Source organism: Rhincodon typus, chromosome 40 (assembly GCF_021869965.1).
Source record: "Rhincodon typus isolate 14 chromosome 40, sRhiTyp1.1, whole genome shotgun sequence".
Taxonomy (NCBI): Eukaryota; Metazoa; Chordata; class Chondrichthyes; order Orectolobiformes; family Rhincodontidae; genus Rhincodon; species Rhincodon typus.
In genome coordinates this window covers 16,617,893-16,724,723 of record NC_063371.1, presented here as the reverse complement: position 1 = coordinate 16,724,723, position 106,831 = coordinate 16,617,893, and the positions used below count along the sequence as shown (strand labels likewise).

At 42.7% G+C, this 106,831-nt stretch overlaps 1 pseudogene; it reads right to left on the bottom strand.

The window, feature by feature from the left end:
* Positions 1–33,881: 33,881 nt before the first annotated feature.
* LOC109921461 lies at positions 33,882–74,937 on the bottom strand (annotated as a pseudogene).
* Positions 74,938–106,831: the final 31,894 nt, after the last annotated feature.

The following is a 106,831-nucleotide window of genomic DNA, read 5'->3' as shown; positions in this document are numbered from 1 at the left end:
GTGTGTGTGTGTGTGTGTGTGTGTGTGTGTGTGTGTGTGTGTGTGTGTGTGTGTGTGTGTGTGTATACACAGACACATTCACAGAGACACACACACACACCCACACCCACCCACCCACACACACACACACCCTATATAATCAAGGTCCAATACTGATCCCAGTTACATTCTTATAGTTTCCTAAAAAAGAAAAGACCTATTTATCAATTTTTTCTACTGCTTGTTAACTAAACATTTTTTAAATCTATTCTAAAACGATGTTCTTGACACCATTTTGTGCAGTAACTCTTGATGTGGCTTATTTTCAAATGTTTTTGGACAACCAAGTATATATGTAACATCAAGCCAGGTTTTAAACTCCCCTACTTATCAGAAGAGAAATGCAACTTGATAAACAGAATCCGTCTCAGAAGACCGCATAATATTTGTACATAATCTGTGTGATTATATGACTAGCCAAATTTGCACTGCAGACTGAATACAGTGTAGAACAAAACTATTTGGCTTATCGTGGCTGCGCCTGTTCTATAACATAGCACTAGTCTTCTGCCTTTAGCCCATTTCCCTGCAGATAATTTTATCGAAAAATAAAATTCAATACCCTCTTGTATAGAGACCACCAGTGTACCTGAACAGATTCATCCAATGTCCCGCTGGTGCACACAATCTGGTGGGCCGATAATAGGCCCAGACCCTTCCAACCAGGAGGAATCGGTCCCACAAACGGAGTTCCAGGTTTCTCTCCTGTAAATCTCAGTCTCCCCTCGCAGGGACTGATCCTATTCACCAATCTGGGCTCTACATCTCCTGGAAATGAAATCCATTGATTAGTGATAGTTTAAGATGTTTTAAATTAAAACACACTTTTAGTAAGATCATCAAATTTGTAATCTCATTGATTGTTTATGATCATATATTACACTGCAAATGTATTGAATCATGCGTTGCGATTGTGCACATGTTAACAATATCTCCGTTATTTTAGATTGGCCTGGCCACACAAGTATTGAAGTCTGGAGCAACTTTTGTCACCCCTCAATAAACAGTCATGAACAGATGTCTTGCACTTTTGCTGTCATCAGTCAGAACAGGCTTCCAAGGCCTAAGAGCCTACAATTAGTCATATTTTGTCTGCTCCAATATTGAATAGCAGAGTTAACTGGAATGGATGAATAGCCTACTCCTGCTCTGCTACAAAGTCTGGTCATCCAACCCAGTGACCTATTCCTGCTTTTCTCCTCATACCCTTTGTTTTAGCCTAAAGATATTTACCTCCTGATTGAAAACATTGCATGCTTTGGCCTCAGTCACTGTCCGTGGCAACGAATTTTATAGACTTAAAACTCTCCGAGCACATAAATTTCTCCTTTGCCCAAGCAGTAATGGCCTAATCATTTCCTTAGAATGTGAATCTCGTGTCCAATAATCTCCAGTAATCACAAACATCCTGCATATATCCTATTGCATCCTACTAAAATTTTCACGGCTTCTATGAGATCTGCCCACCACCTCCTTATAAACTCCAATGAATACACAGCTAACAGACACAGTCTCTTTTAAGTTTAAATTTAAGATGTGAGGAAAGGTTAGCTATGTTTAAGTTGTTTTACTTTCGGTAAAGAAGACTAAGGGGTGATCTGATAGAGGTATACAAGATTATGAGAGACTTTGAGAGAATGTACGAAGAGCAGCTCTTCCCCTCCGTTGAAGTCACAAGGGGACACAGGTTCAAGGTGAAGGGCAGGAAGCTTTTTTTTTAATCCAGAGCGTGGTGAAGGGCTGGAATGCGTTGCCTTGCACAGTGTTAGAGGTGAATTCCCTCGAATTCTTTACAAAGAATCTGCATGAGAACCTGATATGTCATAACGTTGAAGTCTGTGGGCCAAGTGCTCATAAATGGGATTAAGTTGAAGGTCGGGTGTTTGTGACATGGCGTTATACGGTCTATGGGCCAGATGGCCCTTTTTGTACTCTATGATTCTATGATTCTCACTTCAGATGTAAGTGCAGCCATTGCAGAAATCAGTCCGGTAAACGTTTTGTTTGCAGTTGAGGCACAGTCACAACATCCTTCCTCAACGAAGGTGAATGCATATTTTGAACGATATTGCAATCTTACCGATGCCTTACCACGTTCACTATGGCTTCTGGGAACCTCTGACTTGAAGTGTCTCTCGTTTTCACTTAATAAATGTCATTTGCTAACAATTACTATACAGAGGATGGGCATGCACAAACATAACAAGCATGCCACAAGAGAAAAAATTCGTATTTTCAACAATCACAGAAGAAAGCTAGACGATGAACAATTGAACATACAAACAAGGAAAAAGAGTAGACCACTCAAATCTTCTAATGCGCTCTGCCATTCAATGAGATTATGGCTCATTTGATTTTAACATTGACCAGCCAGTTCTGTACAGCCCCAATGGTCCCCTTGACCATCAACCATCTATCTACCCCAGCCTTAAGAAGAAACTCTTGTATTCACTGCCTTTTGATGAAGGGAATTACAAAGTATCAGAACAGCCTGAGAGAAATAATGCTTCCTTATCTCTGTTTGAAATGAATAGCCGCTTTTCTTAAGAAAAAGGAAATTAGTCCCCTATTTCTAGATTTTTCCGTATTGAAGCAACATCCTTTGCCAATCCAAATAGCAAAGAAAACAAACAAAAAAAATACTGTGGATGCTATAAAGCAGAAAGAAAAACAGAAATTACTGACGACAAAAATAGACATTTCTGGTAAAGCTCAAAAAGTCTGGAGGCAGCTGGGGAGAAAAATCAGAGTTAACGTTTCAGATCGAATTCTGAGGAAGGCTCAATCGACCCGAAGCATTAACTCTGATTTCTCTCTGCAAATCCACCCAGCCATGTCCGTTCAGAATCGTCAACTAAATTTCAAATAAGTTAACCACTGATTCTTTCTAAACTTCGAAGGATACAGGTCTAGCATGTCTAACCTTTCCTCTTAAAGTAATGCAGGTAAGGTCTTAATCTCGTAAACTGAATTGCTTCCAAAATGTTTACATCCTTCAATGAGGAGGGTGACCTGACTGTATACAGTACTCCACTTGAAATTCTCACCAATGCCTCTATAACTGAAGTGTATACTCCCTATTGGTGTAATCAATTTCTCTCACAATCAAGCATAACATTCTATGTTATTTCCTAATTACTTTCTGTACCTGTACACTAACCTCTGCAAACTTGCACACTATGATACCCTGACCTCTGTGTATTTCAGGCCTCTGAAACCGCACATCTTTCAGGGAAAAAAAGTGCTCCTTTATGCTAAAATGGACAATTTCACAATTTTCTATCTTATACTCCATATGCCAGATGTTTTTCAGTCACTGAACCTATGTAAATAGATTTGTGGGCTCCTTGTATCCTCTGTACAAAAGGTGATTGCACTTTTCTACTTATTTTTTGTCATTGGCAAATGTAGGTACCATACTGTTGATCCCTTCATACAAATCATTTACCCAAACGATAAATTGAAATTGTGTCCTGGGAATGTCAGTCTCTGTCCCAGATTATATTAAGTCTGTTTACATATCCCTGTACAGTTAGATAAGGTGGGAAATGAGAGAGTGAAGACGTTTTTTTTTACCTGAGCAGATAACCCCAGCGTTAAAATGAGTGCGTCAGGTAGTGGTGGCGCCATGTTTCTGAAGGACACTCCCATAGAATGTTCTCATCTCCTCGGCTTTGAACACCCCAGGTCACAAAAGTCCAGATCCCTGTCCGAAGTGAGTCCTTCTGGGAGCGAAAATTGCGACTCCGCAGTGTAGCTGCCGACACACAACATCAGCATCCATCATGTCCCATTGATCATCTTGCACAGTACCCCACATTCTCGCGAAGTAAATCTCCACTCTCCCATCACACCGAGTGTCTCCATCCGCTAATCTTAACTTGTCATTCCCTGTTTACACGAAAAAAAAACCTGGAGTTACAGTATATTCTGCTCAACCTGCTCATAGATGCCATTTCCCACCCCAGAGCTGTTGGGATTTGAACATGAGCTTTCAGACTAGATGTAGCGTCGCTGTCACTTTGACACCAGAAAACTTCTGCTTTGCAGTGGAGATATTTGCTCACAAACTTGCTCGGTTACGTTGTTCTACACCACTCGAACAGATAGTACTTGAAGCTAGGCCTCCGTTTCAAAGCTACAGGCGCTACCACTGAGTCTGAAGAACCTATGAGAGTTAGTGTATGTAAAGCCTGCAGTTCAGAAGAGGCTAATTTTTCATTTGTTTGATGAATGAGGAATCGTTGTTCACACAGGAAATTTTCCCGATCCCCAAAGCAATGCAGAAATTATCGAACATGCTAACCTTGTGAGGAACATACAATTGAAGATGGAGTAATTGAGCAGGGACCCGAGCATCACCAGGAAGATGTTGAGCGTATAACAGCTCCAAAAGGATGGGAGTCTCAACAGACGAATAATATATTTCAATTTCGGAGGTCAGGAGACAGGCATGGGCAATTAATAAGACGTCCATTGTGCACGGTACTGGTTGGCTGAACCTTGTGAAGTGACAATTCCAATGAACCTAACGCAAAATGTTATAGATTCTGTCAAACTGAAATGAAGATGGAAAAATGACAGAAGCACAAAACAGTTTCTGTGGTGAGAAGCAAGGAGTTACTCTTTCAACTCCCCACCGATGCTTTCTAATGCGCTGTTTATTTCCAGCTATTTTTGAGCACCATGGCAATGAAATTTGATAAAGTGCATTATGCCAATTCGAGCCCAGCTTTATTGGTGACCCGTTCTTTCTCTCAAAATGATTGGTAAGGAAAGTGAGATATCATTTGGTCCTACACATTGCTGTTGGATAAGCGACTTCAATGGCCTGGATGGGCATAAGAACATAAGCACAACATGAACTTAATGGACGATTACCTGACGGGTGACGTTGACTCTTTACATGTCTCCCTGAAATGAGAACTGAGAATTACAGTTTGTTGAAACAAGAAACAGTCAGAAAGAAAACAGACGCATGCAACAATTATTACTTCTCGGTTGGAGCATTGTGCACAATTGTGGGTGCCACTTCATGGGAGTGTTGTGAATGCATTGGAGAGAGTGCAAAAACAATTGACATGAATGGTTCCTAGGATGAAAAACTTCACTGATCGAGATATATTGAGGACATTGGGACTGTTCTCCTTGAAGAGAAGAAGACTAACAGGATACTAGATCAAAACCATGCGTGGTATGGATGTAGTTAATAAGGAGAAGCTGTTGTCGCTTAACAGATGAAAAGGAACGAGAGATTGTCAACTTAATGTGACATGAAAAGGAAGGTAATGTTAGGAAGATTTTCTTTTCTCACTCAGAGAGGAATTAATGTATGGGATGCACTATCTAGAAATGTGGTGCCAGAAGGTATAATTGAGGGATTCAAGAGAGCATCAGATAGTAATTTGGATAACAATGGCGAGAGATTAGCACTAGGCAATCGAACTGGACTAGGTGATCGAGCCAATATAAGTTCAATGAGTTGAATAATAGCCTTCCGGGGCAGAAAAAGTTTCGATTCTCTAAATAATCATTTGGGTTAAAAATGCTCTCATTCTGTTTCCAAGGTCTGTGCGTTCATTTTTTTTTATTCCTTCAACCATTAATCTAAGTTTGCTGCATGATAATGTTGCTCAAAGCTCAGTTATACGCTATTCTGATTCCCCATGTACACACGGAGAATGAAACTGAGAACCTTCTCATCTAATAGTGTTCAAGGCTAGGCGCCATATATCCATAATGTAATGGACTTTTGTGAAGGTATTGACGATAGCCTTTTTTTTTTTGGAAAATCTTTGAATGAAGTTCATATTCCACCCTAATCCTGCAACTTTCTTCTGAAAGAGAGTGCACTAAAGCATGAATTTCGAAAGTCCAGTAAGTACTAAGTATATTGTGTGTCAGGCCAGCACTAAAGTCTGCTTTAGTCTTTCTGGTCTTGGCATTCACAAGACAACAAGGAATAAAAATATGCCACTCAGCCGCGAGAGCCTGCCCTGCCGTTGAATAAAAGCATGGTTGATCTGATTTTACTCTAACCTCTAGATTTCTGAACATTTGATCATCTGCCAACACCTTGGTGATCATAAATCTATCTATATCAGTCTTAAAATACACAGAAGATTCCGAATCCACTGTCCTTTCAGGAAGGAATTCCAAAGACTTAGAAGTCTCTGAGAAAAAAATTGTGCCCTCATCTCTTTGTTACATGGCCAGCCCTTAAATTTAAACAGTTACCCTTTAACTCCAAATTCTCCCATGCGAGGAAATATTCTTTGCTGGGTCAAATTCCCTCACGATATTATGTATTTCAAGTAAATTCAATAATTTCCAGAGAATTCAGGCTGGACCTCCTGTCGCCTTCCCCCAGAAGGTAAGCTGCTCGTTCCATGTCTTATCTTAGTCAACCTTCTCTGAACTGCCTCCCAAATCCAAACCGGGAGTTCCAGTATTCTGAAACAAACTGCATTTGTATCTGTGCATCTTGAAGACTTCTGCATGTATTTTCCAAAGAATCAATACATATAACATCGGAAAATTCCAACTTGCCCATCCTCTTGCTCAGAAATAATGTTTGTTCTGCTGTCCTCTTATTGGGCTGTTTTACCTTACTTCCTTTCTGAGATTACTTTTTTGCCTGCCTCCAATTTCGTCGTTTATGCTATGTTCCTCCAAGCCCTTGCTCCCTGTAGTGCTCGCCATTATATACATACATTGAAACTGTTTTGACATGCGTTAGTTCCCGCTGCTATTATGTGCAGAAACATAGAAAACAAAAGGAGTAGTTCATTCAGCCCCTCAGACTTCCGATTTCTTTCCATTGCTTTCGATGCCTTTAACCCTGATAAATGTATCTAACTCCTTCTTGAAATCAATCAAATTTTTGGCCTCGACTGTTTTCTGTGGCAGAAAGTTTCACAGGTTCTTCACTCTCCAGGTGACGAAATTTCTCCACAGCTCATTCCTAAATGACCTACCATATCCTTAGGCTGCGACCACCAGTTATGAACACCTTGTTCATTGGGAACATCACTCCTTAGTTTACCCTGTCTATTCCTCTTAGAATTTTATAAGTTTCCCTGAAATATTCTAAAATTCAGTGAATAGTTTCCTGACTGAAACAACCTTTCTTCATATGTCATTCCTTCCACCCAGAAATCAGTCTGGCAAGCATTCACTGTACTCACTCCATAGCCATAACTCATTTCCTCAGGTAAGGAGATCAAACCTTCACACAATACTCCAGGTTTAATCTCATCAAAGCCCTGCAAAGTTTCAGCATGACATTCCTACATGCCACTAACTATTCTCCTTTATTTGCTGCAGTGATATATTAGATGCAACATCACATTGCTGATTGCCACCATAAATGATTGCTGGTCATTAATTCATAACTCCCAGCCATTATAACTTCCCCTGCTGCTCCTTCATTACAAAAAAAAAGTCACTTGTTTCCCGTAATAGTATCAACACACCCTTATACTAGTCAGTGTCTGCAAATGGCAACAGCACCACCATCAATATTGACATAAAAATACCACATTTTAAATAGACGCAATATTTTAAAAAAATCCCAATACTTTTGTTAAAATATATGGAAACTATCAATTGGAGATGATTGATTTAAAAAAAAAAACTCTATTACCAATTAAGAAAATTGACACTAAGTTTTTCCAAACTCATGCTAAATCATATGCTACAATGGGTATAATGGAACCTCGATCAGATGGGCCAATGGGCCGAGAAGTGGCAGATCGTGTTTAATTTAGATAAATGAGAGTGCTGAATTTTGGAAAAACAAATCATGTCAGGTCTTATGCACTTAATCATAAGGATGGGAGAGTGTTACTTAATAATAAGACCTTGGAGTGCGGGTTCATAGTTCCTTGGAAGTGGACTCACAAGTAGACAGGATAGTGAAGAAGGCGTTTGGCATGTTTGCATTTACTGTTCAGTGCATTTATTAAAGGAGGTAGGAGGTCATTTTGTGGCAGTACAGGACATTGGTTATGTCGCTGTTGCCATGTTGTGCTCAGTTCTGGTCTCCCTGCCATAGGAAGGATGTTGTGAAACTTGAAAGTGTTCAGAAAAAAATACAATTAATTTGCCACGGTTGGAGGGTTTGAGATACAGGGAGAGGCTGAATAGGCTGTTTTTTTTCCCTGGAGGGATGACGTCTGAGGGTTGACCTTACAGAAATTCATAAAATCATAAGGCACTTGGATAGGATGAATACAAGGCTTTTTTTCCCACAGAGTAGGGGAGTGCAAAACGAGAAAGCATACGTTTATGGTGAGTCGAGAAAGTATTGAAAGGGACCTAAGGGACAACTTTTTCATGCATAGGAAGATGCGCGCATGGAAAATGCTGCTACAGGCAGTGGTAGAGGCTGGTCCATACACAACATCTAAAGGGCATCTGGATGAATATATGAATAGGAAGGGGTTTAGAACGATATGGGCCAAATGCTGGCAAATGGGACTAGATTAATTTAGGTTTTCTGGTCTGCATGGACGGGTTGGACAGAAGGGTTTATTTCCATCCTGTACAGCTCTGGGGCTCTGTGACTCTAGATATTTTTATCATCCGTCTCAACCATCTTGATTGCAAAGAAGCTGTAGATACTGACTTAGTTCCTATTGCAGCTAGAAAATTCCAGGAGAGCATTCGCAATTGGGAATTAATCAGCGGTATGCGCTTGTGCTAGAGCTCTGCAGAGTTTTTGTTGCTTTAAGCAGTTTACACAAATGCTCAGCAGGTCTGCTGCATCTATTAGAGAGAGAAATAGAGTGCTTGTGTTTCAAGCCTGTTATGGATTTTCTTCAAAACTAAATTTAGAACGGCAGAAGATTCACATCATACTCGAATCATTCATTCAGTTTCATTCTCCACAGTTGCGGCCAGATGTGCCGAGTTTCTCCAGCATTCTCCATATTTGTTTCAGATTTCCAGTATCCGTAATATATTACTTTTATTTGACAAATAACCAGTCAGGCTTAATTCAACCGATTAGCTGCTCAATTCTAAACTGCGTTGTTTGAAACACCATTTACAGGAAACAAAAACACTTAGATCGTTACTTACTGTTACTGTATCAAACATGCAAAATTTGTATTAAGTAACAAAGTTGAAAATTAAGTGATACACTTCAAAATCCAAAATACGTCATCACAACAAATGCAAAATTTGAGTTTTTTTTGATATTTTATACAATTGTTTACAGCACGTCTCCTGTTTGTTACGATATATTGGAAGATTTGTAGGGATTCTTTTATCTTTTTCTCCTTATTTCACAGTTTGCAGGAAATATTCCTTAAATTTCAGAGAAAATGGTTTTCAACCCGCCCTTTTTTTGGATAAATATCCATTGGATACCTCAAAAGTTTAATAGTTAATCAGAGACTAAACTAGCATCTGTTGGTGCTCTAGATCAAAAAGCAATCAAATTAGGAGCAATAGAAGAGAACGAACATGTGAAATGCGCCATAACAAATATCTACTTGGTAGTATGAGACTTTTCCCGATATCTCATTACAAAAATGTGAAAACAGGCGTGTTTTATTTTATTTATTCAATCATGGGGTGCGGGCATCTCTGGTGAGGCCAGCATTCACTCCTTATCCCAAACCGCCCTTAGGGCAGTTAAGATCTAACCAGATTTATGTAGCCTTGTCTTCAAATGTAAACCAGGCCAGATAACTGCTATCAGTTTCCTTCCCTTAGGGACATCATCATTAAATTTTCAATTCCAATTTTTAAAATGTAATTATTAAATTTAAATTCCACCATCTGCCATGATGGGACTTGAACCTGGGTTGCCAAAACATTAGCTGGGTCTCTGGGTTAATAATCCTGCTATAATACCATTATGTCGCCACTTTTACACTCAGAATAAACCTTAATAGTTTAGTTAAGGTATGGAGTTGTTCATATAAATATTGAAAATGAAGTGATTTTAAGAACAGTACACCTATGAGCAGGAGACATTCAGCTCCTTGAAACTGTGATGCCGTACAAGACAATGATGCTGACCTCATCTTGGCAACAACTCTACTTTCCTGCCCACTCCCCATAACCCTTTAAATCGTTACTTATTAAAAATCTGTTTATCCCCTCCTCAAATATACTCAACGTCCTGCCATACACTACAATCTGAGATTGACGCCCTTTTGAGATAAATAATTTCTGTTCATCTCTGTTTTAAATCTGCCACTTCTTATCTGAAAACTGTGACTTCTCTTTCTAGATTACACCTCAAAGGGTAACGTCACATTCAGATAAAATACAGAACTCTTACGTATATGATAATCATTAGTTGACCAGCTTAATATCATCATTAGTTGACAAGCTTAATATTTAAAAAAAAATTGTTAGACATTTAAGAAAACGCAGATAAATAATTTATATTCACTTAAGAATCGTTGTGATCATAATTTGTATTAATGGAATTATGTTCGTGCCAGACGTTTGCTAACATGTCCGGACGTAATCATTTCAGATCGTGGCCGACTTACTAATTCTGTACGAAGCACTGAAAATATTATCTTTCTCTACAATGCAGTAGAACAGGATGCAGTTTGCAAAAATATCTGGTAGCGACATGTACTTGGGTAGCAGTAGGTGCAGCTCAGAGAATGTTCCACAATCAGTGACCTCATCTACACCCCAAGCGCAATGTGATGCTGGTGACTTTTAGCATATTTTGGGAAGCTGATGTAAAGGTCAATCCTAATATCATAAAAAAAAGAGCAGATTCTTTTTTAGTGGTCTATCGATCACACTCAAATGTTACAATTGTGACTGTTACTCTATTCATCTGTTTGCATCCCACCTTTCGTGACAAGCGACTTGGAATGGTTCACAAAGTCAACGCACCACCACGTTCTGAAGAGCAGCTAGTGATGTCGTATAAATGCTTCAGAGCCAACGACCCGCACATCCCATGAGTTAATTAAAATAAAATGTTATTGTGTTGTAGCTTTGGTTTTCCAAGGCGCTGGTATTTTTCCCAAATATTGGAACTGTTGGACGATTACAATCAATACAAGGCTGGCTCTACAGTTTGTTTTTCCAGACCCGAGCATTAATGTCCAGCAGACTTCGTAAATTGTCGTCTCATTAGTTAGCCACGAGCAATTTCATTTTAAGAGCCTACATGTTTTTAGCCTCTTTATCTTCTACTACTTTTTGATTCCTTCGCGGTTAAACAAGATAGAAAATCCTTCATTAAAATCAGTTTGGCAATTCAACTCCAACCTGCTGTGTTTGTTCCGGAAGTAGACATTCCTGGGCAAACAAACCGTTACGTCTCCTATTCCATTTCGTGTTTAACTCTAAGTAGGCCACATGTTCACTTTGGAAGTTTAGGATTCACGTCAATCACACGGGCAGCACTTCAAGAAAACTGATTACTGACAGTGGCGGATAAGACTAACACATCTCTTAGTTCATGTTCATTATATGTCACCAAACACCTAAAATTCTGTGCAAATTTCCGATTCCAAACAATATAATTGACTAATTTAGATAAATTAAGCGTGTGAGCCTTTTTCTTGAAATTTGCTGACAATTGTTGAGAGGGTTTTTTGGTATAGAAAGAAAGGTCATTTTGGGCGGCCTGTGTAAAAACGGATTCAGCTCTCTTTACGTAAAATGAAGAGATGTGGATGCTGGAGATGTGAAACAAAAACAGAAATAAATTGTTTTGAAGAGTCAGCAGACTCTGTTAACACCATTAACAATGTTTCTTCGCGCAGACTCTGCCAGATCTGCTGAGCTCCTCGAGCAGTTTCTTCTTATTTTGCTTCAGATCCTGTTGCTTAAGCAGTTGGTATTCACAGAAAGAAAAATAGATAATTTATCTGCTGATTGAAATAGAATATTTTGCTGTGAGGGGATCAAAACTGTGCTCATTTCTCCAGATGCAGTCTTACCAATGCCCTGTACAATTGCCGCAACAGTTGCTTACCTTAAGACTCTATTCATTCAGCAAAAATTGCCAAAATTCCGATTGTTTCATTAACTTTTGGAACAATGGCGTCGCTGACTTGGCGATAATGAATTCCCTGATCCAAGTGCCCTAGCGAACGTCTTAGTGAGCTGCCTCCAAAACGGCTTCAGTCCGTTTTGTCCAGGAACACCCTCAGTGCTTTTAGGAAGGAAAATCAAGGATTTTTGATCCAGCGACAGTGAAGGAATGGTAATATACTGCCAAGTGAGAATTCTGAGGAGTTTGGAAATTAACTTCTAGTTGTTCGTGTTCCCATTTCTGCTCTTCATGTCTTTCTAGATGGTACTTGTTTTTTGTGAAGGCTATTTCTAAGGATCATTTGTGAATTTCTGCTGTGCATTTGTAGACGATACACATTGTTGTTTGTGACGATCGGTGAAAGAGGGAGAGAATGTTTTGGATCAGAGTGCCAATCAAGTGGGTTGCCTTGTCCTGCGTTAAACCAAGCTTTTTATGTCAAGCATATCCAGGCAAATGCGGAAGATTCCATCATCCTCCTGACTTGTACCTTGCAGATGGTGAGCATGATTTTCAAGCCAGGAGGTGAATTAGTCACTGGAGCATTCCCAGGTTCTGAACTGCACTTGTAGAGACAGTGCTTATTCAGCGTGCTGGTCCCGTTCAATTTCTGTAAAATGGTAACTCACAGTATGCTAATACTAAGGAATTTGACGATGGCGACGCCATTTTTCTGCATAGGGGCGATGGTTAGATTTTTTCGCATTGTATAAAATCATTGCTTGACATTTGTGCGACACAAAAATAAGGTCAGTCAGCCTACTTTGCCCAAGTATCACCCCATTTGGACATGGGCTGCTTCGCTTTACTCTGCTTGTAAAGATTAAAAATTGTAAAATCGGTATGGAACATGGGATAATACTGAATCTCAAGGACATTGGTTTTATTAAACTGTACAGCAAGCATCGTCAATGTCCATTGTGATTGAAAGATAAACAACTAAAATGAAGTACCCTATATATGCATGAAAAAATCGTAATGAATTTAAAGTAAAATGACCTCATTTTCAAGGCCACCTGAACTCTGTAGAAAAACACAATAAACGTTTTCAAAGATGTAGAACGTTCAACGATTCTCTTTTACTCGAACAACACTCTTAAATTGATCTAGTGATAACTATTACCCATCAGCATATTTCTTCTTCCTAAAATTTAACTGTTGTTATAGATACTATACAACATTTGAACGTTCTATAAAATACTGACGCTAAGTTGTTTGTTCGCACTGTCTCTCTTGATGATAAGATTGCACCTGTGCGATATGACAAACTTCCTGAACATGTGTGAGCAGCAGGCGCTAGATAGAGTTTGATGTCCAATGCGTAGTGAGTTTATATACACGAAGAATCTAACACAATCTAGCAAATGTTGCTTTTATGTTCTGCTTAAGTAGTTACATTTAATTTCAATCCCAAGTGGTAGTCTCTGGAGGAGAGTGGTAGGAAACAAAACAGAAAACTGAGAATGCATATGTGTTACACTGGTAACAGTTTTATCATCAAGAGCTCATCCAGAAATTTTACTAAAGCCTAGTAAGGTATAAAACATTCCAAACTCATTTGGTGTTGCCAATTCTTTGTCAAGTGGGTCATCAAGGGGGCGATGAGTTGGACGATCATTGGGTCAAATCCCATCGTTAGAAGACAACTCAGATACTCCATGGTGTTATTGAGAGTGAGCTAAATTGTCAGGGATTAGGCGGTTGAGTTGCACTTTTCAGTACACTGTATCAGAAAAAAAGACAAGGGAGTCATTCCTATACAATACGTAACCCTTAACAAATGACACAAAACAAGTATTGTTCGAGTAATTAACCTTTCTTTCCCTCAGAGAGTTTTAGACAAATGGAACCCACTGCCTGCATGGGTAGCAGACGCACAATCCGCATTACATTGAAGAAATATTTTGATACTCACTTGCATTGCCAAGGTATATATCGTGGTGAAATGCTGGAACATGGAATACAATAGTTGCTGATTGTTTTTGACTGGTGCAGAATTGCTCAGACAAAGTATTTTTTTTCTGTCTGTGCTGCATATCTCTATAACTCTACAAATATATGATCGCATGTATGCTTTTAGGAACATGGCATTCACAAATTAGGCATAATCGTTCACTACATTAAAGGGCCGTCTGCTCTTCCACGAAAGCTCATACTGGAACTGCGAAAAAAAAAAAAACTTTCAGTGGTAATTTAAGATATTCGACATTTGCAGCTGGTGGGACTTATACATGGAATGAAATACTCGGATCAAAATATTTTTAGAGTAACAAGAACGTCCAGTTCAATAGGATTACAATTGAATAACAATGACAAACGAATAGATCAAATTCCTCAAAGTATGCCAGAGCGGTAAGAGATTCCAGAAAAACAGTGAAACTTTCATATTTCGAGCAGATTCTGTTAGCATGGAATACTCATTAGTTTTCTATCTCTAGCCTGATCTGCCTATACTCGAGTTGCAGGAAGAAGACAATGTAAAAGTTTGTCCAATATTTCAATTCGATCTGTGCTACACAAGTTGAGAAATATCACTTGCTTTCTTCATCAACTCAGTATGTCCTACAATAAAGGTTAAAAAATCAAAAACATATAATTATCAGTAATACGCCACATATCACTTCTGAATGCATTTAGTAATTGATCACTCACGTTCGAAATGGAGCAGAAACAGGATCAAAAATGACCACAGCATAATGCAAGGCTCCTGCTCTAGAGGCAAGTCCTTAATACGGACAGAACACTGTTGTCAGGTATGGTTTGAATGGTTTCTCCAGAACCTTCTGAGACACTTGACTATTGCAGATTTTGTTTTGTGGGAACATCACTACTATGTAACCAATAGATGAATGAATCGTGAGTTGAAGTCTGACAACATACACCAATGGGAGATAATGTGACTCAATAATAGATACAACAATTTTCGGTTCCATGTAACAGCTTCTGTTGAGAAGCCAATCAGGTTTAACAATATTTTAAGTGATTTGTTGGCATCTGTAATGAACTGCCTGGACCTGCGATGGATGTGTATTCAATTCAGCAATTCAAAAGTGTTTTTGGATGATTGTTTTTGTATTTTAATGGTGTGAGTTGAACCTAGTCTTACAGATCAGTGGCAGACATAAGACAATGTTAAATTAATTCTGTTGTGTGTGTAAATATTTCATGGTTGCATTTGTTGACAATGTAACAGTTTTTACAGAAAAAAAAACACTCTACGAATAAAAGTCTATTTGAGTCCTGCAAAGTAATAGTGGAAAAAATAGTTTAGAATTCAGTGAATGGGAAAGGATATCGTTTTATCAGACTTTGTGTTGTTAAAATAAAACTGATCCTAGCAAATGAGAAGTAAGAAGCAAAATTAATCATTCTTTTTTCCACTTTCTTGGCTGAAGTAATATTCATGTCAATATTGGTGTTACCATGTAAAACTCTCAATATTTAAGAGATTTAAAGTATATAAAACCACTTAAATATAATCTGTATTCTGATTATAATTTGTGAGTCATTTCACATAGAGCATGGTTTCAGATTGAATATTTCGAGAGAATCAAAGTGTTTCATGGGACACTAAACGAGGACAAAGCAAATAAAAAACAACACGACACATGCTTTTATTTACTGAGTTATAAAGTTTATGAGCAGGGGTACTTGACTGGAACAGCATAAAACCTTGGTTAGGCCACAGCTGGCATATCTTATGCAGCATTGGAATGTATATTATAGGAGGGACGTGGTAGGTCTGGAGAGAGTGGAGAGCAGATTTATCAGGATGTTGGAGTCAATACAGTATGAAACTGAAGAAACACAGGATGTCATGCAGCATCAGAGGAGGAGAAAAGTCGACGTTTCAGGTTTACACTGTTAAAAATTTGTTTATAACATGATATTGAAGAAACTGGATTTGATTTCCTCTGGAAAGAAGAGATTAAGAGGTGGCAGCCGGGTGTATGTCATGATTGTGCTGTATCAAATTATGAAGTGTATAGATAGACTGGACAGTTATACTGTTTTCCTTTGGTGAAGTTATCAATGACAAGGGGATGTAGATTTAAGATAAGGGAAGGAGGTTTAATGGAAATCTTTCCCACCCAGAGAATGGTGGGAATCGTGATATGTCTGTGAGGGGGCAGAGGCGGTACCCATAAGAAATGTTTATTTGAGGACTTGTGACATTCATGCATGCACGGTAATAGGCTAAATGGCACGAATCGGAATCAGAATAATTAGCTGCTTACTGTTAAGCAAGTACTCAATGAGTGAATTGACATTATCTGTGCTGTAAGCTCTTTGGCTGTAACTCTATTCAGACCTGTGCACAGAAAGCCAGCTGAAACGACTGTGAATAAAATCACATTGTTGTTCTCGATGATTTGTACAATCAACTTAGAAGACTCTGCTTGAAATGTTTGTGAATTATTGACAATGTTGTGTCTTTGATGTGAAACGTGTGTAGAATTTAATGCATAATCTGCTATTTCAGTGCACAAACACAAGCCAGTTTCGTTGCTGTTGCAAGCTAACGAATTTGTAGATTCTCAGCGTGATTCAGCTGGATTCTCAAAAGCTTTAACTGGCAGTTCGGAATACTCAGTAATGTGTCCGCTACGTTTGATGTTAAGGCAGCTGTTAGTCATTCTATGATACATTTCGCTTTGAGTTGGAGTGTGATACATTATTCCTTGAAATGATACAACTGATACATTTGTCTTTTTTTAAATTTCTCTGATATTCCGATGTGAAGAAACATAGTGATGCAGCACACATTCCAAGAGGAGAACATAAGACATCACGAGCAATTGATTGTGACATGGAAAGATGTTCATATTGTGGTGACGGAAGATTAGTTACAGTCAACCGTACTAAGCGATTACTGAAGGGAGAAAAATGTTTGATTGATGGCGACAGCTTCCACAGTAGTTGTGTGAGGTACAGTAGAATTAAGTTGTACAGACTGCATGTGAAACTTTGCGGCACCCCCACTATGCTAACATCATGGTGGAAGTCAGGGCCATCAGGACATAGATTTAACATGTGGGACAGGCGGTTTAGTGATGATTTGAGAAGAAAAAGAAAAGAGAAGTCAGAAACAAACATAGGGTTGTTGTGAATCTGGAATTCTGTGTCTAAATGTGTCATGCATTTCATTTCATGACGTCACGTCACAATCTATAACGCTATATTGATATCAACAGCAAGGAGATTGACAACTTAAAGCATAGCCAGTTAAAGAGACATCATGTATTTCTCTGATTTGCAAAGAACTTGAGTGTTGCTGATAATGAGATTGTGACGTGACGTCATGAAAGGAAATGCATCAACAATGTGGCGGAGGTGGTCAGCGTTGCACTGAAATTAGCTGAAGGGGTGAAATGTGATTTATTGACTGTGCAAATTGGCAGCGTAAGTGTTCTAAGAAAGTCCAACCAGTCCTCTCCAGGACGTCAGGTGAGAATCAGATCAGAACCTTGCCTGATGGTATGGAACTATCAGTGACCCATGGCGCAGATAATCCACAGTGGAGCTTCAATGAGCATCGCTAAGGAATGTTACAACTGAGTTGAAATAAACTGAGGTGAATGTTGAAGGTAACTGAGGTAAATGTGTCGTAATGTCAGATATCCTTATAAATTTTAAGCCTCATTTAGATGGGCGATTGCGAAACTACGCCCAACAAAGCCATGGGCCAGGTGCTGGAATATTCGATTTGAACAGTTAGGTGGTTTCTGTCGCAGACTTTGTGGGCTGTGTGGCCTTGTTCTGCTGTGCAGTAGACGTCGAAAACTCTATGACTGAATGACTCTCCTTCATTGTTCAACATTCACCTCAGTTTATTTCACCTCAGTTGTAACATTCCTTAGCGTTGCTCATTGAAGCTCCACTGTGGATTATCTGCGCCATGGGTCACTGATAGTTCCATACCATCAGGCAAGGTTCTGATCTGATTCTCACCTAACGTCCTGGAGGGGATTGGTTGGACTTTCTTAGAACACTTACGCTGCCAATTTGCACAGTGCCTTCCTATTCATGTACTCATCCAGGTGTCTTTTAAGTTTTGTAATTGTATCAGCTTCCGAGTCTTTCTCTGGCAGCTCATTTCATACACGCACCACCCCATGCATGAAATCGTGGAATCTGAACGAAAATCCTTGGTGTTCCTCGTTTGTAAAATGAGAAAGTACAACAGTGTGGGTGCAAAGGGGAATATAATTCAGGTAGGTATTGGTTTCACTAGTCTCACAGCTAATGAAATAATGCCTTGACGATTATGAGGGGTGTCACATTAATTACCAGTATCATTCTCAGCAACAATACAAACTCTGGTAATGTAATGCTACATTGCCCAAATTAAGAATGACAATACGTGTTCGACCTAAGTGTGTTTGAAGAATTACACAAATAAACTCTAGATATGATCTCAGTATGTTTATCGGGCAATTCGCCAAAGTTTGATATTCAATCACGTTCTGGGACCAGGGCAAGAAAGACGCATTAAAAAGTGCATTCATTGCAAATCAGAATATATCAATTTTCATCATTCGTTCAGTGCATAAGGAGACACGTGCTTTTGTCTTCCTATCAAAAAACAAGGAACTTGTGGTCCTTGGAATCAAGTATTACTTGATTTACTGAATGTTTGAATCAAAACAACTCATCATCCACTAAAAAGACTGCAAAGACGTTACTGTGTGCTTTCCGGCTCGATTGAACATTGAGGAAGCTCCTGGTTTTGTGATGATTGTTCTGCTCATGTTTTTTTTTTGCATGTTCTGTGCTATATAACGTTATGTAGTTTATTTGAACTTCCAATTAGCACTTAATCTGTGTAAAATCCTGTTGGCAATGTATCATGGAAAAACAGAACTGGAAAATGTCACTAACTCTCTGAAAGGACACAAGTTAGAATCTGAAGGTAAGTATCCCGTAGCACAAAGGCTGTAACAAAGGACAAGATGGTAATAAATCTTTGTATAATTCCCCTAGTACATAACACAATCTATCAACGGATCTGAAAGTAAACATGCAGGTGCAGAAGGCAGTGAAGAAGGTAAATTGAGCTTTAGGGGGAGAGTATTCGAGCACAGGAGCACGGATGTCAAGCTAAAACGGTACAGGGTTTTCATGAGTCAACATCCTGTGTATTGTGGAGACAGTAGGGATTGCAGATGCTGGAAGCTAGAGTCAATAAAAACGGAGTTGAAAAAAGCGCAGCAGGTCAGTCAGCATCCGAGGAGCAGGGAACTAAATGTTTGGTGCTGAAACCCTTCATCATGAATGCGGAGGGGGAGGTAAGCCCAGACATAAATAGAGGGAGGGGTTTGGGGCTAGGGGAGGGTAGGTGGGATGGAGATAGGTGTACACACGTAGAGGGTTATTATGGTTGTTCAGTGGGAAGGGTGGAGTGGACAGGTTAGTAGGAAGGTGGACAGTTGGGGGTGGAGTGATTTTGAAGCTGGTGAAGTTAATGTCCAGGCTATTGGGCTGTAGGCTCCCAAGGGGATATAACATATGTTGTTCCTCCAGTTTACATTTAGCTGCATTCTGACAGTGGAGGCCCACAATTACCTCGACCACACCTCCTCTTACCCACCCTCCAGCACAAACGCTATCCCATACTCACAATTGCTCCGTCTCCACCACATCTGCTCCCAGGATGAGGCATTTAGGACTTCCTGGATATCCTCCTACTTTAGGAACCGTAGTTTTCCCCTCTCCTTAAGGATGCCCTCAGCTGCATCTCCCCCGTTTTCTGCGATTCTGCCCTCAAACCCTGTTGTTCCCAACAATAATGATAGATTCCCCTGAATCCTCACATACAACCCTACCAACTTCTGAATACAATGCATCATTCTCTGACATTTCTGCCACCTGCAATCAGACACCGCCACCAAAAAGATATTTCCCTCCCAACCTGTGTCTGCTTTCTTCAGGGACTGTTCACTCCATGACTCCCTCATCAGCTCCACACTCTGCACTAACCGCTTCACCATACCCGACACATTAGCCTTCCAGTGCAGGAGGTGCTACACTTGCCTCTACACTCCTCTCTGACCTCCATGCAAGGCCCCAAACAATCCTTCCAAATCCAGCAGTTCCTGCACCTGCACTTCACCTAACTTCATCCACTGTACCCATTGCTCCCAATGTGGTCTCCTCTATATCAGGGAGAGCAAATACTGACTTCACGACTAGTTCGTGGGACACTTGAGTACTGCACGCATTAACCAACCTGATTTTCTGGTTGCCCCTCTTGCTGCCATGGTGACATGTCCATCCTTGGCCTCCTCCACTGTCAGAGTGAGACCAAAGGTAAACTGGAAGAACAATACCTGACATTTCAACTTGGGAATTTACAGGACAATGGCCTGAATATTGAATTCACCAGTTTCAAAGTCTCTCCATCCCCAACCTATCCATCTTCCTACTCACCTATCCGCTCCACCCCTCCCACTGACCAACCACAATAATCCCACACCTGCATCCACCTACCACCATTTCACCTACCCTTCCCCAGCCCCACCCCTACCTCCTTCCTCTATTTATGTCTGGGCTTCCCTCCACCAGACCTGACAAAGAGTTTTGGCCCAAAACGTTGACTTCCTTGCTCCTTGGATGTTGTCTGACCTGCTGTGCATTTCCAGCTCCACATTCATTGACCCTGAGTACTGTGTGGAGGTTTGGTTCTCTTATCTGAGGCGGGATGTTCTAGTCATGGAGAAAGTGCAGCAAATGCTTCACGGGCTGATTTCTGCGATGAGAGGACGAAAGTTAGAAGAGAGACTGGATCAGTTAGGAACTTAGATACTGTAGTTTGAGACAATGAGTCGGGTGTCATGGAAAACTGCAAAAGTGTAACAAGCATAGTCAGGGTAAAAAGAAGAAGGATGTCTCCGATGACCTGATAGTCCACAAGCAGATGTCATATTTTAAAGAAAGTTGGCAAACACTTCATGCAGGGATAAGGAGAAATTTCTTCACCAGAGACTGGCGATCATATGGAATTCAATGCCAGAGAAAGTGGTTGACGTTAATATATTGAATAATTTCAAAGAGTTAGAATTTTTAAGGCTAAGTAGATCAAAGAGTCTTTGGAGAAAGCAGAGACCATGATATTTAATTGCATGATAGGCCATAATCATACTGAATAACGGAGCAGTGCAAACGTCCAGTTGGCCTATTCCTAGTCCATTTGTCTTTGTTTCTGTAGTGATTGGAACGAGGTGGATTTTGTTGACTACCACATCTTTGATTCGGGTTCTTAACTTGAGCCAGTCGGGAAGCAATAATGGGCCAATATAAAAAGGGGTCTTAGAATCTCCTCACTTCAGGGGACTGACTTTACTCTGGCTGGCCACAGATAGTGTGCTGTGCAAAGTAAATAATGGGTGACTTGCTGACGGGATACAGGCCTCTGTGCAGTTAGTTCAGTGGCCAGAAGAGAAACCAATATGTGCCTGCAGAACATTCGCTCACAACAGTCATCCTGGAGTTCAGGTAAGCATTTCTGGCGTTCTGCCTTTGTTTGAGAAGCTTGACATATTGAAGACTGGGCCCAGGATGTGGAAAGAATGCGATATCTTTTCTGGGAAGATGACATTGAGACAGATGAAAAGCAAAATAACAATCCTTCTGATTGAATGCTGACTCGCAGCATTTTTGGTTATAAGGGACTTAACTTTCCCAGAGGCACATGACGCTGAATCCATCCAAGATCTAATGGAGATTTAATGTTTTGACTCCCAAACGTCCTGTAATTCTGAAATGCTATTGATTTTATTCAGCTGTTAGATAACTGGGAGAATCTGTATCTGGACTTTTGACAAGGTTAAGACGACTGGCAGAGGCACATGATTTTGGTTTAGTCCTGAATGAAATGCTGAGAGACTGTTTGGTATATGGGTTTGATGTGACAATTCAGCCTACTGGCTGAACCTCACCTGGACTTCAGACAGGCACTACAACTGACTTTGTTATTAGCAAATGTGGCGAGTGAAGCATGAGAACTACAGGGCATCCCAATGCAAGCAGACCTCCTCAAGGTCCGACATAGCTTGTGGAGAACCACTTAAATGTAAACAATCGCAGAGCCTCGTTGAGCAGAGGAACAGCAGTCCAAACCACAGCAAAACCCCAAAACAAAGCCAGACCTTGGCCAAGCAGTTGGAAAATTAAACTGCTTAACAATATCAAAATCATAACAGATTAATGCTTGGTTATATGGTCACCCAGTTCCCATGGAGATTGATACTGGAGCATCCAGTATCTGTGATTGCTGAAACTGTCTTTAACAAGATTCCATTGGGTCTCCAACTCAACTTTGTGTAAAAAACCACAGCCAGACTGGAAACATACACTGGTGAAAACTTGCAAATTAAGGGTATGACTTCAGTTCCGGTCTCCTATGAGAAGCAATTAGTGCAGTTACTACTGACAGCAGTAAGATCCTCTGGCCCAAGCCAATTGGGGCAGAATTGAATGAGAAAGACTCACCTTCGTTGGCTGAACACTTTTCGATTAGAAAATGGCTGCCTCAGTGAAGTTCATTTAGTGGCTCAGTGGTTAGCACTGCTGCCTCACACTACCAGGGACCCCAGTTCTGAGGAAGGGTCACCGGATCCGAAACGTTAACTCTGTTTTCTCCTTCACAGATGCTGCCAGACCTGCTGAGCATTTCCAGCAGGTTATTGTATCAGGGACCCGGGTTTGATTCCACCCTCGGGCAACTGTCTGTGTGGAGTTTGCATATTCTTCCCGTGTCTGCGTGGGTTTCCTCCGGGTGCTCCAGTTTCCTCCCATAATCCAAAGATGTGCAGGCTAGGTAAATTGACCATGCTAAATTGACCGTTGTGTTCAGGGATGTGTAAATTAAGTGGGTTATACTGGGATGGATCTGGGTGTGATGCTCTGAGGTTTGGTGTGAACTTGTTGGGCCGAAGGGCCTGTGTCCACGCTGTAGGGATTCTATGGTCTATGAAATACTCAGAAGTTTTTCAGAATAGGCTTGGGACTATCAAAGCAGAGAAATCCACTTTACATGTTGACCACAACATAATTCCACAATTTAATAGGGCCTACCCGATGCCATTCACTTTTGTGAGCAAAGGTAGAGTTTGAAATAGTTTTAAAGTAGAGGCTTGTTTCCACACTGTAAGGATTCTACAATCTATGATCTTTCTATGAAATCAGGAGGATGGAAAGGGAAGGAATCACCAAACCAGTACAATTTGCATTTTGGACAGCCCCAGGTGGAATTATTGTGAAACCTGACGGCTTGGTTCACCTTTGTGGAGATTTTAAGCATTTTTAAGATTTTAACGGTAAACTACTCCTCACAGCCGGATAAATAACCAATCCCTCATATAGGGGACTTGCAGCGAAGTAGGCTGGCGGGGTGGGGGGCGGGTGGGGGGTGGTTGGCATGCTGTCCTTTAGCTGGGTAGGAGCCACGCCTATCTGCAATTGCGACTGGATGAGTAGTCCCAAAAGTATGCCACAATTGACTCCCATAAGGTTTATACCAATATACAAGACTACTATTTGTGGTATCATCAGTCCATGCCCTTTACAAGCGAACCATGGAGAACTTTTAACAAGGGCTATCCCAGGTTTCCATTTATCTGGATGATACACTAATAACCGGTAAGCCCATAGAGTATATTTGGAGAATTAGAACGTAGTGCTTAAACATTTCTCCCAGACGGCCCTATGGCTTTGAAGGGAAAAATGTGTATTCCATGTTCCCCAAGTGACCTACATGGGTACAGAATTGAAACAACCAACTTAAAAACGTTGAAAGATAAATTCAGGGCGATCATAGGAGTCCTGGTTTCCCCATCTATACCGGAACTGAGATCGTTGCTTGATTTATGAATTATTATAGAAAATTCATACGTAACATGGCTTCCTTATTGGCACACTTACAACTGCGTTTGGAAAAGGGTCAGCCTTAGAAATGATCATGTAACAAAAAAGTCGTCTTTAGAGAAATGAAAAAGGCAGCTACGATCCTTTAAGTTGTTGTCCCACTACAGTCCATGGCGAGGGGTGGTGCGGACATGCGATGCCTCCCTGTATGGTATTGGGGTAGTGTTGGCTCATGTTGGCCCAATGGAGAGGAATGCCAAAAAGCATATCCTTCCCGTACTTTGGCTGATGCTGAACGCAAATATGCGCGTACAGAGAAGGAAAGCTTTGCTGTCATCTGTAGTCTGAGGATGTTCCACCAGTACATTTACGTGCAGGAATTTGTTATAGTAACAGATCACAAATCCCTTCTAGGGCTACTGAAGGAAGATAAGACAGTGCCACCCACAGCTCCTGGTAGAAGTCAGCTTTGGGCCCTTATTTTCAGCGCATACAAGTATGAGTTAGAAGTCCGTCCAGAAATCCATGTGGCTAAAGTGGACACCGTGACTCATCTGCCACTTGCAGATACTCCAGCGATGATGCCTCCCCTGGAAGAGAACATTCTGGTTTTAAACTTCCTGGGCACCCTTCCAATTACCGCTGATAATATCTGAATGTGGACGCAAAAAGAATCTGTCCTAGCAAAACTAAAACAGCTAGCATACCGGGATACCGGATTTTGTGAAGTTATTTCAGTTTCCGACTATTGCTTTCAGTCCAATGTAGCCTCCATAGTCCAAATTAAACCCCAGGATCAAGGATACCAATAACAATGATTTTGCTTGCGATTTCAACCTGTAACATTCAGATCTGTGTTAAAACATACATTATTAATAAAACACATCAGATTGAGAGGCAACTGAAGTTTCAGGAAGTGAAAGAGCCTGAATATTTAATAGAGGTCAATAGAGGGGCATAATCAAGGTGTGTCATTGTGAATTTACCAAAATCCTGTCAACTACAATGGTTAATTTTCCAGATTCGACACTGAATGAATCAACAGTGCAATGGCTGAAAGTGGTTCCAGTGATTGGAAAGGTCTGGCTGCAGAAGCTTTTAAAGATATGGAGTGTTATAGGGTTGTAAAAGAGTACAGGGAATGGAAAGGTGCCGTGCTTATAGGAGGATATAATGGTGACAGTCTGACTGACTTTTTAGAAATGGGGATGTTGTCAGACACATGCATGTGACAATAGATAGGGCGAGCTAAAGTTGTTGGTGAAAGACAACTTAAAGTGTTTGTAGATTAATGCATGCCACAGTTGGGTAGAAAGAGACCATAGAAACAATGATAAACAAGAGTATGCATATTTAATTCAACATGATGAGAGGCAGGGTGTCTGCGTGTAAATAGCCAGCACATGGGTCATTCTGTTGATTGGGAGCTGTTGAGATTTTGGAAGTAGATTGCAGCGATTTTGCAAATATCCAATTAAAAAGTGTGAAACCTGTGAAATGTAGAAGAAGTTCATTGGAATATTTGAGTCTGGAGGATGTGGTGAAATTAATGAAGATTTTAGCGATGAATGGGATGCAGAAATATATTTGGGTAATGTCATCGAACTGGCTTATCACTTTGTGCCCAACTTAGTCCGAAACGTGAACTGTCTGCAAATGGTTCAACCTGAACCTATTTACAGGGACGAGTATAAAGTGGTATAAGAGCCCCAATCTAAGGTTAAGTGTGTATCAGCCCTTATCTTGAACATCGACCTATGTTATATCCCCTTCTGTCCCAAGTCCCATGTATCGTTCCCAGCACCCCGTTGCCTTTGTCCAGACAGGACCACACCTCATCCCAACACACACTCAAAAAAACAGGCCCTCCCTCAATTGATTAGGGTGAGACAGCAGTGACTAACTGCAGGACTAGGAGGAATTCCAACTTTAAAAAAAAAACTGCTTCAAAAACAGTAGTATCAATTTACACAAGATGATTTGCAGCCAGCACAGTATTTGATTTTATAAAGATATGTTTCTTTCCATGATCGGATGTGAGTAGCTGAGACTCGAATCAATGGAGGTCGAGGAGAGAGGATCGATCCTGCGTCCTTTCCCGTCCAGCAGGTGGGGTGTGATGTTCGCCTTCCCTCTTCACTGTTCTTTAATTGTAAGTCAATTCTTGTGCTTTACTGACATTTCTTTGGCATATCTGAATCCAGTTGTTTATTTCAACTCTCATACCAACACTGGGATTGATTGATTTCATAACAACAACTGACTTAAAAGTGTTATAGGAATATGTTGTTGATGCAGATGATCACTTTTGACCTCATGGATGATGCAGTAGCTTTAAAGGGCTCAATTATCGCCTGCTGGCAATATCACTAATCTTTGAATTTCCATCCAAGTTTCTGCATTTCCCGCCCTTGTTCCGCCAACCATTCTGGCAGATTCCTCCTGCTCTTTTATTACAGGTTCGCCCATAATTTCTTGATGCCCTCAACCCTTTGCTGTTTGCTAACCCAGAATTACTGCCTTTTTTTTCCAAACTTTCTATCTCCACTTGCTAATTTAAACTTTTTTTTTTTACCTTCTGCAGGCCATCCTTTGCGAACCCAAACGCCAATCCCCCGCATTCTCATTGCTGCTCTCAGTTGGCTTATTTTGTAATATCATTGATTTTTTTAAAATTTGAAAACAGTTTTCAATGGTTTGGAGAGCTTCTTTCTGAACTTAGACAGAGATGCCACATGAATAAATGTGTCCGTGCAGAAATTCAAATTCACCAACATTTAAGCAACTTTTCAAATTCATATTCACCAACACTATCTAAAGGTTAACGAACATCAAAATAATGTAAAATATGCAACAACTATAGAAATATGAAGCTGCCAGATATGATGCAGAATAAAATCACAGATTGCGTTCGATTCCCCATCTCCTTGGAATTGTGTCACTTTCTCTGACCTCCCAGTCACTTGTAAACTTGACTGCACATTAAAATGTGTTTGACTGTCAGAGCGTTGAGGAACAGAATGAAAGAAAATGGGAATATTGGAGTTAGAATCTTTTCAAAATTCTTATATTCTACGCAAACAGTTTCATAATAGTCTGTAACTGAGTTATAAGAGCTCATTGGCACACTGTCTATGATTTTTGTCAGTCGAAATCTAAAGTAGAACGGAATGTTCTTCAAACAGAACAGAATTCCTGATGTTGATAGACAGACAGTTGCAGTTTTCTCAGTACAGTATTTATATTTCAACTTCACATAACAAATGGTAATGTGACAATGCAAAGTGAAAGCCATAGTAAACCATTCAGGATAATCTAAAGCTACACAGCGCAGAGCAAAGCGAAAATGACAACGAATGGTCAGAATTTGATGCTTCGGGTCTGGACCCTTCTTCAGAAATGGGGAGGGGGAAGGGAGCTGGGGAATAAGTAGAGAGAGAGGTGTGGGCTGAGTAAGGGAGATAGGATGATGATAGGTGAATGCAGGTAGGGAGTGGTGGGGATTGGTCAGTTGGATAGATGGGGTGGATAGGTGGGAGAGAAGATGGACAGGTTGTGCCAAGTCAATGTGACGGAGATGAGACGGAGGCTTGGACATGGGATGAGGCTGGGGGTGGGGAGATTTTAAAACTGATGAATTCTATGTTTAAGCCATCGGGCTGTAAGATCCCGGGGCGGAATATGAGATGTTGCTCCTTCAGTTTGCGGGTGGTGTCATTGTGACAGTGGAGGAAGCCCAACATGGATATGTCACCAGGAAGTAGGAGGGGGAGTTAAAATGATTTGCGACTGGAAGGTGCTTTCATTTGTCACGTACAGTGTGCAGATACTCTGCAATATGGTCTCAGCAATGTAGAGGAGGCCACATCTGGAGAAACAGATGCAGTAGACTAAGTTGACGGATGTGCCGATAAATTCTTGTCTGATATGGAATGTTTGGTCTGTCGCTTGAAGGGATGTGATGATGTTGGTGTAGGGGCAGATGTAGCACTTTCTGCGGTTGCAGGGAAAGGTGCCAGAGTTGGTGGGGTTAGTGGGCAGTGTGGAGCGGACGAGGGAGTTGTGGAGAGAGTGATCCTTATGAAAGGCAGATGGGGTGAGGAGGGAAATATCTCTTTGGTCGTTGAATTGGATTGTAGGTGGGTCCGACCCGACAAAAAAAGGAGATATTTCCCTCCCCAGCCCTATCTGCCTTTCATAGGGACCAGTCTCTCTGTGACTCCCTTGTCCGCTCCACATTGCCCACTAACCCCACCAACTCTGGCTCCTTTCCCTGTAACCACAGCGAGTGCTACACCTGCCCCTACACCACCATCCTCACATCCATTCAAGTGACAAAACAAACCTTCAATATCAGACAGGGGTTCACCTGCACGTTCGTTAACTTCGTCTACTGTATCTGCTGCTCCCGATGTGCTTTCTCCACATCGGTGAAAATAAGCGTAAACTCAGAGACCGTTTCATACGGCATCTGCGCTGTGTATGTGACAAACAACAACAACTTCCAGTCGCCAACCATTTTAACTGCGCCTCCCACTCGCTGTGGGACATGTCCATCCTGGGACTCCTCCAGTGTCATAATGACACCACCCGCAAACTGGAGGAACAACATCACATATTCCGCCTCGGGAGCCTACAGTCTGATAGCCTAAACATGGAATTCACAAGTTCTAAAATCTCCCCACCCCCAGCCTCATTCCATGCCCAAGCCTCCCTCTCATCCCCGCCTCCTTGACTTGACAAAATCTGTCCATCTTCGGCCCCATGTATCCAAATCACCCTTCCCACTGACCAACCCCCACTATTCCCTACCTGTACTCACCTATCACCATCCCACCTACCTTCCCCAGCTCCATCCCTCCTCTCTCTATTTCCCAGCTCCATTCCCCTCCCCATTTCTGAAGAAATATCCTGACAAGAAACGTCAACTTTCCTGCTCCTCTGATGCTGCCTGGCCCACTGCTTTCCCAGAGCTCCTTATTGTGTTGTCCCTGACACCAGCATCTACAGTTTTTGCTATCACTACAACGAGGGGAGTTGTTGCAATCGCTCAGGCATGGACTGGTAGCTCAACATTCGACAGTATAGAGTTGTCAGGCTGGACGGGGAAGTAAAAGAAGTGGGGTCATTCCAATATTGGTAAAGGAAACATTCATTGTTGTAAGTATAAGTGGACATCTTGGTCCAGCTTAGAAAAAAAAGACGATTTCTTTTCGGGATTAGTTTACTGACACCCCCCCCAACCAATCATTCAGTTAGAGATAGTGAAGAAGACATGTAAGCAAATCACAGAAAGGTATAAGAGAAACAGTATAGTAGTTGTACGGGCCTTCAACTGTCCTAAAATTGACTCGGACCACCTTCGTGTGAAAAGATCAGACGGAGTGAAATATTTCAAGCGCATCCAGGACAGCACTTTGTGCCAGTACTTGATAATCTGACCAGAGATGCCGTGGTGCTAGACCCAATCCAGAGGAATAAATTTGATCATATTGTTAAAGTTTCAATGAGCAAGCATTTTGGAAACAGTATTTGTGACTCTGTAAATGAAGGAAGTTAAAGAAAGAATAAGGATTATGTAGAAGCTGAGTGTCTAAATTAAGGTGGGGGAGGAATCTCAATATCATTAGACAAGATCTCTCTGACAAGATAGGAAGCGACTACTTGCAGGTAATTCTACATTTCAAAAGTGGGAGTCTTTCAAAAGTCGTAGAATGAGAATTAAAGGCCAGTTAGTCTGAGATCAGAGGTAGGGAAATTATTGGAAAACGTTCTGATGGGTAGCATTAAACAACACTTGGAAAGGAAGGGATTCGTCAGGGATAGTCAGCACTAATTTGTTAGAGGGGTATCCTAAATGACTGATGCGTTTTTGTTTGTGAAAAGGTGACTAAATATACCAATAAGGGCAGTGAAGTTGCTATGGTTTCCATGCATCTCATGAAGACCTTTGTCACAGTCCCACGTGGAATTTTGATCAAAAAGGCAAGAGCCCATGAGATCCAGTGTAATTGGGCACAGGGCTTTTATTTTTGTAATTGGAAAGGTATAACGAGCAGTGTCAAAAAAACAAAGAACAAAGAAAATTACAGCACAGGAACAGGCCCTTCGACCCTCCAAGCCTGCGCCGATCCAGATCCTCTATCTAAACCTGTCGCCTATTTCCCAAGGATCTATATCCCTCTGCTCCCTGCCCATTCATGTATTTGTCCAGATACATCTTAAATGACGCTATCGTGCCCGCCTCTAACACCTCCGCTGGCAACGCGTTCCAGGCACCCACCACCCTCTGAGTAAAGAACATTCCATGCATACCTCCCTTAAACTTTTCCCCTCTTACCTTGAAATCGTGACCCCCATTAATTGAGTCCCCCACTCTGTGAAAAAGCTATCCACCCTGTCTATACCTCACATGATTTTGTAGGCCTCAATCAGGTCCCTCCTCAACTTTTGTCTTTCTAATGTAAATAATCCTAATCTACTCAACCTCTTTTCATAGCTAGCGCCCTCCATGCCAGGCAACATCTTGGTGAACCTCCTCTGCACCCTCTCCAAAACATCCACATCCTTTTGGTAATGTGGCGACCAGAACTGTACGCAGCATTCCAAATGTGGTCGAACCAAAGTCCTATACAACTGTAACATGACCTGCCAACTCGTGTACTCAATATCCCGTCCGATGAATGAAAGCATGCCGTATGCCTTCTTGACCACTCTATCGACCTGCGTTGCCACCTTCAGGGTACAATTGACCTGAACACTCAGATCTCTCTGTGCATCAATTTTCCCCAGGGCTTTTCCATTTACCACATAGTTTGCTCTTGAATTGGATCTTCCAATTTGCATCAGCTCGCATTTGTGTCCCATAGACATCTGTGCTGGGACCCTTAGAGTTTGGTATTTACAAAAAAAGACTTGGAATTTAATGTCAAAAGTGTAATTTGTAACTTTGCAGATTTCACAAAAATTGGTGGTGCTGTTGATAGTGAGTGCGGTTTTCTCAGGCTACTGTCTAAAGCTGAGCAGGTCTGACAGCATCTATGAAGGAAAAAACAGACCCTTCCTCAGAAACATTTCAGGAATGATGTACTGTTGAACTGATCATCGATTGGCATCAAAACTCAACTGCGTTCAAACTGTTCCTTTAGGAAAGGAAATAATCTGTCCTTACCCAGTCTGGCCTATACAAGCCTTTGGACTACCTACTCTGTGAGGAGGGTGATTGTTCCTTTCAATTCCAGGCAATTGTGTCTGTGAAATTCCTTCCTCTGGCCAATAGTTGGTTGGGAAGGAAGGGGTTGGTTAGTGGGACAAATGACATGGTCTGATCAAATGGCTGACATTACCTCAGGAGGCGAAGAGTATCATACAGTTCAACAGCTCTGGAAGAAAACCCTACAGGCCATCAATCCTGCGCCAGTCAAAACGAAAAAGCTCACATCTCCCAGTACTTGTCCCATAGCCTTGTCATGGTGATGCCATCTAAATCCTTTTTCTAAATGATGAGGGTTTCTGTCTCTCCCACACTTACAGGCAGTGAATTCCAGATTCGCCACCAGCCTATGAGTAAATTAAAAAAAAAATCTCCACATGTCTACTTCTAAAGCTCCTGCCTCTTCCCTTGAATCTATAACAGCCCCTGCCCCCACACCCACCAGTCATTGATCCCTCCACTAAGCGGAAAATATCCTTCCTGTCTTCCGTATCGATACCTCTCATCATTTAATCCATCTCAATCCTGTCCCACATTTCAATCTCCCCTGCTCTGAGGAAAACGACCCCCATTCTATCCCAATCCATCTTCAACAATGAAACTCTCCATTGCCTGACTCTCCATCTCCATGCCCTGAGGAATTCTCCCTCTGCTATCTCTCCCAGTACTATCACATCCTTCCTATAATGTGCGTTCCAGAACTGCACACAACACTTTAGCTGTGTGGCCTAACCAATACATAGTTCCCAGCCAAACCTCCCTGCTTTTAGACTCTAACCCTTGATTAATACAGGCAAGTATCTCATGATGCTTCTAACAAATATATCCCCCTGTTCCGCTACCTTAAGAGGCAAGGTACATGCACACAAAGTGCCCTCTGGTCCTTGGTGCTTCCCAGAATGCTACGACATCATGTGTATTCCCTAGGCCTGTCTGAATCGGTACTACTCTGCTTTGGTTCTGGATGGAGGGGCATTGCCCACAGCTCTGCTGGCAACTGTGTGTCAAGGAGTAGCGGCGGATATAGAAAGGTCTGAAACAGGCTTCAAACATGACCTGTGAGAGATTCTCATTTAGCGCCTGCTCCATCCCAATCCCTTCTTTAAAGCATACGGGTGCACAGCAAAAATACACATCTTATCTTCCCGGAAATTAAAGAGAAACTGGAATATCTTCAATAACAGAGTCGGAACAAATCAATTAAATCGTAAAGTTTACAAACACCACTCATATTGCAAGGCTCCTGTCAGTTCCTCAATTCAGATCTTCGACCCCGAACCAGTTTTATAATCTTGTTCACAAATCTCCCTTTGTAAAGACTTACACCCGCTCCTCTCAGTTTTCACTTCAGTTTTCGACCGTTTTGGAGGGTATGCAGGACGTGTTTCTCACAGTTTATACTCTCAAACGATTTGGAAAATATTGATCAAATAGACGCCCTTCATTTTAACACCTAGGAACCATTGGCACAATGGTTCATGAGCAGAGGGGGCTGGCCGTATTATGGGCCAAGGACTGGCAGATGAAGTTTAATGCAGATAAATGCGACGTTTTGCATTGTGGAAAGACAAACCAGGTCAGTGCTTTCACAGTTAACGGCAGGGTCCTGGGGAGTGCTGTCCAACAGAGAGACCTATGGCTGCAGTACACGGCTGCAGAAATTTGTGTCACAAGCAGACAGGGTTGTGAAGAAGGCTTTGTTAGACTTGCCTTCATAGATCAGAGCACTGTGTATAGGAATTGGGATATCATGTTGCGGCTGAACAGGGAATTGGTGAGGACGCATTTGGAGTACTGCATACAATATAGTCACCCTGCTGTAGGAAGGATGTCAATGAATTGGAAACAGTGGAAAGATTTACAAGAACGTTTCTGGAATTGGAGGGTTTGAATTATAAGGAGAAACTGAATCGGTTGGGATTTATACCCGGGAGCATAGGAGCTGAGGTGTGAATATACAGAGCTTTATAAAATCATGCGAAGCAGAGATAAGATGAGTATCCAAAGTTTATTCCTTAGTGTAGGAGAGTTCAAAAGTAGAGGGCATGGGCTCAAGCAGAGAGGGGAAAGATTAATGATGAAACTGAGGGGCATCTTTTACATGCAGAGCGTGCTGCGTGTATGGAATGATTTGCAAGAGGAGGTGGTAGAGGCTGGTACAATTACAGCATTTAAAAGGCATCCGAATGGTATGAACATGAAAGGTTTAGAGGGAAATGTGCCAAACGCAGGCAAATGAAAAGTCGTTTTGTTTAGAAAATCAAGTGAGAATGGTCGAGTTTGGTCAAAGGGCCTGTGACCGTGTTGTATTACTCAATAACACTATTACAGGGCAGTAAATATAGGATAAACAGCCTCGGCTTTGTTAACAGGGCATAGCAGCAGTTTATTATAAACTAGAAGCGACGCAGAGCCAAAATGTCGACTCTGCTGTCTCGCTCTCCACAGATCTGAGTTTCTTGAACAAGTTTTGGTTTTGTTGCAGATTCCCTGCATTCTGTGTCGTGAACCTGTGCCAAATTTCGCCCTGCTGCTGGTGGTATGGGATTTGAACCCTTGTCCCTACAAGCTGGGACCCTGTATTACAAGCAACACGAGCTCCGCTATCAACTTACGCCAGAAACACTTGGTTGTCTACTACCTAAAAATGCCGAACTTCACAGAGTGAACTTACTGTGGGTGCAGTTCAGAAAGGGTTCTGTCCATTCCCACAGTGGCCCAGAGGCGTTCCCGATTTCACTTCTCCCAGATCTTGTCCAAAATGGGGGCCCATCCTGCACGACAGAGCTGAGCGGCCCGCTGCAACACCACGCCACATACTTTGTTGACAATGACACTGTCATCGCACATCGTCTGTAGCCCCAACTTCTCAGGACAGCTCGGACCTGCAGCAGTGTCAAGCAATCGCTGTAACAGAGCAGAGAGAGGATTAATATCGTCAGGCATATGACCATCAACCACATTTCAAATCAATATCAACACTTGTTAATATCCTAGGGATTATCACTGTCACGATCACAGTTATTGCATTTGGAGGCAGGAAAACGGAGAATGATCGATTTCCACAATATGGTCTGGATTGGGTGTTCTCGAGATATGTTCTAAAACTTTTTCTTTTTTGCATCTAGAAGGGTCATAACCGTGTGTACTTTGGCTACACAAGTTCATGCCACTCTCGGAGAAGCTGAGTTTGCTATTTCTTGGAAACAGAAACCGTGCACTTACTGTTTTTGTCGTGACGTTGTTGCAACATGAAAATGGAGACAGGTTTCGCAAACACTTTTGTTCTTTAAGTTGCGTTATCTCCAAGTGGAGCTCTCGAAGGTTTGGCGAGGAAGAACGTCTATCTGAAGCCAAGACTTAGGTCCAACTGGCTGGCCGGTGATGTGACGCTCTTCCAGGGTCGCCAACAAAGTGACAGCATCTCTTAAAGCCAGGAGGACTGTCCAAAAGGTACCTAATCCCCCCATTCCACTCCGACTCAAGCCACAGACTTTACTCCTTTATCCTTGTTTGCCGTCCATGATATTTTGGCCGAGCCCTGGCTCAGCCTTTCGACTTGTGTGTGTGTGTATGTTGGGATTTAAACTGGGCATGTGTAAATTGCATGTTCGTAATCAATAATCTATTCTGCCAGATGGTAAAAGGTATGATTGTTGATTAAAAATATAAATTTGCAACTTGTTTATTGATGAAACATGGACTCAATTTCTTTATTTTTGGAAAGATTGTGGTCGTATTGTCCATCCTAATGACACAATTAGCAATTCATACATTAATGATGGTCTGTTGGATAGTTTCTTTTGATCACCAATACACTCTACTCATGGGATCGATAGCAGCATTGAAAAGAAACTGAACTCGACAAGCACATATAAATACAATGGGCACAAGAGCAGTTCATAGGCTGGGAATCTAGCAGCGCCTCATCTCGTGACTCCCCAAAGCCTGTCCACCATCAATAAGGCGCAAGTCAGGTGTGCGAAAGAATACTGTTCGCTTGCCCTGGATGTGGGCAGCGCCAACAACACTCAATAAGCTTGACAGCATCCAGGACAGAGCAGCCCCGCTTGGTTGGCACGATATCAACAAGCATCCACTCACTCCACCACGCACGCTCAGTAGCAGCAATGTGTATCATCGATAACATACACTGCAGCAACTCACTAAGTCTCTAAAATAGCAACTTCATAACCGACGAACACTTCCATTTGAAGGACAGGGGCTGCAGATGCATGGGAACACCATCTCCTGCAAGTTACCATCCGAGCCACTCATTATCCTGAAATGGAAATATGCCACCCATTCCTTCAGTGTCACTGGGTCAAAATCCTGGAACTCCATCCTCACGGCGCTGTGTAGGTGTCCCTACACCGCACGGACTGCAGCGGTTCAAGATTGAGGCTCACCTCAACATTCTCAAGGGGCAATTAGGGGACTGAGAAATAAAAACATGGCCCAGCCCGAATACCCAAAATGGGAATCAGTTGGCTGCTACACTTCTTGCGTGACAAACAATAACAAGATTAAAAAAAAGCTCTTCATGACGTTCGAACAACCTGTGCCCACTGTCTGATTTTGTTTTTTTTCCTTTATTCATTCATGGAATGAGGGCATCGCTGGCTAGGCTGCATTTGTTGCCCATCCCTAATTACCCAGAGGGCAGTTAAGAGTCAACAACATTGCTGGGCGTCTGGAATCACATGTAGGCCAGACCAGGTAAGGATAGCAGTTTCTTTCCACCGTCGCCTCCCCAATGTGGCATTAATTCTAGGTGAAGGTGCCAAGTGACGACTCCAACATGGCAGGCCATAACTGACGACAATGTGAGACAAACAAAGCGAAGATTCATTCTACGCTAGTCCTCATGTGTTCAAACGTGTCAATACTGGTGACAAAATTGGGGAAAAGGAGCTTTGATTGCCCCCATTATTCATATCAATGAGGGTAAAAGCTCCGTGAAACAACGCTCCGCGCAATGACTGCTGGCTGAGCCCGATTTGAATTGAAACAAATTATTGTGGTTAGCCATCCTTCCTGTTGTATTTATTTGCACCCATGCCAATCAGAGCCCACTTGCCAAGCAGTTAGTATAAATGGTTGTGCTCCTGTCCTCTCCAACACACTTTGAGATTTGGTATTCGTGTGATTGCTGTTCAGGTTCCTGCCATCAACTATATACTTTTCCTGAACATTTGATTTCTCAAAGTGCAGCAGCTCACATTTATCCGGTTTGAACTTCATCTGCCATTTCTCCGAAAATATCTGCAACTGATCTATATCCTGCTGCATCCTTTGACATCCTTCTAAACTATCCATAACTCGCATGATCATTGTATCATCTCCAAAGTTACTAACCCATGCATATACATGTTCATCCAAGTCATATAATCTATGTCACAAACGGCAGAGTTCTCAATGCGGATTCCTGTGGAATGCGACTAAACACTACACTCCACCACTGCAGTCTCACTTCTCTGTGCAAGCCAATTCTCAATCCAAGCAGCTATGTCACCACTGATCCCATGTGTCTTAGTCTTTTGGATGAGCCGATCATGAGGGACTTTGCAAAAAGCCTCATTAAAATAAGTGCAGATAACATTCACTGCGTTACCCTCATCAATCACGCGTGCCACTTGAAAAATTCAATCATGATAGTAAAACATGGCATGCACTAACCACAATCATGCTGACTGTCTCAAATTCGGTCATGCTTTTTGTCCCCCCCCAAATGCGCTTAAACCCTATCGCGCTCTATTAGCTCCCCCACCACCAATGTGAGACTCACTGATTTATACTGTATTATATTGATCCCATTTCCCTTCTTGAAGACTGGAACAATATTATCTATGCGTCAGTCCTCTGGGATCTTCTCGCTGGCAAATGAGGACAAGGAAGTATTGGCCAAGGCCAAAGCAATCTTACCTCCTTAAAACCTGGGGTAGATACGATCAGGCCCAGGGGACTTATTCATTTTAACTCTCTTCAAACTACCAAAACCGTTACTTTCTTGATCTCAAAATGCCGCAGAATATCAGCATGTTCCACACTAATCACACTACCCTCGATATCCTTCTCCAGAGTGCTTAAGGACGCAAAGTACTCATTTAGGATCCTCTGCCTGTAAGCATAAGTTTCCTCTTTAATCATTGAGTGGTCCAACCTTCTCCCTAGTTATGCTGCTGTTTTTAATGTATCTATGGAATGCTTTAGGGTTCTGATTAACTCGAACTGCGAAGGTCGTTTCGTGGCCCCTTCTTGCACTCCTAATTCTCCGTTTGAGTTCTTTCCTGCTTTCTTTATATTTCTCCCGTGTCTTCTCTGATTTTAGCATCCGAAACCTTACATTTGCTTCTTTCTCCCTGTTGACTAAATTTGTAACCTCCCTCGTTATCCAAGGTGTGTGAGGAGCGCAGTTGGTCACACCTCCTACAGACATAATCGTCAGAGGCATTAGAATGCTCCCGGATCTCGCACATCTGGCAGGAGGAACATAGCATTGCCCTAATTGCCATCTCCTCATGTACACTATGAAAGATAAAATAATCTAACTTTGCTTGCCTTGCTCATTAAACTCAGTATTCACCTAAGCCTGCACTTATACCAACTAGCAGCGCGATCTCGTTACTTAAATTACAACGTAATCTTTACAAACAGACAATGTAGCCTCATGGCTAAATAAAAACGTCTGAACAGTCTGCCTCAATCTCTCCATCCTCTTTTATTTTTGTTTATTTTTCTATTTATTGCAAAAAATACAGTTTATTCAAAGAAGGAAATCTTTATGTACATGCATGGTATATACTGTATAAAAACCAAAAGACTTTGGATGCAATAAATCAGGAACACAAACAGAAGTTGCAGGTAAACCGCAGCAGGCCTGGCCGCATCTGTGAATAAAGAAATCAGTGATAGCGTTTCGGGTCCAGTGAACTTTCCTCAGATTAACTCTGATTTTTTCTTCACAGATGCTGCCAGACTGTTCTGCTTTTCGAGCAACTTCTGTTTTGTTCCCAAGTTATACTGCTATTATTTACAGAGCATAAAATTAACATTGGTGAAAACCTTTTTCGTTATTTACAATTAATGTCTTGACATTTAGCTGAGGCATCAGAAGGGTCCAGTTACTGATTGGACACACTGCTTTTTTTTTGTTACAGGAGGAGGGAAGGAAGGACATTTTACGGTCATATTAAAATTTGGTCTTTACCATTCTTTGACACAAGATTCTTTCTGACTCGCTGATCAGTCATGGTGACTGAGCCAACTTCTCCCTGATTTGATTACAATTTCCCAAATGCACTGCAATTACTTCTGTCATATTCTCTCCAAAATGTTTCCCTGATATTAGATGCGAGGCCAATCGGAATAGCTTTTCCTATTTATTTTCCCCTCTCTTTTTTTTTTCGATAGGACTTTTACCCTAGCAGTTTTCTAATCATCAGTTACTTCTCTGGTCCCCAGCGACTAGTTGGACTGTTACAGCCAGTGCACCCATTATCCATGTAACAACGTCTGTTCTTTCAGGGACCTGCGACAAAATCAAATAGGGCCAAGGAAAGTATTTGCCTTTTGCGCCATCACTTTATCTGATATTTTTTTTCTTTTGGAAGGGTGATGGTAATTAATTCCTTTCCCAAATTCTTTTCTAAATAATGGAAAATCTGAAGTTTCTTCCACTGTGAAGATTCGTGCAAACTTTCTGTCTTACTCGTCCATATCCTTGTTACACATGACTATTTCCAAAGAGTCAGTTTCCACTGTTCACTTTGACTTTTTCTTCCTTTTTCTGTATTTAAAGAAGTGTTTTCTTTGTCCGTTTTTATAGTCATAGCTCGTTTGCACTCAGTTTACTTTGTCTCTCTTTATTAACTTTGTGGCTGTCCTTTGCAGACATATGAAATTGTCCAGTTTTTCGGGGCTGTCACTATATTTCTCCCTTCTTATAGGATTTTTTTTTTCAACTTTATCCTCGCCTTAACTTCCATGATTAGCCATGATCGGTTTATCCTCCTCTTTGAATCTTCCTTTCCAATGGAATATATTTCAGTCATATTCCACCAAGGTTGTCCCAGTACTGTTTTTGCCTGCTCATATTTATCGTAATCGTCAAAGTTCCTGGTTATAGCGGTAGACAGGGGAGGTAGAGGTGCGCTAAAAAGAAACAGAGGGTGATACCAGTATTAATCATTTAATCTGGTGCAGAGAAATGTGATCTTGAAGAATCATCAACTGAGACCATAAAGATAAAATTCATATCACAAAAAGGGCAAACACGCTATTGTTGTGTTCGGTATGCCTCCAAACAGTCAGAGAGAGATAGAGAATTGAATTGGTCAAAAGTTTCAGAATAGCGCAGGAATAATAGGGCTATAACAGCGAGGGATTTGAACTTTGCAAATATTAATTCGTATAGCTTTACTGTGTAGTACAGAGAGTAAACAAATCTCTTAAAATGTACTTCTGCGACTTTTTTTTTAGCATTTTTAGCATGTCCTTTGGAAGCTGAAGAATCCAGGAGTCATGACTGGATCAAATACTTGGAGCCTGAGCAGATGAAATCAGCAGTTGTGCATTTTAAAAATAGTGATAATTTCTCAGTGAGATTTAGAATAATTATAGAAAAAGATAAGAATAGGCTAGAAATAAAAGTTCTAAACTAGGGGAAGAATATTTCTCAAAAATCAATCACAGAATCCGGGCGTCGTTGTTTGGACAAATATTGCTTGCCTGTCCCCTTTTAAAATGTAAAAGCCCATGCGATTCAGGGTAATGTTTCAACTTGGATGTAAAGTTAACTTAAGAACAAAAACAAAGGTAATGGTCAATGGCTGCACTTGCGAATGGAAAGCTGTTCAAAGTGTAGTTCCACAGGGCTCACTGTTGGGGCACTTCCGTATGTTTCATACATTAACGACTTGAACGCGAACATGTAGGAAAAATTGGAAAATTTGCAGGTGACACAAAAATAGACTATGTAATGGGTAGTATAGAGAGAGAGATAGTTTGGTGGAGGGTGCAAAAATTGCGTCAGAAGAAGTTCAACTCTGACAGCGGAGGTAATGCACTTGCAGAGGCCAAAGAGCGAAAGGGAATAAACAATAAACAGGAATGTACTGACAGAGGATGATGAAATGAGATATCTTGGTCTACAAGTGCACGGCTCCTGAAAGGTAGCAGTACAGATAGATAAAGTTGTGAGGACGGCACATGGAATGTTTTCCATCATTGGCAGAAGTATTGAATTTAAACTGAGCAATATAAGGATGAAACATTGGTGAGAGCTGGGCTGGGGCAGAGTCCTTATGAATATTCAAGTCTGATATAGTTAGATTTGAGATAAGTCAGGAAATCAAGAACTACGAGGAAAAGGAAGGAAAGTCTTTGTGAGGAGTTTGCGGTCTGCCCTGATCCTATTGAATGGCAGAGCAGGCTCAAGTATCGAAATGGCCTAGTACTACGTCTATTCCTCGTGATCCTATTGTGGAGCAAGAGGAGTTGGGTCAGCTGATGCTACAGGCTTGACCAGACACCGCCAAGGTATATTATGGAGATAGCCTGGACCTTAAATTTTCCATATTTTTAAAAATGGCAAGTGTAAGGCACAATATTCCAGATATGATTCGATTAACCCATCACTAATCTTTCATCAAAAATGCAATGCATTTTTGTCGATACATTTAATTGCAGAGAAAATAAGAGTTGCTGTAAATTTGCTCAACTGAAATACTGAACAGGATAATGTATAACGTAACCACCAATTATCAACTTTTTCACTTCAGGCAGAGTCCCATAATCTCCCGTTAGAAAAGGAAATTTATCAACGCAGTCATTTTTCTCATTTGCTGTTTCTCTTGACTCCAATAGAAAGAAACACCAACTAAATCACTCTGTCCCTTTTGTTTTTTACGTTGAAGCACCTCCGTCTAAGATTTCACTGAGCTAGCTAAGAACTCAAACCTTCAGCTCCACCCGCCAGCAACAACCATCAGAGGAAACCCAAACTCCTCTGCCTGGGAGTCTCACCACACCCACTCATTTTTCTTTTCCCTTAATTCAGAAAGGAAATACACAGAGAGAACTCAAAGCTGTGTACCAAATTCCTGTCCAAAGGAGACATTTCTGCAGCACATAACAACTCTCCTCTGCAAGAGGAATAGTAAAGAACACGTCTGTTAAAGGCACAGCGCCATCACACGGTATAAATGATGGCAAGAGGAACAGGTGTAATCAGAGCACCGGAAAGAAATCTTCTTGCAGAGCAAAGTTGTTAATTGTTAGCAGAATGAATTATTCCACAATTCATCAGACAGAATTGATTTACCACCCTCTTCTTGCAGCTATTGGAGTGTCTGGCAGAAGAAAAGTGTTACAATGCCTTGATTCATGGTAATGATAATGTCGGGATGAATTATGTCTCAGAGATTGAGGCAACAAAATCAGAACCGAGGGAGTTAAAACGGACATATCAGATAAATATATGGCTTGAAAAATTGTGTGAGGTGTAGCGTTTCAGGTTCCTGGGAAATTCGGATCTACTCTGGGTGAGGTGGGACCAGTACAACATGGACTTATTGTACTTCGGCAGGACTGGGATTGACGTACTAGCCTGGAATATTTGCGAGAGCAATTGGAGTAGTTTTAAACGAAAATGGCAGGGGTGCGGCAGTGGGAACCTGTGCAGAGAGGGAAATGAGAGGACAACAAAGGGAAAACCAATAGGCAGAATGGGATGTCAGGAAATTGTTCAGCAAAGAATTCCAGCCACAGTAGTAAAACATATGAACAGGAGTAAGAAATGTTATGAAGACTTGAAGCCTTGTGTCTTAATGCACAGAACATTAGCAATTAACCTGATGAATGAGACATGCAGGTACACATAAATGAACAGAACATAGCTGGGATTACGGAGTCTTGACTGCAGAGTGAACAGGGATGGGAACGATTTCGCGGTATTCATATTTTTGGGAAGGATAGATAAAGAGGAAAACGAGATGAGTAGCACTTCTGCTTAGGAAGACATTAGCGGTGAAGCAAGAAAGAATGTTAAATTCATTGAATTAGCATCTCTACAGGTAGAGTTTACAATTGTTAAAGGCAGGTAATAACACCCAGGGGTTGTGTATAGATTCTCAATCTGCAGTGTGAATGTTATGGAAGGCATTAAACAGGAAATTAAAACAAGCAATAAAGGTACAACTGTAGTTATAGATGACTTCAATCTGCATTTAAATCGGGCAAATAAAATCAGTAGCAAGAGCATGGTGAATGATTTCCTGGACTGTGCACTGAATGGTTTTCTGCATCAATACATTGAAGAACCAATGTGAGCCTGTCAACATAGGCTTGGTATTATTTAATGACAGGAATAATTTGCATTCTAACTGTTCAAGGCCCCTTGTGGAAGAGATACCATAATGGGAAGAAGGGGTTACCTTAGAGTACAACAGTACTTAAATCAGAGGGGCAAATGGTAGGAGTGGCAAATAGATTTAATGGCAAATAGCCATTAATTTAGATAAATGTCATGTGCTGACTTTGGCAGGCTAAATCAGGGCAGGACATAATGATTAGGGCCTGGGAAGTTTCAAGTAGGCAGGATAGTGTAGAATGTGTTTGGTAAGCTTCCCTTCATTGGTCGCTGGTTTGAGTGTAGGAGGAGGGAAGTACAGGACATTGGTTAGGCCACTTTAGGATGACTGCTTTTAATTCTGGTCTCCCTGATTCAGGAAAAATACGAAACTTGAAATGGTACAGAGATGATTTACAAGGCTACTGCCAGGGTTGGCGAGTTTGAGGTACAGGGAGAGGCTACTGGTTTCCCTGGTGCCTCGCAGGTTTGCGGGTCAATTTACAGAAGTTTATGAAATCATGTGGGGCATGGATAGGATGAATAGTCAAGGTCTCTCTCAGTGTAGAGGAGTCCAAAACTAAGTAGGTTTAAGGTAAGAGGAGAAATATATAAAAATGACATAAAGAGGCAACGTTATCATGCAGAGGGTGGTGCATGAGTGGAATGAGGTGTCAGAGGAAGTGGTCGAGGCAGGTAAAATCACAGCGCTTGAAAGGCATCTCGTTGCATACAGGAATATGAAGGCTTTAGAGGGATATGGGCCAAATGCTGGCGAAAATAACTAGATTAATGTGAGATATCTGGCAGGCATGGATGAGTTGGATAGAAGGATCTGTTTAAATGTTGTACACATCTATGGCTCTGTGACTGTATCATAAAATTCCTCATTAAAGTTGAGAGTGGTATGGTTGGTCTTGAGACCAGAACCGTGAATCGAAATAGAGGAAACTACAATGGTGTGAGCTTTGAACTGCCTATGATAAATTAGAGAATATTACTCAACAGCATGATAATGGACAGGCAATGGCAAACATTTAAAGATTACATGGAGGAACTTCAAGAATTGTTCATTCTTGTTTGACACAAAAATAAAACAGGAAATGCGGCTTGACCGTGGCGAAGAAGGGAAATGATTTGTTTTAGATTCAAGGAAGGGACATACTCTTTGCCCAGAAAGTTGCAGTTCTGATCACTAACAGCAGCTTAGATTAGCGCAAACGAGGACAAGTGAATTGATTAAGTTGGCTATCAACTGAGAACAAGCATAAGTTGTGGGAACATGCAAACTGATTTTATTTTTTTACATGTATGTAAAGATAAAATGATTTGCGAAGACTGATGTTATTCGATTATTATCAGAAATAAGGGAGGTATAATAGGAGCAAAGAGATGCCAGTGTAATGCAATACAAACTTTGATTCTCGTTTCATAAAAGAGGATTCCAGAAATGTTGGGAAAAATAAGTCGCATGGCATGAAATGAAGGAGATCAAAAGTTGTGTGGAAATGCTAATGGGGAAATTAAAAGAATTAAAGGCCAATAAATCACCATGGCCCGATAATCTAGATCCCCTTAAGTGTACATACGGCCTAGAAATACTGGATGCATTGTTTTTATCACAGAATGGAGGAGGAGTAGCTCATGAAACGGCTTTTCTTTTACAAAAAGGGTGAAGGGAGAAAACAGTGAATAATGCACCTGTTATTATGATTTCGGTCGTCAGGGAAAAGGCTAGATTCCATAATAAGAATTTTAAGAGCAGAAAATTTACGAAAATGTGAAGCATCAGACAGAGTGAGCATACATTTACAAAAGGGAAATCGTGCTTAGAAATCTACTAATTTTTTTTTTCTGAGAATGAAACTAGCAGAGTTAATAACAGGAAGCCATTTCTTGCTGTGGACTTTCAGAAGGTCTTCGATAAGGTCCCAAAGAAGAGACTGGGATGTAAAATTAAAACCGTTGTCATGCTCTGGCATGGATAGACAATGGACTGAAAGACACGAAACGAAAACTAGGAATAAACGGGACAGTTTCAGAGTGGTAGCCAGGGGTAGTGGAGTAATGCTGGGATCAGTGCTAGAATCCCAGCTATTCTCAATAAATCTTTATGATGCAGAGGAGAAAAACTCAATGTATTCTCTAGTTTGCAGACAACATGAAGCTGGATGGAAGGGTAAGTTGGAAGGAGATTGTATAGATGTTTCAGTGTAATTTGGACAAATTCAGTGATGAGAAAAAAACTATCACAACAGATTAAGTGTAATGTGGATCAATTTGAGATTATCCACTTTTGAAGCAAAAACAGAAAGGCAGACAATTATCTGAGTGACAATAGATTGGGAAAGGAAGGAGATGGAACGAAATCTGGCTGTCAATCATACACTAGAAAGTCGGCATTGCTGGGGCGGGGGGGGGGGGCGGGGGGGGGGGAGGCAATGAAAAATGCTCATGGAATGTTGGCCTTCATTGTGATAGAATTTAAGTACGGGAACACGGAATTCTTGCTGGAATTATACGATGTTGCACAGTTTGATGTCCTTGTTTGAGGAAGGATTTGTGACTATTGACAGAGCTCAACAAAGTGCTACAGCGTGATCCCTGAGATGGCAGGACTGATGAATGAAGAATGTAGTTTGGATTGTATTCACTGGACTTTATACGAATGAGGGGATTATCTTGTAGAAACTGATACAATTCTGACAGAGCTAGACAGGGTTCATGCAAGAAGGATATTCCTGATGAGCAAGGAGTCCAGACCAGGGGTCACAGGCTGAGGGTACATAGTCGGTCATTTGAGACTGAGATCAGGAGAAACCTTTTCACCAAGACAGGACGATGATAATATGATAATATGTAATCACCTGTACCCAGCTTCACTTGAATAATTCCATTGTTCACTGAATTATGTTCCTGTTGAGAAAATGTAATGAGGGCCATAATTATGTTTGACTCTTACAATGATGAGACTGAACAGACAATATACAGGTAACAATATAACAAGCAACGAGAGAAAGAATATCCGATTAACTCAACTGAAGATTGATTTACTCAATTCACAACTGGGGTACTGGTTTGCCATAAAAATGCATTGAAAATAGGAACACGAGTAGACCATTCAGACCTTTGAGCCTGCTCTGACATTCAATATGATCCTGGCGAATCATCCAAATGCTACATCCAACATTCTCCTGCATACCTTTACAGCTGTATTTCACCTTGTCTTCAAAACATTGCAAGAATTGACCTCAGCCACTGCGTGTGGCAGTGAATTTCACAAGCTCCCCACTTTGTGGGTAAAGACATTTATACTCATCTGAATCCTACTGTGATTTAGACATTTCTACTCATCTCGTTGTGTAAGAGAAAGAGAGGGGATGGAGAATGAGAGACAGAGATGGAGACAGAGAGGGGCAGAGACAGAGAACGAGAGAGACATAATATCAGGGGGAAACTGCTGTTGTAGCAGCAGTGCAGTTTGACAGTCTTCAAAACAGTCAAGGTAAATTAAAACAATTCGTGTGTGAGAAAATGTGCAGAAATGGAAGTCTGTGGAAGAGAAGTTGAATGTTTATATAAACAGGTCAAGGAAAAGACAGTAACAAAGCAATATCATCAAATGAATGCAGGTTTTTGTCAACACGAAACAAAGTCAAGCTATGTTTACTGAACAATGAACTTTCAAGTGGAGCAAAAACAAAATTGCTGGATAAGCTCAGCAGGTCTGGCAGCATCTGTGAAGTAAAAAACAGAGTTAACGTTTCGGGTCCGGTGACTCTTCCTCAGAAATGATGGTGGCTGGGAAAACGTCAGTTTATATTCAGAAAATAGGGAGGTTGTTGGGGTAGGGAGTAAACGATAGGATAGGGCCGAAAGGGAGACAAAGAGAGTTGGACAGACAAAGGAGTTGCGAACTATCAGGCTGCGAGGGTGAATAGTTGCTGATGGGGACTGTTAGTGATTAACAACAGAGGGTGTGTAGTGGCAGGCTATGTGGTAACAATGCCTGGTGTGTGCGGTAGGGGGGCTGGGACATGGGAGAGTTTAAGCCCTAAAATTATTGAACTCAATATTGACTCCAGAGGGCTGTAGGTCCCCAAACGGAAAATGAGGTGTTGTTCTTCCAGCTTGCGTTGGGCTTCGCTGGAACACTGTAGCAAGCCAGAGACAGAGATGTTGGCCAGGGAGCAGGGTCGTGCCTTAAAGTGGCAGGCAACAGGCAGTTCAGTGTCTTTTCAGGGCAGGCATCACAGTGGAGGTGACAGAAATGACAACTTATGGTACACTCACTGTTGAGGCTGATAGATTGAAAAGTGAGGACCAGACGGACCATTTTGTTGTTGTGACAGGGAAGGAAAGGTTTGAGTTCAGACACAGCTAAACGCTGTTTCGTCCATGATAGTGGGAAATCCTCGGTTGAGAAGCAAGATGGACATTCATGATATACCCCTTTGGAAGGTGGCACAATTAGAACAGATGAGCCGGAAACATGAAACCAGGAGAATGGAATGGAGTAATTGGAAGAAGCAGGTTGTGAGGATGTATAGTCTGGGGGAACTGTGATAGACGGTGTGTTTTTATTCAGTTTTGGTAGCAACCTACCCCAGAATTAGAAACAGAGATGTCGCGTACTGGAAGGGAGGGATCAGAGGTGGACCAGGTGAATGTGAGAGCAGAATGAAAACTGGAAACACATCAGAGTCAAAAAGAAACAAGAAAGATTTGTGGGTAGGGCCCAGAGTGAGATGGGAGCAAGTAATGTCCCACAAAGAGACAGGCATAACTGGGGCTTTTGTGGGTATGCGCTGCCAATATTTTTAACCGGAACAGAGTCAGAGGAATTAAAGGAGAAGTTGTTCATAGTAAGGTCAATGTCTTCCAGGTGGATCAGGTGATGGTAGATGTGGATGGTTCAGGCTTTGTCGCCAGGCTGGAGAGAAGAGCCATGAGATCATCCTGTTGGTACATAATTGTATAAAAGGATTAATGAAAGGGAGGTAGTTGAAACCCTTGAGCTGGAAATTCTGAAACTGACTTAATGCTTCACAGTGCATCTGCCCCTCTATCAGTACAATTATTGGTTTGGTCTGTCTCCATGTCAGTCATCACTGTCAACCTCACCGCTCAATTTTATCATTCCCTTCGTCAGTCGCAATGTACATAAACACTCTCCCCTCCCCCATAACGTCACTTCCATCCCATTGGCCAGTCTCCATGTCCATTATCTTTCTATCGCCCAACCTGAACCATTGAAAGCCATTGTCCATTCGGCATCCTCATCAACAATCGCCTGTCCTCAAAAAAGTAACTTACTCTGATCCCATTCTCCATTCTCCATGTCGAACATCACTCTTCCATCATACCCGCCAACGCCCCCAGTGTAATGGTCCGTCCCAGGACCATCAAAATAGCCGTTCCCTTCCAAATATTACTCCATTGCATTTGACAAAACTTGAGATGTAACATTAGTCTGTCCACCACGTCACACCATTACTGCCGTCCGACTGGGCATGCTCCACGTCGATGAACATTCCTCAATATCGCCCACCTATGCTCTCAACCCATTAACCAGTGTCCTCTGACAGCCTACTTCAACAATTAATCTATCCCATCAGCCAGTCTCCTTGACATTATACTACTACTTAGCTGAACTCAGCTGCTCCCTTCCCTTTGGCCAGTCACCATGTCCATCAGAACTTCATCCACCATCCACACTATCACATCCATTTCATTGGTCATCTCTGTGTCCTTCACCTCTCTCCCCTCCAGCCCTCAATACTACACTCATCCCGTCAGAGAGTCTTGGAGGCATTCATCACTCTCAGCCCACATCTTACCATCCCTGCCACCCCGCTGGCCAGCCCCCATACCCATTATCATTCTCGATCACACACTTGGACTCCATTCTCTCTAGAATTCTCCATGCCCAGCATCAATTGCTCCAAAACCTCGCATCATTCGACAGTCCCCATGTCCAACATCACTTTCACACCAACAAAGAACAAGTGTGATCCCATTCAATTGGCAAGCCTACATTCTTCTCATGCCACCAAAAGGTTTCCATGTCCATTAAGAGTCTAATGATGGCCATCAAGTCGTTGTCGATTGTCAGAAAAAAAACCGTTTAGTGCAATGAATACTTTGGATTATCACTCTATATCCCACCCCAACGTTACACAATATCTCAATAGCTAGAATTTCTATCAATCATTATTGTCCCTGCTCTCCAAACTGTTACTACCATCTCATTGGCTACCTCTATGTCCATCATACCGTCTCAGCATCTCTGCACCCAACATGAACAGTACCCATGTCTCCAATCACTCAGACCCAGCACTACGCAATTACTCCCATCCCATTGGTCAGACTCCACATCCAGCATCACTCTGTCCCATCACCCATGCTAAATCTCTTAGCCCTTTTGTATGTCCTGATATCGGGACAGCTCAGTGGTTAGCCCTGCTCCCTCACAGCACCAGGGACCTGGGTTTGCTTCCAGCCTTGGGTGACTGTATGTGGGGTTTGCATGTCCTGCCCGTGTTTGCATTAGTTTTTTGCTTTGTACTCTGGTTTTCTCCTTCAGTCCAAAGATGTGCAGGTTAGGTGGATTGGCCACGCTAACTTACGCATAGTGCTCAAGGATGTGTAGGTTGGGAGAATTGGGTCGGTTATACAGGTAGAAAACAGAGGAATGGGTCTACGTAGTAGGCTCTTGCAAGGGTTTGTGTGGACTTATTACATTGTGGGGAAACTATTCTACATGTAATTCATAACGTCCATCATCACTCTGTCACTCTATCAATAATACATCTCATTGGCTAGTTTTCACGTCTGAAATCACGCTGCCTTTGAACCTGTCAAATCCCCATGCCACCCGGTTATCACACTCCATTTGATTTTCACTCGTCCATCTTCACTCCACCCAGCTGAACATCATCGTTTCCAATCCATTGTGAAATAATTTCACAGACAGCGGTATCCCGTCACAAAGTCCCTCTTTATTTGCATATTGAGAGGCCTTCACACTGATCCATCTCACTCATAGCCAATTGTTAGGGTGAACAAGATGTCTGGCACTTTATTGGACCAGACCAGACCAGACAACCTCAAAAGATTTTTAGAAGGAAGCCTCAACCTTAACTTTATCTTATTTTAAAGGCAAATGTAAGTTGGTGTGTTCTAAATCCAACTCAACTGGTCAACCTACTTGGCAGTAAGCAAAACACAATTAATTTAAACACGTCAGTTAAAATTCAACAAAAGAAAGAATAACTTTGAATAACTTAAACCTATTGGAAAACTTAACACATTAACAGATGAAGTAACAATTACTAATTAATTGTTCTGACATAGTAATATCCCATAAACACACCCCTTGGCAAAATTCAGAAAATAGAACTTTCTCACCATCAACACAGAAGGAAAAGTATCAAGAGAAATGTCAGACAGAGTAGCAGCCAGGAGACATTTACCGCAGCTTCCAACACTGTAGAGACACCAGCACCTACTACTGCTGAATCTGAAAGTTAAAAAAAAAACAAAAAAAACCTGGAAATCCTGAGATATAAGAGCTGGCCATACCCATCCCGGTTGCTTCTATTGTTCAAGCTTCAATAAAAACCTCAAGGCTTCCCAGGACGCTCACTGTTTTTAATTCATTCGTGGGACGTGGGCGTCGCTGCCTGGTCAGGATTTGCTGCCTGCCCCTAGGTGCCTTTAAGAAAGTGATGGTGAACTGCCGTCCCGAACCATTGCAGTCCACCTGCTGTGGGTTGACCCACAATGCCACTAGGGTTCACCACCACCTTCACAAGGGCAACAAGGGACGGGCAATAAATGCTGGCAGCCAGCGGCGGCCACGTACCACAGGTGAATGTAGAAAAAATAAAGAGTGTGGGAGGCCATGAGGTTTTTTTTTAAAATTTGAAACATTTGAAGCAGCCTGAATACATGTGGCCAGCTCTCATTGACAAGGATTTCTAGTTTTTCCTTCATTGGCCAGTTCGTGTCCTCTGTCTTAAAACCTCTCTTCAAAAAAAGGACAAAATACACTTCTTAAAGCCATAGCATCATCACATCTCCCAGCTTAAAAAAGTGAGCAATCAATACACAACGATCATGTGATTTTTAGAAATGGTTTGTATTACTCTATTAGTTTACAGCAACACGTAAACATTACATTGCATCTAAGCATGCAAACATCCCATGCAAAAATTTATTTCAATCCCTTCATTCACACCACTAAATGCCACTTGCCTTTCTTCAAAGCCTTAACAACGCATAGGAATTATGTTCTCTCGTCCTGCAATGTGTCTGATTTTCAAATCGAATGACTGCAATGATAAGCTAAATCTAAAGAGTCTCGAATTTTTACCTTAAATTTGTCCAAAAGCTTTAAGAATTATGATCAGTATATACAGTTGTCTCAGAAACATGACTGGCAAGATAAATTTTGAAATGTCGTAACACCAAAACCAAGCTTAAGATTTCCTTATTAATCACGGAATATTGCCATTAATAATCATTCAAATTTCTGGAAAAATGCTTAGTATGACTTTACATCATCTCGTTGTCCCTGGCCAGAGGACAGCACTGACACACACTTCACTTGCATGCATGGCCATCTTGAATGGTTTTGAGTAAACCTGCGTGCCTGGCACTGGGGCCGTTGTTAACACAGCTTTCAGGTTGTCAAATGCCTTCTGAGAGTATTGCAGGTAAAGAAAAAGGAGGCAAAATTACATGAGCAGCCTGGGAGACACGTCTTGTCTTGCAGCAAGTATCAGGCCTTCAGACAGGTTGCATGTGTCAACACACCCAAAGTGCAATGCAATAGCCTCAGGCGGAAACTACCTTCTGTATGATCGAAGTTTATGTCTACATCCTCATCAGTGATGTAACCCTTTGATCTTTTAAATACAAATTCTGTGCCTGATTCCACCTCTCACTTTTACCTGAAGAAGGAGTGAGGGTCCGAAAGCTTGTCTGTTAAAATAAACCCTTGGACTATAACCTGGTGCTGCGTGATTTCTGACCTTGTCCACCCCAAGCCAAAACGGGCACCTCCACATCATTATCTCTAAACCCACCTCACTCCAACACCAGCACCTCTTCCTAAACTGAAGAAAGGTAACACCCGAAACATTGACTTCTCCTTTCCTCTAGATGCTACCTGGATTGCTTTGGTCTTCTAGACCCCTGTTTGTCCAACTTTGATTCCAACATCCGCACTTTCTTCTCGTACCGATCTCTAAATGCTCGCTGATTCACACACCACAACAGGCACTGGCCCTCACAGTCAGACTTATGCATTTTTCTAAATCGCCTCTTCAAGATGTAGTGCTCATGGAGGAGCGCGAATCATTATGCAGATCACGGATCATGTCAAATATCCGCTCTTTTCGTGAATTCTCCACACAAATGGTGCCCGGTGTGCTTATTTGCATATCTCCTTTAAAAAGACACATCCCATGCCCTGCTTAAGCTGCAATCTGATTTGCGGGAAGAAATCCCCAGAAGCGTCCAATACACCCGAAAACAAAGGTTTTACTTCACTCGGAGACACTGTTGAAAATTTGACGTCAATGCCATTAAAAAGCAATTTCCAAACTTAATTAGAATCACGTTCACGGATTAACCCAGATCCTCTCCAAAACTACACAAGTCTTCCTTTGATTTGCTGGGACCTCTAGCCAAGTGGAAGGGATCTTATCAGGAAGCGATCGCCTCATCTCCTCGGCTTGTAGTCATAGAATCCCTCCACTGCAGATTGATGCCATTTGTCTCATCGTTGTCTGCACAGATCCTCCGAGGAGCAACCCACTCTATTCCTGTAACCCTGCATTTCCCACGGCTAACCCACCTGGACTGCACAACTGTGCACTGTGTGGAAACAGGAGATCCCAGAGTAAACCTATTCAGACACAGGGGAATGTGCAGACTCAACCCACACAGTCACCCGAGGGTGATATTCAAAACAAGTCCTCATCGCTGTCAGGCAACTCACCACTGTGCCACCTTTTTTGCTCAACTCATTTCCTCAACATTTTCAAATGGTTTATGGGGCCTGTTGCAAACAGTTACTGTAAGTTGCCAGGCAGTTATGTATTCTGCCTATCGGCAACAGTCAACATTGTTTGTTGAGGAGTCACCTGTTACAGATTGAACACAGTCGTCACTGTTTTCTGAGTAATCTTCTGTTACGGGCGAATGTAGTTTATACTTGTTGCTGAGTCGAGGCCTGTTACACTTTGAGTACAATGGACACTGATTACTAATCAGTTGGAGCTTGAATACAATCACCACTGGTTGCTGAGGCCAGAGTCGACAGTGAATAGACGCCTGTTACAGGTTGAAGACAGTCAACATTGTTTGGTGAGTAGACACCTGTTACAGGTTGAATGCAGTACACAGATTTCGGAATAGAGAACTGTTAGAGTTTGAAGACAGTCGACACTGGTTGCTGAGTAATGTCCTGTTACAAGTTGAACATATGCGACACCGGTTGCTGAATAGTGGCCTGTTACATGTTGAACACAGTGGATCGTGGTTGCTGACTATTGTCCCGTTACAGGTTGAAACAGGAGACTCTGGTTGATGTTCCCAATGACTGGGGTGGGGTTTGGAATCAAAATCTAGGGGATTACAGTCGAAAAAATACAGGGTAGGATTGACATGAGGAAACATGTCATCACCCAGACAGTGGGGGATTCAGTCGAATTCTCTGCCACAGAAAGTGTTTGAGGTTGAAACATTGATGAAGAAGGAGGTGGATTTAGTTCTCAAGGCGAAAGGGAACAAACGGTATGGTGGGGGTATGTGGGAACAGGCTGTTGAGTTGAATGGTATGCTGTGATTTTATTTCCTGTATGAACAGTTGCTTGGAGACTCACTATGATCCCTCACTGCCCCACATCATTCATTTGTGATTAGGGATTGATCCACATTCTGTGGAGGATTGAGTGATCGATTTGATGAAGGATTGATCCACTCTCCTGGAGAACTGGGTTATCGTTGCGATCGGGGTTGATCTGCCTGCCGGAGGATGACACCAGAATTGGAGGTGTAGTTGACAGCACAGAAGGTTACCTCAGACTACAACGGGATCTTAATCAGATGGGGCAATGTGCCGAGGAGCGGCAGATGGAGTTTAATTTATGTAAATGTTAGGTGCTGCATTTTGCAAAGGCAAATCGGTGCAGGACTTTCACACTCAATGCAATGTCATGGAGAATGTTGCGTAACAAATGGGGCCTTGCAGTGCAGGTTCATAGTTCCTTTGACAGGATAGAGAAGAAGGCGTTTTTGGTATGCTTCCCTTTCTTGATCAGTCCATTGTGTACAAAGCTTGTGAGGTCATGTTGCGGCTGTACAAGAGATTGATTAGGCCACTTTAGGAATACTGCGTGCAATTCTGGACGCCCTGTGAGAGGAAAGATGTTGTGAACCTTAAAAGGTTTCAGAAAAGATTTTTAAGGGTATTGCCAGGATTTGGAGGGTTTGAGCTACAGGTAGAGGTTGAATAAGCTTTGGCATATTTTGTCTGGATCTGTGGAGGCTGAGGAGTGACCTTATAGGGGTTTATAAAATCATGAGGTGCATGGATAGCGCAAACTGCTGAGATCTGTTCCCTGGTGTGAGGGATTCTAAAAATACAGTCCACTGGTTTAAGTTGAGAGGGGAAAAATATAAAAGGGACCTAAGGGGCGGCTTTTTTTACGCAGAGGGTGGTGGGAGTATGGAATGAGCTGCCAGAGGAAGTGGTGAAGGCTGGTACGATTACATCATTTACAAAGCATCCGGATTGTTATTTGAATAGGATGCATTTTGAGGAATGTGGGCCAAATGGTGGCAAATGGGACTGGATTTATTTAGAATATCTTTGTGTATGGGCGAATTGGATCAAAAGGTCTGTTTCCATGCTGTACATCTCCATCACTCTTTGACTCTATGATCAATGTGATGAGGAATTGATCCAATTGTCTAGAGGACTAGGTAATCGATGTGAAAGGTGATTGATTCACTCCCCTGGAAGACTGGGCGATCGATCAGAGATTCCCAGGCTTTGGCCACGTCTGCTGAAAATCGATCTGGCGCGTGACATCCTCCACCCCAACCCAATTTCCACTTGGCCCTTGATCTCTGAGGTGGGGAAAGAAGATAAAAAAAAGAGTTCACTGCTCATGCCCTTCGAAAAGCAGTGAACATTTGAACGATACTGACAACTGCTTGAGATTGGCGTGCCATCACTCCATTTTGAATTTCTGAATCAAATAAAGAAGCAACAACATTCTGATGAAGGGTTACTCGACCCGAAATTTTGACTCTCACTCTCTCTTTATCTTTCACTCTCTCTCCTTCTCTTTGCACAGATGCTGCCAGACCTTCTCAGTTCTCTCCATCGATTTTGCTTTCCTTTTTAGATTTCCAGTGTCCGCAATTCTCATTTTCCCATAAATTCATTTATCTGGCTCCCTCGAATACCTGCTAGAACATGAGGTGGCTCAGAGCTTCGGAACCTGATGTCCTCACTGTGGTTGTCTAACACCGGGCAAAGGGCACTGATCGGTAATAGGTCCAGATGGCTGCAGGGGCAAGTCTTCACATCGAAGTGAAAGGGACAGGAGAGTGGTGGGGGAAGATGGATAGAAAGTTAGTTCCTCGTGTTGCCCAGCCTTCCATATTTGACAGGGGACTGCCTTGACCAGATTTTCCCTCTTGCCGCTGCCATCTTCGGACTGAATGTATGACACATCTCCTCATGGTACCAAGCATGCCACTGTATCATGCATTATCGAGGAAAAGTTGCAAACGGAAAATAAGAGATCAGCTTGTGATAGATCCCAAATCTGAGACCCAACCCATGCAATGAAATAGAACGATGCAGGGGCCAAATCGGAGGAGTGAGCCATTCAGCCCCATCTCTAGCCTATCCCTAATCAACTACCTCATCATCCCGACCCTCGGGGGTCTCAAATGGAGAGATGCTAAAGGCTTCGAGATAAGAAGACAGTTTCCAAATTAGGGCACCTCCCCCCATGATGAAAGTCCATCTTTGCACCCAAATATTTACAAATTGATCAAATTGGAAGAATTGGATGGGGACGGATGAATAGGAGTGGTGTGTTGGTCAGCAAATGTTCCAACGACACGGGATCAAATCCTAACCCGACGCTTGGAAACGAATGTGAAACAGATTCATAAATCTGGAATATAAACTGATGTATGAACATCAGTAATGATCTACTGTTGCGCTGATCATCGATCAGTTGGATATACCGTTGGATAAGAACGGGAGTAACGAGACAAATGACATAATCTGACCAAATGGTGGAGATAACCCAAGGAGGCAAACATTATCATAGAGTTCTACAGCACAGAAAAAGACCCTCCAGCCCATCAAGCCCAGGCTGGTCAGACACTAAACAACTCACTATTCTAATCTCCATTTCCCAGCATTTGGCCCATAGCCTTGGCATCGCAAGTGTCCATCTAAATCCTTCTTCATTGTGATGAGGGTTTCTGGTTCTCCCGCACATGCTAACAATGAGTTCCAGATTCCTCATGGGCAAAAACACTTTCCCTCATGTCTACCTCTAAAACTCCTGTCGCTTCCCATAAATCTATGCCCTCTCCATCGCGGTCATCGATCCCTCTACCAAGGAGAAAAGTTCCCTTCCCTTCGATATCTCTTATCATTTTATTCATCTCAAACACGTCGGTTCTCTCAATCTCCTCTGCTCTAAAGGGGAAAAAAAAAACAAAAAAAAACAGTCTGTCCCAAACTTCTTCAATAAGTAAAACTTTACAGGCCTCACAAGGTAACATCCTCGTAAATCTCCCTCTACCCTCTGTCCCAGTGCTATCAATCCCTCGTATAATTTGGATTCTAGAACTGCACACAATACTCTCACTGTGTGGCCTAACTGACATTTTATACACTTCCCAGTCACTCCTCCCTGCTCTTAAACTGGCTTAATAAAGGCAAGAATCCCAAAATGCTTCTGAACCACTTTGTCCCCCTGTCCAGCTACTTTAAATGACCGGGGCACATGCACAGCCATGTTCCTCTGATCAGTGGTGCTTCCCAGTTCCTACTGGCCATGAAATGTATTCCCTAGTCTTGTCTGAATGGGCACTGCTCGGCTTTTGCCCGGGTAACGGGGCATTGCCCATAGATTTACTGGCAACCGTGTGCCAAGGAGTAGCTTTGGACGTAGATGGGACCGAAACAGGCTTAATATGTAACCTGTGAGAGATACTCATTTAGTGCAAGTTCCATTCCAGTCCGTTGTCTCAAGCAAACATGGACATATCCAAATCCCAACCCTTCTTTTCCATGACATTAAACAGACACTGGAATCCATTCAATAGAATCATAGAATACCTACAGTGTGAAAACAGGCCCTTCAGCCCAACAAGCCCACACCAACTCTTGCAGCATCCCACCCAGACTCAACACCCTGTAACCCAGCTAAGCTGCACATCCCTGAACACTACGGGCAATTTTGCATGGCCAATCCACCTAACCTGCACATCTTTGGACTGTGGGAGGAAACCCACGCAGACATGGGGAGAACGTGCAAAATCCACACAGACAGTTGCCCAAGGGTGGAATCGAATCCGGGTCCCTGGCGCTGACAGGCAGCAATACTAACCACTGAGCAGAGTCAAAACATATCATTTAAATCGTAAAGTTTACAAACACAGAATGCAAGGCCTCGATTATTTCCTCAATTCAAACCTTCGACCCTGACCCAGTTTTATAGTCTTGTCCACAAATCTCCTTTTGTAAAGATGTTCACCTCTCTTGTCTCAGTATTTGTTTCCCCCATTTCGGACAGTATGGGATTCACAGAACATGAGGGAACGGTTTCTCGTGGTTACCCCTCTCCAACAACTTAGAAAATATTGATCAAATAGACCTTCCTGCATCTTACCACCTTTCAATCATTGGCACAGGGCTCAGGAGCAGTGGGAGCTGGTGTGTAATTGGTGGAAGACGTGCAGATAGATTTTAATGCAAATAAATGTGAGGTTTTGCATTGTGGGAAGACAACCAGTGGAGGACTTACTGACTTAATGTGAAACACTGGGGAGTTTTTTTGAACAAAGAGTCCTTGAGGCGCAGGTACATAGTTCCTTGAAAGTGATGTCGCAGATAGACGGTGGTGAAGAAGGCATTTGGTATGCTTGCCTTCATCTGTCATAACATTGAGTCGGGGAGTTGGGAGGCCATGTTAGAGATTTACAATGTACTGATAAGGCCACATTTGGAATAATGCATGCAGTTTTCGTTACACTTCTATAGGGTTGATGTTATTAAATTAGAAAGTATGCAGAAAAAGTTTCCATGGATATTATTATTTCTGGAGGGTTTAAATTATAAGAACAGGCTGGATAGGCTGGGAATTTTTTTTTTGCCCCAGAGTGTTGGATGCAGAGAGGTGACGTTATAGATGTTTATAAAATCATGAGGGGCAGACATTAGGTGAATCGCCAAGGGCTTTTCCCAGGTTATGGCAAAACTAGAGGGTATAGCTTTAAGCTGAGAGGGGAAAGATTTAAAAGTACTGGAGGGACAGCCTTTTCACGCAGAGGGCGGTGTGTGTACGGAATAAACTGCCAGAGGAAGTGGTGGATATTGATACAATTCCAACATTTAAAAGACATCTGATAGGTGTGAACACGAGGAATTTGGAAGGATATGGGCCAAATGCAGTCAAAAGGAGGCGAGTTTAGTTTGGCAAAGCTGCTAGGAATGGACTATTTGCCCTGAATCATCTGTTTTCGTGCTGTACGACTCTGTGACTCTATGTCATGGCATTAAGCAAAGCATACGCTGCCCTCAGTTTTATTAACAAGGGACCAGACTCAGTAACGGGGGCCATCAATTGTAAGCCACAAGCAACTTGGAGCAAAAATGTCAACTCTGCTCTCTCTGTCCACAAAAGCTGACTTTCTCCAGCAATTTCTGGTTTTGTTTCAGATTTCCAGTATTTCTTTTCATGACGTTGATCTGAAATTTGTCTGGATCTTTTTCGGGAATGCAGGATTTGAACTCGTGTCCCTCTGAGCTATGACCCTGGATTGCAAGTGACGTGAGCTCCCGTGCATGTTGATGCCAATTACACTCCGTTCTGCAATCAGTGAGACAGGTAATTGCACATCTTCTGCAATAAAAATCAGCACTGGAGCCCCCCATGGATGCGTCCTTAGCACCCTACTATACTCTATGTTTACATGTAACTGAGTTACCAAATTCGGAACGACGCCTATCTGCAAGTTCGCTGACAACATCACCATAGTGGCATGACATATAATAACGACAAGTCAAGCTACAGAAGGTAGACACTTGGTGACGTTGTGCAATGAAAATAATCTGTCTCTCCGCGTTGGCAAAACAAAAAAAAACAGATTATTGACTTCAGAAAGAAAGGAGAGAACACGCCCTCATCTATGGCAATGAAACTGAGGTTGAGAGAATGAAGAGCATCAAGTTCCTAGAGTGGCAATAACTGACAACTTGACCTCGACCTCTCACGTAGATGCAACAATCAAGAAGGGACAGCAACGCCTCTTCTTCCACAGGCAGCTCAGGAAATTTGACATGTCCATAAAGCCCCTCACCAACTTAAACAGGTGCGCCATTGAAAGGATACTGTCCCAGAGCATAATGGTCTGATATGGAAACTGTTCTGTCCAGGACTGTAAGAAACTATAGAAGGTTGTGTGCACAGCCCAGACCATGACAGAAGCCAACCTTCCATCACTGAGCTCCGTTTACATGGCGCGCTGCTGCAGAAAGGCTGAAAAAATCATGAAAGACCCATCACACCCCAGAATTATCTCCTACGACCTCTTCTGTCGGACAGACGATCCACATAAGTCTGAACACATGCCTGAGCAGATTTAGGAACAGTTTCTTCCCAGCCGTTATTAGACTGATGAATGGACTTTCTAGTCTCAAATAGCACTGATCTTGCTAACGTTGATCTCGTCTAGCACACGCTCTGTGTAAGGTAACCTGTATGCCTCTATCTAAGTCTTTAAGATCTGGACATTCTTTGCTTACTATGATCTGTCTGAACTGCTCTTAAACAAAGCTTTGCACTGTATTTTGGCACAAATCAATCAATAAATCAAAATCAATCAAAGCATTGACCAGAAACTGACTTGGATTCGCCAGGTAAAAAACAGCGGCTACAAGAGCAGGTCACAGGCTGGGAATCCTGCAGTGAAAATCCACCTCCTGACTCCCCAAACCCAGCCCAACATGGACAAGTCAGGAGTTTGATGGAAAAGGTGTCTTGGATGGGGTCAACTCCTACAAAACTCAAGAAGCTCAACACCAACAGAAGCTCTCCAATACAAAACAGCCCGCTTGATTGGTATCACATCCACAAATACTCACTCCCTCCACCACCAACACTCAGTAGCAGCTGTGTGGAGCATCCACAAGATGCACTGCAACAAATCACCAAGGATTTTTAGACAGCACCTTCCAAACACACGACTACTTCCATCTAGAAGACAGCAGGTACACGGGAATGCCATCCCCTGCAAGTCGCCCTTAGAACTACTCACATTTCTGACGTGAAAATATATCGGCTCTTCCTTCAGATTCACTTGGTCAAAATCCTGGAATTCTCTCCTTAACGGCAGTGTGTGGGTGTCCCTACCCCACACAGATTGCAGCGGCTCAAGAAGGCGGCTCATCACCACCTTCTCAAGGGGGCAATTAGGCGAGGGTGTAATAAATATTGGACACAGTCAAATACACTCAATTGGGAAGGAAAAGAAAGTTCTAATTGTTGTTTTTTAGGAGCTTATTTTGGGCAAATTAGCTGCTTCAGTTTCTGCATTACAAGCGACAATTAGATAAAACTTTGCTGATCATGACATCCCGAGGACATGAGTGCCCTGTCTGAATGTGGCCCTGATTGTAGGTGAAATTGCCTAGTGATCATGAAAATGTAATGGGACATAACTGAGGAGAGAGAGTTCAAAGGGAGTGAAGATCTATTCTGCACTAGGCCACATATAGTAAAGAGTGACAATCGCAATACCTGGGAAAATAAGATTCGATTGCCACTATCCCTCATATAAATGATGGTAAACAAGCCCTAAGAGAACGCCCTGAGAAACGACTGCTGGCTGCTTCTGATTTCATTTGAAATGAAGTTAGCCAGCCTCCTTGATGTATTCCCTACGCCCACTTCACTCTGGCGCTCAGTCAAGCAATCTGATCAACTCCACTCTTCCCCCATCCCACCTCCTAACCCCCACCTTCCACAACTCACTTCTCAATCTGAGACTGGAACTCGGTATTGAATATGCCCTTGGTTTTGTACCTCTCCAAGATCCATCCTCTCAAAAGTGGTCAATGAGGATGTTATGGACGATCTCGCCAGGTACATGCCACTGATCATCTTCTCGTACCTGCCAGACAGTTCAGACGTGCACACGGGAACGTAGTAAACGGGATGAGTAGGTCATTTGGTCGTTCGGCCCTGCTCCACCATTCAATCACATCATAGGCTGATCATCCAACATTGTTCCCTCTTCCCGCTTTCAACCTTTTTTTTCCCCCTAAGAGCTATATCCAACTCTTGAAAACATTTCAATGTTTTGTTCTCGATCGCTTTATTTGGCAGAGAATTCCACAGCTGGCCTCTCTCTGGGTGAAGACATTTATCCTCATCTCATTCCCACCTTCTACCCTTCGGCTATCACCCCTGGTTCTGGACTCCCCTCCCCCAAACCGCTGAGGGTCAAGCCATTCTCGCTGCACTTCTCCTTTCACAAGGGGTCAATTTCTGTTTTAGTTTGGTTTATATCGGATACAAGAAAAATATCAGCTTCAGGTCAAGTTAAAGGATTCGGAACAGAACAGATGGAAGGGTGGTAATCTCCAGGTTTGCAACACATCTGCAAATCTCTGACAAATATTCTGCCTAATTCGACGTAAGGATTTAACAGAGGTAGGCAAGGGTGTAGGATCAAGACGAGAAACATCAAATTGAATGACAGAGTACACTTTCCAAGTCATCCTTGTATATTCTATGTTCCAAATTACAATGTCTTAAAATAGATAGAGTCATAGATTCATACAACATAGAAACAGACCCTTTCGCCCAAAATGTCCATGCCGACCTGGATCCCTTGTCTGAAGTAGTTCCATGGGCCTGCATTTGACTGATATCCCTCTAAACCTTTCCTATCGATATACCTGTCCAGATGACTTTTAAAGGTTACAATTGTGCCCGCCTCCAATACCTCCTCTGGCAGTTAATTCCATACATGCACCAAGCTCTGTCTGAAAAAGATGCCACTCAGGTTCCTTTGAAGTCTGTCCCCTCACATCTTCAAACGTACGCCCTCTAATTTTTGACTCACCTACACTGGGAAATAGACTTTGGTTACTCACCTTATCCATGCCCCTCATGATTTTATAAAGCTCTATAAGGTCACCCTTCAACCTCCGCTGCTCAAGGGAAAATACTCCCAGCCTTTCCAGACTCTCCTTATAACTCAAACATTCCAGTGTTGGTAACATCCTTGTGAATCTTTTTGACAACCTTTCCAATTTCGTATCTTTCCTCTCGCAGGGCGATCAGAATTATAGGCAGTACTGAAAACATGGCCTTACCAATGTCTTGTACCGCCATAACATTGCGTCCCAACTTCTGTAAGCAGTGCTCTGACTGATGAATGCAGGTGCGCCAAACGCCTTCTGCACTACTCTGTATACCTGTGACGCCACTTTCAAGGGAATATGTACCTGCACCCAAGATCCCTTTGTTCAGCAACACTCCCCATTAACTGTATCAGTCCTGTTCTGATTTTCTTTGCCAGGGTATACAAATTCCATCTGCCACTCCTTAGCCTTTGGCCCATCTGATCAAGATTCCATTGCAGTCTGAGATATACCGCAGCTATCAGCGAGTGGGAGAGAAGGGGCATCAGCAATTAGGACGCAAAATCCAAGTCTACACTCCGCAAAAAACTCCACGGTAGGGTAGAGACAGCAAGTGAAAAGCGGGACACTGTCGTGAAAGACAGAGACCAATGCAGCGTGGGAAGATGCTGCAGGCCTGTGTTCATTCTGGCATTTCATTGACGGATCTGATCGGTGCTGTCAAACTCTTCTTCGGATGCTGGTGGCTCAATGCTATCCTAGTCCAATATTTTCCCGATCTTTTTCTACTCCCACTTCACTCTCACAAACTTTCTTTGGCAGTGGGTCTGAATCTTCTCCCAAACCTGATGGTCTTCCCCGAACACACCCATTCCTGATGTAGAAGCCTCGGGATAGATGGAGGAGAAGGCCCTTCCACGCCACTGCTCAACTACATCATGGTTCAACATCGAGCTCATTTCCCTTCCTGCCCCCGTACGACTTGCTGTTGTTAATATGTAATAATCTATCAATCTCATCTCGAACATACTTAATGAATGAATCTCAAAAGCCCTTTGGAATGGAGAATTTCCAAGATTCACCATCCCCTGGGTAAAGAATCCCACTTCATTGAGACATACAGCGCAGAAAAGCCCTTCAGAAATCGAGTCAGCACTGACAGTCAGGCACTAATCCCAATGTTCCACTCTTTTTTTTTTCTATATCTCAGAATGTTATGATATTGATCAGAAACTAAATTAGACTTGCCACATAAACACAGTGGCTACAAAGAACAGGTCAGAGGTTGGAATTCCTGCAGCAAGTAATTCGCCTCCTGACTCCCAAAACCTGTCCACCATCGACAAGGCACAAGTCAAGAGTGTGATGGAAAACTTCCCACTTGCCCTGGATGGGGGAAGCTCCAACATCACTCAAGAAAGTTTACACCATCCGGGACAAAGTAGCCCACTTGATTTGCACCACTTTCACAAGCGTCCACTCCCTCTACCACCGACACTCAGTAGCAGCAGTATGAACTATCTGCAAGATGCACCACCAAAGTTTACCAAAGATCCTCAGACAGCACCTTTCAAACACACGACCACTTCCATCTAGAAGGGCAAGGGCAGCAGATGCATGTGAACACCACCACTTTCACGTTCACCTGCAAGCCACTCATAATCCTGACGAAAAAATATATTAGCCATTTCTTCCATGTCATTGTGTTGAAATCCTGGAACTGCTTCTGTTATGGCACTATGTGGGTGTCTGTACACCACACGGACTGCAGCAGCTCAGAAAGCAACTCATCACCGCCTTCTTCAGGGCAACTAGGGATTGGTAATAAATGCTGGTCAGCCAGCAACGCTCACGCCCCACAGAATGAATATTTCTTTTTTCTAAATAATGCTTATCTAAATACTTTTTAATGATTATAAGTTTTCCAGCCTTGGCTACCTTCCCAGGCAGTGTATTCATGATTTCCAACACTTGCAGATGACAAGGCTTGTGTATGCTTATTTCCCAAACCCTCTCTAATTCTTCTGCAACTTATTCCAAAACTACGCCCTCTCGAGATTGACGCCTCGACCAAGGGGATTAGCTGCTATCTATTCACCCTTTCCGCCCCCTCATAATATTATATACCTCAATTGTGCCCCCTCCCAGTCTTCTGTACTCTAGAGAAAACAATCCAAGCCTATATAATCTCCTTATATCTTAATTTCTCCACCCCAGCCAACGTCTTGGTGAACCTCTCTGTACTCCCTTTAGTTCTATCACATCCTTCTGGTCGTGAGGAAAACATAACTGCACACAATACTCCATCTGTGGCCTGACCAATGCTCTGTACAACTCCAACATTACCTCCTTTCTCTTATACTCTGTGCCACGAGTGATGAAAGCAAGTGAACCTTATGCCTTCTCAACTACCTTATTCAAGACTTCAAGGATTGTGAATAGTTACCCCAAGATCTCTCTGTTCCTCTGAGTTATCCAATGTCCTGCCATTCATTAAATACTCCCTCGTCTTGGTTCTTCTTCCATAGTGCATCACCTCGCACTTATCGAGGACAAATACCATCTTCCCCTTTGACCAGCCCAACTATATCTTCCAGTAACCTACAACCATCTTCTTCGCTCACAATCTTGGTTTTGTCTGTAAATATGCTTCCAGTCCCAGCCCTGAATCTTTAATTCTTGAATTAATTACTGTCAAGTTCTCCAAAGTCCAGTAAAAAAGTGTTGTCTTAAGTGGTTTGAAAGCAGATTGCACTGTACAAGTGCATGAGGGTAACTAAGATTAAGACCACGCCCTGATTCCAGACTAGCCCACCTTGCCCGCATTTGCCCCATCTTGGCACTTCCAGAAGTTAATTCAACCGTGGTTTAATTATTGACTGAACACAGCATGGTGGCAGAGTTGTTGAATGGCAGACAAGAATCCGAAGTTTCTAACGGGTTTTGCTCATTTCCCAAAGCAATGCCTCAGGATTTGAGAATTGCACTCCCTCGCGTCTGTTCACCCAGAGTTTATAGACAGCCGATCTACTTCCTGATTGAACTCTGTCCGGACGTCATCTAGGAAGCCATTGTCGCCAAATGCACCCCATTCCGTGCAAATGCACACCCGCTCGTCATTGCGTTTGACCATTTCCACATTCGGCATCATTTCCATGTAGTATGCACTGAAAAACCACAACGCAAGATAAAGTGACATGCTTCAGAACGCAAACTGCTACAGATCACCATTGACCAGAAACTTAAAAGCAACAGCTACATAAATACAGTGGGGGTTTGAAGGCTGGGAATCAGCTGAGAGTAACTCACCTCCTCAAAGTCTGTCCACCAGCGATATGGCCCAAGTCAGGAGTGCGATAGAATATTCCTCACTTGCGCTAGATATGGGCAACTCCAACAACACTCAAGAAATATGACACCATCCAGGATAAAATTTGATTGGCATCACATCCATCACCAAATCATTAGTTCCATCTTTAAGATACACTGCGGCAACTCACGAAACCTCCTGAGCTTGGATGAAGTGCCTTTGAAAATTTCAAGCAAGTGGGCAACACATCAGAGATAAGTTGAAGTCGAAATTCAAATTTAAATTCAGATTGCGTCCTTATGAATAAATATATGGGGATATAGTTCTGAGGTGAATTTTAAGCCAGATGTTAGCCTGTTGTTAATGTGCACCACATTCAAGTCGGTGAACCTCAATAGGAGGGGAGAGAACTGGGGAAGTAAGGGTGAAAGTTGAGAACTGAGGGTCAGTGTAATGCCAGATATATCTGTCTCAATCATACGGAACTGCCTGCCCTGTTAGCTGTTCATAGCTGGCAAGGTTCTGGCCATATTGAACAGGCCACGCTGGTAAATCTTAGAACACAGCATCCAAGAATAGATTTGATCACATGATTGGGCAGTGTTAACTGAATATTACTGAGTGCACCAAGCATGACACTGGCAAACGTTTCAAGTTGGTCAGTTGGGCACCCAATGTGGCTCACTTGTGCTTGCTGCAAGCTGTGTATATTCTTAGAAAATCCTCTACCAACAGAAGGCATGAGACTTCGATAGGAGCTCGGACACAATTGTCTATGTGTGCATTCTTCAGAGCAGTGTCACTGCCAATCTGAGACACGCATTTATCTTCTTCACCACCTGCTGCTCTTGCAATGCTGATTTTCAGCAACTGATGTATAAAAGCCACGTAGGTCTCCTTGCATCTTCGCCTTTCCCCAATCGATTGCTGTTCTGATAATATTCCATCTTGCTTACTTCAAATACGCTTACAATTTTGCAATTCTGTCTGGCAGTTTTCGGTCAGAATCTGCCCACCCACAAATCGAATGGTTGATGCCATGTCTACCTCATGAATTCTAACGTGCTTCACTGTTTCAAACGCACAATCACCACTAAATTAAACAATCTCTGACGAACGACGGATTATTGGACCATGATGTGGATGCAAAGAGAATATGTCAGAAATTTCCCTTTGCTTTTGTAATAGAGTCAGAGTTATACAGCACAGAAACAGAGCTTCGGTCCAAGCAGTCCATGCCAAACAAAGAACAACGAACAAAGAAAATTACAGCACAGGAACAGGCCCTTCGGCCCTTCAAGCCTGCACCGATCCAGATCCTCTATCTAGACCTGTTACCTATTTTCCAAGGATGTGTATCTTTCTGCTCCCTACCCATTCATGTATCTGTCTAGATACATCTTAAATGACACTATCGTGCCCGCCTCTACCACCTCCGCTGGCAACGCGTTCCAGGCATGCACCACCCTTTGTGTAAAGAACTTTCCACGCATATCTCCCTTAAACTTTTCCCCTCTCGCCATGAAATCGTGACCCCTAGTAACTGAGTCCCCCACTCTGGTAAAAAGCTTCTTGCTATCCACCCGGTCTCTACCTCTCATGATTTTGCAGACCTCAATCAGGTCCCCCCTCAACCTCTGTCTTTCTAATGTAAATAATCATAATCTACTCAACCTCTCTTCAATCCAATCATTTCTTATTCAAGTACTTATTCAAAAGTCTTTTAAACATTGTAATTGTATCCACAGCCACCACTTGCTATGGAAGTTCATTCCACACTTGAACCACTCTCTGTTTTGTCTGTTTTAAATCTTTCTCTTTTCTATGCCCCCTCATGTTCAAATCCCCCACCCAAGGCAAAAGATACTTGCCATTCACCTTATCAATACCCCTTATGTATTTTTAAAAAAAATCTATGAGATCAGCCCTCAACCTCCTGCAGTGTAGTAAAACAGTCCCACGGTGGCTCAGTGGTTAGCTCTGCTGCTTCACAGCATGAGGGGCCTAGGTTCAATTCCACCCTCGGGTGTCTATCTGTGTTGAGTTTGCTCATTCTCCCTGTGACTGTGCGGGTTTCCTTCGGGTGCTCCAGTTTTCTCCCACAGTCCAAAGATCTGTAGGCGAGGTGGGTTGGCCTGGAGCGTTCCAGGATGTGCCTGGGTGAGATGCTGTGTTGGCTATTATGGACGTGTTGGGCTGAAGGACCTACTTCCACGCTGTTGGGGTTCTATGATTCCTACCCAGCCTACGTTTACAATTCAAACCCTCCATTCTAGGCAACATCCTGGTGTGTCTCTTTTTAAATCTCTCCAGCTTTATAATATCCTTCCTATCGAAACGAAAACAAAACTGGGATGCAGTACTCCAAAATAGGCCGTCATTCTTTTCAAAATCAACATGATGTTCCAAATCCTATACTCAAAATAGTGAAGGCAAGTGTGCAAAACGCTTTCTTAACTATTCTGTTCAGATGTGACACACACTTGAAAGAATTATGTACCTGAACTCCTAGGTCTCTCTACAACACTGCCCAAGGACCTAACTTTAACTGTATAAGTCCTGCCACAGTTGGCTTTACCAAAGTGCATTATCTTGCATTTATCCAAATTAAACATCATCTCCCACTCTTTACTCTCCTTACTTCTCAGTGAATGTGTTGCTGACCCTCAACATGGAACCCACTGAATTTTCTGTTGTGCTTTCGAATAACAGGCGCACAAAATCCAGCATCTGAACAGTTAAGGTACCAAGAGGGGAAGTTAAAAGCAAAAAAGAAGTGTTAAATAACTCAGGGTCCTTGCAGCCTTGTGGCATGGTTCTAAGAGACAGTTGCTTTGTCACACAAGTGCTTACCTACAATCAGGCCGACCTCACAGAAAGAGTAATCATATCCTTAAAACATCATGGTTTCGACAGTGTCATTGACAATTGCCTCAACATCCAGTTCGAATTGCTGCAAAGCACGGACGGCATTGAGAGAGAGTACAGATTTGCAGACTCCTGAGTCAGGGAATTACCAAGAACAGCAGCAACCGCTTCATTCTGTGATCACAGAAAAAAGGGGAGGTACAACGAGACCCGGGTCTCCCTCATACACCAGCCGCTGAAAGTCAACATTGCAAAGGGCGTTGAAGAATGCAAATGGGATGTTGGTCTTCATGGCGACAGGGTTCTAGTACAGGAGCAGGGATGTCTCGCTGCAATTTATCAAAGTAAGACCACACCCTGAAGTACTGTGCTCGTGGTTGGGGTCTCCTTATGAGAGGAAAGATGGTTTAGCAATGGATGAACTGCAGAAAAGATTTCCTAGCATGATTCCTAGGACGGCAGGACTGATGGATGACGAGAGACTGGATCGGTTATGATCACATGCACTGGAGTTTATAAGAAGGAGTTGAAGGGGAGATGTCAAAGAAACCTATCGAATTCTAATCGGGACGAGACTGGGTAAATGCATGAAGAATGTTCCCTATGACCGGGGGGTGGAGTCAATAACCAGGGGGTCAGGGTTTAAGAATACTGGGAAGGACTGAGGTAAGAAGAAACGTCTAAACCCAGTGAGTGAGGAAGCCTGTGGAATTCTCTGCCACAGAAAGCAGTCGAAGGCAAGATGTTGAACGTTTTCAGGATGGAGTTGAATGTAGTTCTTAGAGATAAAGAGATCGAAGGGAGAAAGTGGAAACAGTGGGCTGAGTTGAATGATCAGCCCATGAGCAGATTGAATAGTGGAGCAGGTCCGTAAGAGCTACCTCCTAGCTTCTCTCTAACGAAACAAACGGAGATCACAAAAGTCATTACCCCTATGAAACAGAAACTCGTCTTGACACGGGAGATGCTTTAATACGCCATTGAACATCATCGTCATTCACCACATTGAATCAAACTCACTGGAGGAACTCCATTCAGATCAGAGCATCACAGACAAGGACACAGTCTAACATTGTTGCATCCTGGACAAGGCACTTTGTAGACTCCCCAGTATCTTCCAGGGTTTGAGCACGTACAATTAGTAGGATAACTTTGTGGAGTCCCTGGCTTATGACCTCCGCTGTTTTTTGGAGGTTGAAAAATAATTGTACAGGAGAGAGGCGGGAGTTTGGAGGGCGTGGGGGCGTGGTGGAGAAAGAGAGAAAGGGAGAGAGAGAATGTTAGAGAGAGAATGTGAAAGAGAGAGTGAAATGAGACAAAGGTGAGAGTGAGGGAAGGGGAGAGAAGTGGATTGGAATAGAAGGATGGTAAGGGAGGGGATAAAGAGATGGAGAGAGAAAGTGAGAGTGATAGAGAGATAGGATGGAGAGAGATGGAGTCAAGGAACAAGTCTAAGAGAGAAAGACAGAGAAGGACAGAGAAAGGGAGGAAGTGAAAAGTGTGAGAGAGAATGGGATTAAGAGAAAGAGAACAGTGAAAAGCATGCCAGCGAGGCAGAATGGAGATAGACAGAAAGAGGTAGACATGAATGTGTGAGAGAGAGGAGGGGAGAAAACTTCCTGGAGAGAGAAAGAGATGGAAAGAGTGATGAGGAAGCAAGACATAGAAAAGTGTGTGGAGAGAAGGAGTGAGAGAGATAGGGGGGTGGATCGAGAAACAGGGAGAGGCACAGACAGTGAGCGAGGGGAGAATCAAAGTGGGTTTCATAGATGAATGGGAGAAAACATTAGAAAAAGAGACGAAACTAGGAAGAGAGCATAGAGAGAGAAACAAAGAGAGAGAATGAGAGAAATAGACAAAGAAACAGAGAGAGAGAAAAATAAAGAGAAAACAAGAGACAAAAAGAAAGTAAAAGACAAAGTGAAAGAAAGAGAGAGAAGAACTAAAGAAATATTTGAATTCAGATATGGGAACAGGAAGGTCTTAAAGGGCAAGGGGGCAGGAAGAGCTGCTGATCGGTATTCTGACACAGCTCTCCCCCAACGGAACAGCACAGTGGGTTAAGCAGGGGAGGGATTTGCTAAACGACCTTCTCTTGTTTCTAACGCCACAATAAGGAGAGAATCTACACCAGCGTGGAAATGCAGTGATGTTGTACCTCTCTCTTCTTGATGTCTCTCAGAGGAGATCATTTTGTCAACCTCAAATAATGGTCTGGGGAAGTAAGAAGGTTCAATAATTTATTTGTCGTACAGCTGGAAATCCAGTGATGGAGTGCTGATGGGCAATGCTGCCTGGCATGCTACCCTCGCCAGCCCAGCCCACCTTGCCAACTAGAACATACCCTCAATTGTAGCAGATTACTGTTGAGAAAGGTTACGGCTAAGAGAAGAGATTTTCGTACAACAGAACATCAGGCAGAGGAAGGGTGGTACCTCAGTAATGAGATTCTCGCCAATGGCACCCAATGTTGCCGAGTCAACCCATGGGCATTCAGGGCAAGGACGAGGCCACGGCCTGCCTCAAGTACACACTGGAACTGCAAACCCTTGCCTGCAAGTGGTCCCGTCTCCATCCATCATTCCCTTAAGGGCCTACCAATCGCTGAGCTTCAATGAGACAAGAGTGGCCAAAGAGGTCCTGTAATAGAGGGTGGCTTTAGAGCATGTTCAGCCCATTGAACATGTCCCAGCTCTGCCCCCACCCCTCAAGAAGGGAGAGGAAATTTTTAATTCAACTGACTCGCACGCAGAATCATATCTGTCCTTTGAAGATTAGATTGAGTAGCCTGCAACGAAAGGAAAGCACTGAGTCACCATGCTGAGTGGGTCGTGCCACCTTTTTTGAACTTGGACGAGTGTACAAGGCTCAGGCAGGGCATAGAACTGACCTGATCGAGCCACAATTGCTTGTAGGGAAAGGAAAAGGTGAAGTCCAGTCCAGGAAATTCGAGATGCAGTGGACAATGCGATCAAACAGCTATAAAAAAAAAGGGAGAGGGGAATCAATCAAAAAGCTAGGCATGTATTGCAAATCAAATCGCCTGATGGACCAGCAGATGGTAGACTTTATTGATTGAGTGGTCATGAAAATTTTACCGAAAGAAAGACAAACAATTGCAGTTCCACATAAGTTTAGATGCCATTTGTTTCTGTAATATATGCTGAGGGTCTGACAGAGGTCGAGAAACTGGGAATAGCTTTTATCTTGTATTTCCTTCATGGATTGTTGTCACTGGTTGTGCCCGCTATTTATCACCCATTCCCCCAATTGTCTCTGTAGGAGCATACCCCCAGTGTGGGACACAAACTCAGGAGGCAACCAGGATTCAGGCAAGAGGAAGATGTTATTCATTTCCTGGGACAATCATCCTCTCATTAAAGAATTGGTCCTTTATCTGTCCTAAGGCATTCTTTTATCAGAGCAGTCTCAGATAGGAACATACAGTGTTCCGTTACAGGCCTTCTAGCTGTCTGCTCAAAGGTATCACTGTATTTTACTGTATGAGCAGGCTTCTTAGTCTTACTTAACATCTGTCTGCCATCTTGTAAGCAGGAATGGGCTGCTTAGTGTGGTCAGGCGCATGTCACCCCTACAGATCCCCCTTTATACCTTGGCAAGATTATAGACCCAGGGCCATTATTAGGAAGAACTCGAAATCAGAGTTCAGAAGTCCAAATCAAATTCCAAGAGCATTCTTTACCAAGGGACGTTGCATCCATGATCCTCTTTTCATCATTTGATGAAGTGGTCATTTCTTTTCATTGTTTCACGAGTAATCTCATGGCTTCAAGTTAAACCTGGGCAACGAAATCTCCTGCTGATTATCACATACTGTCCTCCCTCAGCTGATGAATCAGAACTCCTCAATGTTGAGCAACACTTAGAGGAAGCACTGAGGATGGCAAGGGCACAAAAAGTACTCTGGGTGGGGGAGTTCATAGTCCACCACCAAGAGTGGTGAGGCAGCAGTACTACTGATCGAGCTGGTCGGGTCCTAAAGGACATAGCTGCTAGAGTGGGTCAGCGGCATATGGCGAGGGAACCAACAAGAGGGAAAAAAAAAACATACTTGACCTCATCCTTACTAATCTGCCAGCTGCAGTTGCATCTGTCCATGACAGTATTGGTAAGAGTCACCATTGCACAGTCCTTGTGGAGACGAAGTCCCGCCTTCACATTGAGAACAACCTCTATCATGGTGTGTGGCACTATCACCGTGCTAAATGGGACAGACTTTGCACAGATCTAACAACTCAAGACTGGGCATCCATGAAGCGGTCTGGGCCAACAGCAGCAGAATTGTACTCCAGCACAATCTGTAACCTCATGGCCTGGCATATCCCCCACTCAACCATTACCATCAAGCCAGGGGATCAACCCTGGTTCAATGAAGAGTGCAGGAGGGCATGCCAGGAGCAGCACCAGGCATACCTGAAGATGAGGTATCAACCTGGTGAAGTGACCAAACAGGACTACTTGCACACCAAACAGCGAAAGCAGCAAGTGATAGACAGAGCTAATCGATCCCACAACAAACAGATCAGATCTAAGCTCCGCAGTCCTGCCACGTCCAGTTGTGAATGGTGGTGAACAAATAAACAACTCACTGGAGGAGGAGACTCCACAAATATCCCCACCCTCAATGATGGAAGAGCCCAGCACATCAGTGCAAAAGATAAAGCTGAAGCATTCGCAGCAATCTTCAGCCAGAAGGGCCGAGTGGATGATCCATCTCGGCCTCCTCCAGTGGTCCCCAGCATTACAGATACCAGTCTTCAGCCAATTCGATTCACTCCACGTGATATCAAACGGCTGGAGACACTGGATACCGCAAAGGCTACTGGCCCTGACAATATTCTGGCAGTAGTACTGAAGACTTGTGCTCCAGAACTTGCCGCTTTTTAGCCAAGCTGTTCCAGTACAGTTACAACACTGGTATCTACCCGACAATATGGAAAAAATGCCCAGGCATGTCCTGTACACAAAAAGGAGGACAAATCCAACCCGGTCAATTACCTACCCATCAATCTACTCTCGATCATCAGTAAAGTGATGAAAGGTGCCATCAACGGTGCTATCAAGCACCACCTGCTCAGAAACAACCTGCTCAGTGACGCCGAGTTTGGGCTCTGCCAGGGCCACTCAGCTCCTGATCTCATTACAGCGTTGGCTCAAAGATGCAAAAAAGAGCTGAATTCCAGAGGTGAGATGAGAGCCACAGCCCTTGGTATCAAGTCTGCATTGGGCCAAGTGTGGCATCAAGGAGCCATGGCAAAACTGGAATCAATGGGTATTGGGGGCAAACTCTCCAGTCGTTGGAGTCATACGTGACACATAGGAAGATTTTCGAGGTTATCAGAGGTCAACTATCTCAGCTCCAGGAAATCTCTGCAGGAGCTCCTCAGGGTAATGTCCTAGATCCAACCATTTTCAGCTGCTTCATCAATGACCTTCCCTCCACTGTAAGGTCAGAAGTGGGGATGTTCGCCGATGATTGCACAATGTTCAACACCATTCATGACTCCTCAGATACTGAAGCTGTCCATGTTCACATGCAACAAGATCTGGACAATATCCAGGCTTGGGCTAAAAAGTGGCTAGTGACATTCGTGCCACACAAATGCCAGGCTATGGTCATCACCAATGAGAGACAATCTAACCACTGTCCCTTGACATTCAATGGTGTTACCATCACTGAATCCTCTACTATCAACATCCTGGGGGTCACCATTGACCAGAAACTCAACTGAAATCACCACATTACCAGAGTGGCTACAAGAGCAGGCCAAAATCTAGGAATACTGCGGCGAGTAACTCACCTCCTGACTCCTCAAAGCCTGCGCATCATCTACAAGGCACAAGTCAGGAGTGTAATGGAATACGCCCCACTTGCCTGGATAAGTGCAGCCACAACAACATTCAAGAAGCTTGACACCATCCAGGACAGAGCAGCCCGCTTGATTGACACAACATCCACAAACATTCACTCTCTCCACCACCGAAGCTCAGGAGCAGCACTGTCTACTATCTACAAGATGCACTACAGAAATTCACCAAAGATCCTCAGACAGTACCTTCCAAACCCGCGACCACTTCTTCCTAGAAGGACAAGGGCAGCAGATATATGGGAACACCACCACCTCCACGTTCCCTCCAAATCACTCATCATGCTGACTTGGAAATATATCTCCGTTACTTCACCGTCGCTGGGTCAAAATCCTGGAATTCCCTCCCTAATAGCATTGTGGGTCAACCCACAGCTGGAGGACGGCAGTGGTTCAAGAAGGCAGCTCACCATCACCTTCTCAAGGGCAACTAGGAATGGGCAACAAATACTGGCCAGCCAGCGACGTCCACATCCCATAAATGAATAAACAAAAATGTCTGTTGGCTTGGTGGTGCATAGTCGGGTCATTCCCTGGGTCCATGGCTTTTCTGCAGTCATGTTCTTCATTATCGTGGCTATAATACATTTAACAAGACAAAAACAATGTAACACAACAGTGCTACAATAAACATTATTCTTCACTGTACAATGGATATCCCAAGGGATCCCTGCCACCCATTCGCCCAACTCCATAGGGACGAAGATGGAGGTTGTCTGAATTTATTCATTCCTTTTTGCATATGGTTGGCCAGATCAGTTATTTCTTCTGAGATATCGGGATGTACGTACAGCCCTCCTTTCTGCTGAGTGCACATGTTCTTCCTTGGCTAATATCATGTCAAGAGCAACTCGGTTCTGCAAAGCCATGATTTGTATGGTAACCATTTCTGTGTTTATCTTGCAGAGAGCTCCTGAAGTATCATTGGCCACTTGTTCTAAGACTATGGCCATATTGATAGATTCTCTGGTTAACATGGCTGTACGGCACCAGGGTAAGAGCATGGTGAAGGAGTCTATCTGCTCCTAAGATTACATGTTTGTATCATTTTGGCATCTCCTTCAGGAACGATGATGTGTGACACATGAATGGTACCTCATAGCTCAAGGATCATGACATTATCCAGGCTGGTTTCAGACAGGCATTGGCTCTGTGTCCACACACAAAGTAGATGCATTGTATGGGGTGCGTCTTGTGATAATTTTGGGGTACCAGCATTTTTGGAATGTTCCCTTACACGTGCGGTTCTTGAAGCTGATTCCCATTGCACCCGATCTTGGTCAGTATTCACTATTACTTCCTACCATTGGTAGAGTGCCCATCGCTATCTCCCTGTATTGAGCTATTCTGTCTCAATGTCCATTCGGCTAGTTCTGAGGTATTAAAGCGGATGGGTCGCAGAGGTATTGGTCACTTAGAATGTGTATGAATATGTGTACATACTCAGCAACTGGACATGCTATGCTTTCTTGAATATTCGCCTCTCCGCCTCTGGTGAGATGAGAATTAAGAAAAGCTCACAGACGATTAGCGTTTTCATTCTTACACCAATTTCAGCAATATTCTTAATTATAGCTTTCACTATGCAACCGTGCCATATATATTTACATATAATTACATAATCTGTTACGGTGCCATCCTGGTGTCCAGGACCCTGTTCCTGCTGTTTGCTGGTGTAGACGGATGAGGGCCCTTTAAAGCCTGCAGCGAGAGAGAGAGCGAGAAAGCATGCCAGACTAACAGGCTGGACTGCTAACACCGATATACGCTTAACTGTGTAGGATATCTTTATTTAACAATTACGTTTTCATTAATAAGTGCGCTCCTGTTACCTGTTAAGATTACTTCATGAGGTCCGTCACATTGGGGGTCAAGTCTCCCTTGTTTGGGATTATTTTGCCAGGATCCTTGATCCTGGGACTGGCACTTCTGTTTGTCCTGAGTATCCCCTCAGACTCCCAGTCCTTGACACTCTGCTGGGCTCGTGCCTGTCCATGAAGCATGCATCGATGCTTACAGAGTAATTTCACGTAAATCCAAACTTGTTCCTTACTGTTAATCACTTCTTCTCCCCTTGTGATTAGGTCCTGGGGGTGTGTAATTTGCTCATCCTGTTAGTCCATTGACCACATCAAGATGGCTGGTAGGGGAGGAGACAATTTAACTCCATCTCCTATCATTGCCTTGGTCAGAGGAGTTTTAGTGTTGTATTCATTCTCACCACCATCACTGAGCTCTGTGGACGGTAGGGATATGATACATTTGTGTTATTCCCAGAACTTTTAGGCCCTTTCCTGTAAGTTAGGTTCCCTGATCAGAATTTAGTTTTAGAGGAACCCCTATCTAGGTATAATTTGAGCTTCTAATATTTTTGCCAACAAGATTGTAGTAGAGTGTTTGTAGGGAAAGCTTCTACCCGTCTCGTAAACTGGTCGACCATTTTAGATTTTTTTTTAGATTTAGAATCCCTAGTGTGGAAACAGGCCCTTCGGCCCAACAAGTCCACACCAAACCTCAGTGCATCCCACTCAGACCCATCCCCCTATAACCCACCTAAGCTACACATCCCTGAACACTATGGGCAATTTAGCATGGCCAATCCACCTAACCTGCACATCTTTGGACTGTGGGAGGAAACCGGAGCACCCGGAGGAAACCCACGCAGACACGGGGAGAATGTGCAAACTCCACACAGACAGACACCCGAGGCTAGAATCGAACCTGGGTCCCTGGTGCTGTGAGGCAGCCGTGCTAACCACTGTGCCACCGTGCCACCCATGACCAGACAAAATTTCTTGTTCTGAGTTTGTGGGACCTTTCCTGTAAAGTCCATTTGAATGTGTTCCCATGATCGCCGTGGACATGGCTAATAGCTCATTTTAAATTTAGTTCTCTGTCCTGGTTCTATTTGGGCACATGCAGTGTATCTCTGTCTTTTCCTATTCCTTCCCACTAACAAAAGTTAGATATTAGCTGTATCATTTTAGTTCTCCCGATGCGTGCTAATTTATGTAAATGTTGCATAACGTATTCTGGAAGAATGTGGGGCCTACCTCTTTGCCTTCTTTTCTCCAAATATCATCTGCTGCTAATACTGCCAGTCTTTTATCCATCCTGCCTTTTCTTCTGAAGCAGTTGCTGTTTGTAAATTTAAAATCCTCCATTCATCATCTTCGGCTTCTTGCTCTCTCAGACTTGTTCGTTATCAGTTCCTGTTCTAATATTGTTTTTGCTGTGCTATCTGCATAATCATTTCCTCTCTGTTCTGATGTCTGGATCTTTCTGCATGCTTTTAGTTTAATACTGTTGCCTCCTTTGGTCCAATAGCGGCGGCTAATAGGTCCTTGAATGGGTTGTTACTGAATTACATTACCACTTGAAGTAACATAACCTCACCTTGAAATGCCATTAAGTAATCATGGGGTACACCAAAGGCACACCTACCGTCTGTGCAGATGTTAACCCTTTTCCTCTTCCTAACTTCAGGGCTGCAACAACTGCTTTTATTTTAGCTACAAAGGCGGAGTGAGATCCTTCTATCCTCTGTCCTGCCAAAAAGCTCCTCTTTCAAATTAAACACGGCCCACCCTATCTAGTCCTCATCATCATAATACTTCTGCGCCCGATCTACAAATATGCATTTCACATCTGGCCCCTCTAATGGCTCTTCCTTAACTCGAACCTGTTTTTCTTCCTCTTGCTCCACGAAGGGGATACAATCATGTCTCTCTCCTTGTTTCTCAATATCTTTCACAATTTCTTTTACTGCCTCAATAGCTTAAGGTTTGATGGAGTACTAATGTTTAGGTAGGTGTAAGTTTCCAAGTATTTCAATCGATTTTATATCTAACTTCCTGAACTCGGTTTTGGTGGTTATCCATAATTTGGGACACATCATTGCTAACTTATGGTAGGGATTGTCGGAAGCGCTTTCCCACTCAATTGTGGTGGCATAGATACTCTTAAGGATGTATGCATTCCTTGGCCTTTTAAATTTAAACCGGCAATCCAAATCATTTTTTGCCTCTTACGTGTTAATCACAGCTCCAAATTGTTCCAACAACTCCATTCCTAATATAGATAACAAAGTATGGAGCTGGAGGAACACAGCAGGTCAGGCAGCATCAGAGGAACAAGAAAGCTGACGTTTCGTATCGGCATCCTTCTTCCTGATTGCTAATGAAGGGTTCCGAACCAAAACGTCAGCTTTATTATCTCTGATTCCAACATCTGCATTTCTTGCTACCTCCATTCCTAATCTTCAGTATTTTTACACACATATACACAAGCATTGATTACACAATCTGCAATTTTTAATTCGACCCTTTGGCTAAGGTTGGCTGGTCTAAATACGCTACCCACACCCTTTAACAACTGCTGCTGGTTTAATATTCTCTTGATTGTTTTCTGCTTTCATTGCCCAGTTGAGTACTTTATTAATTTGTATTTGTCTCTTTGTTATCCTCCAGCTCTCTATCCACAGATTACTTGAGTCAGTAACAGTAAAGTATTATCATACATGGAATTCAAAGTTCTAAAAAAAATTCATCTTTCCCATGTCAAGGCAGAATGGGTAAATTAGTATTGAAATAACTCTTCTGTTACGTTTGCCTTTTCTAATTCATCTATCAGCTTTCTCAGAATTTAGAACATTCCATCAGAATTTTGTCCAAATAGAATTGTATTCCCAAGATTCTGAATTTCCTATTATTTGCATACTTTCATATCACACTACCTTTACAATAAGCAAATCTTATCATCCGGAGGTCAAGATTCAATCATGTGTTAAGAGAGTTTTTGGAAGTTCATTTCTGGCCAGTAAATGAAATTCCAATCATGGCAATTTCTGAAATTAAAATTACCCAACTGCAAGCACAATACAGAGGCATTTTTTTTTAAACCAAGCTTTGCAGACCAATTTTTTAAATCAACATTTGCTTTGCACAACCATTGAGAGTTTCTTAAACGGACATCATATTAACCATACATGCCCCATACTTACACGGGCACATCACACTTTTAAATCACTATACATGCTTAAGATGCAAACTAACTTCAAAGCATCCCCAGAACACACAACTCGCTCAGTACAACATTTAGAAATCAACAAACAAAGGTGCATTCAAACCAGACCACAAAGAGTTAACACCTCTGCAAGATTCAGTGAACTAGCGCAAAGAGCCTTCTCTCTCTTTCTTACTTATGAACGTTGTAGCTATTTAGGACTATTATGTACTTTTTTTTAACATTCTACAAAATATACCGGTCTGGACCTCAGCCCATGTTTCCACAATCTTTCCCTGCCACTTTCCCAGACTCTCCCAACTGTGGTTGCTGCTTTTATTTTGCAGCTTTATTATTTCCCAGACCCTTGTTCTTTTCCTACCTTGCATTTCTCTTGTGCTAGAAATTTCTTTTGTGTGTGTGTGTTTCACTTCTTTTTTCTCTTATTTTGAGCGTGATGGCACCAAGATTCGTAACGCCCCTTTTCTCTTATTGTACACGTCATAGCGCTGGGATTCACATCCACCAACCCAACAACCCACCAACCCACCATTTTCTTATTTTACGTGTGATAGCACCAGGATTCGCAACCCCGCTTTTTGTTCTATTTTGTGCGGCGGGACTCAGAACCTCCTCTTCCTTATTTTGCGTTGTTTCATGCGTTCTCCCGTTATTTCACGTGGTTTCGCGCCGGGATCCCCTCCCACTATTCCTGCGTTCTCGCGCCAGACGCCCACTCCCAATATGCCTGATCCTGACATCTTGTATTCATTCTAATTTCAAAGTTTATTTTATGCCCTGACTTACTGACTCCCCCCACCGAGTGCCACGCAACCTAGAAAGGGTAGTAAATAAACATACTCACCCAGATCGTGGGCCAAAGTGCGCCGGCTTCAGGCAGGGCATAAAAAAAGTTGCTGGAAAAGCTCAGCAGGTCTGGCAGCATCTGTGGAGGAGAAAACAGAGTTAACGTTTCGGGTCCGGTGACCCTTCCTCAGGTGCTGCCAGACCTGATGAGCTTTTCCGGCAACTTTGTTTTTGTTCCTGATTTACAGCATCCGCAGTTCTTTTGGTTTTTATTCGGGCAAGGCATACTGCTCGTAACGGCAATCTGTAGGAGCGTATGCCCCGAACGGGGACAAAACCTCAGGAAGTAGGCGGAATTCAGGCAAGTGGAAGATGTTTACTCAAGCAGAAACCAGTTGATTCTAATACCGATTGCATTTTGCAGCATTTTGGGTCTGGTGACATGAGAAAGGGTCTGAGGAAGAGTCACTGGACCCGAAACGTTAACTCTGGTTTTTTTCTTCATAGTCATGGAGTGATTTAAAGATTGATTGGGAGTGATTTAGATGAAGTCATGGGGTTACATTATAGATTGATAAGAAGTGACTTGGAGGATCGCATTGGACGTCATTTACTGAATGATAAGAAGTGAGTGACAGAGCATCATGGGAACTATTTGCAGTGATAGGGAGTGAATGACAGGGCATCACGCATGTAACTTACTGAGTAGGATGAATGATTCAGTGGATGTCTTTGATACTGTATTTGCAAGTTGACTTGGAATGAGTGTGAGAAAATCATGGCTTAACTTTACAGGTTGATAAGCGTTGAATTACAATATGACATTGGGTCATTTGCAAGGTGATAGGAAGTTATTGAGAGAGTGTCATGTGGGTAATTTATATAGTGTTGGGAAGTGACTCTTGGGCGTCATTGGATTAAAGTACAGATGAACAAGCACCAAATTAGCCGACGTCACTGGGGATAATTTATAGCTCGAGAAGGAGTTATTTATATAACCTTATGGGGGAAATTTACAAACCGGCAGGGAATTATTTAGCAGAAGTCATGGTGATATTTACAGTTTGACAGCTAGTGATTAAAGGACATTTCGCGGGTAATTTAGAGAATGGTAGGGAGTTATTGATAGAAATTGATGAGGCTAATATACAGAGTCAAAGGCATTAGTTGAAAAAAGGATCATGAAGTATTTACACAGTGATAGTGAGAGAGTGATGGGGCGACACGAGTGCAATTTGCAGTGTGACAGGGGATGATTGACCGTGGGGGTGAACTGCAGACTAATCAGGAGAGACTTAGAGGATATAATCAGGGCTGTTTTCCAGAGAGGTCAGGAGTAATTTAGCGCAGGGCACTGGCGTAATTTCGAGAGTGATATGGAGGGATGGACTTGTTTCAGGGAGTGGGGGTGGGATATTTGAGACTGACAGGAAATTATTTTGAGGAAGTACATCGGCACAAGTTACACACCGACGATAAATTACGATGAAGTGGTCCTGGGGCAGTTTTAGGAGAGCCACGGATTAACGTGGGGGATGTCCTTGGGGTAATTTATGGAGTAGTAAGGCATGATTTCACGGACATTTCCGCGATTTTATAGAGTGATGTTAAGTGAGTGATATGACTTTGTGCATCTAATTTATAGTGTTTGTAATGTTTGGAGTGAAAAGGAATTATTGAAAGGAAGTCATATGGCTAATGTAGAGAGTGAGAGGCAATGGCTGAACTGAGCTCATGAGATATAAACAGAGTAATAGCGAGTCATTGATGGGCATCATTGGAGCAGATTGCAAATTGGTAGGGAGTGATTTATAGGGCGTCATGTGGTTACTTTTAGAATGAAATGGCTGTGCGTCATGGAGAAAGTTGCAAGCTGTTAGGAAATGATTTAGAGTATGTCAAGGAGGTAATTCATAGAATGATGGAGACGTCGAGGACGCCGTGGGCTTTTTTAAAGAGTGGTAATGAGTGAGTAATAGGTCGTCATGGGGTAAATTTACAATGCAATAGGGAATGAGTGATAGGGAGTTATGGAGGTAATTTATAGATTGATGGGGAATCATTTAGAGTACTTCATCACACTCTGCTTCACTCAATATTGGGAGGTATCGATAGGACATATAGGGACAATTTATTGTGTAACAATGCACGTTTTAGGAGACGTTATGTTGGTACTTTAGAGTGTGATAAGGATCAATTGATGGGAAGTCACGGGCCTAATATACAGAATGAGGAAAAAAAAAGATTGAAAAGATGACATGGGCAAAGGAATTTAGAGACTGGCAGAGAGTGATTGACGTGGTGAGGTAGGGTGCAATGACTGTTATTTAAAAAATGATAGGGAGTGATTGATGGCATATCGGAAGAGTAATTTTCAAATTGTTAGCGAGTAATTTAGCAGATTTTGCGAGGTTACTTTAGAAAGTAGTACGCAATGATTTAAACGATTTCATGGGGGGCAGTTTTAGGGTTGCTTGACAGAACATCAGGATGATAATTTTCAGTATTAGGGTGTATTTGACAGGGAGTCATGAGTGCAATTTACACATAATCGGGGGTGATTTAGACGATGTCATGTGGGCAATTTACAAATTGACAGTGAGTACTTAATAAGACTTAAAATGGGGTAATTTATTCAGTGATAAATGATTTAGAGGATATTGTAGTGGTTATTTGTAGACTGATCGGGTGTATTTCTTCAGAAGTGAGGGTCTAATATACAGAGTGAGAGGGAGTGATTCAAAGGAGGGCATGGTAAAATTTAGAGAGTGATAAGGAGTAATTCATGATGCATAGTGAGGGTAAATTTCAGATTGACAGGGAGTCCTACAGAGGATATCATAGGGTTTCTTTACAGAATGATAAGGAGTGATTTAGACCATGGTGCTGGGGTAGTTTATGGAGTGACAAGTAATGATTGACACAGCATCATGGGGGTAAATCATAGAGTGATAAGGAGAGATTTAGATTACGTCGTGGGTGAAATTGACCAACTGATAGGGAATGATCTCGAGGATGCCATGCAGGTAATTTACTGAGTGATATGTTGTGAGTGATAGGACATCTTGTGGTAACTTACAGAGTTTACTGTGTGATTGGTAGGACGTCTTTGGCTGTAATTTTTACAGCGATTAGAAGTGATTTACTGGATGTCATGTGGTAAATTGAGAGTGCCAGGCAGTTATTGATAAGACGTTTTCGGGTTAAGCATGCACCATGTCGCTCAACACGTTCACTCATCGCCAGTATAACACATAAAAACTGAAAGAACTGCGGATGCTGTAAATCAGGAACAAAAACAGAATTTTCTGGAAAAGATAAGCAGGTATGGTAGGTCACCAAGGAAGGGTCATCAAATCTGAAACATTAACTCTGATTTTCTTTTCTTCACATACGTTAACAGACCTACTGAGCTTTACGGGTATATCACACGTACTCACAGACTCCAATGCCATATATGTACTTAGACTGCCACTTTCTCCCGATCTATCAGTCACTCACTTATTGAAAAAAAATCACATGATTATTTGGGCCTGAAGGAGGCAATCGTGCCTGCCCTGGCAAAAATAAAATGTCTAATTAGCTTTTCCTGATAATTCTGCAAACAATTGCATTCCAAAACAACCACCCAATGCGCTCTCTGATGCCTCAATTGAACACGCCTTCACCACATCTGAATGCAGGGGAAGGGAAGCCATACTTCACTTATACAGGTCAGTAGTAAGATTGCATCTGGAGCACCATGCACAATACTGGTAACTATACTTAAGGAAGGATAATACCGTATTCGAAGCAGTTCAGAGATGAACTGACAAGGTAGAGATGAGGAAACATCTAAGTTTATTTGACAGGATGCAGAATATTCGGCAATGTATGCAGAATCTTTACTTTTTTTAAAATCCAATGCGAAAGATTCTCTATTATCAAGGGGATGAAAGATTATTGGGGATATGCATTGAGGTTCATATCAGTTCAACTAAGATTTTACTGAATGGCGGAGCCGAAGGGCCGATTGGTTTAATCTTGTTTGTATAATCAGCTGTTTGTACATCCCCATGCAATGCATTCCAAACAATAACATTTCGCTGTGTAAATAAGTTTTAACCTGAATCACCTTTTTTTGTGCATCAACAATATTGTGTATTTATGTGCAGGACGTAATCCAAAGAATTGAGATTAACTTTAGACAATGGAAAAGATACAGCACAGAGGGTTGACATTCGGCCTATCTTTTCCAAGTCTACCCAGAGGCAAGAGGATGGATTTTCTAATCCTATCTCCGTGCACACAGCCTATAACCCTCCATCCTACAGCACGTGAGATGCAGATATAGGTACTTTTTAAAATGATTTTAGCGTCTCTGTCTCCACTAGTAACTCCACCAGTGAATTCCAAACACCAGACACCCTCTGTGTAAAAATGTTTTCCTCTCACCTCTTCTAATCCTTCTGCCACTCAGCTCGAATCTATGACCCCTGGCTTTTGAACTGTCTGCCAAGGAAAGCAGATTCTTCTGTCCATTCCATCTCTACCCCTCACAGTCATGTAACGGCGCAGCCTTTTCTAATTCCAATGAGAATAACCCCACTCTCTGCAATATCTACTCATAACTACAATTCTCCAGCCCTCGTAACATTCTTGTAAATCTTGTGTGCACTCCCTCCAGAGGAATTATGTCCCACCTATAATTTGGTAACCAGTCCTGCATACAATACTACATGTGTGGCTTCCCCAGTGTCTTGTATAGTTTCATAATTATATCCCTACTTTTGTATTCTGTACATATGCCATTGAAGGAGAGTATTCCATACGTCTTCTTTACAACATTATCTGTCTGTATTCCTCCCTTTCGGGACTCATGGACTCTCACGCAAAGGTCTCTCAATTAACCTACGTCTCTCAGTACCTTCCCATTTATTTTATATTTTCTTTACTGTATGACTTCCCTAAATGATTTACCTCAAACTTATCAGAGTGCAGATCCATTTGTCACTTTGCTGCTCACTCCACCAACCCATTTAGACATTTCTACTGATTTCAGTCTTAAATGACCTAAAACTTATCTGTGGGTTGAACATGCAAGTTGAGAAATTGCTGGTAAAATTCAGCAGGTCTGGCAGCATCTGGAGTTAACGTTGTGAGTCCACTGACACTTCGCTAGAACAGTTTTTGTTCAGATCTCCAGTATCCACAGTTATGTGTCTTATTATAGATATACAAGCATTGTGAGTACTGCAGTATTAATGGACAAGTTACTCTGGAAAGGATGGCAAGGGTGAGAGCTGAAGATCGGGAGATGAGTTTGTCACAGTTGAAGGCACTGTCCACTACATTTGGTGAGATTCTCGTTAGCGGGAAAAGGATGTCATATCAGAAGTACCCCCCGGAATGTGACATCATCAGAATAGTTGTGATGGACCCGGAGAAACTGGAAGAATGGAGTGACTCTCAGCTGACCATACGTTCAGCCACATAGGGAAAACCCACATTGAAGGACTGAACAGAACCAGGCATCTAAATTGCAGATATTGACGTGCATCCTGTCTGAAGAGGGATGTCAAAATATATCAAACGGATAAATGGAGGCAAGGCAGGAGAATGGGTTTAATAAAAAAAACATATCAGCCATAACAGAATGGCAGAACAGCTTGATAGGCCGAATCGTTTAATGAAGCTCCTATATCACATGGTCTCATGAAACGTAGCAGACATTTTAGCAAACATTTCTTGATACTCAGCAAAACGTCATTCTGCTCAAAAATGAAGGATTTGATGAAAAGATGAACCACCCATGATTCACAAAGGCCATCAAGGACTGTATCGAATCACAAATTGGCTAGACATTAGGTAGGGAGCACATTTTGGTTCATATGTGCATCTTATATTTGTTACAAAAACGAGGGATTGCATTTCCTTTGTTCAGAATGTTGTGGGGGCAGCGAGGCCAAATTCATTGAATATTTCTGAAGTATGGACAGATAGATTCACGAATAAGAACGAAGTCAATGGATATTGGGGGGTGGTTGAGAATGCAGAGCTCATGACATAATCAGTTCAGCCATGACGTTATTGAAAGATGAAGTACGTTTCAAGGGCTGAACGGCCGAATAATGCAACTGAATCGTACGTTCTTCTCATTACAACAAATCGACTCTTGGATGACTAACAACACATTATCTGTCATTAACTGTCCCCATGAGCAGCTAATCATTAGAACATAGAACATAGAACATTACAGCGCAGTACAGGCCCTTCGGCCCTCGATGTTGCGCCGACCTGTGAAACCAATCTGAAGCCCATCTAACCTAAACTATTCCATTATCATCCATATGTATATCCAATGACCATTTAAATGCCCTTAAAGTGGGCGAGTCTACTATTTTTGCAGGCAGGGCATTCCACGCCCTTACTACTCTCTGAGTAAAGAACCTACCTCTGACATCTGTCCTATATCTATCACCCCTCAATTTAAAGCTATGTCCCCTCGTGCGAGCCATCACCATCCAAGGAAAAAGGCTCCCACTGTCCACCCTATCTAATCCTCTGATCATCTTGTATGTCTCTATCAAGTCACCTCTTAACCTTCTTCTCTCTAACAAAAACAGCCTCAAGTCCCTCAGCTTTTCCTCATAAGACCTTCCCGCCATACCAGGCAACATCCTGGTAAATCTCCTCTGCACCCTTTCCAATGCTTCCACATCCTTCCTATAATGCGGTGACCAGAACTGTACGCAATACTCCAAGTGCGGCCGCACCAGAGTTTTGTACAGCTGCAACATGACCTCATGGCTCCGAAACTCAATTCCTCTACCAATAAAACCTAACATACTGTACGCCTTCTTAACAATGCTATCAACCTGAGTGGCAACTTTCAGTGATCTATGCACATGGACACCGAGATCTCTCTGCTCATCCACACTACCAAGAATCTTACCATTAGCCCAGTACTCTGTATTCCTGTTACTCCTTCCAAAGTGAATCACCTCACACTTTTCCGCATTAAACTCCATTTGCCACCTCTCAGCCCAGCTCTGCAGCTTATCCATGTCCCTCTGTAACCTGCAACAACCTTCTGCACTATCCACAACTCCACCGACTTTGGTGTCATCCGCAAATTTACTAACCCATCCTTCTACGCCCTCATCCAGGTCATTTATAAAAATGACAAACAGCAGTGGTCCCAAAACAGATCCTTGAGGTACATCACTAGTAACTGAACTCCAGGATGAACATTTCCCATCAACCACCACCCTCCGTCTTCTTACAGCTAGCCAATTTCTGATCCAAACCGCTAAATCACCCTCAATCCCATGCCTCTGTATTTTCTGCAATAGCCTACCATGGGGAACCTTATCAAACGCTTTACTGAAATCCAAATACACGACATCAACCGCTTTGCCCTCATCCACCTGTTTGGTCACCTTCTCGAAGAACTCAATAAGGTTTGTGAGGCACGACCTACCCTTCACAAAACCGTGTTGACTATCCCTAATCAAATTATTCCTTTCTGGATGATTATAAATCCTATCTCTTCTAATCCTTTCCAACACTTTACCCACAACCGAAGTAAGGCTCACTGGTCTATAATTACCAGCGTTGTCTCTACTCCCCTTCTTGAACAAGGGGACAACATTTGCTAGTCTCCAGTCTTCTGGCACTATTTCTGTGGACAATGACGACATAAAGATCAAAGCCAAAGACTCTGCAATCTCCTCTCTAGCTTCCCAGAGAATCCTAGGATAAATCCCATCCGGCCCAGGGGACTTGTCTATTTTCACACCTTCCAGAGTTGCTAACACCTCCTCCTTATGAACCTCAATCCCATCTGGTCTAATAGCCTGTATCTCAGTATTCTCCTCGACAACATTGTCTTTTTCCTGTGTGAATACTGACGAAAAATATTCATTTAGCGCCTCTCCTATCTCTTCGGACTCCACGCACAACTTCTCACTACTGTCCTTGACTGGCCCCAATCTTACTCTAGTCATTCTTTTATTCCTGACATACCTATAGAAAGCTTTAGGGTTTTTCTTGATACTACCTGCTAAAGACTTCTCATGTCCCCTCCTGGCTCTTCTTCGCTCTCTCTTTAGGTCCTTCCTGGCTAACTTGTAACTCTCAAGCACCCTAACTGAGCCTTCACGCCTCATCTCTACATAAGCCTCCTTCTTCCGCTTGACAAGAGATTCAACTTCTTTAGTAAACCACGGTTCCCTCGCTCGACCACTTCCTCCCTGCCTGACAGGCACATACTTCTCAAGGACACGCAGTAGCTGTTCCTTGAACAAGCTCCACATTTCAATTGTGCCCAGCCCCTGCAGTTTCCTTCTCCATCCTATGCATCCTAAATCTTGCCTAATCGCCTCATAATTACCTTTCCCCCAGCTATAACTCTTGCCCTGCGGTATATACCGATCCCTTTCCATCGCTAAAGTAAACGTAACCGAGGTCACTATCACCAAAGTGCTCACCTACCTCCCAATCTATCACCTGGCCTGGTTCATTACCCAGGACCAAATCCAATGTGGCCTCGCCTCTTGTTAGCCTATCTAAATACTGTGTCAGGAAACCCTCCTGCACACATTGGACAAAAACTGACCCATCTAAAGTACTCGAACTATAGCGTTTCCAGTCAATATTTGGAAAGTTAAAGTCCCCCATAACAACTACCCTGTTACTTTCGCTCCTGTCCAGCATCATCTTTGCAATCTTTTCCTCTACATCTCTGGAACTTTTCGGAGGCCTATAGAAAACTCCCAACAGGGTGACCTCTCCTTTCCTGTTTCTAACCTCAGCCCATATTACCTCAGTAGACGAGTCCTCATCAAACGTCCTTTCTGCCACCGTAATACTATCCTTGACTAACAATGCCACACCTCCCCCTCGTTTACCACCTTCCCTGATCTTACTGAAAAATCTAAACCCCGGAACCTGCAACAATCATTCCTGTCCCTGCTCTATCCATTTCTCCGAAATGGCCACAACATCGAAGTCCCAGGTACCAACTCATGCTGCAAGTTCACCCACCTTATTCCAGATGCTCGTGGCGTTGAAGTACACACACTTCAAACCACCTTCCTGCCTGCCGGTACACTCCTGCGACTTTGAATCATTTGCACAGACTGACATTTATTATCCCTCTGTCTGCTCAACTGTCTCCACCTCTACCTATCGTTTATTCTTTCCCGTCCTCCCAACCCCATCTTCAAATATTCGAATCATTTTCCAGATGCAACCTGTTCTGAAGAAGTGTCACTAAGCTAGAAATGTTAACTTTGATTTTTCTCGCCAGATGAGGCCAGATCTGTTTATTTATTTTCCAGCAATTTCATGGTGTTGTTTCTGATTTCTGTTTCTTTAAAATGGACTTATGGGCCTTTTTTCAGCACTTGCAATTTCGATGACTCTGTATAACATTCGATAAACGACATCAGCTAGAACGTTCCATCGGGAAAATTCAATAATTTTTAGGCAACCGGACAAAAGACAAGATCTGGAGGGAAGAGATCATGCTCCAGGGAAAAAGAAACATTATTTTGAAGTCACACATTACCATGTCCCACTCCAGCGACAACCCCTACATTGTTAAATGGGTGAACAAGTGTTCTCTGAATTTATATTTCTTCACTATAGAGGATTGCCTACAGTTTAAACTAAAAGACAGAAATCTCCAACCTCCATTTGTGTTCAAGGGACTGGGAAGAATTATGTCTGTATGCTTGGGGAGGGAATATCTGTTGTCGTTTACTTCATAATTTTTGAAATAATTCACAATCTCCTCTTACTAAGTTCAGCTCCAAATATTTCAATGAATCTCTGAATAAAATGACACGTTTGAAACTCCCAAAAAGTCTTCAATAAATACATAACTTTGCCTCTAGCCTACAATGTAATTTGTTTGTTTACCTTCCTCACAGTTAACGTAGTAACAATCTTCATCTAGCTTTATAAAAAATTGTGTATTGCCTCCGTGTGTCAGTCGTTAGCTGGTGGCCAAGGTAGTGGCGGAACTAATGGCCACTTTACTCGATTTGACATTGAGACACATACTGACTATCGTTATATATCTTGTGGTCCATAGCGGTGTGCAATATCCAGCCAGTATGATTTACACAGCCATTGGTTGTTCTGTGTGGCTCACCATAGATTTCGTCTTTGATCGGTTTGCCTCCATTTGTTTCCAGAAGCTGAAAAGTAAGTATCTTCAGGAGAAAAAGGCAGCTGGTATTCTAGGAACAGTTACTGCGCTGTGATTGTTTTTTTTCTTATGTTACAAGTTTCCTATAAGATAGGGAACGGTACTTGATTTCCCTCTGACTCTTTCTCCCAGGCACTCTTGATCACTCCTTCTTTCTCTTTGTCTTCCCGCGATATTCTTCCCATTTTCTCGCTTTTTTCATTTTTCTCCCTCCCTATTCTCCTTCACACGCTTTCCATCCTTCACTCTATGTAGAGCCACCACGCTGCCTCTCTTTCAATTTGCTCACTGTCTCCAAACGTCCCTTCCTCTGATATCCTTCTCTTCTCGCTGCCTTTCCGTTTTCTCTATGTTACTTTTTCTCTTTCTCCCTCTATTTATCTCGCTCTCTCCTTCCCTCACCCCTGCTTTATTTTCTCCTCCACTTTTAACATTCCCCACACATCCTAGCTTCATCTTTATCTCATTTTTCTCTCGTTTCCTGTGTCCCTCGCTCTCTCCGTCTCTCTGTTCGTCTCTCCCTCTCCCTGTCCTTCAGTTACACAGAAACTGTGCTCAGAGCCCTATAGGTTGGGAATCACGCTGTGCTATATTTATTGTGTTTCTTCAGGGTCCAGCCCCTGTGTGGAAACGATGGAACCTCGCATCCCGCCACACTGAATACGTGACTCAGTGACTTGTACCTCACATCCTCCACTGAATCATAATCCGTTTACACTTTACGAGGGAGAGATGACAAGAGAAGTTTCTAGTTCTGGGTTCAGTAGTGCAAGCGACCTGTGTTCAGCATTCATTCACTGCATGTGGGTAGAGGAGAGAGGTCGCTCTGAATCTGGCTTTCATGTGGAGACCAGTTGCCCTCTTAAGCACAGGTCAGATCGTAGGTCAGTAACGCCCTACTTTCCAAATAAATCACAGCATGTTTATTTATATCATGTTACAATAGTTCCATGTATTAGTGACATCAGTGTTTTTCATATCCTGTCTAACTTACACATACAATCCTGTGAATATTCAATCAATGATAGACAGCTTCATGGTCAACCATAGGCATTCATCATTTCCTGCAGTTTGCCAGACTCCCTATAACTTCTCTTTGAGTTCTTACAGTAAATTGTATTGACCACATTCCAAAATCGACAGTTATGTCCCTTCCTAGTCATTTTCCAGTTCCATCATAATGAGTGGATGCTGTTTCTTACCTCGTGAAGCTGTGATTATTTTCCAGAGATCATAATGGCTCAGTAATGTTTTGCAATTTCGCACTTACAATGCTATCTGTTTTCCCGTGTCCTTTCATAAGATTATCTGTCTATACTCTTCGCTTTACGTCATTCTGTCCTTGGAGTTTACACCTTTTTCCATCAATCCCCCAGCCCGGTAATGCTGACAGGATTCGAGCTTCTCTCTACAGTCATTCGTATCAAATATTTCGGCCGAATTCCTTAACTTTTATTGTGTGCATCTTAAATTTCAGCATATCTATATGTATATTTAATTCAATACTGTAAAAAAAGCCGTTGTTTATAGTGGGATAAGATTTTCCCTTCCACACGTTGCTAAATAATCAGTTATCTCTTTCTCACTAAGATGTCTGTGAGGCACTTCATTATTTTCTCTGGTTGTCATGGGAATGAAGGCTACAATTCTGACAGAGGAAACTACTGCCTCAACTATAATTCTCTTCGGCAATGGGCACGTCGAATAGCATCATTCATAGTGGGGTATGCCATTCATCAATTGGGCCAGATGGAGGCCTTCGGATGAAATGGCAGTTTCGAACTTTGGCAGGCAGGATAGAAGCCAGTGTCTGACCAGATAGGAGATGTTGTCTGGCTGCCTTGGGTCTTTGGTGACCAGGAGAAGCACAATTAGTGATATGGATCCTGACTTTTGTGGGCGAAATGGGAATCTTTGACAAATCAGATGGGGGCCTTTGAAACACCGGATAGGGCCTTTCACAGAATAGATAGGAACATTTCACAGACTGGATATGTGTTTTGGCAGACAGGATAGAGATTTTTCACTGACTGGATAGGGCCGTTGTCATAGAAACATAGAATACAGCAGCAGCTGTGGGCAATTCGACCCTTCCAGCCTTCCCTGCTATCCATCATAATCATGTCTGATCATCGAGTTCAATACCCTCATCCCATTCTCCCCAACATCCATTGATCCCTTTAGCCACAAAAACAAAAACTACATCTATCTCTTTATTCAAATCATATCATGTTTTGGCCTCAATGTCTCTCTGTGGAAGTGAATTTCACAGGCGCCCCAATCTCTGAGTGAAAAAAATGTTTTTGTTTATGTCCCACTTTGAGCCGTGTTTCTGCATGCTCCCACTATTGGGAACATCCTTCCTGTATCTAACCTGTCCGCTTGTGCTGGAATTTTCTTTGTTTCTATGAGACTCCCCCATTCATTCTTCTAAAGTCTAGTGAATACAATTCTAACCGACTCAACATATCCTTAAAAGTTGTCCTCCTATCCTGGGAATAAATTAAAAAGAAAACTTAATCAGATATCTTTCCCCAGGTTGGAGACCAAAAGATGAACACAGTATTCCATGTGTCATCTCACGAGTGCCCTGTATATTAGCAGAAACAAATCCTTGTGCCTGTACTGGAGCGCTGTCATTATGAAGGCCAGCATACAGTTTGCCTTTCTTATTGCCTTCTGTATCTGTTTGCTTACATTCAATGACTGGTGCACAAGGGCATTTCAGTCAAGTTGAAAACTCCCCTCTTACATTGCAGATATTCAAATAATAAACTGGATCACCTTAACAAACGTACATTTATTCGTGTAATGAGGAATTGCGTTCCGAATTATTCATCCCAGCGTTTTCCCTATTATCGATGTTAGATTGACAGTTCTGTAATTGTTTGGTTTCAGCTTTGAACGAAAGCATAATTTGTATAATTGCCAAGACAACTGACTCCGTGCTGAAGTCAAAGGAAATCAGGAAAGAGATTGCCACTAGCTCCGATGTTGCCACTCACACGTCTTTAATTATTCTTAGGTGCTCGGAATCCAGTCAGGTTGCCAAACTTAATTGCTACCACAATATCCAAACCAACCTCGATATCAAATTTAAACTCTTCACGTGACTGAATTACCTCCATTGGTAACATGCTGTGAATAGCTTCGATTTTCTTTCTCAAGGCAGCTAAATTGAATTTATTTAATACCTCAACTATATCCCCTGTTCCTTTATGAAAACCTCCATGGTCTCTAATCGGACCTACCCCACCTTTTGCAACCTTTCAGATGCTGGTGTTCTTATCTCTCCTGCTCCTCTCGGTGATGTTGACTTCCTGTCCCAGTGTCCTCACCTCTTCTGCTCCTCTCCGTGAGGCTGAAGAACTGTCACAGCTTTCGCAACTCTTCAGCGCCCGTCTGAGATGCTGACTGTCTTCCCCAGTGTTCACAACTAACCTGCTCCGCTCCACGATCTTGACATTTTGTCCCACTGCTTTCACCTCTCCTGCTTCTCTCTGTGATACTAGCAGCCTGTCACGGTGTCATCAGCTCTGCTGATCATTTCCATGATACTGTTTGTTTGTCCCCATGTCTTCACCACCCCGTCTCCTATCTATGACATTGGTTGCCTCTCCCAGTGTCCTCACCTCGCATACCATTCTCGGTGACACCGACTCACGTTCCAATATCCTGACATCTTCTCTCCATGATGCTTACTGGCCGGCTCGGTGTCGTTCATCCCACTGCTCCTCTCCGTGATCCTATTTGTTTAGACGAGCGTCCTCATTGACTGTTTTTTTCAGTTTCCTGAGCTTTCCCTTTCCTTACCATGATGCTCACTGTCTTTCCAAGTGTTCTTTCATCTCCTGCCCCTCTCCGTTATGCTGACTGGCTGGCCAACTGTCTTCAACTTGCCTGCTCCATTCCGTGATGTTGATTATCTCTCCCAGTGTCCCTACCTCTCCTGCTTCTGTACGAGATGTTGACCATCTATCACAATGTTTAAAACATTCTCAGTCCTATATGCTATGCTGGCTGCCCCAGTGTTCTCACTTCTCCTGCTCCGGTCCGAGATGCTGACTGGCTGTCCGAGTGTCCTCACTTCTTCTCTCCATGATTATGGCTGCCTGTCATTTGGAGTGGATGCCTTTGACAACTGATGCGCTGCAATGATCTGTGCTGGGTCTTTTGTTTTTCAACATTCTTATAAACGATTTAGATGAGAATACAAGAGGTATGAGGCATGGTTATTACATTTGTAGATGACACCAAAATTACTGATACAGAAGAAGGTTATCTAAGAGTAAAACAAAATCTTGATCAGCTGCGTGAAAATTCGATGAGTGGCTGTTTAATTTTGATAAATGCAAGGCATTGCATTTTGGTAAGACAAACCAAGCCAAGACATACACAGTTAATGGCAAGGCCCCGGGCTGTGTTGTTGGACAGAGAGACCCAGGGGTGCTGGTAATTAGTTTCTTGAAAGTGGCGTCGTAGGTAGTCAAGGTGGGGAAGAAAGTTTTTCGCACACTTGCCTTCATTGTTTAGAGCATTGAGTACAGGAGTACGGACGTCATGTTGCAGCTGTAAGAAAAAAATTGGTGATTCCATTGCGTTCTATTCTGGCTTTCTCTGCTTTAGAACGGAGGTTGTTAAATTGGAAAGCATGCAGAAAAGATTATATTATGTCAATGTGCCAGGAGGACTTGATTAGTAAGGAGAGGCTGGATAGGCTGGAACATTTTTCCTGGAGATTCAGAGGCTGCGCGGCGACATTATAGAGATTTATACAACCATAAGGGGAATAGATAAAAAGGATAGCCAAGCATTTTCCAACGGGATATGGGAGTCCAAATCTAGAGGACATGGGTTTAATGCCAGAAGGGAAAAATTTAAAAGGTACCTGACGAAGGCTTTTTTTTTCACACAGAGGGTGGTGCGTATATGGAACAGGCTGCTACAGGAAGTTGTAGAGGTGGGTACAATTACACATTTAAAACAAATTTGGACAAGTATATGGATAGGAAAGGGAGAGAGACTTTAGGGGAAAAAGAAATGTTTGTAAATGGGGTTAGTTCTGTTTATGAATCCCGGTTGGCATGGACGAGATGAAACAGAGAATCTATTTTAGTGCTGTTTGACTCTATGACTCTGACTCCACGATTCTCTTGTTCCTTTCAGCAATGCTAATTGACTGTCCCAGTGTACTCAACTCGCCTTCTCACTCCATCATGCTAATTGCCTGTCACAGAATCTTCTGATATCCTCCTGCTCTCCATGATGTTGTGTGCACCATTGTTCTCACCTCTCCAGCTCCGTGCTGCTGTTTATTATTTTCATCATATAAGTATCAATGTGTCAAAAGCCCCTATTTGCCTCGGAAACGCCACGATTTGGCCTGACAAAAGCGTTTATGCGCGCCAAAACATTCAACAACATTAATGCAACTGTACTCATAGTCAGATAAAGAAATTTACCGTGGTGATGAAGGCCATGCATATATTGAACTAAAATTAGACCATCATGATTAAATTGTGCTCTTCAGGTGCTGTTGCACTATTGTTGGTTTATGAATTCCAAGAATGAACGGGAGATTTATTATCTATTTTAGCCCCTTGTTGTCCCTGCAATGGGACTGTTTAATTGGGAAAGTGTCAAGGGGTCTCTATGTTCAATTTACCTTGAATGCAAACGAGTGGAGGAAGCTTTACTCTGCACTTTCAAACTTTTTATTCCCCTTTACGGGGTGTGTTCGATGAGGAAGTTGTTGGGGGAGTCTGCTTTTCGTTCACTTTGAGTTCAAACGAGTACAGGAGAACTTATTCTGTTTTTAAGTGCCTGTTTTCAATTTTCAGGAGTATTTGATGGGGACGATGTGGAGGCGACTTTGTTTATCGTTTCCATTTCGTCTAAAACAGTAGTGGCCTTTGACAGATCAGTCAGAGATCTGCGAAAGAAAGAATAAGGTCCTTTGATCAATTGGAGAGTTACCATTGTCAGACAGGATAGCGACTTTTGACAGACTTGTAAGGAGCCTTTGAAAGACAGGACAGGGATCCAAGACAGATTGTGAAGGGGTCTTTGACAGATTAGATAGGGGTTTTGGACAGACCGGATAGGAGAGCACTTTGGGCTTAGTGACCATACCTCCATAAGTTTTCAAACAAGCGTTGACAAGGACAAGAGTGGCCTTCTGATGTATGTTCTTAATTGGGCAAGGACCAATTTTATCCAAGTTATACAGAAACTGGGGAATGCGATTTGGAAGCATGTATTTGAGGGCAAGGCTACGTCTGGAATGTGGGGGGCTTTTAAATACCTGTTGATCAAAGTGCAGTACATGCATGTCCCTGAAAAACCGAAGGATAGGAATGGCAGCATTCAGGAAACATGGATGACGAGGGAAATTGTAAGCTTAGTCAGAAGGAAAAAACGTAGCATACGATAGATTTAGGCAACTACAAATTGACGAAGCCTTTAAGGAGTATAGAGAAATTAGGAATGAACTGAAATGCGGAATTAGGAAAGGTAAAAGGGGCCATGGAAATGTCTTGAGCAAACATGGTCAAGGAGAATCCCAAGGCTTTTTATGCATTTATTAGAAGGAGGACGGTAGCAACGGAAAGAGTAGCCCCCTTCAAGGATAAAGGAGGGAAGTCATGCATAGAGCCATAGGAAGTGGGAGAGATCCTTAATGAGTGGTTTGTATCAGTATTCACCAAGGGAAAGGACATGACTGACGTTGAGGTCAGGAATGAGTGCATGAATATTCTAGAGAATGTTAATATATTGAAGGACGAAGTTTTGGATATCCTAAATTGTTTTAAGGTAGACAAGAGCCCAAGGCCAGATGGGATATATCCGAGGTTGCTGCGAGATGCAAGGGAAGAAATAGATTTGGCATTAGTAGATATCTTCACATCCTCTTTGACCACAGGCAAGGTTGCAGAGGATTGGGAATTAGTTAATGTTGTTCCCTAGTTTCAGAAATGAAGCAGGGATAATTCAGGAAACTAAATGCCAGTGAGCATGCCATCTGTTTTGGGTAAGCTCTTGGACAAGATACTGAGGGACAAGATAAATGCACATTTGGAAGAAAATGGACTGGTTAATGACAAGCAGCATGGTTTTGTGCAGGAACGGTCATGCCTCACAAACCTGATTGATATTTTTGAAGAGATGAAAAGATAATTGATGAGGTAATGGTTATGGATATAGTTTATATGGACTTTAGTGATGCATTTAATAAAGTCCCACATGGTAGATTGATAGAAAAACTAGAATCGCATGGGATTCAGGGCGGGCTGGCTCGATGGATCCAAAACTGGTTTGGTCACAGAAGATAGAAGGTAGCTGTTAAGGGTGTTTTTCTGAATGGAGACGGGTAACCAGTGGCATTCCACAGAGATCAGTCTTAGAACATAGAACATAGAACAGTACAGGCACTTTTGCCCACGATGTTGTGTCGAACTTATACCCTAATCCTAAGGTCTATCTAACGTCCATCCCAACCTTATACAATCATCCATACTCCTATCTAATAGCTGCTTAAATGCACCGAACGAGGCCAACTCCACTACCCTCTCCAGCAATGCATTCCACGTCCCGACCACACTCTGAGTAAAGAACCTACCTGTGACGCTTCCCCTGCATCTATCTCCACTTGCTTTAAAACTGTGCCCCCTCGTAATAGCTACCTCAACTCCAGGAAAAAGTCTCCGGCTGTCCACTATATCTACACCTCTGATCGTTTTGTACACCTCTATCAAGCCAAGCACAAGTAGCAGCGCTGGGATTCGAACTCACACCTCCGAGGAGATTAGAACCTAAAATCCAGCGCTTTAGATTGTTTGGCTACAGTCCCACAGTCATATGACCCCTGCTCTTTCTAGTATATACAAATGATCTGCAGGAATAAGTTGATGGTCTGATTAGTAGGTTTGCATGACACAAAGATTGGTGGAATTGCCAATAGTTCTAATGATTGTGAAAGGATACAATAGGAAATAAATAGATTGGTGGCTTGAGCACAGAAATGGCAGAGGGCATTAAATCCAGACAAATACGAAGTGATACATTTTGGAGGATCAAATTTAGGTGTGAATTATACTGTAAATGGCAGAACCATTAGGAACATTAACATACAGATGGATCGGAGCTTGCAGCCCATAGTTTCCTAAAATAAAAATAAACGCAACACAGGTGGCTAAGATGATTAAGATGGCTTATGGCATGCTTACCTTCATCAGACGGGGCAAGAAGTACAAGAGTTGGCAAATCATTTTCAGCTATATAAAACCTTCGTCAGGCCACATTTGAAGTAACGTGTGCAGTTTTTGTCAGTATACTACTAGAAGGACATGAAAGCTTTGGGGAGAGTGTAGAGAAGGTTCACCAGGATGTTGCCTGGGGACATTGGTTATGAGGACAAGTTAAAAAAAAAGACTAGCATTGTTTTCACAGGAAAGGCAGCAGCTGAGAGGAGACCGAAGTGACACCTACAAAATTATGTGAGACGTAGGTATGACGTTTCCATTTCAAGGTGACTGACGTTCAAAGTGAGAAGGGAAAGTTTACTGGAGACGAGCGAGGGAAGCTTATTGACGCAGAGAGTTGTATGAATCTCGAATGTGCTGCCAGAACAAATGGTAGAAGAGGCATGATGGGCAAAATTTAAGAGGCATCTGGATGGTTACGTCTGGGAGGAAATAGAGGGATACAAACAGAAAAAGGGAAGAAGGTTCTTTTTTAGTTTGGTTAGGGCATGATGATCGGCGCAGACTTGGAGGGCCATAGGGCCTGTTCCTGTGCTGTATTCATTTTTGTTCTTTTTTTGTTCCTTTTTAAACCTTTGTCAGGTCAGATAGAGGCCTTTTACATATGGGTTGGGGACTTTGAAAGCATGCATAATGTCGAATTCGAACACAATTGAAAAAGTCCAAGGGAAACTTACAAAACAAGACAGAAACTTATAAAATCAAAATGCTATCATCCGGGTCAGTGATGCACTCCAGTCCTACAGTACCCACTGGTCCTGAATGACCTCAAGTGGGCGGAAGAGCAATGCAAGCTCCTTCTCTAGGGACAGCGAAACATAGACATAACAGTGCAGACATTCGAAAACAAAGTACCCCTCGCCAGCCCCCGACCTGATCATTTTAATGGTCATCTTGGTCAGGCACAGGAGGAAATCCTTGGGAAGGCCTCTCAACTTCTCCTTCCTGCCGTCACCGGGTGCACATAGATCAGGAGTGTGGGACGAAAGTGCAAATAAAAGTTAAGGAGCGCCACTTCAGAAAACTAAAGAGGGATGCATGTGGAAACACTCGAGGTCGATATGAAATACAGCTTCCCCTTGGCTATAGGACAAAAACACCTGCTTAGGCACCCGGTGAGGAATTCACACTGTGGTCACATGGGACCAGTGCGTGCAACACTCTTCAATCCAGATCCCGAATGGAAAAGGGGAGGACCCCTTTCAGAGGGTCTACCAGAAAGCAAGACATCACTCCAAAACATCTCTGAGCAGTGGGTGAGAGCGTAGGCTTGGAAATTGTGTAGCAGCAGCCATATAGGAAACGCCACTATGCCACAGGAAAGGGCATGGCAAGTATTTTTCCGACATGGCTCACGTTATCGTTAACCCTGCCACGGGTGAGTGTCCGTGGCTCGGGTCTGATGTCGAGTTCCAGACAGGTAGGTGTCTGTTTGCCTGGGAGCTCATCATGAACCTGAGCCATCTAACAGATGTGAACTATCGTGGCTGAACACATCATTCCTCATACTGTGGGCATTTTGTTTTATGAAAAGGATGCTGACGAACACTCTCATTGCAAGCTGCACCGGAATCAACCAGCCCACTCTTCTGCCATCCAAAACCTCTCTGACTCTGGTCATCCCAACATCCTGAGCCCTCCCCTCCTACAGCCAGCAGAGAACGTGGTGCCAGGAACCCATTCCTCAGCAGTGGCTCTCTTACCAGAGCCACCACTCATGTTGGGGGAGGGCTCTGGCATAAGCAGTCCTTTCTCTGGATTGTAATCAGGTCCAAAAACAAGATAAGCAATTCCTGGAAGAAGTTTCGAAGTGGGCCTGTACCGTGAGCAAGAACTATATGCTGTAATCAAGGCTGTGCACCTGGCAGAGGAAATACGTCAATAGGATGCACCATCTTGGAGGAGGCTTGACATAAAGGCGTCATTCTGCAGTCTCGAGGTGGAAAGTTTCCATCTGAGTGCAAAGGTACACCAGCGCCTGAATGCCCACCCTAAGCAGGTGATTCATAACAACAGTACCAACCCATTGTAGTCTTTTGTCGCAGAAAACACCAACGAGATTTCTCTGGACGGTCATGACAATGCCACGGGAGGGACGAAAGTGACTAGCTGATGCTACTACATGGCGGCCACCAGCTCGTTAATGACCAGTGTTCGCACCCTGTACGACAGCACTTGGAGCAGTTCTGTCAGCATCCTGGACAAACAGACACCTTGATATATATCTCGTGACAAAGTACCAGACAGAATTCCTCGGCAGGGCAAAGATGATAGACTGTTAAGTAGAGGAATTGAGTGATATTCCACAAGAAACATTGGATCATCCAGCAAGTGTACATCTGCCATCGACTGATCAAAAGTGCCAAACAGTTGCTCCAGTTGATCGTCACAGAAGACACACACAGAGTAGAACGCCTGGCACTCGTGCATCGTCTGCAAGTCATCTGGATCCCTGAACATGAACAACAAGTTGTGGGCGTATGGGTAAAGGGCCATCTCCAGCCCCAGACCCTACAGTGCCAGACCTGACAGCCGTTTGCACAAGAGGAACAGGAACAGTTCCACGCAGAGTCCAGCTACACGGACAAGGGCCAGCCCTAATTCACTCCCCATCCAAAGTGCAGAGGCGCCATCAGGACCTGTTTTCCTTCTGTAGACACTTCGTGGCAACAAACAGATTTCAAGTCGTTTCAACCGGCAATAGGAATAACAAACTGATGATGGAAATAGTCTGATGATATAAACAAAAGATGACTTTCCCGAGCATCCAACCCTAACAATTACTCTTGGATTAGGGACAAAACGGGACTGAAGTACAGAGTAAACTTGCCTCTGCATAGCTGTATTGAAGGTAAACTATCCATCAAATCGCCTCAGCTCCATTCCCATCAAACACTCCCGGGCAGGGACAATGCATGGTTGAATAAATGCCCCCTTTATCCTTTGACAGGTACCAAAATGACAACAGTGAAAAATGAAACAGCCCCTGCCCAGGTACTGAACCGAAAACAAACGCAAATTCAGAAAGTCAACGGCAACATATACCACAAATCAAAATCTTACTGAATTAAAATGTCATTTTCTGGTTTGATAATGCACTACAGCCCCCGCAGCGCCCATCGGTCGCAATGGGCCTCGGTTGTACCAGTGAACATCATGTGCTCTCTCTCCAATGACAGCCAAGCATAGGCATAACTGTGAAAGAGGCGGAAAACAGTCAGAGAAACGACCCCCTCCACGGCCCGCCGCCTGGACTTGTTTCCACGGCCGCTGCCTGGACTTGTTCATGGCTGTCTGGGACAGACCCAGAACAAAACCACGAGAAGACCCGTAAACTTGTCTGCCTTTCCCTGCACCGCTGACCATAGACCAGGCGCGTTGTGCTGAAGTGCAAACAAAATGTAAACAACAGACACTTCACAAAACTAAAAAGGGGCTGTAACCGGACACACTGAACGAATATGTGGAAAATCATCTTCTACAGGCCACAGAATGTGCACATGACCTGCACCCGGTAAACTTAACCTATGGTTGCATGGGACAGCCACACACAGCAATCTTCATCCCAGGTTCTCGATATAAGAAGTTAGGACCCCTTTTAGAGGGCCACTACTAGAACTCCACTTCTGGAGGGCAAAACATCATGCCATCCTGTATCCGGGTGGCTGGTGAAGGCGTAACAGTGGGTAACATACAACTTCAGTGCTTACAAGTAAAGGCTCCATGCCATTCAAAACGGCACCAGGGGGATTCTGTGAAATGTCTCAAATTGTGGGACACTGCGCCATAGTGGAGAAACTGATGTGTAACTCCCGGTTGAATGCCTCTTTCTGCAAATCCTTGATCCTGGATTACGGCCTTTTCATCTATCCCCATGCATACTGCTGAACAAAGACATGGAAATGATTCTAGCCCATGTCCCACCATACCCTCAATGCCCACATCAGCTTGTGATTGCTGAACGGCACCTGCCACAGACACATCGTGAAAACAGCAGGCCTAAGTCATGGAAATGTACAGGTGGTTAATACTGGGCGCTCTGACTCTGGGCTTCATAAAGGTGAAAACAATGAAGTCAGAATGGGGATTCTGCCCGACGTCTACCAAGTCGAGAGACCTGACCAAATTGCTCAACTTCCAGCCGGTGCTGAGCTCATCTGGGCACCACCACACTTCCCCTCTTGAGAGTGCAAAGCAAATGACTTCATAGACAGCGATGGAGCTAAGAAGAGTAGATACTTCTTTTAAGAAGCTCATCTGCTCAGGTCCTATCACTTTGCATTCATAGAGTGAAAAACTGAATCCCTGAAGCGAAACATGAGCTGGAACATATGGCCTTATACTTGGTCCTTGATCCTCAAGATCTCCAGCTGAATAAATTGGCAAAACAAAGTGGCAACCCCACGGGAACTGAAGGGAAGTTGATGCATGTAGACTCTCCCTGCCACTCCAGGATCCACGTGGTTTTGTCTCCTGGAATCGTATGGGATTCTCGCAGGAGGCTCACCACGTGCTCGTGATCTCTGAGGAATGAGGGGAAACAAAATGTGCACTGAACTTCGCTGCCACATTGAAATTGAGGCTGGCTGAGGACATCTTCATGGCGACAGCACTGTGCCACAGCAAGATTGACTGCAGGGGCTAGAAGCTTGAGGGTTGTGTTTTGATACTTAAGTAACCAACTCCCAGAATTTCTTTGGTAATTTCCTTTTCTCACATAATTATCATTCTCCGTGATTTGTTTTACCGTAGTCCAAGCCCATGCGTGGATAGGGACTTGAGTATTGGGTTATAAATTTAATTCCCTCTTGGCTGAGCTACTGTAACAATAGCATGCACTTCGGAATGGTGGCAATACACAAGGAGGGACATACTACTGAGGCTGTATAAGGTTTGGTCAAACTGTGCTTGGAATATTGTGAAAAGTTACGGACTCCATACCTAAGGAAGGATTTGCCAGCATTTTAGTAGGTCCAGAAGAGATTTCAATCATGGAACCCCTACAGTGTGCAAACAGGCCCTTCGGCCCAACAAGTCCGCACTAAATCTCAGAGCATCTCACCCAGACCCATCCTGCATTACCCACCTAATCTACACATCGCTGAATACTATGGGCAATTTAGCATGGCCAATCCACCTAAGCTGCACATCTTTGGACTGTCGGAGGACACCAGAGCACCTGGAGGAAATCCACACAGACACGAGGAGAGCGTGCAAACTCCACACAGACAATCGCCCAAGAGTGAAACTGAACCCGGGTCCTTGGTGCTGTGAGGCAGCAGGGCTAACCATTGTGCCACCGTGCCAATTTGCAAGAATCACAGGCATGTAGATTTGTCATACATGGAGGGATTGCAATCTCTAGATCTGTACTGTGTGAATTTCAGAAAGATGAGGGGAGGATGGTGCTGATTGAAACTTACAGAACACTGAGAGCCCTGGATAGAGTGGACGTGGACAAGAGTTTTTCAATTAATGTGAGAGACTAGGACCCAAGAGCACAGCCTCAGTGAAGGTCCTAGATGAAGAAATATTTCTTCAGCCAGAGGGAGGTGAATCTGTGGAACTCATTGTCGCAGGAGGTTGGGGACGCCAAATCATTTGCTGTATTTAAGACAATGATAAATAGATCTGTGATGAGTAAGAGGATTATTGGCTGCTGGGAAAAGATAGGAGAATGTTGTTGAGAAACACCTCAGCCATGATTGATTGGTAGAGAAGACTCGATTGGCCGAATACACTATTTCTTGTTTGATATGTTATGTTCCAATGGTCGACGCAGGCTTCAGCCTGAATGCCTTCATTCTGTGCTATTCAGTTTCAAGGCCTTGCTGTCTCATCTAAATTTGTCTATCTTTGTTCCTTGCTCATTATGTGCATTTCCGACAAGCATAGACAAACAGTGTGTCTTCAGCTTCATTCCACCAATATTTTTGCTTGCCCCACAGACGCACTTGTTAGATTGAAGGCTGCTATAAAAACGGTCGCCGTCCAAGTATCAAAAGTGTGCTTTCAAACTTGTGGAACTGGAGTTATTTCAGAGAGATTTTAAATCCAGCAATTGTAATCGTGATATAAAAACGAACATAGATGGCTATCGAGGCTTTTATCTGGTGTCATCTGCCAATCATTGTCGGGCAAGAAGCTCACTTGGACTGAATTTCAAAACTAACTGCTCTAAAATCTGCAGGGGCGCAAAAAATCTTTCCATCTCGTCTTAATTCAATAGAAAAAAAACCAACTGTTCATTCTGTAAGTAATTATTCAAACATGGCCATGACAGAAGCTTTTTTGATTTTATGACTATTAAAGGGAATTGTTCAATTTTCTCCACATGCAGAAATCACAATCTTTGCTCACATGTTGTAAAGTGACATGCCACTATTCACCTGTCAGTCGGAAGACTGGACGACCTGTTTTTCAGGTTAAGTGAAAATATAATATAAGATTAAATGAAAAGTCATGTTTTCAATTCAGTTCATCTTTACTTCTCCCCCTCTCGAAACCGCTCTACTTCGCCACCTCTAGCTCCACTTATGATGCTCTTAAAATACACCTGTTATCACAACACTTTTAACTTAACAACTTTGTCCCACGGCTTTCTTTCAGCTACCTTTTATTTGCAACAACAAAAACTTTGGTTCATACCTTGGTCCTTTTTGGATTGATCTACAGAAGACCACGTTTTAATATGGAAACAAAAAAACATCAAGCAACCATGGGACAGAATACCAAGATACGTCTTACCAGAACATTCCTACTTCTGACCTTATAATGGAGGAAAGTTCATTCATGGGACAGCTGAAGATGGTAGGGCTTAGCAATCTACGTGAGAATCTCTTGCTAAGATTTCCTGGAGCAGCAAACATCTTTTTAAGCACGTGGTCCCAGCAATGACATGAAGGCTGGATATGACCTTTTGAAACTGAGGCATCTTTATTACCTGACGCTCTCATAATCCTCCACAGTTTCACTATCTGATTTCGTACAACATCAACAATTTTGCAGCTTTTTTTCCAATAATCTGACTTGTATAATTGTTCACTGTCACACAGGAAGACTGACTGATTTACCCAGCTTTGTTTCAGAAGCATTCTTATGGCCATTTTCTTTTAACCATGAGCAGCAGCTGTCAGAATTGTTGTGCTCAAAATATCAATGTCAGCGTCTTCACCTATTATGTCAGAAATGTAAATGAATTAATGATGGAAATAGTATACAGCCATACTTTCAAAAAAAGGCAATATGAACATGAAATTCTTCAACGCAAATTGATTGAAAAACATTGATAAAATGAATGCGTTCAGAATCAATATGATCTTATGCAAAAGAAGTTGTTATATTATCAATGAGACTAAACCACTGATTATCATGTTTAACAGTTACTTTGGATTGCAATTTGCAGCAGTGGTATAGATCTCAATGTCAGGGCTTCCAAAAAAAGCGAACAACATATTTGAGTCAGCGACTGATGTGCATTTATGCAAATAAGTTATTGGTAAGGAAGAAAATATTGTCGTTAAAATGTGACAAATTCACCAGGATACGTTACTCCCCTTCAAAGGGCCTGAAGAGAGGAAGTGAGCTCATTACTGATGTCAAAGTTATAACTGTGAATATTAGCTCGATTAGGGAAGACTTCCTGCATATTATTATTTCTGCCATTCCCTTTCCAACACTTTTGACCCCATTCAGAATAACATGGCAGCTCAGTAAGTGGATTTTATCAATGTATATGAGTGCTGCACTGAATAGAAAAGCAGAAATTGTAGAAACACCAGTGAGTGTTGACTGAATAGGTATTGACTGATTTGAAATGGTGCAGAATTAATTATGGGGCAAAATCATTAGACAGGAATTAATATTAAGGAATAAGAAAATATGATCTGTCTTGTAAATATCAAAGTAGACAAAAATGATTCACAAAGATATTTGTCGAATAGTTATGGTAGATTGTAATGAATCAGTGAAGACATGGTTAAACCAACAGCTGAGATCAAACATTTTCGTTAATATCACTGTTCAACCACATAAAAAAGAGATCCGAGAAGTAGAAGACAAAAATCACCACATGGTGAGGGGGAGGTGATATTCAATTGATATTATAGCTGGATTGTTAATCCAGAGACGCAGGTAATGTTCTGGGAACCTTGGGTTTGAATCCCGCCAGATGGTGAAATTCGAATTCAAAAATCTGGAATTAGGAATCTGACGATGCCTCTGAATCATTAGTCAATTGTCAAGAAAGTAAAAACATCTCGCTCTCTAATGGCCTTTAAGAAAGGAAACTGCTATCTTTGCCTGCTCTGACTTACATATGAATCCAGACCCACAATGATACAATTAACTCTTAACTGCCCTCTGGTCAATAAGGGATCGGCTGTAAATGTTGACGTGACCAACGATGCGCTCATCCAGTGAATGAATGGAAAAAAAAATGGAGTCTAACTGACACGTTCATGAGATCAGGAGGGATGCTTTATTAATGATTTTATTTCATTTGCCATCAGGTTGAGTATGCGCACATTTTGGAAAGTAGAACATGAAATGGAAAGGCACGGTTGCACAGTGATGAAC